We start from the raw sequence: 125,920 nt of genomic DNA on the forward strand, positions 1-125,920 counted from the left end.
GCTTCACTCCGCTACGGCAGCCGGAGCGGGACCCCCCCCGCCAGCCCTGCCCGGCAGCACTCTGGCTTTGCAGAGCTGCCCCACGTCTCCCCGCCGAACGACGGAGCTGGAAAAACGCAGAAAAATAGCTTCCCAGATTTCCCCCCCGTCCGCGGCTGGGAAGCAAGCGGCGGGCTGGATCGTGCTCCCCCAGGAAAGTTTTGCCGTGAGCTTCGACACGGGTTAGACTCAGCCCTCGGCCGTGATCGGGACAAAACTAAAGGAAAAACAAGAAAAAAACCCTGTGGACAGGAGGGTTCGGTTAAGCGGGTTTGTTAAAAAAACCAAAAAAAAACCAGTTTAACCCAACAACGTCAGAAAATCACGGAAGAAACTGCATGGGGAACGCGAGGCTCCCCAGCGCTGCAAACGAGCATTCCTACCGCGGAAAAAATTACCCTGGCAGTCTCGGTATCCCCATTTAACCTCCGCGCCGCCAAAAAAAAGTAAAAGAGGAGAAATCAGGCACTTCAGCCCTCACATGGTGATACTCAGCAGGGTCCCCACTGTCGCTAGCGATTTAAGGTGAAAAGTGCCAGAGGTGAGAGGGAAAAGGGGGGGGGGGGAAGGAACAAAACCTGAGATTTCTGCCGATGAAACAGAGCGGGGCAGAGGAGCGAGGCAAAGCGCTGACCACAAGATCTTTGCTCCTTCTTCCTTCACCCAAGAGTTTAAAAAAAAAAAACTTAAAGCGAACCCAGACAGAGGCAGGCGCGTCCCAGCTCGTCGCCACCCCGGGGGAAAACCGTCATCCCCATCCAGCCCAGCGGCACGCTTCCCAGCCGAGGAGAAGGGAAATTTGGGACCAGGCGAGCTTCCGCGGTCCGCGACGACTCGGCCGGCCGTGGCACGCGTGCTCTCGCCCCACATCCATGCGGATTTAGAGAGTCAGCTCCGGATGGAGACGTCCCCCCTGTAACACACGCGCAGGTTTTCCTTGAAGCCCCCCCCCCGCAAGCTGCCGGCTTGGGGAACGGAAAGCCGAACGTCCTGCAAAGGGAGCAGGAACGGAGCAGCGCCCGGTGCCTTCCACCTTCCCCGCTCGCTGCCGCGAGCGCTGCAAGAGCTGGCTGGAAAGCAGTATTTTTGGAAGTGGGGGTAATCACAGCTTTTCCCAAATTCTCTTTATCATTAAAAAATTGTGTGGTGGCGGCGGCGGCGGGGAGTAAATGTTATCCAGTTCCATCCACCTCCCTCTCTCCGTCCTGCCCGGTCTCCCTACAGTTTCTGGCCGGAGGCGGCACACCGCGAGGCGACCGGCTGAAGTCCCATCTCCTTTTCGTGGGGGCCGCTGCACTTGTAATCCATGGTGACGGGGGGCCGGCAGCGCTTCTTGGCCAGGTGGTACCCCAGGGCTAGCAGGGCCAGTGCCGCGGAGAGGACGCCCACGGCGATGCCCACCAGCACGCCGGGGTGGAGGTGCTCCGCCATCGGTGGGGTCCGGCTGGGGACGGGCGTCTGGGGCGCGGGCCCGAAATCCCCCGAGTATGCCCCCTCCCCGTCCTCCTCCTCCTCCGTGATTTTGACGCAGTGGTTCTGGTTGAGGAGCCGGTAGCCGGCGTGGCAGTGGCACTCGTAGCCGCCGGGGTGGTTGGTGCAGTTGTGCGGGCAGTAGTTCATGTCGCACTCGTCGATGTCCATGCAGACCTGCCCGCTGCCGGCGTCGCCGTCCAGCAAGAAGCCCTCGGGGCACTCGCAGACCAGGGTGTGCGGGTCGCACTCGGCCGGGCACTGGCTGAGGTTGCAGTGCAGCACGCAGCGGGTGGGCGCCTGCGGGTCGACAGCGTAGCCGGGGAAGCAGCCGCAGCGGTAGCCGCCGGGCACGTCCTCGCACCGCTGCTCGCAGGGCGCCTCGTAGCAGCGGGAAACGAGCCGGCAGCGCCCTTCCAGCATCTCGTAGCCGCTGTGGCAGTGGCACTCGAAGCCGCCCTCGGTGTTGACGCAGACTTGTTCGCACACCTTCGGCGACGCGGCGCAGTCGTCGTCGTCCTCGCAGCTGCTGCCGTCGGCGGCCAGCCGGTAGCCGGAGTCGCACATGCAGAGGAAGGAGGAGCCGGTGACGACGCAGTGGTGCTGGCAGGGCGCGCCGGCGCAGGGCGAGCTGCAGCTGCGGCCGTCGAGGGCCAGCGCCTTGCCGTCGGGGCAGGAGCAGCGCGGCCCGCCGGCCTCCTCGCCGCAAGCCCCCTCGCAGCCGCCGTTGGCCAGGCGGCAAGGCCAGGCCCCGGGGGCGTCTCGGCCCCAGCGCAGGCCCCTGTTTTCGCCGTCCTCGTCGCAGCGCAGCTCCAGCCCCATGGCGGGGACGCTGGCGATGCTGAGAGGGGGAAGCGCCGTGAAGTCCCCGCCGCGGGCACCGAAAGGGGTGGCGTAGGTGATGGCCAACCCTTCGGCGGGCTGCAGGCGCGGGCAGCTGCCCGGGTAGCCGTACTCGCAGAGGAAGCCATCGGCCGGCGCGTCGCACCGCCGCTCCTCCCAGCGCAGCTCCCGCGACACGGCCACGCACCGCTCGCCGCACCGCCACGCCGAAGGCGCCCAGTTGGCGTAGTCGGTGCTGCGGTCGCCCGTCACCCACTGGAAGCCGCGGAGGCGCTGGGCCGGCTGGCTGCAACCCTGCGGCCGGCTCAGCCCCAGCCACAGCCTCCCGCTGCGGTTCTGCAGCAGCAAGGCGATGGCATCCTCCGCCACCGTGGAGCGGACGGTCATCAGGTGCCCGCCGCCCGCCTTGCACGCCTCCTCGGCCTCGGCGAAGGGCAGGGCGGCCCAAAAAACGCCGAAGCAATCGTGCTCCAAGCACAGCGCGCCCGAAGGGGGCCCCGGCGCCGGCTCCCCCCGGAGCCCCAGCCCCAGCCCGGCCAGCAGCAGCGGCAGCAGGAGCCGCCGCATGGCGGGCGGCGGAGGGGCCGGCCGGCTCGGCAAATCTCTGGCATGCCCGCCCCTCCGCTCGCCCGCCCGATTTATAGCCCGCCGCAGGAAGGAAGCGCCTCCGGGGACGGGCCGCCGCCGCCGCTCCTCCGCGGAGAGATTGCGGCGGGGGCGGCCCCGGCGGGGCGGTAAATCCCGGCCTGCGGGGCGGGGGCGGCTCTCCCGGGGGCTGCCGAGCCCCCCCTCCCGCCCCCCGCCCGGCCGCCGCCCCCCGACTCCTTCTGCCGGCTCCTCCCCGCCGAGCTGGGCGGGAGCGCCCGGGGATGCTCCCCGCGTTGGGCGGAGCGGGGCTGGGAAGCAGCAGGCAAGGGGGGGGGGAGGGGGGGAGAGCTGCCCCCCCCACTCCCCGTACCCCGCGGGGTGCCCCCGGGACGGGTCGCCCGGTGCCGATGTGCTGGGGGCTGCGGCAGCCGCGGGACGCGGGCTTAGGGGTGGGCAGAGCCGGGGAAAATGGGTTTGCTCCTTGGGGAAAGCGGGAGCCGGCGCTGGAGGGACGGGGACACGGGAGGGGAAACACTGGAGGGACAGGGACTTGCTGGAGGGACGGGGACACGGGAGAGCCGGCGCTGGAGGGACGGGGACTTGGTGGAAGGACAGGGACACTGGAGAGCCGGCGCTGGAGGGACGGGGACACTGGAGACGAAACACTGGAGGGACAGGGACTTGCTGGAGAGCCAGCGCTGGAGGGACGGGGACTTGCTGGAGGGACGGGGACACTTGAGAGGAAACGCTGGAGGGACGGGGACTTGCTGGAGAGTGAGCACTGGAGGGACAGGGACACTGGAGAGCCAGCGCTGGAGGGACGGGGACTTGCTGGAGGGACGGGGACACTGGAGAGGAAACGCTGGAGGGACGGGGACACGGGAGAGCCAGCGCTGGAGGGACGGGGACTTGCTGGAGGGACGGGGACACTGGAGAGGAAACGCTGGAGGGACGGGGACACAGGAGAGCCAGCGCTGGAGGGACGGGGACTTGCTGGAGAGTGAGCACTGGAGGGACGGGGACATGGTGGAGGGACAAGGACACTGGAGAGGAAACGCTGGAGGGACGGGGACACTGGAGAGCCGGCGCTGGAGGGACGGGGACACTGGAGACGAAACACTGGATGGACAGGGACTTGCTGGAGAGCCAGCGCTGGAGGGACGGGGACACTGGAGAGGAAACGCTGGAGGGACGGGGACACGGGAGAGGAAACGCTGGAGGGACGGGGACACGGGAGAGGAAACACTGGAGGGACGGGGACTTGCTGGAGAGTGAGCACTGGAGGGACAGGGACACTGGAGAGCCAGCGCTGGAGGGACGGGGACACTGGAGAGGAAACGCTGGAGGGACGGGGACATGGTGGAGGGACGGGGACACGGGAGAGCCAGCACTGGAGGGACAGGGACACAGGAGGGGAAACACTGGAGGGACAGGGACTTGCTGGAGGGACAGGGACACGGGAGAGCCAGCGCTGGAGGGACAGGGACTTGGTGGAAGGACAGGGACACTGGAGAGCCGGCGCTGGAGGGACGGGGACACTGGAGACGAAACACTGGAGGGACAGGGACTTGCTGGAGAGCCAGCGCTGGAGGGACGGGGACTTGCTGGAGGGACGGGGACACTTGAGAGGAAACGCTGGAGGGACGGGGACTTGCTGGAGAGTGAGCACTGGAGGGACAGGGACACTGGAGAGCCAGCGCTGGAGGGACGGGGACTTGCTGGAGGGACGGGGACACTGGAGAGGAAACGCTGGAGGGACGGGGACACGGGAGAGCCAGCGCTGGAGGGACAGGGACTTGCTGGAGAGTGAGCACTGGAGGGACGGGGACATGGTGGAGGGACAGGAACACTGGAGAGGAAACGCTGGAGGGACGGGGACACTGGAGAGCCAGCGCTGGAGGGACGGGGACACGGGAGGGGAAACACTGGAGGGACAGGGACTTGCTGGAGGGACGGGGACACGGGAGAGCGAGCGCTGGAGGGACGGGGACACTGGAGACGAAACACTGGAGGGACAGGGACTTGCTGGAGGGACGGGGACACGGGAGAACCAGTGCTGGAGGGACGGGGACACGGGAGGGGAAACACTGGAGGGACAGGGACTTGCTGGAGGGACGGGGACACGGGAGAGCCAGCGCTGGAGGGACGGGGACACTGGAGACGAAACACTGGAGGGACAGGGACTTGCTGGAGAGCCAGCGCTGGAGGGACGGGGACACTGGAGAGGAAACGCTGGAGGGACGGGGACACGGGAGAGGAAACACTGGAGGGACGGGGACTTGCTGGAGAGTGAGCACTGGAGGGACAGGGACACTGGAGAGCCAGCGCTGGAGGGACGGGGACACTGGAGAGGAAACGCTGGAGGGACGGGGACATGGTGGAGGGACGGGGACACGGGAGAGCCAGCGCTGGAGGGACGGGGACTTGCTGGAGAGTGAGCACTGGAGGGACGGGGACATGGTGGAGGGACAAGGACACTGGAGAGGAAACGCTGGAGGGACGGGGACTTGGTGGAGGGACAGGGACACTGGAGAGGAAACACTGGAGGGACGGGGACACAGGAGAGCCAGTGCTGGAGGGACGGGGACTTGCTGGAGAGTGAGCACTGGAGGGACGGGGACATGGTGGAGGGACAAGGACACTGGAGAGGAAACGCTGGAGGGACGGGGACTTGGTGGAGGGACAGGGACACTGGAGAGGAAACACTGGAGGGACGGGGACACAGGAGAGCCAGTGCTGGAGGGACGGGGACTTGCTGGAGGGACAGGAACACTAGAGAGGAAATGCTGGAGGGACAGGGACACTGGAGAGCCAGCGCTGGAGGGACAGGGATCACGGGAGAGCCAGTGCTGGAGGGACGGGGACACTGGAGAGGAAACGCTGGAGGGACGGGGACACAGGAGAGCCAGCGCTGGAGGGACGGGGACTTGCTGGAGAGTGAGCACTGGAGGGACAGGGACATGGTGGAGGGACAAGGACACTGGAGAGGAAACGCTGGAGGGACGGGGACACTGGAGAGCCAGCGCTGGAGGGACGGGGACTTGGTGGAGGGAGAGGGACACTGGAGAGGAAACACTGGAGGGACGGGGACATGGTGGAGGGACGGGGACACGGGAGAGCAAGCACTGGAGGGACAGGGACTTGGTGGAGAGGAAACGCTGGAGGGACAGGGATCACGGGAGAGCAAGCGCTGGAGGGACGGGGACACTGGAGAGCAAGTGCTGGAGGGACGGGGACTTGCTGGAGGGACAGGGATCACGGGAGAGCAAGCGCTGGAGGGATGGGGACACTGGAGAGGAAACACTGGAGGGACAGGGACTTGCTGGAGGGACAGGGATCACGGGAGAGCCAGCACTGGAGGGACGGGGACTTGCTGGAGAGTGAGCACTGGAGGGACGGGGACATGGTGGAGGGACGGGGACACGGGAGAGCAAGCGCTGGAGGGACGGGGACACTGGAGAGGAAACGCTGGAGGGACAGGGATACTGGAGAGCCAGCGCTGGAGGGATGGGGACTTGCTGGAGGGATGGGGACACTGGAGAGGAAATGCTGGAGGGACAGGGACACGGGAAAGGAAACGCTGGAGGGACGGGGACACTGGAGAGGAAACACTGGAGGGACAGGGACTTGCTGGAGGGACGGGGACTTGCCGAAGGGGTGCCCCAGGAGGGCTGTCGGGCATCCGAACCCCGCCGGGTTCCGCACCCCGGTCGCAAGGCTGCCCATCGTGTTACAGCGTCGGCTCTGCTGCAGCCAGCGCCGTCCCAAAGCCTGCGGAGCCCCAGGAGCTGACGCGAGGCAGCGATGGCAGCGGCGCCGGCGGCAGCCCCGCGAGCTGTCCCCGCTCGGGATGCCCTGCCAGGGCCAGAGCGGTGGCCCGGTCGCCCCTTCCGAACGCCACGGCTCATCCGCTGCCACTCCTGGAGCTTCGGCGTCTGGATTTCACACCGGTCCTCGCCGAGCGAGGTGGCCACCCAGCTGCAGACCGCACAGGCCCGCCAGATACCTTCAAGGCAGCCAGGACCGGTGGCCACAGGGCCAGCGGCCGTGCCCGCCCGCCCCTTGCCCTCTTCCCATCGCTTGCTCTTCTCCGGAGGCGCGGCGCGGTCCCCGAGGGATGGTGGCACAGGGCAGGGTGACATCTGCCACCACAGTAGGTGGCATGGGGAGGCTGCGGCGGGCACCCACGCTGCCGGGAAGAGGTTGCCCAGGCACCTCTGCCACGCCGGCCCGCAGACCTGCGGCGACGGCAGCTCCCGCTGCTCCTCTGCGCGGTAAAGATGCGCCGGGGGGGAAGGCAGGGTCGGGCTGCCGGCTCTTCCAGGGCAAAGTCAGACTTTAAAGCAAAAAAGTGCGGGTTTTTCAGAGAGGAGAGGCATTCGGAGATGTCCGCGGGGATTTACTGATTTTTGCTGCAGCTTGGGAGAGCCCTTCCCCTCGCTTGAAGGATGCGGCGTTAACAGCGACGGGCGACCATCCCCGCGTGCCTTACAATTTGCAGCCCAGCAAAGCAGTTCCGGAGGATCTGAGCTAAGCTGGGACGCCAGGAAAAAAGCGGGATTTCCCGCAGGCTTTGCAAATCAGCCCCCAGTTACACCCAGGGCTGGCGCAGCCTTGCTCTTGGACTTGGGCGAGCATGGGCGTGGAGGGGCCGGCAGCGTGCGGTGCCGTGCTTTGGGACAGCATCCCGGCTCCCGCGCTGCCGGAGCGCGCTGGCAGAGCCGGGGCTGAGCACCGGGAGAGGGGTCCCGTCCCCGGTGCCCCTGCCCGGCCGGGGGGCCAGCTCACGGGCACCTCCGCTGCCGCTTTCTGCGCAGCCCTACCCTTTCCAGGGTTTTATCTTGGCGGGATCCGCCGCCGCCGTCGGAACGTAGCCAAGAGCAAAATAAAAACGAAAAGCAAACATCCAAAGCTTCGCCACACGAAGGAAAGGGTATTTGACCTTTTTTTTTTTTTTTTTTTTAAATAAATTTTGAGAGCGGTGTTTTTACCGGAAGACTCAGTCACTGCAATTAGGATCCCCTGCGGAGAAGCAAATCCGTATTTCCTCGCTTCGCTCATTGCAAGGAAGTTACTTTATTACACTTATTATTAAATATATTTATGTAATTATTATGTAAATTTATTTATTGCCGTTTGCCTTGTCCTCTTCCAGCCCTGTGTGGTTCGTTGCAGCTCACGTGAGGCTGCGGGCCACGGAGAAAAGGAAAGATGGGGAAAAGGGGAATAATAAACCTTAATAATAGTAGTTGTAATAGTTGGGGTGGTAGTAGTAGTAATAACAACAACAACAGTAATAATAATGATGGTAATAGCAATAATAATGATGATAATAGAAATAATAATAATAAAAAAAATTCAAAATTGCCAAACAAGCCGTGGTGGTCGGTAGCTGCAGAGCTCGGCTGGTGGAAAGGGGAGCAGAGGAGCTCGTGCTCTTTCTCAGCTGCCTTTCCCCCCGCCTGCCTTCGGCCTCCTTCACACCTTCATCGCCTCTCCGGGAAGGGGAATATCAAGGAAATGCCGTTTTCTGCTCGGGCTGCAGGAGGAGCGATGGGAAGCTCAGCTCTCGGGCTGCGGAGCGCTCAGATCCATCATTTCACCCCCTTGGAAATCTCAGCTCGGTGACCTGCAACGGGAAGCGAACGTCTGCGGGTTTGGGGTTCGTCGGGGGGCTGTACCCCAAGGAGAGAGGCCGGCGGGGTACGGTGCAGGGCGGGTTCGTTTTCCCCGCTAATGAAGCCCAGGGCCAGGGGAGCTTGCTTTTTTTTTTATTTTTTCCGTTTTCAGAAGCAAACCAGCAAAAGAAGCGGGGGAAAGGTCAGGGCAAACAAGGGCAAAAGAAAGAAGACAATGTCATCGGTGGAAAATAAAACAATACCAATAGATGCCTGCGCTCGCTCTCTTTTTTTTTTTTTTTAAGAAATTATAAAAACAGACAAAAATTTCCTTTTCAAGGCTGCACGATGAGCAATATTTTGAAAATTGCCAGGAAGAAATATAGTCCTCCCAAAACAATGATTTCTCAGATCGTCGCGCTGATGTCCTTGCCCCGCCAACAACGGCTTGCAGGGTTGATCTTGCCGGTAGAAGGGAGAGATAATGAGGGCAGGAGAGACGGGATTAATTATGTTTTAATAACTCTTTTTTTTTTTTTTTTTTTTTTTTTAATTCCGATGATCTTTCCCCTCTGCCGCCTCAAAGCACGACAGGCGCCGGCTGATGCGGCCCCGATGGGCTGACTCACAGGCACAGAAATGCCCTTCCTGCTGACATGCGGCTTTTCCTTTGTGAAAGTTGATTCATCATGCTCCTCCGCGATGCAAAGTTATTGCAAGATATTACCGGCTGTCCGCGGCGATAACAGGAGGGAGACCTTTCGCTTTACTCGGGTCTGACTCATCTGAAATGTCGGCGTCACCCTTCGGCCAGAAGAATGCTCAGAGCGGGTGTTTTGAATAGTTTTTTTTGACCTGTGGTTATTGGGGGGGGGCGGGTGTTATGTGTCATGGATTTTCTTTGCTTGTTTGTTGGATTTTGGAAATGAGGTTCCCGATGTCAGAATGCTGACAATTATACACCATTTAATACAATGCAATATAATAGAATTTATAGAATAGAATAGAATAGAAATATAATATAATTATATATTAGCATATAATTATATTTATTATTATAATTATATTTCTATTCTACTCCTATTCTACTCCTATTCTATTCTATCCTATCCTATCCTATCCTATCCTATCCTATCCTATCCTACTCCTATTCTATTCTATTCTATTCTATTCTACTCCTATTCTATTCTATTCTATTCTATTCTATTCTATTCTATTCTATTCTATTCTATTCTATTCTATTCTACTCCTATTCTATTCTACTCTATTCTACTCTATTCTATTCTACTCTACTCCTGTTCTGTTCTGTTCTGTTCTATTCTATTCTATTCTATTCTATTCTATTCTATTCTATTCTATCCTATCCTATCCTATCCTATTCTATTCTATTCTATTCTATTCTATTCTATTCTATTCTATTCTATTCTATTCTATTCTATTCTATTCTATTCTATTCTACTCTACTTCTATTCTATTCTATTCTATTCTATTCTATTCTATTCTATTCTATTCTATTCTACTCCTATTCTATTCTATTCTATTCTATTCTATTCTATTCTATTCTATTCTATTCTATTCTATTCTATTCTATTCTATTCTATTCTATTCTATTCTATTCTATTCTATTCTATTCTATTCTATTCTATTCTATCCTGTCCTGTCCTGTCCTGTCCTGTCCTGTCCTGTCCTGTCCTGTCCTGTTCTAACAATATAATAATCCAGCCACCAAGCCAGGACACATGAAATTAATTATTCCTCTCCCCTGAATTGGTTTAGTGGTGGACTTGGTAGTGTTGGGTTAATGGTTGGACTGGATGATCTTAAAGGTCTTTTCCAACCTGAACGATTCGATGGTTCTGTGAAATATATATAATATAATATTAAATTGTGATGTCAGGACTAAAACCAAATTAAAAGCGGACCGTTAAGTAGCATATACGTGCTTTCCCACCTAGGCATGGTCTGCATGCGACCCCGCTTGGGATCATTAAAACTGCGCAGGGCTCCCTCCTCCCCAATTCGGGCGATCTGCTTGGCGTTTCGTGGTGTCCGTCAGAGAAAAATATCTCCAGGCCAGGAAGTGCCGGACAAATAAATACATCCAAAAATAAGACTTCATGCCCGGCCCGGCACCCAGGCAAGGTAGGAACCCGCAAGCGGGTGTCACTGCACAGCCCCGCTGAGGATGCTTAATTGGCTGCGCATTAATTAAGAGCACTACTTAGGGCGGTTTTGCCTGAAGGGAGTTTTGCTTGCAGTGGCTTTGAAGAAGGCAGGGCTGGGGAGGTCACGCCAGGTGGGGAGCGAGTCTTCTTCCGCGTTAAAACTGGGAAAAGAAGTTTTCTCCACGCCCTCGCGTCTCCACGGTCTGTTTTAGCCACTATTTTCAGTCGGGGTGCGGAAAATACAATTCCAGAGTAGTGGTAGGGCTGAGCTAGGTCCTGCAAGCGTGCCTGCTACTTTTTTTTTCCCTCTGGCTCATAGTTTTATGTTCATTCTTGGACTACAACCAGGGAAAGCAGCCGGTGCGGTTTCCCACAGGGATTAAAGGCTCCCGAGGCTGGGTGTTTCGTGTTACCTGGCATGGGAAGTGTGTGACTTCTTCTCCTACCATCACCTTCACCCGGCAACCTGCCTTCACGCCGTCCCATCCCTGTGCCCCTGCCCCAAGCCGGCGTAGCTGAATTCATCGGTATTTGCTGCTGACGCGCAGCTCCGTTTCCCGGGGATGGAGAGGCTAGGCAAACCTTGTCAGGACCCCAGCAGGGAAAATACTGGAAGTTTTGCTTATTTTAGGGGCGCTAGACTCTTATCCCTCTCCATCAGCTTTCCGTCGAGCCTTGCAACGTCTCCAACGCGTGCGCTCGCCCAGCAGCTTAAGGCAGCCTGAGGCACGTGCTGGGTTTTCCTTTAGGAAAGCCGAAGGATCGAAGGATCTTCCCTCTGCAGCAGGCCGGCTCTTTCCCTCTGTCGCGTTGTCGCCGGCACTGCTCAAATCCGCTCGGCGAGATGTGAACTGCGCTTAGCAGCCTTGAAAGGGCTCGGGAGAGCCAAATGCCAAGGAATATTTAAGAGATAAAAATAATAAAAAGAGGAAATGAGCAGACATTTAAAGCATTTGTTTTTCCAGTGGCTGACTCTTTGTGGGATTGGAAGGAAGGAGCGTGGTATTTTGTAGATTAAATTTTAACATTAGTCAGTACCTTTTCTCTGAATTTTTCTGGTGGAGGCCATTTCCTGGCAGCACCTTTCTCAGAACTGGGGAAAAATTCTGTCCCAAGGCGTGGCTGAACGACTACGCTGCGCTCCTTCGCTTTGGTTTATCGGGTTAGCCCTGCGGCTCTTGCAGGGGGAACTCCATCCAACGTGCCCCAGCCTCAGCAGGGCAAAAAAAAAATTCGGATTAGAGGTAAGAGCAAGCTGGCAGTCTCTCGCCATGCTCCGGCTGGGAGCAACGCTCCTGCTAACATAGAACCATCGTCCCACCCGTGGCAGCTCCTTGCCCTCGGCAGGGACCCCCCGCCCTGCTCCCTGCACCGACTCTGCCGGCAAATTTTGGATGGCCGGTACCATATCCCCACGGGCGCTTCCCAAGGCAGGCAGGACAACTCTGGGAATGCTCTTTGGAGTTTGATGCGTGGAGGCACCCAACATCCATCATGAGACGTAGTGTCTTTTTTTTTTTTTTTTTTTAGGGTTTTCTTGTTTTTAAACGCTACTTAAGGCAAATGTCAATGACTGATAAAATACCACGTGAATGCCATTGCAGACATGGGCGATACGAGTGGGGTTTCTGTGTCATCGAGGTTTTTCCCCTTATGTGCACCAAATCAATAGGTTTTGGCATCGTATGTGTTTATTAAAAAACCACTAAAGACGTGTTCTGTTTAGATTTTATTGGTGTTTCATCTAGAAAAGCAACATACAGCGTTATTCAACGTGTGAGACAACCTTAGCCTTTTAGTCGAAGGCAACTGTGGTGCTGTGCCATTGCCGTGCGGGCGACGAAGCAAAATTCAGTCCCGACGCGCCGTTTCCGCAGAGGGTGAGGCGCGTCTTCATTCCGGACCATAAAAATACGACGCTTTTACTTCATTACAAACAGGTTGATACGTACAAAGCGATTTCAGACGTGTCGGCTAGCCCGTCCTGCCGTGGCGAGGGCAGGACGGTTCTAGGTCTTGCTTATCACGGCACCTGCTTGAAATGGAAGGAACGGGGAGCAGAAGTAGCTGCCCCAGGCACCACGGTGAAACCCCTTGGGCCGGGATGAACGCCCCGTCTCTTCTGACTGTATGGCGGGGTACCGAACTGGCTGGTCCCGTTCCTATTTGCTTTAGCCCGCGGGATTCGCTGGGCCCTGGCTAAGTCCCTAACGAGGACAGGGATCAAAGCGTTCCCGCGGGGTTCGTGGGAGGAAGAAAGGGAGGCATGAGATTATTCAGGTGTAATTGCAGCAGGGTGAAGGATGCTACATCAGGAAATATTCCACCGAGGAGAAGGCAGACTACACCTAGGCACAAATGAGTGTCTTCCCTAGGCTGGACCCGTTATCGTACTCCATTGGTAATACAGTACACATACCGGAATATACAAAAGTTGTAACCAAAATCAGGATGCTAGGTTTTACTGAGGAATTTGTGGAATAAATAACACCTCTCAGATTTGTACCAGCTCTGAGCCCACGCTTATGCTTCCTTTTCCCTTTTTCGTGGTGGAAGAAATGTTACCTACAACAATTAATTGATACCTTAACTGAAAAATAAGGCAGAAACGCTCCTGAGACTGTTAACGTCCGGAAAACGCTGCAGCTTTTGATAAAGCAAACCAAGTAGTCCTGCGACGCAAGGCACGTCGCTCTGACTGCCTTTTCCCCGCACAGACCCTGAGTCAGCATAGCCCGACAGCGCAGGCATAGCTGTATGTACGTAGGTTGTCCCACGGATTTCAGTAGGAGTATTCGTTCGCTTAATTTATTCCTGTATTCAAAATGCTCTGCTGGCTGTCGTACATACAGACAGGGCATGAATTTTCCGTGGGACTTCCAAGAATGCCGCTGCTGCGTTCACCGCTTCTCCCAGCCACTGTGCGGAGAAAAGGAAGCACAGACAGAACATCAAAAACATTTCCATCAGATACATTTTCCTGTGTTGGTGGGTTTGGGGTTTTTTCTTTTTTTTTAATTTTACAATGGAGAGACGAAGACCAAAAAAACAGCAGGAAAGGGTTTTCCTCCACACATGGAAGAACAGGATGCAGGTCGCTGCCTACAACAAACTCCTTTTGTGTTCAGTTCCCATTTCTGTGGCAATTAAGCCTCAAGGTTACAATGCAACCCGCAGAAACTTCAGGAAACTCATGTCCCCTTCAAATCACACGCCTGTTCTTTTCTACCCTTCCTTCTACCCTTGTGGAGCAGGGGTAAATAACGAAGGTAGCGCTGCTCGCGGGCAAGCAGGAATGGCCCCTGCGCCCCGCAGTTTTTTGGGGAGGATTTGTGCTGGAACAGCTCAAAGAGGCTTCGCTGTCAGGAGTGGCTGAGTTTAAACAGCTCTCGGAAGTTGGGTACCGGGGGAAGAGCGGGGAACAGCTTTGCCCTGAGAAAACATTTGCTCTGAAGCGGAGTTAAAAGTTTTATATCTAATAATTAGCAAATATACAACGTCCAGTGTATTCTTTACAGGGGGAGGGGTGGAAAACGCGCTCAGCCTGGACGCCAGGCAGTCGGGAAGGGGTCCTACCCAAAAAGTAAGGTCCAACAGGAAAAGTCTGGTCTCTCATCCGGCTGCATTTGAAGGAGAGCATTGTTTTCTGTATTTTGCAAGCGGTTTTAAACTGAATACACTGGAAGCAGGTAGGCGGCTCTTCTAAACGTAGTTTTTCATATATTCATATATTCATACCTTTTTACCATATATTCTCTGCCCTGGGCCCTTGTCTAGAGGGCCGAGCGGGAGAGCTTTCCCCGTGCCGTGCACCTCCCATGCTCCGGGGCTGGATGAAGGTCTCGCCCTTACGGGGCTCGATGCCTTGGGGGGAACGTCGCTGTCTCACTGCCCCGAACCCAGTGCAACTGGGACGACAGCTCCACTAAGCTTACCGCGTCTGCTCCCCTGGAGAAACTCGCTGCTGCTGTACTTTTAAAAAAGGTTTATTCAGTTACCTCTGATGCGACTGTTTTTTTTGTAAAAAAAAAAAAAACAACCACGCACTAAAAAAAACCGCCCTGCTTGCGGCTGCAGAGCCCAGTTCTTGCCCTGGTGAAACACGAAAGAATTTCAGAGCCATTTCAATGAGAACAAGGCAAAACGGGGGGTTGAGCGCGGGCTGCCTGCTGCCCGGCCGGCGAGGCGGGGGGCTAGCGTCGCTTTTGGGGTGGCAAAGGACTGGGGGGGGGCTGCGGGGACAGGGCAGGGAAGCTGCTGCTTTTGCGTGTCGGCATTTCACATACAGGTAGGGGAGACCAAACGACAAAAAGAAACTAATTGTTTTCCTTCAGGAAGACAAACCAATACCTCTAATTTGCTATTTTTAAGCACAGTGAGGTTCTGCAGAGTTGAGGAGCGGCCCTGGCAGGCAAATTGAAACCCGTTCCCTCTCCACCTCGCAGCACTGCCCTGTTAACCCTTCCCTGGGAGGAGCGGCGCCTGGTTTATAAACCGCAGGACTGATTTGGGCTGCCTTCCCCCCCCCCAGCGCAGGGACCCTTTTTGTGGTGGGGGGGTGCAGAGCAGCTCCCGCTTTGCAAGGAACCCCAGGACAGGCTGTCAGACATGCAAAAACCATGTTGAACAGATAGCATCACCCCCACACCCTTTTATTTTTAATTTTTAATTCGCAAAAAAACGCCGTCTGCCGCTCTGCATCCCCCCGCTGCCCCGGGCGCCGTTACCTGCGCTCGCCGCCCGCCCCGCGGCTCTCCGGCTGCTCGGGCACCCAGCAGTAGTTGTCCGCCGCGCTTTTGGCCGGCCGCTTCTCCCGCTTGGCCGCCCTCTTCCTGCAAGCCAGCAGGGCCAGGGCAAAGGCCAGCAGCAGCAGGATGGCTACCAGGCTACCCAGGATGTAGTAGAGGAGCAGCCTGGGGCCGTCGGCGCTGTGCTCGGGGCCGGGTGCCGAACCGACTGCTGTGGGGGCCGGCGGCGGCACCCCGAGAGGGATGCCCGGGGTTTGGGGGATGCCCGTGGTCCACGGAGCACCCGCGGTCCGGGGGATGCCCGTGGTCTGGGGGATGCCCGTGGTCCAGGGGATGCCCGTGGTCTGGGGGATGCCCGTGGTCCGCAGGGTGCTGTTGGGGGCCCCCGTGGGCTCCTCTCCAGCGGTGGGTGCAGCATGGCAGCCATGTCCATCCTCCTCCGGGAGGAAGCCGGGCAGGCAGAGGCACTTGAAGCCGCCGGGCAGGTTGCGGCAGGGCCCGGGGCAGGGGTCCCGCAGGCACTCGTCCACGTCCAGGCAGGCATCGCCGCCGCCGGGCTGGCGCTGGTAGCCGGGCCGGCAAGCGCAGTGGAAGGAGCCGGGGACGTTGAGGCAGAGCTGCGGGCAGACGCCGGGCTGGGCGCACTCGTCCTCGTCGCGGCAGTGGCGGCCACCGGGCCCCGCCGGCCGGTAGCCGGGCGGGCAGAGGCAGACGAAGCTGCCGGCCGTGTTGCGGCACTCGTGCTGGCAGGGCCCGGCCAGGCACTCGTCCACGTCCAGGCAGCGGTGGCCGTCGGGTGCCAGGGCGTAGCCGTCCTCGCAGCCGCACTCGAAGCCGCCGGGCCGCGTCCGGCAGGTCCCCTGGCATGGGTTGGGGTGGCAGGCGTCCTCGGGCAGGCAGGAGGCCATGTCGGGGGCCAGGACGTAGCCGGGGTGGCAGGCGCAGCGCGGGGGCTCGCCGGGCGCCTCCAAGCAGCGGTGCTGGCAGCCCCCGTTGCGATGGGCGCAGGCGGCGGGGCAGAGGGGTCCGGGGGGGTGCCAGGCGAAGCCGCCCCCCTCCAGCGGCCCCTTGCAGAGGGCGAAAGCCGGCGTCCCCCCGTCCTCGCCCCCCTCGCAGTCGGCCTCCGCCAGCGTGCCGAAAGGGGCGGCCGCCAGCTGGGGGCTGCGGACCCCAAAAGGGGTGGTGTAGAGGACCCGGCCGGGCCCGGCCAGCGGCAGGGGCCCGCACATCCCTCGGAAGCTGAACTTGCAGAGGAAGGCTGGCAGCAGGGCTCGGCAGGAGTGGTCGGCCCAGCCGACGGCGGTGGTCCCGGGGGGCCCGGCCGGCCGCAGGCTGACGCAGCGGGAGCTGAGGCAGGTGATGGCGGGCTCGGAAAGCCAGGCCGAGTAGTTCCCGGACTCCCTGCCGGCCACCCAGGCGAAACCCCGCAGCAGCTCCTGCGGCTGGACGCACCGGCCCCGCGACAGCCACAGCCCGATCCAAGCCGGGCCCGGCCAGCCGGCCGCCGCCAGCAGCCCCCGCAGCTGCTCGGCCTCCCCGGGGCTGCGTACCGGAGCCAGGTTTCCGCCGTCGTGCCGGCAGCGCTCCTGGGCCTTGTTCCAGCCCAGCTCGGCTCGGTGCAGGGTGTAGCAAGCGGTGCCGGCGCAGACCACCTCGGCGTCCTCCCCGCCAGACCCCCGCAGCAGCAGCAGCAGCAGCAGCGGCAGCAGCAGCAGCAGCTGCAGCAGCAGCGGCAGCCGGACGACAGCCATCCCGCCAGCCGGACGGACGGGTGGACGGCGGGACTCGTCAGCCGCCGGCTCGCATCCCCTCGTCCCGCCGAGCTCACCCTGCACGCATCCTGTGCTCCCCGGTCTCCTATTTATCACCGGAGGCTACGGCTTCCTGTAGCGTGGTCTGGCTCGCCGCTGGTTGTTGGCGGCCCAGGCCCTCGCCTCGCCGTCTCCCCCTTCCCCCCGGCGCGGCCGGCTCCTCGCTCCCATCCTAAAGCTTTCTCTCGCTGTCCTTCGGCCGGCACCGCTCTTTCTAACCCCTAATAGGGCCTGAGAGCCTTCAGGCGTGTATTGCTAAAAAGGGGAGGAAAAAAAAAACACCAACCCCAGAAAGCCGTGGGATCCCTCGCTATCGGCCTCTAAAAGCAACCGAATATTTGGCGTGGTGTCTCGTGCGCAGGCTGCATTTCCAGTGCATTTTTCCCCTTCTTCATGCGCTTTAAATAGACAAGCCCTGAAATAGGAGTTGGGTCGTGGGAAGGTCCAGGCTGCCAGGACGGAGCCAAGCTCGGCCGGTCCCCGACGCTGCCCGGAGCAAACGCTTCCATGCGAGGGAAGCGCTGGCCGGCGGCTGCCCCAGCGCCGCACGGGTGAGGGATGATGCCGTGATGCTCTGCGTTAATAACTCCTTAATCACTTGACCCCCGGCCGGTGTAGCGCAGGGAATCGGCCGGGCTTGGCTGAAGGCGGTGGCTCTGCAGAAGGCCATTAGAGAAAGGGCAGCGGCATTAGCGTAGCACGCTCCGATGTTTAAACAAACATTCACGTTGCGAAAGCCCCTACAAGAGCTTGAGGCAACTGCTCCGCAACAGCGGTTGAGGAGGCTTAAGCGTTTTAGCAGCGCGATTGCAATGTCAATATTTTGAAATATTTCAATTCGGCATTTCCCGGTGCAGAATTCGCTGCGCTTAACCTTTTTCAGACCAGGAGACGCCAAGCAACACGGTGACTTCTGCCCCAGCGTTGCAGCGGGCGTGCTCACCGTCGGGGTGCCGCAGCCACGCACGTAACCGGCCGCGCGCGTACGCGAGCCAGCGTTTTGCACATCGGAGCATCCCCGTGCGCGTCCCGGTTTGGACCCGTTTTTTATTCTTGGACCCGTTTTTTTATTTTACTGTAAAGCTGTCCTTCTCAAGCGGATTCCTGCCCGCAGAGCAGCGTTGGCAGGGAGGCCAGGACGGTGACAGCGTTACGGGACTGCCCTGAAGTTAATGGACTGCAGGAGAGACCCTCCAGATGCAGTGCTCCTTGCGCTTTCCGCTTGCTGGGATAGCAAACAAGCAAAAAGCTAATGAGTTTTAAAAAAAGCTGATCCCGGTTCCCTCGCTGACGGTCCGCCCGCCCTTCCGCATCCTGGGATCTTCTCCTGGAGCTTCCCTGTCGCAGCAGCTAACTCAGACTTGAACCCTGCGAGTCTGTCTCACCTTTTCGTGCTTAGCAAGCATCCGTCACAACCATGAATTCAATGTTCATCCCAGTAACCTTCCCATCTGTTGATTTATCTGGGTTTTGTGTGCTGAGTTAGCTCAGTAACGCGGTCGCGAGCGACAGCAATCCAACCGAGGAAGCCAAACAAGAAACCCCCATGTTCACTTCCCTCCTGTATACCCTAAATATCAAATTCTCCAAAAATCCCAATACTGAAGACTACAGATTTCTGTTGTTCTTCCCCGGAGCTTTTTATGCACAGCGCTCCTGGTCGCTGGGATGTCCTCTGGTCAGCAGCAGGGACTGGTGCTGGGTTTTGGGTCTTGGCACATCTGAAGGTTGCAAAGACCTTTGATGCAAAACCCCTTCGCCAGCTTCTCCTGCACTCGACAGCTTGGCAAGCTACTGCATGGCACTGGCTTCACTTAAAAAAAAAAAGAGAGAGAAGCATCATTTGGGTGACACGGAGGTGTCGCTCCTATCTGAGCTGAGAATAAGATGCAGGGATCGACAGCTCCAAAACCGTGGAGCCAAAAAACTGTGTTGGAAGGAAAAAAAATATTTTGATGCCATCTCAAAGTGGTTTTATGCAGAATTTCCTACTAGAAAAAATGGGGGGAACCTTCTTTCGACTTGTACAAAATCAGAGAGCTCAACAGAAAAGCATTTCCTTTCTGCTAAACCGGTACATGTCTTTGCTTTTGTAAAAACACTGCCCGTGTTTTCTCTTTCCAGCTGAGATGGCCAGACAAGCTGAGCGCTCAAATGACAATTTATTTCAGCAACCCAAGCAAGCATTTTTTGTCCAACCAAGTTCCCTGGACAAAAAAAAAAGGCCATTTCTAACTACAGCTCCTCCAGACATTTCCAAGCTGGGGTTATGGACAAACCCAAAAATACTTTAAAATAATTTCTCGGTGCATGTCTAAGAGGTCATTCCAGCAGAGTAATTAATGAATTGCTGGTGATGTTCTTCATTAGGACGTGTACGGGGTCTAAGCAGGTAGAAGTCAGGACTCCTGTCCCGGGGAAGAGAACGTCTTTTTCAAGACCGCGGTCTCAGATCCTTTCCTTTGATTTACAAGAATATAGCTAATAACTTTTTGCAGTGGCTTTATTTTTTTTTTTTTCCCTCAATGAATGTTTGAATGTTCCTGCTGGAGTTGTTTATGGGCTGGTTACAATTTCATGGACAGGAAACCTCCCCCCACGCACACTTTTTAGCGAGATCTTCATCTGCGAAGCTTATGCTAATATTTTTACCCACAGTTTTGGCAAGAGAGTAGTTTTTGGTAACTTAAACACATCATGCTTCTGTTGTTTTTTATTAAATATGCCATGCCTTTTAAATTTTCTTCTCAGTTGGGCCGATGTTCCCATTTGAGAATCAATCAGGGTCCTGGCTCCGAAGTTAAAAGGCGTTTTGTTTCTCAACCCCCACAGCTGAGCGCATCCATAAACCCCTGTTTCAGATAATAATCAAAACCAAATTATCTTCTGGAGACCAGCAGTCCTGCCGAACGCGCTTAAAAAAAAAAAAAAAAAAAAATTGAATTTAAAAAAATTTTAAAAATTAGCTCGCTTGAAGGAACTGCTTCAAAAATGTTTCTCCAAGGCCAAAGAAGGAAACATGTGCCGTCAGCTTGCCATCAGCAATGGCTGTTTGTGCAAACTCCCGAGGCTGGGACAAGGGACAATGGGGCCGAGGCGGGGGACACCTGCGCCAGCAGCAGCCGGAGAAGAATAGGAGGAACTGGGCTTCCTCTGGGGACGTCCTCAAGGACGTCGCCTCGGGTCGGTGGTGTGCAGCAAACCGCCCGCTCCCCCGGGCGAGGAGCGGGGGCCGGCAGCCCCAGCGCGGCGGGCAGGCTCTTGGGGTGGGGTAACATCTTTTGCACGTGCAGTTTTGGGGGATCTGGGCAACGTGGAACCGGGTTGACTCCTGCTAATGCCGAGCGCGGGCACTGGGGAGGCTGCCGCCTGTTTGCATGAGTGCACTTTAGTTTCAACGATTTACAGCAACACCTTGTTGGGTACTGCGTAAGATTTTTGTCGTCCGATTTTAAAGCAAGAAAATCTTAATGCCAGCAGAGCCGACTGGAACATTTTTCCAGCTAAATATCTTTGAGGGATGATGCTTGGGGGCCAGTGTTGTCGTCCCTTGCTAGGAAGCAGGAATTAGCAGGGCTGTGACAGAAACAAAATCCAAAGTACCAGGAACAGGACGTTGCTTTATTTAGTTTCTAGCTATCATCGTTATTACATTTATGGCAACGGTGGGTGCATTTGCCTGCATGCCTTGCAGGCAGGCAAAGAAGAATACTAATAATTTTGTGAAGGGTCTCATAATTACGAAGCCGTGGCACATGGTTAGCTTGCTCTTTCAGCAACTCAAAGCAACTATTTCTGACGTACTTTTCGGATGCAGCCGGGTGTGGGGAGGTGTTCCTCCTTCCCTGCTCCCGCTCCGCCGGGCTTGCCCTGCCGGCAGGCTCAGCAGAGCTGCGGGTGCTGAGAGGAGCACCAGGAGCCACAAAGCCAAGCTGCTGGAGACCCCGTGAGTGATTTAAAAATGCCTGGAAGGAAGTAGAAAAGCAAACAACATTGAATACGAGGAGGAGGGGGCCGGAGAAAAACCGCTTCCAGAACTCAGAGCGTAATGGGACGGATGGAGAATGTTTGGCTTTGCAAACAGCCGAAGCCGGCTGCTGGGACACATCTCTGCGACCCGGCGGGGAGCGAGCGGGGTCTCGCCCTCGGAGGGGATCCGTTTGCGGCAGGTTGTTGTCTCGTCCTCGTATTCTTCTGCTCAAACGGCAGACCAAGTCAGAAGCCTGGTTCGCCGCGTCACCCCGGAGGGGACTGAGCCTGCGTTTCGAGGGAACGCGGCGCCGTCGCAGTGGGACTCGGTGCCCCAGTTTATTCATTAATGCGGTGCTTGTCTTTGCAGGAACTATATACCCTCTTCCGTTATCACTTATTTTTATATATATAGCAATATTACACGTGCAAACATATACGCATACCTCATATACAGATTTATAAACCTTACTCGACGCATTTTTATCGACAGGTATATCAGAATTCCCGTCGGGCTACAGCAGGTTCTCCTAAGTCTGACTGAGGAATACCACGCTCCGCAAATCCTCCCAGGATTTTCGCAGGGGCCTTTACACAGAGAAAGAAAAATACTCCCTGTGAATAAATGCATCAAAGTCAACTTTATAAAAAAAGCAAATGAAAATATTTCGCATTCTTTAGCGGTAATGGCTCGGAATTATTTTTGCAAGACCTTCTTTTAGCGCTGTTAGTTTTTCTAAGTGGCTGTAACAAAGCGAGGGCCTCAGCGCGGAGGGGGAGGATGTGTTTCCACCTTGCTGTCAGTTGTTAAAACAGCTGGGAAGGCTCGCGAAGCACTAACGCAGCGTATGTTCCTCACCGGCATAGCAGAGGCACTGCAAAAAGCTGCTGCTGATGGCAGAATCATAGAATCGCAGAATCGTTTAGGTTGGAAAAGACCTTGAAGATCATCCAGTCCAACCATGAACCCAACACTACCAAGTCCACCACTAAACCAGTTCAGGGGAGAGTAGCAATTTCATGTTTCCTGGCTTGGTGGCTGGATTATTTTTAATGAAAGTAAAAACTAGGAATCACTAAGGTTGGAAAGGATCTCTAAGATCATCAGCCCAACCATCAACCCAACACCCCCATGCCCACTAAACCATGTCCCAAAGTGCCACCTCTGCCCGTTTTTTGAACTCATCCAGGGATGGGGACTCCCCCACCTCTCTGGGCAGCCTGTTCCAATGCTTGACTACCCTATCCATGAAGAAATTTTTCTTAATATCCAATCTAAATCTCCTCAGGAGGAGGCTGAGCAGCCAGCCAGGCCCAGGCAATGGATGGGACCGTAGCCAGTGTTATTCGGGTTTATTCTGGAGCCGACGGACCACCGAGCCCCAGAGGTGCGGTCACCCCCAATGCCGAAGAGCATCGGCTTCGGGCAGCGGGTCCGCAAAGCCATTTCTGCATCAGGCTACGTAAATCCACAGTCACCAGGGTCTGGATGACTTTTGAACAGCAAGGGGTTTTAAAAATAAGATGTTATCAGCGGCTCACATGAAAGGCAGCCCCATGAAGAGAGCACTTCCCTCTCCGGCGAGTCTCATCGGCTTCGCCCGCCCGCCCGGCGGAGAAGAACCAGCGCTTTTTATCCCCAAAGGCTGGGGCTGGGCACCGTGCTGCGCGCCTCTGTTTATTTTTCCTGCCTTTCCCTCTGCGCTGCGGATGATGCTGCCCCTTCGAGGTGCAACACTAGAATTGGGGAGGGGTCTGGATAAAAGCGGGGTGCTGGGGTGAGGATGCTCAAAAACCCAAGCAGGAGTTTCAGCAGGAAGGCGGCTTGGCAGGCTTTCAGCGGATGAGGACACGTGTCCTACAAAGCCGGTGATTTTTTTTTTTTTTTTTCTTTTTTTTTTACAGGCTCTGCTAGTTTTGGCGTGGAGCCCTTCATGAGCAAACGCAGGTGATAGCTGTGGCGTCGGGGAGGGTTCGTCGATGGTCATGGGCCAGTGGCTGTGGCCGGGGAAAATGCGGCTCGTTTGCCAGCCTCTGCCGCTCTTCTGGGAAAAAAATGCGTTTCCCTGGGATGTTTTTCCACCTGCAGAAAAAGCTTTTCCCCCTCCTCCTGAGGAAGGGATGACCGAGGGCCAGCAGCAGTCTGCTCTGGTTCCCATCCCCTTCTGCAAAGATCCCTGCGGGAAGTGGCCACCTTTTCCAGAGCAAATGAAAACCTGTTTAAAATGACATCTCCTTTGAAAAGTTACTGTTATTTGGCAAGCTGGCCCTATTTCATGATAACGAAGGTAGTAATTGTGCCTGAAGGCAGCACCGGGGAGCCTCTTTGACGGGTGAGCACTGCCGTGTGGACGCAAGAGAAGAAGGCATCCCCATCTGCACAGCACCCAGGTCTCCATCCTCACGTTACCGTGTGTCCTGCCTTCTGGAAAACTGCACAGAAACACCAATCCCGTGCCCAGAGAACGCTTGGACCACCTGAGGCTAATAAATAGTCTTATTTTATTGAGCTGTGGTCCTAGCAAACGAGTAAAAAAAAAGAAAAACAAACAAAACACCCAAGTATTATTGATTTATTAAGTGAAGAGGGTGTTTGGGTTGCAGCTAGGAGCGTGTTGGTGGGCTGGGTGGGAGGACACCGAGACCTCCCATCTCCCCTGCCATAACGCGATTGCCTGGGTGCTGCCGTGCATTTCTCGATGGTTTTATTTTCCCCAGCCTCCCCTGGTTTTTAGGAGCAATATAACGACGGATCGCTGAGGTGAGGCGTGCGTTGCGTGAGCTACAGCTAAAGCAACTAATTTTACTTTTTCCTTTCCAAAGCCATGGGTTTTGTGACCAGCTCTTAGCTTATTTCATACCTGCAAAGAGCGGCTGGGTCCTTCAGCCTGGTTAGCACGTCTGCCCAGGACGAGGACCGCGGCAGGGCACAGGGATCGCCCCGGGGACGGGACCAAAGCCAAAGCGGGGTTAAGTCGAATAGATTTGTCCTCCTCTCCTGCTGTTGGCAGTTCTAGTGAGGAGAGCGCTGTGTTTCGTCTCCCTGGGAAGAGGAGTACAATAAGGATGGGAGTGGGAGGAAAATGAAAACACATGTGGCAAGGACAAGACGGGAGGGAGAGGCAGCGTGCATCCAAACTCATCAACTGCCCCCTTTTCACTTGTTTTTATTGCCTTCATTTATCTCCCTGGCTGTGAGTTTCCAGTGTAAATTGTGTGTCTGTCTTTCTTGGCAGCTGGGGAACGGCTCCAAAATGTTATTTTTATGAAGTTTGTTCCCCAGTTAAAAGGGTGGTTTAAAGGGCAGGTTGTTACCAGGGCTGGCTTTCTCATCGCCCTGTCCTCTCCCCGGCGATCCCAATGGCCGTGGGAGATCTATACCTTTTTTCTGGGGAGCTGCTTATGCCATCTATCAGCTGCTAACTATCAAGCCTTGGGATCTGGGCTTGCTTCTCCATTTAGAAAAGGCTTTGCTGCTGTTCTTTGCGTGTAGGGCAGCTGAGCTGAGCGCTCCTGAGCTGGACTCGGGCTCTGCTGCGGCTGGTTTTGTACATCCCCAGAGCAATATAAAAATCCCTTGCTCGGAGCTATTTGTAATCTACACAAATTCTATCCGAGCAGAAGGGTTAAATCCAGCGGGAGTGCTTCCATTTGCAGTCGCGGGGGTGTGAAGCAACGTGAGGTGAACCCTCCTCTGCTCCTGTGCCCCCCTGCGCACGCAGGAGCTCTTCAGCATGGTCACGGAAAGCCCCTGCTCCATCTCTGTCACTATAAAGGTCTATCAGCTACGTATGTACATACGTGTCAGCCATCAAGATGCTGTTCTTCACCAGCACCTTCTCCATCGCCCTGTCCCCGCTGCAAGGCTGTGCTGTTGCTGCAGCAGGTTGGAAAGCCGGGCTCGGGGACAGCAGCCTGCGCCCGCCACCCAGGGCCACCGGCGTACACAGGTGCAAGGGGGGTCAGCGCGGCTGGTTTCGGAAAGCACGGGGTGCAAACCCAGCCTGCCTGAGCCGAATTGCACGCCTGCCTTTTCTGCAGCGGACCTGGCCCCGTGGTCCCCATCCTGCTCGCAACGGCACTCAGCACTTCCCCGGGTGAGTGATAAGCTGCTCCCTCTATCCCGGGTCATGACTTAAATCGCAGCAAGGGAGATTTAAGTTAACTATGTGGAGAATTTTTTAACTAAAAATTCCTGGCCGGGAGGCAGATGAGGTGTCTTGCTGGGGCCCTCCTCAGGCATCCTTTCCACGTGCGCTGCTGCCGACCTGCTGCCCTGGGACTTGCGCTGCGTGCAAAGTTAAACCACAGAATCATAGAATCGTAGAACGCTTTACGCATCTGAGCATCTGCAGGACCAGAGCCTGGATGCGTCCCCCCGAAAGGCTCAGCGCAGCCTGGTCCGAAGCCTCAGCTGCAGCTCAGCGCGCTCACGGCTGGCGGGCAGAGGGGAAGGGGTGTTCGCAGCCCCCCCAGCCCAAAGTCATGGCCACAAAGCCGTGCCTTTTAGAAGGAAGCAAAAAGGTGCTTTTGCATGTAAAATGTCTTCTGGGGGCCGTTCTGAAAGTCTTTTCAAAAATAACGTTTGCTGCATTCCAGCAGCTCTGCTGTAGCTCCCCCAGGAGCCTGGAAAACAAGATTAAAAATTTGATCGTTTTGATTGACAAATGCTGGATAAAACCCAACAGGGCCGGGTCCAAATGTGCTATTGATCTGACCTGACGCTGAACCGCGGCACCGAAATCGGAAGATCTGCGGCGTCGAGTTTTATTTCCCACGATTGAGGTCTCGCTCTACTCCGTTACCTGCCAGGATTTCTATACGTGCCCACGTGTTCCTACACCGTGCATACCGTAGGCAATAATTTACAATGAAGCTGTGCACTTTTCCGTTTTTTTATTGTAAAGGAGTTTCTACCTTGCCTCCACAGCCTCGCAGGCTTTCGTTCCTCTTCTGTGGAACTCCCTGAGCCTTAGCTGAGGGGCTTATTGCTCAATATTTAAGGACGGAACCGAGATGTCAGGGATGTGGTTACAGTCGTGGTTTCAGCCACCCGTGAAACCTGGGGGCTGTATCAGCCCCTGGAAGGAGCGGACATCATTAGGGCGGGTCGATGTAATCAATCTCTCTGGGCGGACATCCTCTGCTTCTGATTCTCCTTCTAAAGGCTCCTGCTTGTTTATTTTCCAATTAAACTTAGCAGGAAGGGGGCAATTAAAAGCAAGGCATGAAAGCCCAGTGGCTCGGTTGGTATCACACGCCGCAGCGCAACGGAGAGGCGTTATCTCCATCTCCCCAGGCTCTGCGCTCCACAGATAAAGATTTTCTTTTAATTCCCATTTAGCGAATGGAACTATCGCGGCCCACAATCTCTGTCTTCCCCTTGCCCCGACGTATCGCTGTTTGCTTTCTACAGCGCGACTCTCCCCGAGGACCGGGAACGATTGCTGTTATCGAGCGTCCTCCTCCTCTCACCTGCAGCACTTTTCCCTGCATCGTCAGCCCGTGGCCAAGCCTTTGGGGCAGCCCCTGCTTTAGCGAGCCAGGGGAAGCGGGGACGCGAAGCGCGCGGGACGGGGGCCAGCAAGCAGAGCGCAGCAGCAGCAGCGCAAACGCAGCGCTTCAATCCCCGTCCCGGCGCTGGACGGAGAGGTTTTGGGAGGCTGCTGCTTGCTTTTTGGCGCGTTACGACGGTTTAAGTAAGGCTTGCCGTGCTGCTCGCCTGTTGCACTCTGCCCCGTCGGATGAACTCCCCGTCTTCACGCCGAAGGAGCGTGCTTTCCACCCAGCGTGGCTGGGTGACACCTCGCTGCATCTGCTCGCGCAGATTAAATAATTCCATAACTTGGGAATAAACTCTGCAGGGCTTGATTTTGCAGGGTTCCACTGAGGAGCCACCCCAGCTGCTCCTTTTTGCTAATGGCTGCGATAAGTGCCTCCACCCCGACACCTGCAACAGGCTGGGTTTGTAGGGAGCCCTTTGCTGGTGGCATCTCCAAGGAGGGCACCCTCGGGGAAGTCTTTAAGCCGCTCCTTTTGACAAGAACTCATTGCAAACCCCGAGGAGGAGTCCCAGGGTGAAGCTGGGTATCTGTGCTGCCTAAACCCCCCGCCACGCTGCCACAACACAGGCTCAACAGGCAGCAGCTCCTTGGGTTTTCTTGGGTTGCTGCCCCTGGGTGGAGCCCCTTCCCCAGGTGATGGGGATCAGGCTGTGCTCCTCAGGGCTCCGCGGGCATCAGGCTCGCCCAGCTGCAGCTATTTTACTCGGCTGCTTCCCCCAGCACACTTCTTTTGAGAGCTTGGGCTGTGAGGACCTTCTCTGCACTGTGCATCAGATATTGCTCCATGTTCCACGTGCGTTGGTCCTGCAGACTCCAGGTGAGCATCTACAGACTTTGCTATGGCAGGTAGGGGATGAAACGGCTGTACTGCACGTTGTAAAATGGTCTGGTGAAGCTTCTTGGAGGTGTTTTTGTCTTGGCTCTGGTGGTGCTGTAGCTGCTGGTTGGTAATTCCTGAGAAGCTGTTTTGGTGGAGCTTGCTGCAGGACTGAGCTATGGTGCATCCTGGACCACTGTGCCTTTGGAGGTGTTGAGCTGTCAGGTCCATTATTTTTGTTACAAGACCGATTGCTCGGTGACCTACCTGCTGCAGTGGGTTTGTCTTTGGAGACCCCAAACCCATTGGGAGAAACCCTCCAGGAGAAGGGGGCTGAAGCAACCTGGCCCTCTCCCTGGTGGCTTTGCCTTTGGCAAAGGGGTATGGGTAGTGTTGGTTCTTTTTTGGGGGCTGCAGGAAAATGAGCTGCCTGTTGCTGGTTAAATGCTTGCTCTTGGTATTTTGGGTTGTTCTCTGGGAGAATGTGCTGTTTGGGCAAGCACAGGGGAAATGGGGCCCTGACCCTGTATTTTTATGGGCTCCCAGCTGTACAGCAAAAATCAATGTCGTTTGCGTCGTGCTTCAGCGTATTTGCACAACACGTTGGTGAAACGCGGGTCAAAGTGTTCATGCGATGTTTGCCTTTTACTTAACTGCAAAAAGATGGGATGACTCCCTCTTCCCAGAAATAGCATTAATGGTCTGTGGAAAGGACAGTGTGGTAAGTAGAAGCATGGAACACTGATGGTGGTTTGGATGGATTTCTGGGACTTGTATGGCTTTCTGCTGCAGAAAATAACAAAGATTGGCTTAGAGTAGACTTGGCAGTGTAGGTTAATGGTTGGACTGGATGATCTTAAAGGTCTTTTCCAACCTAAACGATTCTATGATTCTATGAAAGTCATCTTGCTGAAGGATAAATAATAATAATAAAACCAATAAGAATAATTAAAACCAAAAATCTTCAACAGAACTCATTAGCAGAAGTAAAATAAGCCAGGGCAAAACTGGAACAAACCGATGGGATTCATATGCAATACAAAGGCTTCTAGTATCTACATGGCAAGGTGGTGCTTAACTTATTGTGCAGGTTTTTTGCTCAATATGCTGCTTCTGTGTAATCATGGTGAAACAAGCACAGCTGCGAACTCCCCAGTCCCAGCACCCAAAGCTTGTCGTGCCCTTTAATGATCTGAAAGCCTTGTTAGTCATTAATTAAGTACAACTGGCCCAACAGATGCTGTGTGATTAATGAGTGGAAGGGTTGCTACTTGGTGGCTTGAAACATTGAGGAGGGGGGCTTGGGGGTGGAGGCGGGCTCGAAACCAGCTTGTACGGAGAGTGTTATCCTTTGGTCCTTTTACCCTGTGTTTGGAAAATTCTTCCTAAATCCCAGTGTAATTGTCCAGCAGTGGCAATGTTTTTGATGGAGTAAGTGCATGCCTGCCTGGATGGAAGGAAATGGCGAGTGAGGAAAGGAAGGAGCCATCCCCACCCAAATATCCCCTCGCTTCTGAGCATCAGCATAGAATTGTTTAGCATCTCTTTTCACGCCTTTTTTTTTTTTTTTTTTCCTTAAAGGAGGAGGGGAGTTTTGCTATTTGCATGGCAGTCCAGATTTATGGGCTCTTTTTTTTTTTAATCCTGGCAGTGTGCAGTTAAAGGACCCTCCCTACAGCTTTATCAGCTTCTGCAGTTTCTTGCTGTTGTCAGTGTTTCTCCAACATCGAAGCAACTTTCAGGCTAAAGCTGGGGGGAGGTTGGGTGGTGTGGTGTTGGGTTTTTTTTTAACTTTCCTGAGAGTAGATGCAATCGGGACATGGTGCTGCTGAGCTCGAGGCAGCACCCAGGCCAGCCCTGCCTGCTTTGTGCCCATGCAGCGGGTTACTCCCCGTGCCATGCTCCGCGTCCTGGCTGGCTGTGTGGTTTGCAGCTCTCCCGGGGTCAGCAGAGGCAATCGGCGTGGGCTCCCACCCTGGGTGGGCTTTGAATGCCTCCCGCTTTTCAGCATCAAGAGCCAAAAGCGGATTTTCCACCTATTTCTGAGCCGTTTCCAGCAGAGCTGCTTAGCTGCATAGACACCCAATGTTCAAAACAACCTTGTTAGCAAATCAAGCCATTTCGTACCTTTTGCAGATAACACCCAAGCTGCTCTTGCCCTTAGCTTGTGCGCAGACCTTTGCTCGCTTGGGCGGCGTGGGTGCTCCTCCCGGCTGTGCCCCGGTCCTGCTCCCCTGCACCCAAACTTCTCCACACCCAAAATCCTTTGAGCATCCTCCAGTGGGAGAGTGCCAGGGGCTGCCAGGTCTGGTCCGAGCCCCAGGTGCTGAGCTGGCAGCGTGCGAGGGGAAAGGACCAGGAGGTGGTGGCAGCTAAAAGGATCTGCAGGACATCTCTGGGCAAAAGAGCAGCAGCCATGGGTGCTGAGACAGCAGCTTCGTGCCGCGAGCTGCTGGTGGCACCGGCTGAGATTCCGTGTTATCCATGCGCGTCTCTGGTGGGATCGCTGTGCCTGTGCCGGCTGCCTTGCTTGAGGCATTTGCAGGTGCTGTGTGGGGTGTCTGCAGGGCGGGAGGGGGCAGATGCAGTGTGTTTATTAGCAGCTTTAACGATAATGGGTTACATATGCTGCTGGAGGTCAAATAAGGACATGCGTCACTGCCTTTGGGCTGAAATCCTCCCCGGGCAGGGTGCTCGGAGCCAGAATGCACCCAGGCAGAGGAAGGCTGAGCTATGGTACCGGGGCTGGGCTCCTTGAGGCGATTTTCGTACCGTAAGGAGTGACTGTCAAACCCCGCAGGCAGCGAGGTGCTGGGCAGCAGGACTAACCAAAAAGCATCTCTGCTTGCGGGCTGGTGCATGCTCGCCTCTGTTGCCCATCCTCTCCCGCGGGACAGCTCCATGTTGGTCTGGTTTTTGTCCCTTCTCTGCTTTTTCCCCAGTGGAGAAAGCTGCGGTGGTGAGACCTCAGGGGCACCAGCCCACCTCTCGCCCCTCGCGCTTGGACCCTGCGCGTTTAAACCCAGCTATTTCAAACGCTGGCTCTCGTTCCTCCTCTCCAAATTAATATGGGCACTGATAATCTCTGGCTGACTAATAAATCACGTTGTGCAGCAAGGATAACAATAGCTATTAAAAAAAAAAAAAAAAAGATGTTAACAGTTCCCGGTCTCCAAAAGCAACTTGTGCTGCAGACTCAGGAAGGAGCTGAGTAAACAGAGGGCTCTGGCTGCCGTCCCTGACGGGCTACCAGCCACCCTGCTGCGATAGCCGGGGCAGCCGGTGGCATCCCGCGGGGAGCAGGCTGAGCCCCAGGGATGCACGCAGGGCTGCTGGCCCTCAGGGTCCGAGCCCTGCTCTCTGCAGGCTTTGGTCGCGTCCGTCTGTCTGTCTGCTAGAGGGGTTCAAGGGCTGCTGGCTGTGCATCCAGGGAGGTGAAATCGTGCTGAATGCTAGGGGATTGACCTAAAAATGTTGAGCCTGGGGGGGAAAAAAAATAATTCTGAGTGTGCAGGCGTTTTTAATTGGTTTAGGTTCTATATGGGGCACTATTCCCAGGCTCTTTTTTTCCTGCAAATGGAAGGATTGGACCGTAGCTGGAATATTTGGCTCTCAAAGAAATGACCTGGTAGCAGCAGCGGGGGTGCTAAGAAAACTAGAAAGTTATTACTCTGAAAGCCATAATAAAGCTGTCCGAGCTGGCAGAGCTCCTTATCAGCACAGATTTGTTTACACGCGAGTCTGCGCAAAAGGAAAGGCTCCCGAGATGCTTATGGGAATAGGACATCAGCGGGCATTTGTCCCAGCTGTTTTCGGCTGCCTGGCCAGCCTCCCGGAAGCACCAGGCTCCTTGCAAGAAAATACCTTGTGGGATGAAGGGCAGAGTCCCAATTCACCAACACCAAGGGATGATTTTGCCTCTTAACTTGTTGTTACAGTCATTTTTTTTTTTTCTCGTGTCCGAAAGCTCGGTGCAGTCCCTTGCAAATGCTGAAACTGTTGATGAGTCTGTATTGGGTGGTCTGGGGCTGTGTATCAATGGGGTGTATAAAATGTGGTGTCGTAATAACCTCTAGCTGTGTCTTGCTCGCAGATGGAGCGCATTTAAGAAAACAAGAGAATTAAATTAGATGCTGTCACTTAGTGCTTGCATGCAGAGGGATCTTTCCTCCCACTCGTGCTGGTAGGGTGAGCGATATTATATGACAAATACTGCTGGGGAAGTTATGCTGTAGTAGGGGGGAAGGTGAAGAAGAGGACAGAGGTAACAAAAACCCCAACTCCTCCTTTTAATTTCAGAGAGAGATTTAGGGATATTACTGTTGGAATCCCACCAGGACACCTGGCTAATGCACACACCCTCTGGCTGCAAAAATAAGCTGTGGGATTTCTATGGCCGAATGATCCAACCCACCCTGTTAAGTTCAGTCTGGGATTTTGAGCTCGGAGAAGTCGGAGCGAGTGGTAATTTGCCTGCTGATGACCTGAAATCTGAAGCATTTTTTGCAGCAGAGGAAGAGCTTGCACCAGGGTGCCGCTGCTGCTGCTGCAAAAAAAAAAAGCTTCAGCTGTGCTGAAAGCCCTGTTATTCCTAAATCTCATCGTATATCCTGGTCATCTGCTTGGCCGGGCAAGCCGTTGGATAGTTTGGCAATGCAGGGAGGGTTGTGCTCCTCAGCCTCCTCGAGGATGTTCCTGAAGCGGTGGCTGGAGCAATGCAGCCAGGGGGAATTGCAATATGCCCTTCCCTGTCAGCGATTGCCTAAGAAAAGGAAAATTGGGTCATTTCATCTGCTCCTGAAATTACTGGCCTTGAAATACAAACTGGTGAAAGATAATTGCTAATTGCAAAAGCATGGGGAAGCTTTGCACATTTTTTTTTTTCCCCTCCCTAAAGTCGTGTGTCTGTTCTTTGTGGGGAGCTGCAAAGGCACAATATGGCGAGCAAACATTTTTAGCATACTCTGCTTTTTTTTTTTGCATAGCTTGGGATTCTCCCCTGTCAATAGTAAATGCTGGAAGAAAATTCCATTTTAGCTCATTCCATTTGGTAACTGCGTTTTTTTTTCCCCCCAGTGCAAATGAATAAAGGTTATTAAATACTCATAGCGAGGACTGTGAAGTAGTGATATGGATACTGGAATTTCGGACATGTGCCCACTCTTCAGAGCCTGCAGCAAGCCCTGTGCAACACTGGGCCTGATAGTTGAAAAAAAAATAAGTAAAAATTAAAAAAAAAACCCCACCCTAAACCCACAAAGCACCCTAAGCGGAAGCGAGATAAGCGTGCCTACGCTGAAGACGCTGGTTCCTGACTAACGCAGAGCCCAAGCGCGGGACCACAGGCTGAGCATCCCCGCTCCCTTTGCTAGCCCCAATTTTGGCTGATGCCTTCCCCTCTCTGTGGCTGCTGTACCCCATCCAGCTCCTCTTGCGAGGAGCAGAAGCGTGGTGCGAATGACTATAACCTCCCTGCTCCCGCTCCCCGCGGCACGAGGTCGGGGTATGCGATAGCAATGACGCTTCAACAGGGTTATGTTGCATTTCCAAAATAAGAGAAAATGTTGGGGGGTCCTGTGTTTGCTTTGGTCTCCAAGCGCCTCGGGGCCAGGTGTGGGGAGAACTGGGTTCACTAATGCTTTTTGCAGAAGCTTTTGCTCCTTTCCCCCCTTGAAATTGTAAAGCTTCAGCAAAACTGAAGACCACAGGCTCAAAGCTGAGGTTTTCCTTGGTAAGCAGATAACTACTTGGGACATGGTTTAGTCTGGTCTACCCTTAATTGGCTTAGTGTGGACTTGGTAATGTTAGGTGAATGGTTGGACTGGATGATCTTAAAGGTCTTTTCCAACCTACACAATTCCATGATTCTACTTTCAAAGCAGTTATTCTCTGGTATATTGAGGAAAATATTGCACAAGGGAAATATTGTGCGAGTATGGGAGGAGAAGAGCAAAGCAGGGGCATACCCAAGTTGCTAAGCGTACCGAGGTCTAATAAGGAGCTTACTGTGCACCCACAGCTTCTCTGCACCTCCTGTTCCTGCCTGCAAATGCAGCCACAGGTACTTTAATTCATTGCAGCCTCAGAAGTGCTATAAAGATGAATAACGCATTGACCGGGAGCTACAGCGGCCGATGCCAGCCGTGTTCCCGCGGAGCGTGCGGCGTACGGGACGTGGGGCAGCATCTTCTCTAACAACCCTGCCTAAAACCCCAGCGGGTCAAGCGCTATCCTAACCAGCTCTCGTTATTGCTAGGCTATATAATGACTTATTTCATCGCGGATGGCTTTTTTTCCAGTGCAAATTTGACACCTCTCCTGCGCCGGTGGATGTACTGCACCGATCAGCCCGAGCCGGGCTTGCTGGGTGGCCGACGGATGCAGCGAGCCCTCGGCAATCGTCCCGAGCGGGAGGGTGGGTGTGGGCAGGCGAGCGAGTTGCTGCCTGTCTAATTACTGATTTTAATGTGGAAAGAAAGTATTGCACCATTTCTCTCTCAGGTGATATGTGAGGACTTGTTTCCCCTTTATATTTATGACTCGCAAGGTTTCTTTCCCATGGAAAAAAGGTTGTCCTTATCACGTAGGAATGTCAAGCCATGGGAAACATCCTTCATCCCAGAGCTGAGCTTGGGTGGCAGGCAATGCCCAGCAGTCTTGAAGGTGCCATCAGCTTCAGCTTTTGGTTTTCCTCTTGCCAACAGGGGAAGGGAAAGAAATGGGTCTCCGTTAGCGCTGTAAACGAGACTTGAGATGAGCAAAGCGGAGCGTGTTGCTGTCCTCGCCATCCCTGGGGCGTGCAGAGCCACGGCTGAGCGAGGAGCGTTGCACGGTGCCGGCACAGTGCACAGTTTTCCACTTAAAATTGGGAGCGGGAAGGGCTGAGGTGGTCACCCATGCACTGTGTCCCCCCTCTTTGGTGCCAGAGGGGGAATCCCAAAGGAAGCACCATCTTCCCTCGCGCTTGCAGATCCAGCCTCCGCCGTATGCGATCCCAGCAGCGGGACTGTCGGGACCACGAAGGGCGGTGGGCTCTAGGGGGGGAGGTTTTGGGGGCTCTCGTTGACGTTTTGGACAGTCACAAGCACGCATAAATGAAGGTGTCTCCAAATGTCTGCGGCTTCCTTTCTGGAGCAGAGCCACGGGAGTGGTGGGCTTTTTTTATTAAATATTAATTTCCTCCCTTTAGAGCCTGTTTACTCATAACGCACAATTTCCTGCCTGCCTTCCCTCGCCCTCCTGTTAGACTTTGTGTGTTCGTGGCTTTTCCCCCCTACGTTTCCTGGCTGAGGTTTGCCACCTGGCAGCCCCAAGCATGAAACCTGTGGATGGGGAAGAATTTAGGTGGCGGAAAAGGGCTTAAACGGGGTATCGGCTTGCTCTGGCTTTGCAGCCGGAGCACCAACTTCTTGCTGCTGAGCTCAGCGTGATTTACTTGCTGTTCCCACATCCCGCGGGCCTGGGAGGGGCCAATGTGATTCAGCGGGGCGGGCGCCGGAGGCACCATCCCTCTGCCTCCATCTCCAACACACCCAGCTGGGTTGTGTCTTATTTTTCTATTTTTTTCTTTTTTGCTGTCCCAGCCCAGCTGCATTGAATTGCTTTTCCTCTCCCCTGTTACTTCCTGCTGATGCACTTGCTCATGTGAAGGAGATGGGTTTGGAGGCAGCTGAAACCTGCTTGAGGGAAATGTGAAGGAAAAGGCAGGGTTGTAAACAAGCTGGGGGCTTGGGGAAGGGATGGGTGTTGCCCTGCCTGGGCAGCAATAGCTGGAAGGAAAAGGAGGGTGGAAATCCTCCGAGGGGATGAGCAGATCTCCTGGACCCTCCCTGGCTTGCAGGAGCATCAGTTGGGGCTTGGTTGGGTGGTGTGGGATGTGTTTGCTTCTTCCTCCCTCCTCTACAGCCTGGAGAGCTGGCTAAAAAAATTAATATAGCCCAAATGACCAGGGATTGATCAAGGGATGTGGCGTGACAAGGTTGTGAAAATCAACCTGCAGTGGTAGCAGAAGGAGAATTAATTCTTTGCTTTCAAAAGTGGTGGTGTTGTGCTGCTAATAATATTTCTGCAAGCAAATCGGTCTTCTGTGCATCTTCTATCCCCAGAAAGTTAAGATTTGTTTGGCACAGAGTGGGTCTTGGGTCATTTGTGTGCACGGGGCTCTCTGGGGTTGCCCCACACGGGATTGGGTTTGAGCTAACTCTGGCCACTGCCATGGAAATGGAGGCACCGGGGGAGATGCCTCGCTGCGGCGATGGTTAACAAAACTGCAGCCATAGTGTGCGTGGTTTTTTTTTTTTTTGGAAGTCTGCTCCCAATTTCAAGGTCCACAGCAGCCAGGCAGCACTGCCTCCCTCGAGCACCTCCTCCGTGATGCTGTGGCTCTGCTCTGCCCTAGTCATGCGTGTTTGCCACCTGCTCCAGGGTCTCCCAGCATCTCCAAGAAGTATTCTTGCGTGTCTTTTGCTTTTGTTTGCTTTTTTTGGGCTGCAGAGCTGATGGGAGAGCCCTGAGAAGAGCAGCACAGATCCAGGCAGGCGTGAAGGGACAAAGGGTCAGAGCATCCCGATGTCCAACCACCTCCGTACCCTTACGTGATTGCTTTAGAGGAATTTCAAGGCGCGATGAGAATAGTCAAATTTGCGGTTGACTGAAGAGGCTGCAATGTGCCGCCAGCGCTGTTGGGGTGGGGGGAACAGCGATCCTATAGAAAAAGGGGGAAGCTACAAAATGGTGTCGTTAACTGGGGAGCACGGAGCTGCTGATCCGCTACCAGCAGTGCGAGGAGGCTGACAGCCCCCCGCTATGGGATGCGATCTCCCCGGCCCCTCTCCCCGTCTGCTGCCAAGGAGAGGTCCCATCAGGGGATGCATTAAGAAGGAAGATGAGCCTACAGCTTAAACGTGGTGTTTTGGGTTTGTTTTTTTTAGAAGCTTGGCAGAAAAGTATCTTGCAGCACATGAAAACATTGAGGTCATTGCCCCAGGGACCCCATGCAGAAGGAGCTGATCTGAGCAATGCCTGGACTGCTCTTGCCAAGAGCTTTGCAATTTGTGTTTTCCAGGCCCTTTTTGAGGCATTTCTCTAGTTATATCCAGCAAATGCTTGTCTTTGGGAGAGGAGGATGGGGATAGACTGCCTGGGAGGGGCAGGTGCCTCTGGTTTGCCCTGGGAGCGAGGGTGCAGCGAAAGCAGCACTTGCCCTTCCAGTGACATGAGAGCAACCCCAAGAAAAAAAATCTGTTTTCCTTTATGCTAATGAAGTTTGTCACTCAGAGGCGAAAGAAATTGGATATTTATAGCTGACGTGCAATGTGAGGAGCTGAAAGAAAGATTAGCCCAAATCACTTTCCGCTTCCCCGCTGTGAGTGTGGATGCTGGCTCTGGGCATCTCCTCCATGGTACCTCTAACTGGGAAAAAGCATGGACTTTTTATTCCTATTTTTTTCTTTTTTCCTTCTTTTCTTTTTTTTTTCCATTTTGCAAATCCAGAATTACATTCTGGGAGAGAGCATTGCTTTTGGGAGCCCCAGCATATGCTTTTCTGGGGCCACATGCTTTTGCAGAGCATGCCCCTGCGTTCCAGTCAAGGTTTGTTGTTTGGTTGGGTTTTTTTTTTTTTTACGTGCCCATCTCTTTGCAAGAAGCGGCTCTGGCTTTTTGCAGGGAGCTCAGCCGAAGTTACGGATGTGTCAGGAGCCAGCTGGTAAGCGTTGTTGGAGCTTTATTTCTAGTGTCATCAAAGCTGTCTGAATCCAGTATAAACAAGTGAGTTATCTTTAGCTAACATTATTCAATATAAGCCTCATAATATAACCATATATAAACAGAAAGTCAAGGGGAAGCCAAAGATAAGTCCCATCCATGTGAGCTGGCCCCCATTTTTTGGTGTTTTTGTTTTCTAAGGCACAGGGTTCAGCTGGAAGTCATGCCTAAGGTAGCAAGAAGTGGCTGGTGCTTCGTTCCCGAGAGCCTGGGTGCTGGGAGGGCTCTGGGTTTAAACTCCGAAGGTTTGGATCCCAAGTTCAGCAAATGCACTGGAATAACCATGCCCTTCGCTCCTCCTTCTGCGTCTAGCTCGCATCCCTTGGGATTCGGGCCTTGTGAAAGCTGCTGCTGGGTTTATTCTCTCATGTGGGATGTGCGATGCTGTAGCTCCTAGCGCGAGGAATTCCTGGTCGCTCCCTGCCCTGCGGTGTGCGGAGCCGGGCCCCGCTCTGACCCCTTCTCAAAGGCACAGAAATCCCTAAACTAGTCATTTACCTGCTGACTGCGTTCGCTCACGTGGGAAGCATTGCGCTTAACCGCGAGCACGCCGTGAACTGCAGAGAGTTTTTGAAGTGGGAAGTAAATGCCTGTTCCCACCCGGGGCCAAAATAAGTAAATACATGTGTAAGTATTTCCTTCATATCTCAGTCCTTGGAATTGCATGATGCTTCAGCTTTCATTTAAAAAAAAAAAACAAACCCGAAACCCAAGGTTTCTAGCCCCTTTGATTGTGGAGAAATGCTCAGCAACCTGCCCCATCCTTGCCCTTAAAACCCCAAAAGCAAATAAAAAGGAACTTAAAAAAAAAAAAAAAGCTAAAAAAAGATTACAAAATGCTATCAGCATGATCCTAAGTCATATTTTTAAGCAGAAGCTGGGCTGTGACTCATGGGGCTCCTGAACAAGTGGGCGATGCTGACCCAGCCTGCCCTGGGCAGGGGCTGACCCTTAACTTCCAGACCCGGGGGAGCATCTCCCCACACCGCTGCCTCTTTAGAAATAATAGCCGGGCTGGAAACTTTTCACTTTAATGGTTTTGACACAAACCCACGTGTGGCCAGACCCATTGGGAAGCGTTGCCGTAGATGCGGAGCCCGTTGGGATCTCCGTTTTGCAGCCAAGGCAGACGTGCCCTCTTCTGGCTGAGCTTCAGCGAGGCCACGGAGGCTCGTTGAGGCTGGGATCGCTAACGAAGAGAGGCACTGCGCGGGTTGCACGCGCCCTTCTGCAGGATCAGAGCGTGAAGCGTGCATCCTGCAGCGTTTTGAGAGCTGGTGTAATTGCAGATGTCCTGGAGAGTTTCCATTCTGGGGGAAACAAGATTTTGCCTTTCGCCCACTTGTGTGCGTTTGTGTTTTTTTTTTTAAAGCCAGTGCGATGACCATGTGCAGGTTCTCCTCGAGCTCCTGGGTGGTATATTTTGACAGCAGTTTTCATAGCTTGTGGTAGATCAGATGGGTTACAAATCCTCATGTAAACCAGGAGGGAAGCAAAGCCTGGAGCTGTTACAAGCTGTTTACCTTAGCGATGATGACATGGGGTTGCGGGGGACGACGACAACAAGAAAAAACCTTTTTGCATGGAAAATGAACGCTTTGAGTCATACTCCTGAGTACAGCTTGGGAGAGCTGCTGCAACCTTGTGGAATACATAGAGCAATTCCAATGTGGTTTTCATTTTCCATGTACTCAAGTTGGTCCAAGTTTTCTTTCCTTTTCGTTGTTTTTTTTTTGATTTAACTCTTTTACCACTTACATCTCTTATTTACCCATGGAAACGGGGCTGCTCGGCATTTCAATGGCAGGAAGGCAGGAGCTGCCGAGCCCCGCGTGGCATCGCTGTCTGCCAAAAGGTCAGACCTCCGCATCCGTCTTATTGCTGTGCCGCCTGCAATGCTGGTGGTGGGATCCTGAGGTGCTTCCTTACATTTAAATAGGACGGAGGAGTAATCGCTTCTGAGCTGGGCTGCCTCCCCGTCGTCACCACCCTCGGCTGCAAAAGTGATGTAGGGGCTCGGAAAAAGGGCATCATTCCTGCTGGAGCATCTCATGCCAAGCTTCTTCTCCAGGGCAAACCAACAGCTAGGAAATCAGCATGTTTTGGGGAGGAGGGGAAAAAAAAAACCTTCCAGAATCACTGGGAAAAGGTCAAGCAAGGCTTTATTTTCTTGCTTTGACTCTGGGCAGAAGCAAATCCCACCTCACTTGAAGGGCTGCTGGGATCTTGGGTCTTCCTGGGCAGACACTGGTACAAGATGTCCTTTGCTCAGCATCGGTGTTGATTTGTGCATGAATAAAACCCGGGTCCTGACCCCGGGGTGCTTTGAGTTGCCGAAACGGGCTGGGGCTCGTACTAAGTGGAGAGCTAGCAAGCGGGTGTGCTTAAACCTGCTCGCAAGCCGGGGGGATCGGGCTTGGAGGGACGGCATCACGGCTCTGGCAGGAGGAAGACCTCCAGATGCAGGAGGTGGCACAGAAAAATGTCAGTAAATCTTCCTGTAACCGTCGGCGAAGCAGAATGGATCCCATCCAGAGGTCGTCACCACTGGGGCAGAGACTTCTGCTCTCTTTGGATGGGCTCCATAATTAACTCGCCCTATGAGTGCATTTCCATATGAGATTAATAACCGGCGACCTGCGGCGTGGGGAGCCCTGTCCCTCTCCCCAGCTCCTTGCCCTGCAGGAGGCAAGCGGAGGCGGGATGTGCAGCTGGGATGGATCTGTGTGATGGTGGCTGTCTCCATCCAGGTGGGTAATGACCCCATCTGCAGTATTAATTAGTCTGGTGAAGCAATTATAATTAGCTGTGGTCCTCGCTGTCATAGCGCATAAGGTTTAAATGAGTAAAAGGGCACTGCTTGCAGCGAGACACGGGTAAATGAGGAAAAAGCCGGCGTGCCCCAAACTGAGACATGGGTTGACAGCATTTGGGGATCAGGTCCCCAACCTTTAAGCCTGACTTAATTTACCGGAGCTACCAAGCTCTGCTTTAAACCACCTCCAAGGGTTTCCTCGGCAGCGCTGCTTTGGAAAGCAAGGGTCACGCTGCCTTTTTTCCCCCCTCTGTGGACAAGGTGAAATCTCTTTTCTTTTTTTTTTAAATTTTTTCCCCCACTCCACGGTGCTGGTTGTGCAGTGTCAGTGGTGGAGGGCAGAGGGGAGGGCTGGCCCCCCGCCGGGATTTTGCAGGAAAGCGAGGCGCTCGGCAGTACAATGCATTATTTCCTGCAGGGAGGGACCCCGCAATACAGGAAAACATCAGCAGATTTCTGCAGCCATCGCTCGGGTGCTGCCTGGCCCCGAGCTGTCCTGCCTCCATGGACACTGTGTGCCCCCAACATGCGGCCGGGACTCCCGGTGCTGCACCCCATGGGCACTATTGGGGCGGGGAGGAAGGGCGTTACAAGTTTTTTTTGCTATTGCTGTAACAGTGCATATTGCAACTATTATGAGGAGTGGCTGGGGGTGTTCAGCCTGGAGAAGAGGAGGCTGAGGGGAGACCTGATTGCTCTCTACAACTACCTGACAGGAGGTTGCAGTGAGGGGGGTGTTGGTCTCTTCTCCCAAGTAACAAGTGATAGGATGAAATGGGCTCAAGCTGTGCCAGGGGAGGTTTAGATTGGATATTAGGAAAAATTTCTTCATGGAAAGGGTGGTCAAGCATTGGAACAGGCTGCCCAGAGAGGTGGTGGAGTCACCATCCCTGGAGGGGTTCAAAAAATGGGCAGATGTGGCACTTTGGGACATGGTTTAGTGGGCATGGTGGTGTTGGGTTGATGGTTGGGCTGATGATCTTGGAGATCCTTTCCAACCTTAATGATTCCTAGTTTTTACTTTCATTAAAAATAATCCAGCCACCAAGCCAGGAAACATGAAATTATTCCTCTCCCCTCAATTGGTTTAGTGTGGACTTGGTAGTGTAGGTTAATAGTTGGACTGGATGATCTTCAAGGTCTTTTCCAACCTAAATGATTTGATGATTCTATTTTTTTTTTTTAATTATTAAGCAAGACTAGATTTTTTTTTTACTTGAACTGAGCTGCTGTTCATCCTCATAGCGCAGCATCTCGCATCCCTGCCCAGCTTGGATGCGGCCGCAGCCTACGTGAGCGCGCAGGTATCTCGTGCATCTGAGGCTGGCCTCGTGCGTGGATGCCTGGAAGCCTTGTTTATAACTATTAACCTCCGGGATAAGAACTTCATAAATAAAAGATGGGGACATGGCAATTGTTCATAATGTAAGCTATAAAGATAAGAGCTGGAAAGGTCACACAAAGCCTGCCCAGACCGTTCTCCGGACGGAGGACGCGTACCCTTCATCCAGCACCTGCATTCCTCCCTCCTTATCGCTGCGCGGCAGGAGCTGGGCGCTCGTGCCAGGGGATGTGCTGGCTGCCTGGGTTTAGGTACCCGAGCTGAAACGTGACCGCTTTAGCACTAAAAAAAACCCCAAAAGTAAAGAAAAAGTGAATAGCCCATTGTCTAGTGCTGCTCTGCACCGGGGAGGGAGAAGCGCTGGGCTCGAGGGTGCGTCTCAGCCGGAGGAAAACCTCCCTTTGACTCCGGACCCGGCTCCAGTTATTTTTTTTTTCTTTTCACCCCCTGTACTGAACTGCCAAAAGCGGTGAAGAAAATGCTTACTCGGGGGTTTAAAACAAAGGCACTTTATCTCTCTTACAGCACTATTTATTTGCGTCCCCATAGGCAGGCTCCTCCCCTGCACTATGATAAACATGTGTCTTATAGGCATCCGCTGCTCGATTCGCTTACCGCGGGGACGGCAGATTAACGGAGCCAGGAGCTGAGGTCACTGGTATTTTGGGGCTTTGATGCAGCTATATCCTGAGACCGCTGGCACCGGGTGAAAAATGTAAACAGCGACAAGTAAGATGTATTGGGCTCCAGTCTCCATCCCCAGAGATGCCATGCTGCTGTTACCCTTCCCAAATCACTTGCTAAACTTCTCGGGAGGACTCGGAAGTTCACAGGACAGATGCCCCGTCTTGGATTTGGGAAGGGGGAACCCACCGGCCGCTGCTCGCGGAGCCCCAGGGATCGGGGCCGCATCCTGCTGGCAGCAGCACGTGGAGGCAGCTGGTCCCGTGGCGTGGAGGCGGGATGCTCCCCCTTTCCAAAGCCTGATGTGCTCCCATATTTTGGTGATTCAACAGGTTAATGCTCTGTGTATGCACCCTGCCACAGCTGCTCATATGGGATTTCATTGCCATCTGGTTAAATAATGGCCAACCTCACCTAAGTCTTGTGCTTATAATTTGGTTGAGATGAATAAGAAATCTGGTAGATGTCTCGGGCGTTCCCTCTCCTGCAGTATTTCCAAGGCTTTTTACCCTTCCCAGGAGCTAGGCTGTCGGTGGGTGCTCTGTGAGCATCCACACGGATTGCAATGAAGGACGGCGTGGCCCGAGGACAGGTGAGCATCCAGCTGGAAGTGCAGGGTGAGGGTGGGAAGAGCCCTGCAGATAAGCATCTGGATCCTGCAATTGTTATCCAAAAAGGAGCAGCGGGAGGAGAAAGGTGGGGAGGAACAAGGGATGGTCCCGGTCCGGGGGGGCAGAGAGGGGTCCGAGTGTGGGCTCGCAGAGGATGGGACTGTTGCGGGGGTGTTTGCAAACCGCTGCGAGCCCTCGGGGATGCGAAAGGAAAAATCCTGGCTGTGCCGTGGTGCCTCGTCCCTCCCGGACACCTGCATGCCCTGGCCTGATCTGAACCCAGCTGGAGGCAAGTGCAGCCTTTCCACTGACCTCACTGGGGAAATATTCCCTCTTCCCCCCGCATTTTTGTAGGAAGGAAAGGATTGGGGAATGAGAGACTGGACACACAGAAGGATTTAAGGAAAAATGCATGCCCTCAGCTGTGGCAAAACACAGTAAACCTGGGCCTAAAAGCTGTCCCCAAAGCCCTCTTGGGATTTCCCAATGAGCTGGCACCCTTTTTTAATTTTTTTTTTTCCACTACTGAGATCAGGGCTGTCTCCAAGCCGGACACCTCCAGACACAGGAGGTGTGGGGGTCAGCCCCCCCGCACACAGTAAAAGCTTCAAATTTTCTTTTCCCCCCTAAGGCTGCCCTTTGGGACCAAGCAAAAGCACTGTGCCAAGGCTGGGCTTCCCGTTAACCCCTCCCGAGAGCGCTGATTCATTTCTCTGTTGACACAGCTCATTCTGGGTGTTTTGGTGTGGTTTTTAGAAAATTATCGTGAAATGCTGGAAAAAGCATCGTCAGGCAGCTCTGCCTATCGATATTGCAACACGCCGGTAGCGCAGCCAGAGCCGGGGGGGTCCTTACAGCAGGCAGAAATAGCAACTTCTGGATTATTCTTATAATAACCAGTGGGGAAGCAGGTTGCACCGCAGGTGCACTGTAAATTAGGCAACTCGGAAAATGGAGAATGTGATTCCCATCTTGCAAAGAAACAAGGCAAAGTTAGTTTCCCGAATAGATGTGCTCAGAGTTGCATTACTACCGGGCATTACTGCAGCACCAAGGTTTGGGTGCCAGTCGGTGCTCCCCGACGTGGAGCTGGGGCAGCTCGCCCTCTCTGCCCCTCTGAACTGAGGTTACAGAGGGTGGGTGAGCCGCTACCTGCTACGCAAGGCTTACTTTAATTGCGTTTTTTGTATTGGCAGAATTTAAAACTGGCAACATCTGCTTGACTCGTTGAAGGGCAGGGGTGGAAACGCAGCATCCCGTGGTTCAGCTCGTGGTTGTAGGACTGGGCAGCGCTGGCACCGTCATCCTCCTCTTCCTTTGGAGCTCTTGCCTATTTCTCAAGCTTGTTTTCTTGACTTATTTTTTTTTTACTATTAATGGATGGCACCAAGAACGGCAAAGCTGGGGGGTGATGGTGTAACGCTGCTCCTGGTGACATCTCACTTTACCCAAGTAGCACAGTCAGTAACAGAGCCCCATCCAAACCACAAGTTCCCTTCTAGGCGATGATAAATTTTGCCTGCCGAAATTATAACCCCTTTATGATACGATCTGCACGTCTTCTGAGAAAGAGAGGTTTTTAGTGCGAGACAGTACTTCTTTATTTACCCTCGGCAAATTCCCATCTTGGCTCATCAGAGCGGATTCCTGCAGCCCCCCTGGTTTACATGCAAAAGCCACAAATCACTGGGTGCATCGTAAAGCTGCAGACTGGATCTCAGATAGAATCTTGCTTGTACGTGTGTCTCGAAGTTCGTAGCGTTCGGGACTGACCTCCTGTGTAACTCGGGCTATAAATTTCACCCAGCGGTTTTGGCGCGGAGCGAGAATAATGTGTGTTTGAACTCTCGCCTAGCTTTAAAAAGGCATTTGGTCTTGATTAAAATACTGTAAAGGTGGAGAATATCCGCCACGTCCCCGGCTGGTCTGTCGTGGTGTGAAACAGCCGCGGCTCTGGTAAGGAGAAGAGGAATAAGTGTTTTATTTATGCGATCAATCTGTGCACATCGGCCCCCAGCATCTGTCTCCAGGTGTTCCAGCTGCAGCCGCTTACCGAAAGCACCAGGATACGTATTTGGGGATAGCCAGTGCTACGCAATGGCCCTGAATCCTGCCAAAGCCTTTCGCGGCTGGCACGAAGCAAACTCCTATTTTGCTGATAGGGCATACAGCTTCTTTCTTTGTGTAAATCATCCCGTATGTATATTACAGCCACAGACTTGGAAGGAAGGAACGCTGAAGCTTTGCTGGTTCTGAATTTAAGCAGCGAGTTGTTCGCGGCAGTCTTGTGCACGCGGCGTGCGCGGCTTCGGTGGCGCGGCCAGCCTGCAAGCTCGGGGTTTTGGGGAGCAGAAAGGCTGTGTTGCTGCCGTGCCATCCCTACGCCATTGATTCTCCATCCTCCTAACCCCGCTGCTTCATTTAGGGCTCTGTGGGATCCTGACCCCAGGAGCATTTTCCATGGAAATGAGATGGAAAGCATCCCTGAAAGGTGCTTTTTTTTTTTTTTCCTCCCCACTCTGTTCATGCACTTGCACTGGGTTGAGCTATCCCTCCTTTCCTTGCAGGCTGGCTGGGATATTCTTTATTTATCTAGGACTCTTAGAGCCTGTGCAGCCCTCTTCATGCCCCACGGCCAAAGTGACTGCGCATGAAGCACGTGAGCAACCTCCGCAGCCCTCGGCGCCAAAGCGGGGAGAGAGCAAATCCCCGCAGCCCCGTGAGAACCGGTTCTCTGGTGTGAATCGGGAGCTGCCGAGATCGTGCCAGCAAAATACATGTTGTGGTCCTCGTTCTGTTGCCATGGCAATGAGCTCTTGGTTTACATCAGCAGAGCCGGATGGGGTCATCGGTGGTTTGCCTGCCTTCCCAAGGAGCTCCCATCTTCTCCAGCCATGCTGCCTTCAGCCCCAAACCCAACCAGGGCAGCTCTGGTTTGGTTAATGATGGCAAATAGAGCTGCACCGCCTTAGGTGTTTGTGTTAAAAGCTGCTCTGTGCAATGGAGCTCAGAGACAAAGGCAGGCGGGGGCCTGAATTCTGAGCTGGGAGGAAGGGACACCCTGTCCCGGACCCTCCCAGGGCTGTCCCAGGGGAGCCCTGCCATCCAGGTGGGAAACCCATTGGGATGAGTCAATGGGAGTGGCTCTGCGGGCACCTCTGGGACCAGGGGGTCACTGCTGTGGGGGTCTGGGGTGCCTTATGGCATGCAGGGGACGAGCATGTGGGGGACTTGTTATGTGTTTAAAGCCGAATGTGCGTTTACGTCGGGTGGAAAGCGTGCCTGGGGCATAAATCGGTAACAACCCGGACCCCAAGGGCTGGCAGCAAGGACGAGGGGTGCCTCTTCCCTTCTTGCTGCACCTCTTATAGGAAGACTCCTCTCCCGTGCCTTGGCACAGGCTGGGCCCCTCTGCACCTCCTCATCCTCCTTTCCCACACCTCTCTGCTGGTATCTGCTGCTTTTGGCTCGCTGGCTGAGGGCACCAGCACGGACCAGCGTGCAGGGTGTGCGTTGCACTGGGAATGTGCAGAGAAACCCCTGCAAGGGGCCAGAGGCAAATGCGCCCCTTCCTGGTGCACGCTCTTGCCTTCAGAGAGGTAAAAATATCCCCCCAGATTGTGCCTGGGATATTAATACCTTGGCAGGGAATTGAGAGCATCTTGATGTCTGAGTAAAGTATTTTTATTAAAAAGCCAACTGCATTCTTTTGCCTCAATCTACAGAAAAGATGGATTATGCTGCCTGCAGCAGCCCCCCAGAAACACAGGCAGCAAGCAACAGGAGGTACCTGCTCTGGTTTTGGCTGCTCTCACGGGCTCTTGCTATCCCTTTTGCCAACCCAAGATCACGCTAGAAAAAACGAGGTTATTTTTGGCTATCTGCGAAAACAGCTTTAAACTGGCAAAGGGGACGGAAAAAATCGCGAAATAAGGATGTGCTCCAGTATTCCAATCATCTCTGGGAGGAATGTCGGAGGAACTGCAGCAGTCTCTCATGCTGGATGCAGGGGTGGGATCTGTCGGTCCCCCCTTTCTGCGTGCTCCTGCCCAGGTGGGTTTGCAAAGGCACTGCGATGGCAGGGCAGGCTAGGAGCAGCCCGCGGTGCTTTTCAGGAAAAGCTTTTCCACCTTCAAGTAGCGTGGAAGGGATTAGAGGGAGCACAGCCTCTTTCCTTCGGGGGAAGTGGTGTGAACATAGAAACTCTAACTCTTGCAAACATTTCAAATTCGGGATAGCTCGAAAGGATTACAGAAAATTACCCCCCAAAACAGGTCCCCCCACGAGGGCCTTTGAGGCGGCATGACTGCCTTGCTCCGTCATAGCGTGCGTGCTGCCTTCGTCATCCCAGTCTGGCTGACTTTCGGCTTACTAAGGGATTAAACACTGCGTTTGTAGTGCATGAGTCCACGTGTGTCACGGGTGGGAACCCCCTGGGCGGCACCTCTTGCCTAGCAGAGCTGCTCTGCTGGGAAGGTGGGGGTGTCTTGGTACAGCCAAATGCATCGGCTATTTCCAAGCAGTGCCCACCAGCCTACAACCGCCCTGCTGAGATGATTTTTCTCTTTATTCTTACAAAACCTAGATAAGCAGAAACATTGCGCGTAGCTGACGGGCTCCGGGTGGGCAGCCTGTTTGGAAGGGGAGCAGATTTCGTGCCGATGTCACGTTAGTCCCCAGGCGCTTGTGTCTTTGCACCTCGGCTGCGTTTTTGGGGCAGGCAGCGTGGTTCCCCTAAAAACGCAGCCCCAGAAGGTGCTGGGGATGTGATGTGCCTGCAGTGTGCATGGGGTTGGCAGCGAGGACCCGACCGCTTTACCAGTGGCTCCGAGGTGGAAACTCCACCCCAGCTAGCGCAGCCATGCCAAAATAAACAGGTGGGCTGCATGCTGCTGCCCTGAGGAAAAGGGAATTCCCAGGCTCGTCCTTGGAACTGGCACATTTGTGCTGCTGCTCAAGGGAAGAAGGGCCCTCTGGGAGGGGGGTCCTGCTTGCACAACCCCCCAGTCTGCTGTGGCTGAAACGGCAGCCCCTGCTGAGCACGGTGCTCTGGGTGGGATGCATCAGCAGAGGAAAGCGAATCCCCCATGCACACCGGGAGCGTTTCAGGAGCAAGCAGTTGCTTGGCTCTCTCCAAGGCTGCCGCAGGTGTGAGGTGGTAGGGCAGGCTTGCAGAAAGGCGTGGAGATCTTCCAGCCTCTTAGTTTTATATTTCCAGTTTGCGTTTCCCAGCAAAATAACTAAAGTGACTTTTTCAGCCCTATTTAGAAAGCTCAGGTGATGGGGAGCGGAGTGTGCCAAGCCATCTTCCTCTGCTCTGTCTCTGAATTAGACACCCAGCTGCTCGACGCGGTGGTGCAGGTGCTGCACCCCATCCTTTCAATAAATGGGTGAGGTTACTGCTTTGTTCTGTGCAGAAGCAAAGATGGGATGTTCCTTCCCATGCACTAACATTTTCCAGAGGAACAAAATTCCCACCCTGACCCTCGCGACTCAACCCGCGGTGATGGGTATGGCGTGACTTTGCGCACCTCGTCCTGCTGCTGACGGGCTGGTTAGCACCAGAAAAAGGCAGGAAACATTTGCGCAGCCTGATGGTTGGCATTTACTGACGTGAGATTTCTGGGCTTATAAATGGCTATTTGCTCATATCTCAGTTCTAGGTGTGTGTCTTGAACTCCCAACCTCTCGCTCTGGAGAGGAAAGCGCTATTTGCAGAGCCACACTCACACGGATCCACTCAAACTTTTCCATAACCTCCGCTGGTGAGCATCTGGTTCCCTTGGGAAGTTTTAAATGTCACGTTGCATATCTGCCGCGTCTCCTGGCAGCACGGGGTGAGGAAAGGTCCGCTGTGTTTGGAGGCAGCCGGTCTGCTCCTTGGCCCCGGAGCCAAGGACTCCATCCGGGCGAGATGGACTTAAAAAATGAAAGGCTGATATTGAGAGAGCTTGAAGTGATTTGCCCGAGACTGTAAAGTTTGTAACAGAGTAGGAAAAGCATTTGGTGCGCTCCAAGCGCAGCACCTCTGCTCCCGGAGCACCTCTGCCCTGTGCGTGCCACCGCGGTGACAATTTCCAGCGAGAAACGAGGTGACACGGGGAGAATATTTTGGTCCGTAAGGAAGCTGATGTGTAATCGTTGCTGGCAGTAAATGGTTGAAGCCTGGAGACTGTCAGCCCTCCAGGGTTGTGAACAAATGCAGAAAGAATCTGGGGGGACAATAATTTCTGGTGGCTTTCAGTGGCCTCTGATTTTTTTATTTTTCTTTCCTCTGCTTCACTGTGCCGCTATAGCGTGTGCCGAGGAGGAACTCTGCTTCTCAGCCTTTCAACGTGCTGTGGCAAGCCGTGCCCTCAGAGGTCTCTGGCTGAGCTGCAATAACTCATGAGATTAGTTAAAAAGTAGTCTTGGATCTTTTTCACTTCCTTTTGGCTTCTGAACCTTGTGAAGGCATTTAGGTCTCTGCCAGATTTTTCTCTGACACTTTAAGGACACAGCCTGTTGTCTTTTTTTGTTTGCGGTGTGGTTTGTTTTGTTTTGTTTTTTAAAAAGGGTGGGTTTTTCATGTCCTCATGTGTCTGAGAGGTAGGGCTTAAAAATACATGCCCGTTGTATTTTGGGATGCTCTTCAGCCATGCAAAGCAAGCCTGGGCTTGGCTCAGGTGCACCCTGAGCAGTCCCACCTCCAGTCATAGAATTATAGAATCGTTTAGGCTGGAAAAGACCTTGAAGATCATCCAGTCCAACCATTAACCTACACTACCAAGTCCACCACTAAACCAATTCAGGGGAGAGGAATAATTCCATGTTTCCTGGCTTGGTGGCCACAGTCCTACAGCTCTGCAGCAGCCCCATGACTGCCACCATCCCTGTGCTCCCAAACACCTCCCGGGGACCACACAGAGCTGCAGCAGCAGAGATTTTGGCTAGTCGTACGTGCTGAGGAGACACGGTTATTCACCTGCCGATGTGATCGGGGAAAAGCAGGGAGTGGCGTTGCTGTGGGGTCAGGGCAGCAAGTTGTGGTCTAAGCCTGGGGTGGGGCGCAGGTTGGATATGTCTCTGAGGGGAGACAGAGAGAGGAAATGCGGGATGTTCAGGACAGCCTTTGATGAGGAAAGCATCCTGCGCCGGAGCGGGGATGCGGCCAGACCTGCCCGGGGTGGTGCAGGAAGGCTGGCACGCATGGCAAGCACGCCCTGCCCTTCCTCCCGCCCCGGCTGTCTTGCACAACGCCCTTGCCCTGCTGCCTCATCGTCAGGGTCCCCCAAAACTGGGGGCGGATGGCTGACCTCGGAGCCGAGCCCCCTGCTAAAACAGCGGTGGGCCTCGGAAAGGGAAAGCCTTTAGCAGAACTGCCAGCTCCTCTAAGGAAGCACGTTAATCATTTCCTCTGCGTTGCACCAGCAGCAGCCTCGAGAGATCTGCTGCAGAGTGGCCGGGAATGGTAAAATAGCAGAAAAGAGACTCTGCCCGCATAGAGCAGCAGGGCTGCGGCTTGCAGCGCTTCTCTGTGCCGTCAGGAGCGGCTGCGGTGGGGATTTCTCGCTCCCGTTGGGCTTCCGCCCATGGGAATCCACGTCTCCTCCTGGGAAACCCGCAGCAGCCTGATGGGACCACACAAGGGCTCGAGACGAGGCACTCCCCTTCGGCAGAGCTGGACGTTGCCCCATAGCAACAGCGGTAGCGAGTTTGGAAACCTTGCGTTCGCTGTTTTATCTTCAACAAGTGAAACATCTCCGGGGTTGCCAGCATTAGTCAGCTGCGGGGTGGGTGGAGATGAGACAGCCTAGCAACTGAGCAGCGTGCCAGCAGGACTCCTGTCATCCTCCCTTGTCTTTTGGTAGCGCGCAAGTCATCCGGAATCCATCTTTGAAACGATACGACTCCGTGTAACGCGTTATCCTGAGTGGTGACAGCCTGTAATCCCTTCAGAGCTGCGGAAAGCCCTCGCCATGCCGCAGCGCTCTCGCAGCTCAGCTTGCTGGTGGAGGAAGATGACTAAGTTTCCTCTCCTTCCTCGCCCGTCGTGGTTTTGTAAGGCTCGTCCCCCTCGGCTGTGCGGTGACGGTGCTCACCGTGGCTCGGATGGGATGCTCGCCACGGCTCGGGTGCTGTGCACGCCCAGGAGCATCTCTCCTTGCAAAACCTCTGCGGGCTGAAAGAGTGATTTTTTTTTTTTTTTGGGATGCTTTGCTGGCATAAAGGGTGCTCCGTAAATCTGTTGTCATGCCCTCCGTGTAAACGCAGTTGGGATGCTCTGGCACATCCATAACAAATATAATTACACTAGCGGTAGGCATCTGGCACTGATGAGCGCTTTGCAACCGCGACCTAATTAATCTTCATTATATTTCAGTGTGATAGGTGAGAATTTCCTTCCTCTACATAAAAGCATGCTGCTTAACGCAGTTGGAGAGCCTCCTGGAATAAGAGCAGCGCAGCTCCGGGAGAGGTTCATCGTTTGTGGAGGCCGTGGCAGCGTCTGGCACGTCCCCGTTTCCACCCTGACCTGCCGCTGAGATTGCAGGTACGCGGGGCTGGGTCTCCGGCTGCTGGAAATCCTCGGGACCCCCATGCCTTTCTCTGAAGCTGAGCGCTCTGACATCTTCTGAGCTGCGAAAATAGATGCGCAAAATGCCACCTGACTTTTTTGTCACCTTTCGGACACTGGTGGGGACCTGGTCTCTCTGCCAGTGTGATTCCTTTCCAAAAAAAAAAAAAAAACCAGTTTTGATGTAAATAGATGTCCTTTGTCAGGCCTGCACTGTTCTGCAAGCCACTATAAAACATCTTTTTTTCCCCTCCAGCAGTTTCATTATGTTGTCCAGCTTCTACAGGAACTGATAATTCAAGCTGATTTATACAGATTATTAATGCAATTTTTACAGCTTTCAAACCGTGAAATACTTGCACTCTCCAGGACCGTGCAGCAATTAAAAATACATTTTTATAAAGTGACATGACTGCTTACAGAGCATACCATGAACGTCAGAACGCTTTATCGCTGACGTGGCTCGAGCATGAAGATGGAGAGGAGCGTCAGAAAGACGACGCGCGCCTAGTTGTAGTTAACCAAAAGCCCCTGTATTTGCCCCATTTCTGGGGGCACCTGGAAATAGATCAAATCAAGCCGAGGTTTTTGCCTGCGTTTGGCAGGGCTGGTTTGGTGGCGTGGCACGGGGGGGGCTGCAGCTCATTACGGTTCCTGAGCGTGTTCGTTTTGCTGCACGAGTTTGTAAATGGTGAGTTGGCCGAGCGAGGCGGGGTGACTGAAGGAGGGAGACAGATCGGCCCGGCCCAGGATGATGAATGAGAGCGCTGGCCTTTGCTTTATTTCAGAGCTGCTGGCAGGGAGTTTTATTTTGATTATTTTGAGAGCAATAATAGAGAGATGAAGCAAACCGCAGCTCTGAGGTGCAATGCACTTTCTCAAAACCAGAACAGAAACCTCAGTCTGCTACAAACAAGTATTGCTCACTGCTGTGATTTATCTGTTTGGTGTTTTGTTTGGTTTTTTTTTTTTTAAACTAGTGAAAAGGCAGGAGTTTCCAAGCTGTGACTGCAGGAGCGCCGGGGTCTGTTTAAGCCAGCGTGGTGACTTGCGAGCGTTGCTGTTTTGCGTGGCCGTGTGTTTTCGGTGGATTCCCCTCCCTGCAGGTGGGAGGTGGAGGGGAGCAGCAATAACAGTACCCCAGGCCACTCCAGCCACGCGGGGTGTAATGGTTCATTTTCCAATTAAGCGGAGCAGGCTAATAAAGCAATGGGTGTTAGGTGCCAGATAGGAAGCTGCCTGGTCACGGCTGTGATTTCTGTAATTATAGAATAGAATCATAGAATCGTTTAGGTTGGAAAAGGCCTTTAAGATCATCCAGTCCAACCATTAACCTACACTACCAAGTCCACACTAAACCAATCAAGGGTAGACCAGACTAAACCATGTCCCAGAGTGCCACATCTGCCCATTTTTTGAACAATTCCAGGGATGGGGACTCCCCCACCTCTATGGGCAACCTGTTCCAACGCTTGACTACCCTTTCTGTGAAGAAATTTTTCATAATATCCAATCTAAATTGCTCAGCGGTCCTTCCTTCCCAGCCTGCCTGGCCTCAGCCCCTCTTCTCGCTGGGTTTCCCTTCCAAATTCCACCAGGAGTGTCGAGCTGACTGTACCTAAAGGTCCTTGTCGTGGAGGAATTCAAGTCAAGCTGTTTCTGTATGCGTTTCAAGCTTTTCCCCGCAGAACTCTGTGCCCGCAGTGCCGTCTCCCGTGCGTTGCAGCATCGCTCGCACCCTTGTCTGACATTGTCTCCCCTCTGTTTGCTTACAGTCTGCAGCCGGCGCAATCTAGGGACTGACTGAATTTGCATCTCTTTTGTATTGATATATGTGGGATTAAGAAAGCAAGCCACTCTGGCAGCGTCGTTGCCAGTTGCTCAGCGAGTCTACGCACGCAAGACAGGGTTGCTTGGCTCATATTCATGTTTGGAGAAATTGCTTTTTTCCCCTACGAGTGCATTTTATCTGGGGTGAGGGAGGTGGAAGGATGGCGCTCAGCCTAGGAGAGGTCAGATCCGTACCTTTAGGCACTAGAGCTCGTTTTGCCTGTGCTTATCGCAGTAAACTCAGCCTGGCTCGGAGCCTTCTCCGGCCCCGTGCCCAGCTGCCCGGGCTGGTCTGCATCCCTGCCGTTAGACTCTGCCCTTGCGAAGCTCAGCGTACGCAAGCTGCCTTCAGTTCTTGCTCAGCCTAAGGCTTTGCCAAAGCATCTGTGAATACTCAGGTGCTCGCCTTGTTTAGGCAGCCACTTCCATAAGGCACGTCTTCGGACAAATCCTGATCTCGGGGACGCAGGATCAGCCCGACTCGCAACCAGGGAAAGCTAAGCTGTGCCACGTACACACAGCGCAATTTCTCCTTTAGGTACGAAAGGTTTAGGCTTGCATTAAAGTTCCTGCCAGAGCACGTTTGCAGCAACGTTGTTTTCTTATTTCTCTGCAATACTGGTTTATAATCCTATCAAGAGTAATGAAACAAGAACGTAAAAGCCCACCAGCGCATCATTTCTGAGATTTTCATTAAGGTGAAGTAAAACTTTGTAAAAACTCAAACTCTGCCTGAAGGAGTTGTGTTTTTTGGTTTTAGTTGGTGTTTGAGGTTTTTTTTTTTTTTACTTTCTCCACTCTGGCATTTCTACAGCTCCTGAATTTGTGCATTTCTGGCGCTCTACAATCATTAAATATCCTGAAGTAAAAGCAGATGCTTTTAACAAAGAGCTCGTGGTCTGAACAAAAGTCACCGTTGCTATACCGAAGGGTGTATGGCCTCTTACTTAGCCCTATTGCTATTTAGGAATACTAATTTTTTTTTTAATGCTCATTGGGGAAACATTCTTTTTAAAAATATCAGTTATCTGTCTGGAAACACTTTTGTATGTTTATTTTGTATATTTGAAGAGCCAGGTGGCCATCATTCTGCAGTGGAGAGCAGCAGCTCTCAGCTGAGCTTATGCTTGGTCCTCCTTCCAGCAGTGAAAACCATCCCTGAGATTTAGTACTACGTAATTATTTAAAATAAGCACAAAGCTAGTAAATTATTGTGACCTTGGTGAAAAACTCACCCTTCTCCTCCTCCTTCAGCTGAAGTTAATAAAACTCCTTGCCTTAGACGCGGATTAATTTTTACTTTGGCGATTTACAAAGCAAGCCGTATCTTGACAGAAGCAGATGTAAAAACCGGTCTTCAGTTCAAGCTGTCGTTCTGCCCGTGCAGTCCATTAACTCCTGCGCGGGCTAAACTGTGTCTCGCTGACCCACTGTTAATCTTAGGCAGATCAATCCTCCTTTTTGTTAATTATTCATACGCTCAGGCAGTGCGACCCCGGGGATGGATGGCGAGCAGGGGTAGCGCAGAGCAAGCCCTTGGCGAGGCAAGTGCCGTTTAGCTGACCTGGAAGATAAGCAGCTTTATAGCCAAGGACACAAGCTGTAAAAACAATGGGGGAAAAAGAGGTAAAATGAAAGCAGAGCTCAGAGAGCCAGCCAGCCAGAGGTCCCCTCCGCAACCTGCCCTTTTAACCTGCAAATGGGTACACTGCCCGCAAGAGGCGGGTGGAAATGCCCGTTGCAGTCTTCTCGCTTGCGCCGTCGGAGCCCTGAGATTTGGGCTATGCCTGCAGTAAGCAATTTAAACACGCTCAAGACCCGTCCTGGGACCAAGGTGGGGAGCAGCCTGCATCCGTGGCGCTAAACTCTCCATCTCCCACACAGTGGGCCTTTTGGCATGCCCAAGCCTACTCCCCCAATTGCTTTTTTTTTTTTTTAAGCTGTTCTTGCAATTCGGGAAAGATGGTAATCTTTGTATTTGTCCTGGTTTTGGCTGGGGTAGAGTTAATTTTCCTCCTAGCAGCAGGCACAGTGCTGTGTTTTGGATTTAGGATGAGGATAACGCTGATAACACGCTGATGGTTTAGTTGTTGCTCAGCACTGCTCATGCCAGTCAAGGACTTTTCAGCTTCCCCTGCTCTGCCAGGGGCACAAGGAGCTGGGAGGGGGCACAGCCAGGAGAGTTGATCCCAACTGCCCCAAGGGCCATTCCATACCATACGGCGTCATGGGCAGTATAGAAACTGGGGGGGTTGGCCGGGGAGCAGCGATCGCTGCTGGGAGCTGGCTGGGCATCGGTCGGCGGGTGGGGAGCAATTGCATTGGGCATCGCTTGCTTTGGATATTATTATTGCTATTATTATTATATTGTTATTATTAATACTACTATTTTACTTTATTTCAATTATTAACCTGTTCCTTATCTCAGCCCAGGAGTGTTTCTCACTCTTACTCCTCCAATTCTCTTCCCCATCCCACCGGGGCAGGGGCAGTAAGCAAGCGGCTGCGTGGGGCTGAGTTGCTGGCTGGGGCTAAACCATGACAGCATTGCTCCAATTTTTATCATAATTAATATCTGCAAGAGCAAATGGTCTGTTCTACACCAAAAGCTCCTGCAGAAGTGAGATGTCCCTGCAGCAGCTCCACTACAGCTGGAGCAAAGGATGGAGTCTGCCTGTTCCTACCCTCCCTGCAGAGCTGGACCCACCTCCTCATCAAGCAGAACAATGTTCTCATTTATTTCCTTTACTCCCCTTTGCTGTTATTCTATGAGCAAAATAATTAATTATTTCCCATCCAAACATGGAGCCTTGGGGACTGGAGAGGGCAAGGAGGACTTAAGGGAAAAGCAAAAGGCTCTGGGAGGAGTCCAAAAATAACCAATTTGTTAGCTTCCAGCACAAAACTTCCCCCCTCCTTTTCTGTGTTTAATGACCATGCTGGGAACAAATATTGATGGTTAAAAGGGGATTAATTGTGTTTTTAATGAGCTTGAACATTCCACTCGCACCGAAACTGACTGAAGCTTGCCGCAGACCACGCGGAGATCACGATGTCCCGTCGGCATTTTCTCTTAGCGGTTACAAGGACAGATCTTGGCATGGCCCTTCTCCAGGCAGGACGGCTGAAAGGAGCATACACAGATGGAATAAAAGATGAAAGCAGATGAGAAAACTGCACTGGGCTGATTCTGTATCCAGGAAACCTGAGTCAGGTTTTCACGCTAGTGAAGTATTGCAGCTAGACTAAACGGATCATACGCTTCCATTTACATTAGCCTGTTATCTAATTACACCTACAGGAAACATAAAGCGAATATTATTCAAGTAGTCTAAAGAACTTTTCATGTCTCTTTTTCTGTTTGATATCTGGTAGATACTTATGCCCAGTGCTGTAGCGAGAGCTCTTTGTGCTATCGGAGGAGATGCTGCGAAGTACAAAACCTCCGGAGTTAAGACTTGACAGATAATTTGATAAATTGTTGAAAACAAAAACAGAGGCTGGAAAGGTATTGCTGTTCGGTATCTACGTGAATCACGTATTTAAAAGGTAGGCTTCATTCCCGATCCGGCGCTGGTAAACACGACGTGCTTCGTGAGCAGCCGCTGCATGAAACAGCAATTTGTTGCCAAGAGTTCCCATCGCCTTCTTTGCAGTGCCGCTGTAATTTGCCACAAAATTGTCTCTCTGAAGCGAGAAGCAATGTGAGAACACATTTATCTGCAGGTTTATGAGCGGGAAGAGCATTCTCTGATTCTGACAGCAAATTCTTCTGATCTCCAGTTGCAGCTGTGAGATGACAGATGTGATTCAAAGGTATCTCAACATCAATAAAAATCGGGGCTTTCTGGCCGCATCTTGCTGGTGCGTGGCTGGCCAAAGCCCACCAGCCCCAGCTGGTGTGGTTTTCCCGAGGCAGGGAATGCAGAGGTGATACTGGTATATAAATACTGAGTTCATTCCCTGAACCAACTCCAACCCCTGCTCAAGCAGGGTCACCCAGAGCTGGGTTCCAGGACAACGTCTGGATGGCTTTTGAGTATCTCCAAGGATGGAGACGGCACAGCCTCTCTGGGCAGCCTGCTCCGGCGTCTGACCGCCCTCACAGTAAAAATAAAAAAGGAGATTTTTCTCAGACCACCTCCAGGGCAAAGTGGCTGGAGCTCCATGGCCAGTAGCAGGGCTCCCAGAGCTGGGGAAGACGTGGATCACCGATGAAGGCTTTAACAGGGCAGATTTCCTCCCAGTGTACTGGCTGAAACAGCTTGCTTTATCTTCCAACCAAATCGATTCTACAATTCTCCCTCTTTCTCTGCTCTAGCATCTCCTTCTCCTGGCACACCTCTTCTGTGATGTCTCCTCTTTCCCCAGCTGCAGCATGCTTGCTTGCTTATTTGTATTTCAAAGTGTGTGTATCGGGTTTCTTGGATGAAATCCCAGAGCTCCGCATGTGGCTACTTGTGCTGACTTTAACCCAGATTTCTGGCCAAAGGAAGAATGTAGCGCTGCAGGACCTGGTAGTTATGACCAGGGATTGTCCATTCCCATGGTAATGACTGCTTCCTGCCCGGTATTTTGGACACCCACCACGCAAGGGTTGCCACCTGCTTCGGAGGGAGCCACTTAAAACCCAGAGCAACCCTCCGGTGACATTTCAGATGCATTTAGTAGTTAAAGTTCATACCTGCCGTGCCTCGGCAAGTCCTCAAGCCTATGCTTTGTCTGCAGCCTGCAAGAGGCCCTGCAGATGTACTTGCGTATTTTTGGGTAGCTGTACCTTCGAGTCCATCCTTACCTTCTCATGGGGATTCAACAGCTGGGCAATTTGCATGTAAATTAACGCAAATGGAGTCAGCCCATCAGCTCTAACCAAGGTGTTTCATGTGATGGCTTGTTCTCCAAAGGTGCTACCAGCTGAGGTAGGAAAAGAATGTCTTTAGACCAGCATCCATTCTGGAAAACCAAGGGCACGCTAATGTATAAAACCTGTTGACTACAGCTGCAGCCTCCAGGAATGCTCCCCATGACCCAAGCTGTGCAGCTTGGGGTCCAACCTTCACAAACACACAGACAATGACTAATGGTGAAATTTCCAAAAATGTTTTGCCAGGTGTGTATTTCTCCTGGCAGCTGCCTCTTGCATGTTTACTCAACGCAGGCGATGACTCCATGCCCAATCTGGTGATAAAAAGGGCGTTTTCTCATCATGGGCAGGGAACAAGCAATAGCGGTTGGAGGTACACGTATGCCCATGGCAAAAAGTTCAGAGCCAGATCATAGCTCCCTGAAGAAACTCAGGTCCTGGACATCGGTTCCACCCCTCCAGAGAAAGTGACCAGATGCAAACCTAAATTCTCATCTTTTTCCAAAGAATTTGGATTCTTGGAACGTGATGAGGGCCCATCAGTAAGGAAAATAATTACTGTGAGGGGGGAAAAATATATTATTGCTGTGAAGACAGGAGATGTGTACATATTAAAAAAAAATGTATAGGCTAATTCAGGTGCCTAAAAGTCAAGGGGCTTCTCTAAGATGATATGGAGGGGACAGGCGCTTCCCAGCGGTGAGTCTGTTTTTCTGGATGTGTTCCCATCTGCCCTATGCGAAGCACCGCAGGCTGGCTCACATCAGGGCTGAGATGGATATGGGAACACGAATCGAGTCCTTGGCTAAATTCATGGCTGCGTTATCATTACAATCCTGGATTACGGTCAGAGGCAAGGACAGAGGTACAATTGTGGGTTGTGTGGTGGTGGTTTTTTTCTTATAGTAGGAAAATCTTGGTTGAGGAAGAGCTGCAGGCAGCTACCTATAGCACTTGGTTTGCCTGCAATTGCCTGGCCCCAGGCAGTAACCAAGCTTTTAGGGATCTATGTTGGTGCACAACAGAGATTTTGATGCCAGATGTAGTCTGCAGGCATCAGGGATGCTTTGGTGCTTGACTGGGCTTCACAGGAGGGTTTCTGCACCCGTTTCAGCGAGTTTGGGGTCTTGCACGGCAAGGCTGCTTTCTGGGGATCAAGGGAAGATACAGCTAATGATTGCAGAAAAGCCCTAGTCTAATGTATTTGGACTGACTTCTTTTCTTTAAAAATTTTATCGGTCAGCAGCTGGGATCAGATGGAATTTGTCTGGCATCGCCCTCATCAAATCGGCAGCTATTTTAATAGAAGTCATGGTGAAAATAAAGGACGATAACATTAGCAGTGCAAGGCTGGGACTGTAAATCTGGCAAGAAATTGCTATTTTCTTGCCGTTAAGAATAACTTGGTTTTTTTGCTTTATTTCTTTTGGCTGGGAGCAAGGTGCTAATATTAATTTATTCTCTGTAATCTATTTGGCCTTATGTAGGAGAGGAAAAAAAAAAAATGTGCTTTTTCCCCTCTGTTCATTGCATATCTTTTTTTTTTTTTAAATATTTAAGTGCCTGTAACTAAACAGGAGGCAGTTTGTTTCCAAGAGGAGAAAGCACTAGCATTCTGCAGATATCAGCAGTGCATGTTAGCCAGAGACTAAACATCATCCACCTGCTTTCTAGATTCTTGACAGAGAAACAAGATCTTTATAATCTTTCAGAAACCCTCAGACTTAGCAAACTATTTGAATATGGGCTTGACTGGAAATGTGAAGAGTTATGGAGTTAAAAAAAGGGTTTGCATACAGAGGGAAAACTTGTCTGAGCGCTCCAGAGCTGCATCAGACCTTCAATATTTCCTGGACTGTGATAGAAAATCATACGCTTCCAAAGGCAGTTGCTGGATTTGATGCTTTACAGTTTAGCACGGGTTAAAATATCTTGCTTCTCTGGATGGAACAGGGAGAAACAGAAGTTTACAATGTGCCAACAGCTTAAATATGTGTAACAAACAAGGGCACGTAACAAACGAGCTGTGCGGGGGATTTATTTGGTAACAAAGGGAAACCATCCGCTGATGCACATCTTACATTTGGTTTTCCATCGACCTAACAGGCCACTTGTCAAGAGCATGGTGTCAGGATTGTAGTGAATTAACTCAAAAGCACTCCCCCCCGCAGCTCTGGGAATATATCCTATCGCAAATGCCTAAACGCAGGAATGAGCTACGAAGAAAAATGAGATGGGAAAAGCACTGCTCCGCATCAGTAATTCGCAGGCGAGAGCCAAAATCGCAGGCACCCTAATGCCAATCAGGTGATGCCGACCTGGCTCCAAGCTCATTTCTGACAGACCTTCTCAAATGAGGGTCTTGCCCTCGGTGGGAGCCCTTCCAGTGACTTTCATAGGCTTTGGATGTGTCCCCACATCAGTAACATGAAGCCAATATCAAAACTGTTGGCTCAATAGCACGAGGGAACAAGAAGCGTTGAAAAGAGCTTTTCCCACCACTCCAGCACGCCAGACCTCTCTTCACAAGCCCTGCACAAAACCAGGGATCGCTCGGCAGGCTTTTTTTCCCACCTGAAATTGCTTACCACGTCGGTTAAAGCAAGCCCCGTGGCAGGAACATGCACTAAACTACCGGATAGTCCAATATCAGAAAAGTGACGAATGCTCTTAAGTTTTCCAAGTGACAACTTAGCAAATAATTATTCATCGTCTTGGTACCAGACGAAGGCGGACATTAAGGTCATCGGCTTTGTAAAGCCCCAAGTTCTCACAGTGGAGCCAAGCCTCCCGTAGGAAGGGATCATGATTTGAACCAGCCAGTTGAACCAACTCATCTAGCACAGCCTTGGAGAACATCATAGCTCTTGCACAATCTACATAACTTATACATTCATAGATTTTTAAAGCCAGGAGGGGCTGTTAGGCCATCTAGTCTGATCTCATTTACCACCAACCATACAACATTATCCGGTTACTGAGTGCAGTTGTGGCTATCTAAAGCTTTCCCTCCGGAAGGGCACTCGAAATCATCTGGAGATGAAGCAGCCACTATTTACTTTTGGTTTGCTCCAGTGAAAGAAAGTGCACCTTGCTAAGAATTAAATTTTGCTTCACTTTAGTACTGTAATATCTCCTTTTTAAGGAAAAAAAAAAAATGCGTAAGACCTTTTATCAATTCATGTGTTTTTCAAGTGACACCAAGATCTTGGAACTTTTTTCCAGAATATATGTAACTCCTGCTTCTTGAGACTTAACATATAAGCAGCATAAAGGGGAGTATATATGGTATGTTTGATTTATTTTTTTTTTTTTTAGCAAAATCATATGCCACAATGTATTATGCAGAATAGCATTAGAGGCTAACCAGCACGCACCACTGACATATAGACCAAGAGCCTGCTGTTTGTTTTTCGTGAGAATTTTGTCTGGAATTTGCATTTTTAGACTATGCTGAAAGCTCTGTCTCCATTTTGGGGACAACACCAAGGTTTGCTGAGTGGTGGCTTGGCTCCCATTCAGGAGAGCTTCAGTTTCATCAGCTCCAAACTTGGGAAAAATGCATTTTTGAAGCCCTCTCCTCCTCAAAGGCTCTGCAGACCACATGGGCAGATTCTTCGCGATGTGACAGTCAGTTGGACAGCACAGGGGATGAATTTGTTCACCAGGGAAACTAATCAAATTTTTCTATCCTTCCCAGAATACTTTCATTCCAGGCTCCTTCACTGTTTAATCATGCTCCTGCTGTGAGGCTGTCGTGTAAGGATACCCTTCCCAGACCTGCTCCTACCCTGCACAGGTCTGGCAGGCACTCCATCTCTGTCTGCTGGAAATCTGGCAATGCTTCCAGCACACTGGAGCGCTGCTGTGTCACCAGCGGGACCGAGCCCACCAGCCAGTGGGGAAAGGCCAGCAGGAGCTGGCGGCGATCCGGAGCGAAGCTGTTTGGGTTAGCTTCTCTGCAAGCGCGTTAAAAGTCATTTCATCTTGTATGTGAGGAGGCCGAAGTTACGTGGGTGAGCAACTGGACGCAGATCTCCAGACCCTGGAAAGGATGAGCTGGGCTGAAGTCCGGGATGCTCTTTCCAAAGTCTGCAGCATCCTCTGGCGGAGCTGCAAGGAAAGGATGGCTGTCCAGGTGGAGAGGCACGATGAGGTTTTGTCTTGCATTGCCAGGAAAGGGTTTCGGGCCTCTAAAAATGTACCCCAGCTTCGCTCATCTGCAACACGACCGGAAAGAGCCAAAATCCCAAACGTCCTAATGCCGAGCAGGTGACGCTGTGTATGGGGAGCTACCCCCTGTGCTCTGGAGAAGAAGAGGCAGCCCAGCAATCATCTTGGGATTTGGGGACTACATTTCCATTCCTTGCTTTGCTGCAGATGTCCTGGCTGACGTTGGGCAAGTGTCAGCAAATTTCTGATGGTTTGCTGCTGCAGGAGCAAAACTTGTATTGGCAGCAGAGTGACCCAGCTGGCAGAAATGCTCCCAAACTTCTCCCATTTTCCTGGTCTTAGTCACCATGACCAAAGCCCAAAGCTTCCACTCCCGGGAGAAGGAAGTACTCTGATAAAATCTGGGTTCCCAGGCTGCAGTTCTTTCCTAGACTTTGCTGTGTTTTGGCTTAAAGGGCAAAACGGGTTGTTGCGTCCTGTTTTATTACAACAGCCCTGCGTCTGGAGGGCTTGTCTCATGCGTGGGGCACCCGGGGTTCAGCGTCTTCCTCAGCCCGAGAGGATTCAGACACCTCTGGGCCACCTCCCAAGCGTTTCATCCCTCCTGTTGAAACTGTGCAGAAAAAAATTGATTCACAGAGCGCAAATGAGACACCCTTCCCTCCCTTTCCCCACACCCCCAGCAATCAGGACGCTCATCAGGGATGAGGGGGATGAGGTTCAATCTTCTGCTCTAGGAAGTCACACGGTAATGTCTTAGCCCCCTGAAATGCAACTGAGCACCCAGGACATTTGGAGAATCAAATTCATCTCCTCCGGCCTGAGAAATAAGACTGGTGGTAGCGGGTAAGAGTGAAAATCCAGCCTGGAGTCACGCAGCTGCCGGCGTGCCGAAGCAGCGTTGGGAGAATCCCTCCCGGGCAGCTCGGCAAAGATTGACACGCCAATACAACCCAGCGCAACAGCCCTGCCAACTTCTGCAGCAATTCACTCAATCCTTATGAAAGCAAGACTAAATTGGACAGGAGCCCGCACTTCATCTTCTCTCCCAACTCCTCTGGGTGAGAACTGTTGAGCAGACCAGGTTTCCGATAAAGTAAAAGCAAACACTATTCCCTTGTGCTAAGATACAGGAATATTATGCTGACATTTTAGCATGGATCACTCATATTGCTGCTCGTTCTCTCCACCCCTAGAGCTGTGTCTTGACAATAGAAACATTCCCCGAATACAAACAAAATAATCAGGGTTGAAAACCAAATTCATGGCGGAAGCATGCACTCCTCGGTGGGAGCGATCTGTCAGGCTAGATTTGCCCCTCGGCTTGTATGAGTCTAAGTGAGTTGAGTGTGCGCTAGTTATTTTTATTCTAAGTATTTTTATTCTGTCTTTCCTGCGGTAGTCTTGTTTTCACATAAACGTGTGAACGTTTTCCAATATCTGACCAGCAGCCTGATAATTGTAGGATCTAGGTTCAAATTTGTGTGATAGAATTATAGGAAAGAAAGGTAAATAGCGTAATAACTTGTAGAGATGTCTACCTCTTCCTGATTTTTTTTTTTAATGGAGGAATTTATTTTACATTACCTTGGGGAATTACAATCGTCATCCAACATTTTTACAAGCCGTTAAAATTTGAAGATTAAAGCCTGCACTTAAGCAAAAAATGCTTCCAAGGAGGAATTTATCCGCGATTTGTCTTGGAAACAAGACTTGTGTGTTTAAGTACTTGGCAGCCCTGAGTGGCTTGCCCCATCCGCCGGCTGTTTAAAGTCATTTCACCTGATAAATGACAGCAATAACGGGGTCACCGGTGAGAAACGGCGGCTTGTCCTGCAGGAACAGCAGTTCTGGGAGATGCAAGACCCCATTTGTGCTTCTCCTTTAGGAGATTTACCCCGCCAAAGTTCAGACCCTGAAGTTATTTCCTATAACCTTTCTCTTAACACTGGAAATAATCTGCCAGTATCCATACTGGAGGAGCTGGATCTAGCTGTCGGAGCAAACTGGGCTGCAAGATGAGTGAAGATATTTATTGTGCCTGGGGAGCAAACCTGCCGTAGACAGCCATTGGCAACAGGAGCAATTTAACCTGATTAAACGCTGAAAACGCTGCGCTTTGCAAACGTGAAAACAAATTGTTTTGACCTGATTGGAATTTTTTTTCAGTTTTGTGGAAACAGCTAAGTAGAAGCTAAGAAAACTCATCTTTTTTTCTTTTTTTTTTTTTTTTTCTAATCAACTCTTCTTCCTGAAGATGTGGATGGATCATTGGAAAAACAAAGTCCCCCACAGAAGTTGTTAATTTTACTGCCGTCTGGCCTGGAGGTGTAGAGAGATGGTACTGTGCCACACCGGAGCGAACTGAGCCCTGGTAACCAGCTTGAATTGTTTTTTGGGTCTGGGGCCCTGAAACCTCATCTGCTGCCAGACTGGAGCAAAGCCGGCTCGCCTTGTCACGCAACTTGCCCAGAGAGCCGAGATTTTCTTCTGCCTGAGGTGGGTACCCTCCACAAAATACATCTAAGTGCTGGCCTATGCGACGAGGCACAAGCCAGGCCTGCCACCCTGTGGTATTCCTGACAGTGGGCCTCTGCTTGTGGGGGGAAAGATGCTGCGGTTTCTTGAGAGAAAATAATTAACAGCGTAGCGGGGATACACTCCAAGTAACGGGGTAAAACTGGCCCCTGCCTGGAATTGAGGAATTTTGAGGGCTTTGTCAGGAGCCCGTGGCAAGCAGCCCCTCTCCTCAAGGAGCCCTCTGCCCGCGCCCAAGATGGCTGCCTGCCCCTGGCCCGCACTCAAGATGGCGGCAGAAGACAGGCGGCTGATGTGACGAAGCCGGGGCGGCCATGTTGCTTTCGGGCAGCCGGGCCCTACCAGGCGGGCCTTCCCTGCGCTGTACCATTCCGACGGGGGACGGGGGGGAGAGGGGGGAGCGGTGGTTGCGCCCGGGCGGGAGGAGCGCGGCTGAGGCGGGAGCGGGCCGCCCCGCCTGGCAGGGTAAGGCCGGGCAGCGGGGGCCGTGAGGGGCCGGGGCCGGATCCGTGAGGGGCCGGATCCGTGAGGGGCCGGGAAGCGGGGAAATCCCCACCTGAGAACCGGTGGGAGCGGGCCCGGTGGCTGCTTCCGCCGCCCCGCCCGGCGGGAGGGTGCCCGTCGCCCCCGGGGCGCAGGCCGCGCCTCGACGCCTCGCAAGCAGGCATGGCGGCGGCGAGGCCTCGCCCGGTGGCGAGGCGTGGGGCGGCCTTGCGGGGTCCCCGGGGGTGGCCGGTCCCCTCAGCGCCGGTGGGGTGACAGCCGGCCGGCTCCGCGGTGGCGTTGCTTGGGGGCTCGGGCCGTGGCGGGGTTTGTTTTGTGCACTTTGCTTTCCAGTCAGGTCTCGCCAACCACCGATGCTCGTGAGGTGATGTGAGGAGACTCATACTTTTGCAAAGTGCAGGGAAAAAAGATTTGATTTCTCATTTCCTCGCAGGGGCTCAGAGGGGACCTCTGTGCGCTGCAGGCCATTACACACGCAGAGGCCTGTTGGCTGCGCAAAGCCAACGGTAAAAACCAGAAAACTATCGCAACCCTGTGTTGTCAGCGGCGTAAGGAGTAACGCAGCGCGGTATCTTTCAGATACAATCATAAGTGTGAGTGCTGTTCCACCTGGAAAGCGCGGTCAGCCTTGATTTTCTCAAGCGAAGAGTATTTCTAGTTGTGTCTCTCAAGTAGCATGCTTGGTTTTTAGCAAGGCAGACTTCAAGGTTCTGTACCTTTTAAAAAAAAAAATAAATTTAAATGACTCTTGGAGGAAGTTGTCCCTCGGTCTGCTGTAGCTTAAATTGGGATGCTCTGGATGGCAATTCCTCAACTTACCCAGCAGTGCACAAAGAGCCAGCACCTGTGGCAGGAGAGGTGCGGTGGTTGTTGCTATTCGCTTGGTGTCCTAACGTACCTAACTTTATGTGTCGGCGTCATGTGGGAATTTATGCAAATAAGCTTAATTTTATAGATGATTAGTATAGTTGAGTAACTCTAGCTGTTATTTGTGTTCTCGTAACGTTCTTTTGAACCTATGTTGGCTTATTATCTTACTGCTATTAATGTGTTTTTATCATCGCAATCCATCTTTAAGACAGGCAAACGTTACCTGATTTTACAGGAAAAAAAACAAAGCAAAAACCGGAAAAAATACCACAGGTATGGCTCGTTTGAGGACTGAAGCTAGGTCTTAACACGTCTGCGTCAACGAGTCTTACCGCCCTTTACTTAGGGCGGTTTGCACGCTCTTAAACATTCTGCCTGTTGTACTGCAGTTCTGGTTGTTCAGTCTGATCTCTCGAGCGGTTCATTTTATCAGTCAAGATCTGGGGTGTTGCGCTGCTGTTATGACCTACCCACGCTGGGCTTTGCCAAGTGGTAGCCCAAGCATCAAGAGGAGCAATTACATGCTCTTATGCCATCCCAGCACTTCAAAGAGAGATTTGGGCAGTTTCTGCAGAGGTTAAAGATGATCAAGTAAGAGCATACCAGGATACTTTCTTTAAAAATTTTTGGATACATGGAAATATCATTGATATTTCAAGGGTTCTCATTTTGATCGCTCTCGGGGCACTTTGTTGCACATGTATGTGCAGCTATTGAGAGTTTAAAGGAACCCTTCCTGGGAAAATAAATTAAGGAAGAATTTCCTTCTCGCTTCTCTGAAGAGAAACTTAAGATCTAATTGAAAAAGCTTGGGGAAAAATATCAAGCAACCAAAGATTAGATATACTTTGTAAAAAGCAGGGTATATTTATGTGAAATAACAGAATTTTTGATAAGTATGCGATTCAATTTCTTTGACCTATTGGGTTTTTCTCCCCTTGATACTTGGACATATAAGCCAGTGTATCTTCACTTCGAACGGGCTATACGGTGTCATGCCAGTTAAGACTCTGGCCCGTAGAAATTCCAAAGTAGATGTGAACAGTGAAAGTCCAAGAAACAATGACATTTTAGAAATATTTACTGTCCTTCCTACAAACATCTGCATTTACTGTGTTAGTTGTCCTGAATTAGAGAGCTGCCATTGACCATGTCATTGCATCATTAAAAAAAAAGCGCTATAGCACAGAGCAAATATAAATCTCCCCTTGGAGATTGGAAGCCACTGGTAGGCTTTATTTTTTAAAACAGTTGTGCTTATTCTAGTGGCCTTATCGGGAACTGTAATTGAATTGAAATATGTTTTGGCTTTTGCAGTGGTTCTGTTAGATTAATTATGTTTTCTGTAAATCTTGCATACATGCAAATTCTTTAAAATATTTATTCCCATATTACTGGGCAGAAAGCTAAAAGAAATTACAAACGAACCCATAAAGTGCAATATGTGGAAAAAAAATGTTGTTTTCATTTAAGTCTTCCCGTTGAAGTCAGCATCTCGGAGACTAGCAACTTGCTGCTTTCAGAAGTAGCTTCAGGGTGCAGCAGAAAGATGTTTATTAGGGCTGTTAACCTCTAACCAGCTGCCTTCTGCTTCCTGGTTTGGTAAGTGGGAACGTTCACGATGACCCGCAGCAATCGGTGGCATCTTTCTCCCAGCAGGCTGCGAACCCAGCTGCCTCCCAGGTGCAGCTCCGGGAGGGTTTCTGAGGGGGTGAGAAAACCGCAGAGGGTTTGCGGAGCAGCAGAGCGTGCTCCTCTTGCTGCCTTGCGTTTTTTCCGCCTTCGTGGCCATCCTGCGTGGCCGCTCAGGAGCTTGTTCTGCCATGTTAGGGCGGCGTGTTTGCAGTAGAGCAGGAGAGAGAAGTGCCGATCCTTTTGAGATTTGGGCAGGTTGGAGCGCTGGAAAGCAAGAGATGGGGTGCAGCTCTGGGAATGCTTGGTTTACGGGCGCAGTTGGGAGCAAAAGTTAGGATTATGAAGACCAGGGTGCCTCATGTTCATACACGGAGGGGTAGAATTAAACCAGTGAATGATATTACTGTTACTTTTCCTATTAGATTACCGGTGGTTATTTCAAGCCAACGTTAACTGGCAGTTAGAACAGAATATGTCCTTCTCTTTGATTCAGTAACTGGGTGATTAAACCATTGGTCGCCATCCCTGGAAGCGTTCAAAAAATGGGCAGACGTGGCACTTTGGGGCATGGTTTAGTCTGGTCTACCCTTAATTGGTTTAGTGTGGACTTGGTAGTGTTAGGTTAATGGTTGGACTGGATGATCTTAAAGGTCTTTTGCAACCTAAACGATTCTATGATTCTATTTACTGCAACATTTGTCGTCGTCATTCCCGTTGCTGTGGATGGGAATTCCTCCAGAATCTTCTCTTGTCGTTACGTGTTAATGAAGTGTAAAAAGTAAGGAGAAAATAGGTTTCCTAATCCTTTGGGGATAAGAAGCTTCTTCCTTACCTCCAAAATGAATGCAAAATACTTGGAAATCTTCAATTACCTAACTTTTTTTGGGGGGGGAATCTTACATACTGTTTTATACCCCTAAAACATTGTGTTCTACTCCCAATCTCATGAAACTGTAAAAAATGAAAACAAACTATATTCAACACCACTTCAGAAAACTGAAGGTCGATTTCCTCTCCAAAGGGTAACAAAAAGTACAGTCTCATGTTTTCTGAAGAAAAAAAAAATTGCGTGACTTGGATTTATTTGTGGCATTTTTCATCAGAAAGACGTTTCAGTAAACAACTTCTGGGCTGATGTAATCTAGAACCAGCTGAACTAAAGACATGATGTTGGAACGTACCTCTCCATTTGGCTTAGTGTCAGGTGTTAGTGTTAGAGCTCACATGGGAGCGCGTATCAAGAATTTATCGCAGATGGGGATCTTAAAAAGGAGGAGGAGGAAATTAGCACGCGCTCTGCTCATTGATTTCTTTAAGCGCTACTGATCGGTGAGCTTTGCAAGGCTGGGGTCAGTTCTGCACAGAAACACAGAATGATATCCTGCTGGAAAACATTAAGAAGGGCAAGGGGACAGATTAAGTGGAAGCTTTTCTGAATTTGCAGGCTGAAGATAGGTATTAAACTCCGGCTCTGCGCTTCTTCCTGCAGCCTGCAAGTGTGCCGTAGGAGCTTCTAGGATTTTGTCTCCACATAGCTGGTGGTCGCTGGTAGGGAATGGTTGGCAGACTTTGAGTTGGGGCATTTTAAAGATTTAAAGAATTCTGCTGGCCAGAATTCATAAGGCAGAGACTGTGATAATTATTGTACGTTTGTAGGAGTCTGGACATGAGCAGTCCTTTTCTGACAGAATTTAGACAATGCTATTTTGCACATCCTTCCCCCTTAATTTCTAGCTTCTGTGGGATGTTTTAACACGTGCTTTGTCTTTTTCTTCTAGTTACTTTTCCCAAGTATTTTTCCTGTAGTAATATTTTTGTTTTCTTTTCTCTGAGTAAACATCTTTGAACTTGCTAGCAGTGAGGAGGTTCTGCACCAGCTAGGGGAGAAGGCTGAGATTCCAAGCAGTCCCGTTGACTGGGGTGGGACTTCTCACAGGAGCTCATCGAGTACTCAGGGTCAAACCCACAATTAAGTACAAGTATTTGCGGTTCTGCATCACTCGTTTACAGATGTTTTATATCTAGCAGAAATCTTATCCTTTTCCTGCGAATGTAGCTGTACGCATTCCGGTGGCACTTAACGGCGTCATTAGAAAATCGGTTTAAACCTTTAAATGCAGTTTTCAAAACATGATTTGGGGTGTCGCAAGCACTGAATTACTTACGCCTTGCAGGTTAGAAGATGATTACCCTTGGCGGTGCTTGCTGCAGAAGCTTGTAAATAGGAAGAGTATTCTCAGAGCTATCTTTTAATTTTGCTATTCAAACCTATTCACTCTAGACTATGTATTGTATTTGACTTCCTGAGACTTTATGTTGAAGACGCATTTGTCTTCTTAATCAGATGGTTTATATCTGCCAGGAATGTATTTAATATAATGTCAAACATAATTTAGATGAGAAGCAAAAGTACTGTTTGGTGTCATTTTCTGCCAAGCATTATTACTGAGAGGGAAGCACGGCAAGCCAAGCTTAAACAGAGCCTTTAAGCAATAACAAGCCGATTCGTCTGTTTATTTTGGCTTGATGTTCTTCCCTTGGTTACAAAGCTGTTGTAAGCATGTGCTGAATAATAGCTATTTAAAAACTATGCTAGATGGGGACTATCAGGTTAGAGGATCAGATCAGAGCATCTAAAGGCCTCAGTAAGGTTGACAGCATCATTGTTGTGCTTTATGGGCAGGGGTAAAGGAGACTTCTTGTTCCAGCCATATAGGTGGCATATGCAGGTTGAGACAGGAAAGCCACAGAGCTCTCAGGCGTCAGATTTTCTGTGATAATAGCTGGTATCTGTCTCTAGAGCTGGCAGGGAAATGCAAATTGTTCTTTCTGAAAATGTCAAAAAACTTCTGACCCCTCTGTCTGGTGATTGAGAAGGAGCAGTTTTGCAACTTTTATTTTTATGTAAAATGTTTTAGTTTTATTTTTCAAAAAAACCCCACCACTACCTTCTCAAAAAAATTGCTGCTATTTCTAAATGCATAGTTTGTCCCTGTATATTATTTAAGTGGCCAAGTACAATAGAACTTACTATCATTATTAACCCCTAGGTTTGATTGTTTACGGGCGGGGGGGCAGGGGCGGAACAGAAACAAAACTGAACTGGATGCAAAGATTTATCCCTCTGCTTTGGCACAAGGGGCTGCCTGCCGCAGTGCGTGGAGCCTGGCGTGACTGTGAAAACACAGGCGCTGTTCCAACACCAGCCGGGAAACAATCGGAAGTGCAGTGTGCTTCAGTTGCCCCTCAGTACAAGGCGGGTGGGGAAAGATGCTTGTTTCCACGGTAAATTGTTGTGACCTCGACCGTGGAAAAGCGCTTGTATGAAGAGCGTTTTATTATTAAGCTGGGCCAATCACGTTACTTGTATTTTGTTCCTGTTAACCACCTGTGCTACAGAATATTCGCTCTGAAGGGTGAATCTAATAGATTTAGAGTGCAAATCTAAGTGTGTGACTGTAATAAACCCAGTGTGTTTGCTGATGACGGTTGCACTGATAGAAGTAACCTTGAGGTCTTTACCATGTCCTGTAAATTAGGAATTAGGACATGGATCTCCACTGAGCTTTTTTTTAAGTGATTGATGTACATGAATGGAAAGGTAGCTTATGGAAGAGGGAGAGCAAGCATTCAAACATTTGTCTCTTTTTCTGGCAGGATGGAGAAAAAGAAAATTCTAATGAAATCCAAGGTTGCCGCTCCTAACCTCCTGAGGGCACTGCATTCTCTGTACCAGTTCGGTCACCTCTGTGATGTGACAGTTCACACACAGCATCTTGGAATTCAGGAGGAGTTTCTGGTTCACAAAGCTGTCTTGGCAGCTTCCAGCAACTATTTCAAGGGGCTGTTCCTGCATGATGAGATGCTGGACACCAAGAATTGCACGGTGACTCTGCAAGACATTTACACGGAAGAGTTCACCTCCTTCCTGGAGTTTGTTTACACTGCGGAAGTGGAGATTGAAGCGGAAAAACTGCAGCGGATGAAAGAAATAGCCGAAAGACTTGAATGCAAGGATTTGCTGGACATTTGTGAAGAAGTGAAAGCAGAGGGCAGGAAGGGTTTAGATTTGAGCCTCCATCTGAAAGGTGAGCTGTGTGAAAATGGTGGGCCACAGTGGACTCGCATCCAGCAAGAGGAGGACCACAAACTGAGTAACTCTTCCCAAGTTGTGGCAATACCCATGCAGAGGAAACTTTGGGATAGGCAAAAACATAAAAAGTTGCTGGCTGGCTACGAACTCATTGAAGGCCAACCGGCAAGCCTGGAGCAAGAGGACACTGCTTTTCCAGAACCAAAATCCAGGACAGCAAAGCTACCGAAATGTAACAAGGCGGATACCAGAAACAGACTCAGTATGGATATCATTAGTCTGGAAAACGAGAACAGTCGTTCTCTCCTAAGTCAGACTGAGTCAAAGGAAGCCCGTGCAGTAATTGGGAACGCGCTGCCTGAGCAGTGGGAAGACGAAAACAGTTTCATTTCCAAATTTGCCAGTAAAACCGAACGTCGGAAATCACCACGGCACGTGGCGAAAGTCTTGCCGCAGATCGCGTGCGAGAAGTGCAACGAATCGTTCCCCGTTTTCAAGCAGTACCAGTCGCACATGGAGCTCAAGCGTGACGCTAATCTGGCTGTCAAGTACAGCTGCAACGCATGTGAGCAGCTCTTCTCCACTCACCGGCACCTCCGGCAGCACCGCCTCGCCGTTCATAGCGACGAGCGGGGCTTCTCCTGCGTGTTTTGCGACAAGAGGTTTAAGCGCCAGAAGGACATAAATGACCATATCCGCAGGGTGCATGAGAAGAAGCGGGATCCCCAGGCCTGCCCGTACTGCGACAAGGTCATCAGTTCCAAGTGCGGCCTGACAGTCCACATACGAACGCACACCGGGGAGAAACCTTATAAATGCGAGCGCTGCCCCGCCAGCTTTGCTCAGAGGTCTGCTTACAATACTCACGTAAGGTACCGCATTCTCTGTGTGTCCGTGTGCGTGCAGGAAAATGTGTTTTCTCTCTGGGCGCTAGGATAAAAGCGTTCCTCAAGTCCTCGCTGCTTTAGTTCCAGAATTCCTTGGATCTGATTGGAAGTGTGTTGAAATCAGCGCAGATTTTTTCCATTGACCTCATCAAGCTCTCAGTCTGGATTACTGGATTGAGGTCTCCCAGACTGGGAATTTAGGCAAACGTTTCCCATTGAATCAAAGAGGACTTGTGCAACCAGATCTGTTAGGTGATTTTGGAAGCCTCAGATTTGAGTTTTTAAATAGAAGCCTGAAAATAACCGGCATCTGTTTAAAATGCACGAGAAAATGCCTATTTCACAAATATCAGGGCAGAACGGTGCTTTTTAGTATGGTTTTCTTGGGTCAGATATCCTGCGTGCTGTTTTGCAGGGTAGCCTGAGCTTCCAGATAAACTGAAAACAAGATGTTGAAATTACACAGCGGTTTCCAGAACCGCAAAAGCCACTGTACTTGTCAGACGTCTCCGTACTCTGCCTGCGTGGTACAGGAGATAGGTGATTTTCTACTGCATCTCAGCTTCCCTTTATAAAAAATGTCAAAATTTGTTTGTAGTTCAGTCCAGTAGCGGAAAAAACATTCCAGATGTGTCGTGAGTGCAATGGCATAGCTTGTTTCGCACGCTGAGTAGCAATAAGTAGAGTTAACCACTGCAATTGATGGCTTACAAGGGGGTCTGTTCAGTTTTCCCTATAGGCATTTAATCTATATTTCCCTTGGTTTGAGTCCATAATTTCTTATCCTGTCCACTATGGCCTTGGAGGAAAATTTACAGTCCATCCTATGTTACTGGTCAGCTGACGAGTATGTATACTTGAGAGGCTCCATCCTTGATGAACTGAGACATTTTAATTTTCTTTAATTATCTGGTCCAACTCTACACAAAATTTCCCTGTTGCTCAGCTCTCCAAACATGCTGTTAATTTCTTAAATGGTGTGAAAGACAATTAAAAGGAAACGACTCTTCCTCCAAGGCAAGACGTTGTCTGAATTGAAACAATTGAACTTACTGAAGTTGCGCTCTGTTGTTTGTTTATTTTAACAGAAAAATCCACGAGTCTGGGCAAGAGAGGAAACTCATGCCTGTCTACTGGATGGTAGTTCCGCCTGCGCACAGACCGAATGCAGCAAGCTGTGGCAAAGATCCCGACAGAGGGACGTGGGGTGCGATGTCGGAGGCTGAACGACACAAGTGTGCGGGGCGCGAAGAGGCCACAAATCGTGAGGAAGAACCCAGGGGCTCATCTGTTACCAAAGCAGACTGTAGCAACGAGCAAGAGCAACGGAAGCGGAAATATAAGGAAGCTGAAGCAAGAAGAGAAAAAATGAGCGAAGAGAGGAATGAAGATGAAATGAGCGTGAAGGGAGAGGAGGAGGTAGATGACGAAGCGGGGTATTCGGAAGTTGAAGACAGCAGAGGTAACGAGGAGGTCTGTTCTGAGGAGGATGATGAGGATGATGAATACGCTAATGAGAAGGATGGTGAAGAATGTGAATCAGATGAAGAGTTTAAAATAAAGAAGGTAAATAAGAGCGGGGTGAATAACAAATCTGCCTACGTAATAACGTGCGATAAGTGTAACGAGCAGTTTGTTTCCCGGAAAAAGTACGTGGATCACTGCAGAGACGTCCATCAGTGCTTGCCTGGTAAAGTCTATCAGTGTGACATCTGCAGCAAGTCGTTTGCTAGTTACAACAGCTGGAAGGAGCACCGAGCCTGTGTCCACACTGAAGAAAGGCAGTTTGCCTGCACCCTTTGCAACGCTACTTTTAAAAGAAAGAGAGACGTGAGGACACATTATATGCGGAAGCACGAAGGCAGGGTCAAACGCCCTCTCTGCTCTGTCTGCGGGAAGATCCTCAGCTCCCGAACAGCCCTAGTGTTCCATATGCGGACGCATACGGGAGAAAAACCTTACGAATGTGGCATTTGTCATTCAAAATTTGCTCAGCCATCGCAACTTAAGATCCATACCAGGTCAGCCTGCAGTACTGCTTCTCCCGTTACCACTCCCTGCATGCCCAGCGTACTTCAGCACTTCTTTTTCCTCTTCTGACTTCCCAGTTCTGACTCATTCTCCTTGCGTGTCCTTATAACAGGAACACCGGGATATGATTTGTTCTGTAGTATCTGTGATTAATTCTTTTACGTAAAGGCTTTGTCTGCAGCTGGCCGTTGCATCAGTTTTACTAAGGGTTTTGAAACAGATGCTCTGTGTGAACTTGTAAGCAAAAGCCAGTCATTTGAGAGAGTCTTCAAAATAAGATGATGGCCTTCACTGATGAAGAGTAGCATAGGCTGAAAAATTAGTCGAGGACCTCAGAGACCCAGACACCGAGCCCTGCTCGCTCTTTATCACTCCGAGCAAGTCATTTAGTGTGGGATTTCATTTCTTGTATGCAATAGAAAAGCTGGACATCTCATCTGGGCTCCCTCTGTAGTCATTGGAGCTAGACTGGATGAATTGCTCTCTGGTGGTGTCTTATGTTAAATGTGTCCTCTCCCAGGAGAGGGTGAATCATCCCATGGAATTTCCCATCTTTCTCCAAACCGGGAGCATAGCAGATAGTTCATAAGAGGATGTTAACTGTTGGAGGGCTGAAGTAGGTGAGAGAAATCCTGTTACTAGAGACTGTGGACCCATACAACGGGGTCAGTAGCTTCCTTCTGTTCCCTAAGCATTCTTACAGTGATCTAAAAAGTTGTGAGGCATACAGATTCAGGATCAGCAAAACATCTGAAATGTCAAGATTATCTCTGTCAGCTGAAACGCAGCAGAGCCGCGCTGCATGTAAGATGCGGTATGACTGCAACAGCACAGTGACTCACGGGGTTTGTGTTGGGTAACTGGCTGTCTCATATTTGCAGCATTTTGCCTGACAGCTCTAAATTCTCCATGTTTTTGCACATCATACTATTTGGGTTGGAATAAGGGAAGTCAGCACAGTGTTAAGACCAAATACTGGGCTCCGACTTTCTCTGATTTGAGCTGGTTTAAAATCAGGTGTCCAGCATGCGTTCAGAAACGCTGCTTGCCTGACTTTCCTTAGTGCCTTTTGTCTTAAAAATGGGAATGTCCTGCCAGTTAAGTTTGCAGGCCAGAGGATGCGAGATGGAGGGACTGTGGAAGCCAAGAACATGGCCCACAATGTCCCAAGAGATCTGCTGCTGACCTCATGCTGGGGACAATCGGGATGCGCTTTCAGTCTCACAGCAGCAGCTTGTCATCTTCCCTGCTTTCTCCATTCCGATGCTGATACTGTGAGCTGTAACTTGTGAAAGAAAGGTGGATTTTGTAGGGCCTGTGAATGAGAAAAAGGTAAACCATAAATGGGAATTCTAGCACTTCAGCGTAGCACCTGTGCTCATAAACACTCTTACTTCCTCAGCAAGCAGAATGTACTTTTTTCCACTTCATTTAACAAACAAAGTGTGCTGCCTGTAGTGTGTAGAACGCAATTTCAAATACATCGTTTTAAGAATGTGCTATGAGCGCTAATTTATTAATAACCATTTGTGTTTCCCTTCATTCAGGTCCCATACAGGGGAAAAGCCATATATTTGTGAGGACTGTGGGGCCTGCTTTGCCGATAAAGGCAAACTCACTGGCCACAAAAGGACCCACACAGGTAGGCATTAAATACTGCTGTTCCTTCTGCCTGGTTTCTCCCGTCGCCTCCCTTTATACTGCTCGAAATTGCTAGGTGGGATTTGAAGAAGGTGCATGCTTTTTTGTTGTTTTTGTAACTCATGGAAGAGACTTCAAGTACCAGGAAGGAACTGCTGGGGGTAGAGAGACATTTGAAAACCAACTTTGAAGTACAAAATCCTGCTGAAAGAATTCACAATGTCTTTTTTTCCCTTTACACAGGAGAACGCCTTTTTAAATGTGATGTGTGTGGAAAACATTTTGCCACCAACGAATACTTAAAATGCCATAAACGATGCCACATGGGTGCTAAGCCCTACAAGTGCGAGGTTTGTGGGAAGATGTTTGGACTGAGGGCCTCGCTAGCCCAGCACAGTAACGTCCATGCAGGTAATGAAACAAACTAATTGGGGCTGGGAAAATAAAATAAACGGTACTGGGAGCTTGGATCTGAAGTACTTCCCAGTTTGGACGGTGACATTTTATTCCAGAACCACTGTATAAGCTCCTTGAATTAGGTGCTGAGGAGAAGCAGGGCTCATATCGATCCTGACTTGTTAAACAGGGCACGAAATCGTCTTGTATCGTGGCAGATGACGCTTGCCCAGAGGACTGAGCCCTGTTCTGTGCTGTTGAAGGACGTCGGAGCAGAGAGCGGCTGCAGTTGCTGCTGTTCCCCTCGCAAGATCAGGGAGCTGCTCTCAGGCTTTCCTTTGCAGCCAAGAAACATTTATCACATAACCTTAAAAACAGGGCATCAAGCGCCTATCTCCTACAAACCCCGCTTTATCAATATTGATCTTTTAAAAATTCGTTACGCTTTTTGTCTGCTGGAGTCAAGGCCAAAAGAACCTGCCTTGTAACTCCGTGCTTCCTGGGTTTTCTTGTTTTTAGAGACCCGTCCGTATTTCTGCGAACAGTGCGGGAAAACATTCACCCAACAGGGCGCTCTCCGCCGCCACCAGCGCATTCACACCGGGGAAAAGCCGTACAAGTGCAGAGCTTGCGAGAGAACCTTCACGGACATGTCCACCTTGCGCAGACACGTGTCGGTACGCTGCCCCTCGGGTGTCTTTCTGGCAGGCAAAGTGCGGTGATGACATTTACCGCTGAGAGAAATTCCTTGGCTTAATCAGGGTTCATGCTGGTGCTTAAGTTCAGGTCTTTATCAAAAAAGAAATTGCAGAAGAATGAATGTTAGGCTTGGGAGATTTCTCTACCATCTACAGACAGCTTTTAAAAATATATTTCGGAAGGGTGCGGAATTTTCCTCCAGCAGTGCAGCAGCTCCCACTGCTGGCTGTCAAACCAGTCATCTCCCAACTGGTTCTGTTGGCTTCAAAAGGAAAATCTGATCTTAGGCAGCAGTGATTTAAAATGCTTATTACTGATTGAATCCTTTTCTTAAAAAAGGAACAGTACCACCTTTTGTGTTACTACAGTCTCTGCAGTCTTTTAAGCCTCTTGCACAGAGGCCGTAGCATGATGGTTTATAACGTCTTTGTGTTGCAGATGAATAGGATTTTACAAGTTTCCAGCGTTGTGATGTGCTGAGAATTGGATTGCTGAGCTTAGCTGTTTTCAGAGACCTTTGGGTCCTTGAAGTCACTGCTAAGAGACAACATAAGGGGTTTTTTTCCAATTACAGGTTTTTAAGTTAATGTTGGCCTGTATGCTAAAATTCTAGCTTCTTTTGGAAGCCTTCCATGACAGCGGAGCCAGAAAATTGGTGCGGAGTTGGCAAAACAGACTTGTTCTTGCGTTTAGGAATTCGGCTTTTGCATTTGAGCACAGTATCACAGAGTTAACCCTGATACTGTTTGATTTTGCAAATGCAGTTACTGAAGTTATTGTTAGGAAAAACTCAGATGTAATTTTTTTTCCCCGTTTTTCTTTTTTTCCCCCTAGATTCATGACCGCAATGCTCACTGGAGAAGTTTCTTAATAGATCTTACAACCAAAAAAGACCATAATTGGTCCAAAATAGAAACGTTTTCAGAAGCCTGTACGGGTGAAGACTCTGCGCCGGAAATTTGGTCAGTTGACCAAGGTAAACTTTATAAACCAGAAAGCGTTGTTCGTAAAAAAGTAGAACATGTGCCATCTAGTGTTGGTAATGCGGGAGGCACCGATCACTCCCTTTTATACTCATAACGTCAGTTATTGGCAGAAAAGCGCCGTCTCTTTGGGTCATAACAGGCTGGATCGCCCGAAACTTGCGTTGCGGCCGCCCCGTGGAGCTCTGCAGCACAGTGTCGTCTTTAGGTAGGTGAGCTGGAGTCACGGGCGTGCGGAATTCCTGTTAAAAAAGTGGTTTATGCCGGTTAGATTTTTAGATCCCTACAGAGTTTTTATTTTTTACAAAGCCTTGGAGACATCGTAGAGGGTCTCTGCTTGGGAAAGCGGCGTGTACGGGGTTGTGTGCGGGTGTGGTGCTGTGGATGTAAGTTATTCCTTTTTTTTTTGTTTGTTTGGTTTGGTTTTAATAAAGATGCGCTCGCAATATAAGCGGCCACCCATCCCGTAGCTGATTAATTTGCCTAGATTTGACTGCAGAAAACTTTGTTCATTTGGGTAGCGTAAAAGCGGGGAGGCCGCGCCGGTTGGGCCGCGCTGCCTAGCAACGCCTGTCGCGCCGCCTGGCGTCACTTCCTGCGCGTCGCGGCCGCGCCTGCGCCGTTGTCCGCCCGCGGCCGTTGTCAGGGCGAGGGGCGGGGCTTCTGCCGGTAGCGCTTCCGGCCGCCGCCCGCAGGCTCTGGGGCGAGGAGCGGCCCGGCTCGGCTGCGGGGCTGCCCGGTGAGTGCGGGGGCGGGAGGGGCCGTTCCCCCTCGCGGGGCAGCCGGCCCTAAGCGGGGAGGCGGTGGTGGGTCTGGCCCCGGCCCCGCCGCGGCCTTGCTGCGTCCCTCAGCCGCTGGCCCTTGCCCTCACAGCCGGCTGGCCGCTGTGGCCCTCAGCCCGTTGCTGCTCTCCGCCCGGCCCTCGCCGCGGGGAGGTGGCGGGACGTGCTCCCGTGTGATCCGCGGCCCTTTCTGAAGGGGAGAGGAAGCGGGGGGGGCTCCCCTCAGCAGGGAGGTCACGGCCTGGCCTGGGTGCGGGCAGCCAGCTGGGCACCCTCCCCCTGTCACCCTTCGGGGGCTGCCGCCCTCTCTTGCGGCCGGGTCGAGGTGTGCGTGTGGGCTGCGGCCGGTCCCCAGGCCCACCTTCGGGTCGCTGTGGCGAGGAGGGGAGGCCGAGGGTGAAGCCTGCTGAGGAGGAGGGCGACCGGCTGCGTCACGCGAGCTGTGGGGAAGCGCGTGGCGATGTGCCATCCTCCTTCCGTGCAGGAGCCTCCTGGCCTGGGCTGGGGTCAGCGCACGTCTCTGAGTGCCCCTGCGCTCTCACAGGGGCTGCAGGGTCTTCGTGGGGTGCTCTCACCGGTCACAAAAGGTGGGGCTGGGTGTTTGCCGCAGCCTGTTAACTTCTGCTGCAGCCCTGTGGAGCGTGCCTGTTGTTGTGGTGCTGGTATTGCAGCTTCCATAGTTGGAGCAAGCCTAAATGAGGCAGGTCGGTGCGTAGCAGTAATGTCTCTTACTAGACTCTGTGGAGTTGGTGCAGAAAAACAGACAAGCTCGTGGGTTCACAGTCTGTTAAATCTACCTGGCTCTTTTCCCTCTTTTCAGCTAGTTTTGCCTCTGGATGGGGACACATTCATGGCGTATGATGGCTGACTGCATGCAAGTGTTGCTTTTATTTGAATCTCGGTCCTACAGGCTAGACCTAGTGAGCAGGCTCAGTCTGCAGGTTTTCAGGTCTTGTTCTTGGTTTAGTGGGCATGGTGGTGTTGGGTTGATGGTTGGACTGATGATCTTAGAGATCCTTTCCAACCTTAATGATTCCTAGTTTTTACTTTCATTAAAAAATAATCCAGCCACCAAGCCAAGAAACATGAAATTATTACTCTCCCCTGAACTGGTTTAGTGTGGACTTGGCCGTGTTAGGTTAATGGTTGGACTGGATGATCTTCAAGGTCTTTTCCAACCTAAATGATTCTATGAATATATCATACTTCTGTTGAAGATGTCGTGCCAGCCCAGTGCTCGGCAGCTCCGTGCACTTGCCGCAGGAGCGGCAGTGAAAACCCTTCATAGCACAATGCGTCTTACTGTACGTGTTGGAATAACACTCCTCCTCTGAACAAATTCCAAACCAGTGGAAGGCTGGCGATGAGAGCGAGCGATGTGTTTTCACAGTGGCTTTTGATTCTGCAAATACTATGGTGGGAAGAACAGGAGGTTTCTGCTTTGCAGCCTTAAGAAAAGAGGAATTGGCGCAACATGTCTGTTAACACACGCATCTGTGGTCAGCTTCTGAAACGAGCAGCTCGCCGAGTACAGTTAGGAGCTCGTTCACCCCAGCAGAAGAAGTTTGTGGTTTGGGTTCTTGTTTCCTGCTGGGGATCGCCGTTGTCTACATGCGACCACAGCTTTTGCTGTGTGCTCAGATGGGAAATAGATGGACAGGTGTGAAATAACACGATAAGTAGTTTGAAAATAATTGCACTGGGAGCGGGGAAAGTTACATTTTTATATCATCGATTATTTCAGATAAAGCATTCAGTGAGTTTTTGTTTAATTCATTCTCAAATACTTGGAGTGCCAGTCTGTCATATAACTGGGAGGAAAAAAAATTGCAGAGTATGGAGAAAGGGAAGCACAGTTTAAACATCGTCTTTTATGCTTATTTATAAGAGTCAGCCTTTCAGTCAGGAGTCAAATCACGTCATTCACATTGATGTAAAATTTCTATCAAAACTAAAGTGTAGCATTGGGGTTTGCTTGTAAAAGTGGACGATGTTTTGAGATGCTTGTTCAGCTCTGAGCTGGCACAGGCGATTCTTTATCCCCTTCCTGGGTCTTTTGTTTTAGGCCTGGTAAGTGTAACTCAGTAACAGTGGGTTTTAGGTATTTGTTAGAATAAAGTCAATGGAACTATTGAAATCTTAATGGTAAGCCTACTGAGCTCACAGTTCAAAGCCTAGGAAATAGGAAAGGTTTGGTTCTGAGGACAGTCTTTTTCTGTGGAATCTAAGGTAGGGGTTTGGGTACCTGTGGTGGATTGTTTTTCCCTGTTCTCCCGCTTATAGAATCATAGAATCGTTTAGGTTGGAAAAGCCCTTTAAGATCATCCAGACCAACCATTAACCTACACTACCAAGTCCACACTAAGCCAATCAAGGGTAGACCAGACTGAACCATGTCCCAAAGTGCCACCTCTGCCCGTTTTTTGAACACTTTCCAGGGATGGGGACTCCACCACCTCTCTGGGCAGCCTGTTCCAATTCTTGACTACCCTTTCCGTGAAGAAATTTCTCTTAATTTCCAACCTAAACCTCCCCTGGCGCAGCTTAAGCCCATTTCCTCTCGTCCTATCCGCTTGCTTGTTGCCTGAGGTTGGGGAAATGATTCCGCTTCCCCTGGGTCTTGTCTGCCTTATCTGTAAACTCCTTAGGGCAGGGGCTCCCTGTGGCTTTTTACCTTGTGCAGTATCGAGTCCACAAAGCATTCATTTTACATGGCTGCTAATAATCTCCGTGAATCTGTGTATTTTGTGGCTCTCCATTTTACAGTTTCTTGAAAATATTTTATCCAAACTGATTTAACAGAAAATTGTATTGGGATACGAGTCTAACTTTTGGTTTGTTGAAATGGGTATGGACTAAAATTTGAGTTTATAGCTCTATGGGAAGAGAAGGAGTATCTCTTTCTGATGCTATGAATATTATTCTTGTGTCTCTCATGCTCAATATGGCTTCCTTGCTGTTATATTAATATGAATTTTGTTCCATTTGTACACTTTTTTTTTTTAATTTATCTTTCTGAGCAAGATTTTTAGCATCTCGTGTATAAAAGGCTGCAAGTCTACTGTACCCGAGCATGTACAGAGAAAAGAAACCTTAGTTAACTTTTAGGAAGTGGAAAGAAATTCTTCAGATTCAAAATGCGTGCGTGCATAGTCGTTAGGAACACAGTGAAACTCAGTTGCAGGGGGGTTGTTGCTCAGAGCGTCTTCAAAGTTCACAGAAATGTTGGTTGTTCTGGGATTAAACATTTTTTGAACAAAAAATCAGGTTTTTTGAGAACTTTGGAGCAGCTTAAAACATCATTTGGAAATGCGACATAAACGGTAGCGGAGATGGTGAAGCCCTTGTAAGGCTACAAATGGGCATGCAAAGTTTAGAGGCTGTAAGTCCATTTTGAGTGATGAATTTTTTTGAAAAAGAAAACACTTTGAGGAAGTTTTATGATGTCTTAGGTTTACATGGTTCTGCAGTCTCCGATGCTTTGGCCAGTGTAAAGCATTTGGAATTTTATCTGAGTCTCGTTTAAAAGCCTTATCTCAAACGCCTGTTTAAGGAAGTGTTTGTTTAGGATTGCAGTTAACTTTTACTTAATCTTACCTTTCTCTTATTGCCCGATTAGGAGGGAGAATAATTTCTTAATTCCACACGCCTTCAAGAGAACATTTCTTTTGATCTCCCTCTGTTTGCTTTGTCCCTATTACAGGTTCTAATAGTCTCTGGTATTTCAGGTAAAATGACACTTGAGATTTAAACTTAAATTAACTTCAGAGAAATCTCTGTGTATGACTGGCAGCATGGTTTTAGATATGACTGCTTAGGATGACACTTTTGGATATCTGCGCTCCTAGCCAGACTTTTCACAGTGCTCCTTGGAAAGTCTGGTCTCTTCAGATTTAAGCACTTAGGGTGCTTGAGCTTAAGCGAAGCACTCTCAAAAGTCAGGACGTGACTTTTGGCCGCTGAAATCTTCTGAGTTTTGTTAGCTTCCGTGCAAATAGCTAACGCGCAATGTTGTTAACAGCTTTTTGCAGAGAGAAGAAAGATGGAAAGTAATGCAGTTTTACTGGAATCCAAGTCCTCTCCTATCAACCTTCTGAATGAAATGCATCAGCTGCGTCTCCTGGGCCACCTCTGCGACGTGACTGTCAGCGTGGAGTACCAAGGTGTCAGGGCAGAGTTTGTTGCTCACAAGGCTGTATTGGCAGCAACAAGCAAATTTTTCAAGGAGGTGTTCCTTAACGAGAAGGGCATGGACGGCCCACGGACCAACGTGCTCCTGAATGAGGTCCAGGTTGCTGATTTTGCGTCATTTCTTGAGTTTGTCTATACTGCTAAGGTAGAAGTGGAAGAAGACAGAGTGCAGCGTATGCTAGAAATAGCTGAAAAGCTGAAGTGCTTGGATCTCTCAGAAACCTGCTTTCAATTAAAGAAGCAGATGCTTGAATCGGTGCTGTTGGAGTTGCAAAACTTCTCAGAATCGCCAAACTCTGAGGAAGAGAGCGCTACCCAGCCAAGCATTTTGCTTGAGTCCAAAGCAGCTGCTGTGGCAGAAGCTGACCAGGCAGACTGTCCTCTGGATCCTCCAGATTCCCCCGTAGACAGGCCCAGCAACGGAATGTCTCCTGAGATGCCGGCTACCAAACCAAAAGAGAAAATGGACAAAAAGAAGGAAATGATGAAGCCTCCTTATGCCAAAATCAGAAGGGCAAGCGGGAGACTGGCTGGGAGGAAAGTATTTGTGGAAATCCCGAAGAAGAAATACACGAGGCGGCTGAGAGAGCAGCAGAAGAATGCGGAGGTTGCTGTTGAAGAAAACAAATATCCTCAAGACCAGGATACCTGTGATGTGGAGAGAGAGGAGGAAGAAGTGGAGAACAACATCAAGCCTGAAAGCGAAGAATGTGACGGCAACTTTGAATCAGAAGAAAACGTGAAAAAATCTGAAGAGGATAAAAAGAAGCGAGGCAGTAACTTCAAGTGCAGCACATGCGAGAAGGAATTCCTGTATGAGAAAAGTTTTCTCAAGCACATAAAGCACAGCCACGGCATTGCAGCCGAAATCATTTATCGGTGTGAAACCTGCAGTCAGACCTTTGCCAACCGGTGCAACCTAAAAAGCCATCAGCGCCATGTCCACAGCAGCGAGCGCCACTTCCCTTGTGAGCTCTGCGGTAAGAAGTTCAAGAGGAAGAAGGACGTCAAGAGGCACATTCTCCAGGTTCATGAGGGTGGTGGGGAGCGTCATCAGTGCCAACAGTGTGGAAAGGGGTTGAGCTCCAAAACTGCCTTGAGGCTCCATGAAAGGACGCATACAGGCGACAAGCCTTATGGGTGCACAGAGTGTGAGGCTAAATTTTCTCAGCCTTCTGCACTTAAAACACACATGAGGTATGAACAGACTTAACTGGCCTTGTTAGATTCTGGGGGGAGAAGCAGAATCCCCTGGAACACACCTTGAGCCTTCAAGTGAAGTGGGGATGTAAAACGTGACTGACTGGAAAGTTTCCCTGTTTCCTTTTTTTTTTTTTTTTTTTTTTTCCCCACTTTTCAGGTTAAGGCAGTTGCTGTCATTTTCTTTAAGCCAAAGTAGAGGTGCGTGGGCCGAGGCCTGCTGCCGCGCACAGTTAACTTTTCTCATGGGAGTAGACCTATTAAGAGTCAACGGGATGTTTCACATGAGAAAAGCAACCCCCATGCCAAATTATTTTTAGGATTAGGGCTAGAATTATTTCAGCTAATTTGATGCCTCTTTATATTCAATAGAAAAATGTTATGCGATAAGGATGAAAATGTTCTAAAAATATTTGGCCCTGTGTTAAAATCAGGAGCACCAGGTTTGGGTGCTAAGCATGGAAAACAGCTGATGTGTGACAGAAACAGGCTGACATGTCAGCATCTGGAGGTGAGCGAAGCACCGAAGGCACCCACACGGAGCCCGTGAAAGCTGTTGTAGCGCTTATATTGCAGCGAGCCTCAAAGGCGGAGGTGCGAGCGCATGGTCTTGAAAGTTCTTGGGAAGAGACGTTCTTATCAAGGCAAAAATTCTAGCTGTTAAGGGCTTTAGCCGGCTTTTATCAGTCTACCAAAGCAGTCATCTGCAGCCGAAGCTCAGGTGATAGCCAGGGAGTAAGCGTGGAGAAGGAGGGATAGAAGAAATACCCCAAAGTACCACTGCTCAGACCCAAAAAAGAGAATGCGGTAGTGTCAGCGAATTCCTAGGTGGCATTTCCTGCAAGGTAGAAGGGTTTGCTAACCACTGCTTTGGTTCGCTGCCCCTTTTGAAGCCGGTGGCTTTGCTCCCAGGGGTAGGCAGCACATCCAGCAGCATAACTTTTGCTGGAGTGCTCCTACGGTGTTATTTATGATGCAGCTGTATGGCATCTCTCTTTCATCACGGTGTCCTTTCCTAGCCACAAGTAACTGCTTTGCGCTGCTTAGAAAAACTGAGGTTTTGGCATCAGTGGAGTTTCTCCTCCATTGTGTACCACTACGGCTGTTCAGTGAGCTTGTGGAACGCTGGAAACTCAGTGCTGTCCTAACTTGTGTATTGCGAACAGTCTGTGGTGAGAATTTCTCATCTTTTTGTATATTTTTTCTTTTACATCTGTGTTCTTCCTGTTGATGCGTAGCACCAGGAAAACTGGCCTCTGTTGGCTGTGTTCCTGCGGCGCTATTCAAGAGTCCTGAAGCGTGCATGGGCGCAAAAATTTAAGCTAGAATAAACTGGCCCAGGCAGCAATTCTGTAATCTGCCCTTCCCGTGCACGCAGCCTCCCCCGGGAGATCACACTGCAGGCTTGAGGTGACAGCCAGAAAAATGACCGTATGAAAGTGGCATCTTTTTATTCCGCTCCTTGGGTGCCTCTTGTTCCAGAGTAGCCAGCGACTTGACTCGATGGCCCTGCGAGAGCAGCATGCCAGGGAACACATCACTCGCGTTCTGTTGTGGAATATTTTATTAATAGTGTCAGCAATATAAAGATACCCGCTTTATTTCAGGTCCCAAAAGATGGTTACATTTTTCTTTCAGCCTGTCTTATCTGGGTACAAGTTTTCTAAACTTAATTTTTACCTTGAAAAATTTGGTTTTCCCCTAAAGAAATTTCTGGATCTGGGCCTTGATCACACAGCGCGTGCGTGATCGAGCAATAAAAGCAGCACCGCAGAAACCACCATGCAGAGTTTGGCCCAGCTGAAGGTGTTTCTAAAAGACGCTAAAACCTTGCGTGGGCGTTAACAGTCGCTCCAGCCGCAAAGTAAAGACAGCTTGCGTTGTGCTGCACAGGAAAGAGCTCTACCGCGGTGCTTTAACGTTGCTTTCTCATTTCAGAATCCATACTGGTGAAAAACCTTTTGTCTGTGATGAATGTGGTGCCAGGTTCACTCAGAATCACATGCTTATATATCACAAACGATGTCACACAGGTAAGGCTTGCTTTTGCAAGGTACTACGTGTAGGAGGAGGCCTGCTGTGAAACCAGGAGATCTTATTTTTGTTTAGAAAATGCGCTTTTTTTTTTGTTGGGGTTTTTTTCAATATAAAATCAGATATTCTCATCCCTAGACACAATTTTACTGAGAAAGGTTCCTTAGGCGGATAGGGGGACAGTGGAGAGAGTAAAAGGAGGTGATTAAAGAGAAAAGGAGTTCCCATCTGTCTGGGAGCCAGCGTCTGAAGCGCGCTGAAATCTTCAATATCCAAAGAGCTGTCATCAGTAAAAGATCCAGTTGAATTCTTAAGAGATAAATGGTTTCTCTCTAAGTCTGGAACAGTTAGCCCAAGGAATATAAAACAGTTGTCTTGGCTTATTCTGATCTTTTTAAAAGCCCTTGTCCTTCTCCCGGCTATCCTTCGTGGTGGAAATTGGTGTTCTGAGTTGACCCTTCGTTCCACCCGCTAGTTGCGTGTGGTACTTTTGCATCTCTTAATTGACCGCCTTAAAACGGCCTGCCTTCTGCTGGTAACTTGTAACTAACCGTGAATAGCGGAAAACATTAAATTACAGTGAAATCTAATACGCTTCCAAGGCGGCTTTTCGAGACGCGTATAACTAAAATCGGCTGCTTGCAGGTGGAGGCCTTTCACCAGAGGCACGCGGCGTTGTGTTCATGATGAGAGTAAGCCAGAATACTCCCGAGCTGCTGAGAAGACTGCCAGCTGCAGATCTCCCCGGGCTTTTCATACACCGTGTAGAGCTATCGGTGTCTGGTTGGATCGGCGTGGTTGCCCTGGCGCTCGCAGGGTTTTGTGCGGATTTCCCGCAGGAAAGCTCCGTGCCTTACGCAGAGATCGCTGCTGGCACCGTGGCCTGCTCAGATCCTTTTGTGAGGCTGGCGTTTGTGTCGAGCAGCGTTCTGTTTTTGCGTGCGATGTTTAATAGCGGTCTCAAACGCTCCGTCGGTTTAATTCTCCTTTTCCACCCTTGCTGTAGGGGAAAGGCCTTTCATGTGTGAAACGTGCGGGAAGAGCTTTGCCTCGAAGGAGTACTTGAAACACCATAACAGAATCCATACTGGATCCAAACCGTTCAAATGTGAAGTTTGCTTCAGAACGTTTGCACAGAGGAACTCGCTTTACCAGCATATCAAAGTTCACACAGGTAGGAGGTGCTCTTTTTGTTTGAAACAAACCACCACAATTTAAAGACGTAGACCTCACAGTTGCATAATTCAGAGAAGGAATTTCTCAACCAGGATTTCCCAGTACTTTAATTCCTGCCCCGCGTGCACGTTTTGATTCTCGATGCAGCGTGTTCTTTCATCCACTTGCCTTCTGTTGCTCCCTGTGTAACGCCCTGAGTTACAGCAATTCTCTGAAATACTTCCAAGAGCTATGCAGGTGTTGTTAACAACGCTGCCAGGATTATTAGTGTTGTTAGTGACCGTGGAACTATGTCTATTTTAGCTCTGAGCGAAGCACTCTGGAGTGCTGATCTCGTTTTCGTCTGCTTGCCCGCCTTCCGTGTTTGCATTCTCTCCTGCTTGGAGTTGCTCTTCCGTGTCTGTTTTATTCCCATCTGCGCCTCTGGTTTTTTTTGAGTAGAAATCAGTGGCCACAGGCGCAGTAACTGACTGTCAGATGGTGCTGTCGGTGTCACCTAGGCTTTGTGTCAGCGTGGAAGGACAGAACAGTCACTTTCCCTCTTAGCAACCTTAGCATTTCTTTCCATTTTAAATCTCTTACTCTGCCTCTCCAGAGGGACAGCGCTCTGGTTTCTTCCCAGCGCTAGCTCTAAATTCCATCCTTCCCGTGGAACCTTAGACATGCTTTCTCTCTTAAGTTTTCTTATCCGCTCTCTCAAAGTCTGCGTTATTCAGCAGTACAGCAGGTTGCAAATACTCATGTGTAATAAATACCGCGCTTTCTTATCCAGCGCCACCCCGTAGGAAGTGTCCTTGCCACTATTCTCTGTTAACAACATTCTTGTTTGGCTGCCGTGCCTTGCTCGCTCTTCACTTCCCGCATCTGTGGGTCTAGCGTGGCGTTACTGCAGGGGGAGCAGGGGACATCGGCACGGCAGCGCTGATGCTAAGGGGTTTTTTTCCTGTTCTGGAATGTCATCTCTTTTCCTGTGACACCACTTGCATCTGTCAGAAAGTTTTTTGGTATCCCTTTTCCTATCTTAGCCAAGGAAGGAGTAAATGTGCTTTTTTCAAAAAGTGCTTCGTACAGTGACTGCAGGAAGACAGTTTATGACGTATTTGGAGAGAACCTAGTGGTCATGAGCAGCTCTGGTTATTGATGCTCGCAGGGTGTACCTTGTAAATAGGAAAACTTGTATTCTGGGACAGGACTTTAGTTGCTGATGGAAAATATGCGTTAAAAAAAAAAAAAACGTGGAGGCTTCAGTGGTTGTGCATTTATGCGGGCTGTGGGTCTAGCCCTTACTCTGTAAGCATCTGCTTCCTTCAGATGTGTCAAAACGTACCCAGCTGTAAGAACTCTGAAAACATCTTGGGTTTTTGCTGAAGACGCTTGTGCGTGCCTTAGCATTCCGCGGAGCGCAGGGGTCGCTGGGGTTCCCCAGTGAGCGGCACTCGTAATGCCCCGACGTCCCCGCTTTAACGCCGCGCTCTGCTTTCAGGCGAACGACCCTACTGCTGCGACCAGTGCGGCAAGCAGTTCACGCAGCTGAACGCGCTGCAGCGTCACCATCGGATACACACCGGCGAGAAGCCCTTCATGTGCAACGCCTGCGGCCGGACTTTCACGGACAAGTCCACCCTCCGACGGCACACTTCGGTAAGAATCCGTCACTCCGCTGCCTCGTAGCCCAACAGCCTTCTCCATGGCCACGTACGGAGCAGTCCAGGCCTGGAGGGGACTCCCTGTCCGGTTTTTGTTCAGGTTTAGCGCATCGTCCTCTCTCTGACATGGCGTTGCAATACTCCAACGCTTTGTGTTCAGGCCCGAGTCTGTGCGGCCGTTCTTAATCCCGTGTGGATTATGGAGCCCATGTAGGTCACGCCTGAGGACTGTCAGCCGCAGATTTATTTTGTGACCTCTGAGTATCTTCCCGTGCAAGTGGCAGGAGAATTGTCTGGGCCAGGCTCGCTGCTGGAGCCGTTAGATGCTTTGTGGAAACGGGAAGCTCACCAGGGACAGAGATTAGTGCATGCACGTATACTGACCTAGTTTGGGGATAGTTACGTGGGATGGGAAGAGAGCGCTTTGCTACCAGAGTCGGGTGTGTGCTGGGTCCAAGCTTTTGCCTCCCGGACAGTCATCACATGTTCAACCTTCTGGTTTTTGGGCTTTTTTTTTTTTTTTTTTTTTTTTTTTTTTCCCCAGATACACGATAAAAACACGCCCTGGAAGTCCTTCCTTGTCATTGTTGAAGGAGCATCTAAGAACGACGAAGGTCACAAAACGGAGCTTCCCGACGAAGAATACGACGTGTCACCTAAAATACCAGAGAAGCTGCTGTCTTTCTCTGAAAACGGCCACTATCAAAACTTGACTGCCGTCCCGGGGAGCGTGACTGCGCTGCACAACAGCGGTTCTGCCGCGGGAACAGACTGTAAGTCGGACGGGACTCCGGGACCCCAGGAAGCCCTTATAGCGACCACTTTAAGCGAGCTGACGGTGCTGCATACACAGACGGACTCTATTCAGCCGCAGCTTCATGCTCTGGTGAATATGGAATGATTCAGTATTTACAAATCCAGCTGAAGCTGCGCCCGTTGTGTAGTCCTTTGACTTTGCCAATAACCCGCTGAGGGAACTGGGGGAAGCTATTACAAAGAAGCAGGGCTAGCGGTGAAAGACATGCACTGGATTTCCAGAATTTCCTCAGAAAAAAAAAATGCATTATCCGCCTACAGCGTGTACAGCTCCATCTCCTGAGGGTAGGGCAGAGTAACGCCACAACGGCGTGGGGGAAAGGAGGCAGAAATCCCAGGAAGTTTTATTCCCTACAAATAAAGAGGCTGTAGTTCAGCTTGTTGGCTCTAGCAGGCCTGCAGCGCGCGTCGGTACCTATATTCAGATAGGTTATAAAGACGGTGCGGGTTTGATTTCCAGTCGATCTGATGACATGCGTACAATCAAGAGAAATGACGTCGTGTTTCTCAGCCTAGTAGCTTAGTGAAACGAATTGCGTTTTCCCTAGTGGAAATTCGTACATAAAATGAAGTTTTACTAAATTGCTTTTCAGGAAATGTTGGTTTCTCTCTGCTTTTGCCAAAGATCCAGCCAGTGAGCCAGCTCGCTCCTTGGGAAGAGGAGTGGGAGCAAGCTTCAGGAAGACGTAGAGTTTTCATTCCAGGAGTTTCAATTCTCTAGTTGCAAAATGGGCAAGCGGGAGCCGAGTGCTGTGGCCGTACAGGTGGCGGTGGTGGTATTTTTACATTTTGGCGAGACCCAGTGCTGTTTGACACTTGCATTCGGTCAGTATTCACCTTCCAGCTGCTCCAGCTTGCATGTAACTTGGCAGTTAAGAGACGAAAACATCTCTTGTAAAAATGTCTCTGAAAAGTCATATTTCAGCTGTGCTGGGGAAGTGAGGGTAGAGCCACAGCTTATTGCAATTTGCCCGTGAACTTCTAAACCGTTTTCTGCTGCTCCAGATAGGGCAGCAGTGCTCTTCTCTCCACCACCACTGAAATGTCACCGTTGCTCTGAACTGCAGCCCTACTTTTAAATTAAGTAATACTCCGGTGGGAAAAGTTACTGTTTTGCTGGCGAGCTGCTAGAGCTGATTCCACCAGTGCAAGAGCCTGCAGAGGTAAATTCAGTCACAAACGGGAGGCAGGCGGGGTTCGTGCGACTAAAGGGATAAAAAGATGCAAATAAGTGAAAAACAGGCTGGGCCCTTCAAGGGATTTAGGCCTTTATTTCACGCACTGTGAATACTTTGTCTGTGAGACTGCGTTGGAGCCTGGCCGGCAGTTCTAGGCTAGTGTCTAACTTCCCCCAGCGTGGCGTTAAGAGGCAGGCCTTAAGAATGTAAGCGATGAATAAACTTAAAGAGTTCAGAGGCTTTTCCCAATTCGCATCTGCTGCTAAATTTTAGTAGAACAGCCCTGGCACCGCGCCTTTTTTTTTTTTTTTTTTGTTAGTTTTAACTAAGGCAAGGTGACAAAGTCAGCAGAGGGCCCAAGGGTCCCAAGCGTGACTTCCCTTCAGCCCAAAGCGCAGCCTCACGCAGCCGCCCCTAGCACCGCTTCTAGCAGGGCAGTTTCCTTCAGGTCTCCTCCCCTTCCCCAGGGAATACGGCCCCTGTTCTCCCCGCTCACGGCCAGCAGCTGGGAAAGCTGTTGCACAGGCAAACCCGAGCTTCTGTCCAGGGTTAAGCGTTTTCGGAAGCTCAGGCGCCTTTGCTGACACCCGAAGCTGAACTGGAAGGAGAAAGTTCCTTCCGCTGACCTCGCGTCAGCCTCACAGGAGTACCTGGGAGGGTTTTCCCTGGGCAGGGAAGGAACCTTTGGAATAGTTGGCGCTGACAAAGAAACATCTGACCGGGATGGCTCTGGGTTTTGGGAGCGGCCGTAAATCAACAGCAGCTCGGTGGTGCGGTTAACACTGCCAATGCGGGACCAGATTCCCAGTGCCACCATGTACAAATCTGGAGCTTTTTCTCATTCCTTTTCCCGTTTTGCATTTCTGTTGTGTGGTGGGTTTGGTTTTTTTTTTTTTTAATATATTTCCACAGAAACTTTTCTCAGCTGAAGCTGTGAGAACAAACTTTCTGAAAGATTGCGGTAGCGTCAAGGTAAGCACAATCACGCCTGGTCAGGGCCCGTTCTAAGGCTTAGGGGTTGGCAAAGCAATAACGATACCCAAACCGCGGCACAGAGCTATTTTTGAACCTTAAAGGGACATCCGACGCGTTACCACGGAATCATAACTTAAATCTATAGAATTTTTTTTTAAAAGAGAACGTTTCCGAGAGGTTATATTTGAAATATTTATTCAAGCACGATGTTCCTGTTGAAGCTTAGGATTCCCAATGACCGATGTAAAGCGTTTGTAGATATAATATTTAAAGACTGAGCGTTAGGACCTGTAGCCAGGGAAACTTTTGTACTCCAGGAATGTACGGGAGTGAGTTAACTCATATGAACTGTTCTTATTAAAATATTAAAATCCTAAGACCGACCCCTCCAGTGACTCGCTGACCCTATCGAACATGCTGGGAATGCGCCAAGCGCGGGGTACGCCCTCCCGCCGCTCCGCTGCAGGGCTGAAGCTGGGGGGTGCCGCTCCTCTTCCTCAGGCCCTGCCAGAGCACGGTGACAGCCCGCGCTACGCCTTGCCTTTCCGCGCATCGGGATGGGTTTCTCGGAGCTTACCTCGCACTTCAGAAACACGCCTGAAAAAAACAGGAAGCGCGACACTTCGGGACATTCCCGTTTCCTACAGGTAACACGTGGTACCCCAGGCAATTAAGCGGTGTGACGGTCACTCTAAAACCTTTAGCCTGTGCTTTCCTGTACGAGCGTTCACCCTTAACAGGTCGCCGACCTCACAAGGGCGGCGCCGCGCACGCTGGCTTTTATCGCCACACCCCGCGGCTTTACCGCAGGCTCCAGCATTTTCCAGGAAAAGAACATTTTACCGCTACTTAACATTCATGATTTTCACTTTATTAATGTACAGATTCACACAGAACATTATATTCTTGCTAAGGCCGTTTCACTCAGAATTTTTTAGAGTACAGAGTTGTGTACTGGGGCGGGGGGAATACAGCAGTGGCAGATTGTCATTTTAGAACTGTCACAATTTACCACGGATACACCGGAGGACATGCTGCAGCCTACGTACACAGAACTAATGTTTGTATTTTAATGATATTACTCCAGAGCGCAGCAACAGACCACGCAACCCCACAGGTACGGTCTTCTGCTCCACCAGCTCCCTGCGCGTTTTATCACAACTGCGTATAATACTGACAACTGGGAAAGCGAGCAAACGAAAAAAGAAAGGTGGAAAACGCTCGCCTCGGTTCTGCGTGACGCCAGGAAAAGTAAAACTCGCAGCCTGTGCCTCGGCACCCCTCACCAAGGCTCCAAAGGTGCTGGACAGCAGTCAAGACAAACCCGTCAATACGATGGGTCTAAGGAAACAGGTAAATTAACCAAAAATGGTTCCAACCCCATCCTCCTAACGTGGGTAAGCTCACAGCACTTACATCTTTGGGCCCTCTTGTCCAAAACGAGAGCGAATCTGCAGCTAAGCCAGCTTCAGCGAGGAGATCATCCACCTACCACATTAACCGCGTCCTAAGCCCAGTATTTTCTCTGCCCAGTGGAGGTGACGCAAGCACGCGAAGGACTCCGGTGCCGGAATGCGAAGCCTGGGAAAACGTCCGTCAGTCCTCGTTTCTGGTGAGCTGAGGCGTGCAGCCGTCTCTCGGAGCGTCTCGGGACCGCACGCTAAACGGAATGGGAAGTATTTCTCTGCCAAGTTTGCGGAAAAACACACACGACATGTGGCGGCCTAGGTTTAAGTGAGGGGTTTGATGCGGACAGAGGTTGATGGTGAGCGGTAGCCTTAAAAACCTGTCTGGGGAGTGAAGAAACTGAAGCTGCTTGGAAGAAAGAGCATCAGCCAGCCAGGCTTTTTTAACACACTCACCTTGCCGGTTCTGCACAGCTCATGGGTCTTTTCTATCAAGTTAGACCTTTCTGTGCGTCCTACAGAAATTACGTGACCAGTGAGATCAGCCAGGAAAACAGCAACGAAAAAAAATGTGGCATGTACCAGGAGCCTTTTTTGGTTTTCTTTTTCCTAAGTCAGTGGTAGAGATGAAAGTACCGCTCTAACAGAAGTAAACCCCTTAGACCAATAAGCCAAAATGTCTTCGACTCAAATACCTGTATTAAAACCGAAGCGTGAAAGCCAGCGTTTTGGCTGCCAGAATACGAGCAGAGACGACCGCTTCATCAAGAGAAACAACAGGCAGAGACCACGCTGCGCCCGCCGAAGCCGCCATGATATTCCTGCTCTAGCTGTGGATGAGGGCCCTGCTTCAACAGCAGCTGTGCCAAAGCAATTAATTATTTTGTCATTCTTGACAAGTGGGTAGTGCAGCTGAAAATCCCTTCACTGCAGAGAAATACTTGCATGTCAAATTGCATAGGGCTCCCAAGTCCTTCTTAATAAATACACGTAAAATAATAGGTACCTTAATAATCTGTAGTCAAACGAAGCATCGCACAAAGAGCCTGGGTCACAGCCATTTTAAAACATGCTTCTAAAACCACCGCAGGCATTTTCAAACGCGTCTACCCCTTTCCCAAAGCAAGCTCCGTTCAGCCGTCACCCGGACAACTAAAACAAGGTTTCTGCCTAACGTCAATGTCTCGGCCAACACCTCTGCACGTCACAACAGCAAAGAGGTCAGAAACGAACGGGCGCTGCCCGGCACACACAAGCAGTGGAGACAGCAGCGGGAGTTCGTGGAAACGAAAAGTTAGAAAAATAGATTATTACTCGGGTCAGGTCATCTTGGGGTAGGAGGGATGGGGTGCATCACGAAATAAAAGTGGAAAAATAGATCCAAGAAAATATAGAAGACCCTTACCTATTTTATATTTAGCTCTGAAATACAAAATACACCGTGAACTAGGTCTACTTGCGCCGCCTGGCCGGAGGGCTGCCACCAACCTAAGCACTCCTGTCCCCTCGCACGACGAGGTCAGGGTGGGTTCTGTGTTTAGACGTGCACACATGTATCTGTATAGGATGTATACACACACGTGCATACTGTGCCTACGAGTCACAAAGCCTTTCACTAGCACCGTTAAAAAACAGCTCAATCATTTAAAAAAAAACAAAACAAACCCAAACACAAGGTCCAAGTGTTATCTGACAGAGGTCCATTTAGAAACAGAAAACGGCAACAACACAGCAACAGATCAGAAGCAATTATTTGCACTGTACTGGCACGGACAAAGTATTTACATGCTGGAATCGATGGTACAGAGCCTTAAGACAGAACAGCACGGGGGGAAAAAGAAAAAAAAAAAAGTAGTAGTTTTGCAAGTGCAGCCTTTGGGTTCACGGCTAACAAAACCAAGGCAGGGTTTCTGCCAGAAGCGCTTCATTCGCCTCAAAGCTCTGCCAGCGCTACCCGGAGCATCGCTTCTCATCTACCCCTGTTGTCACGACAAAGAGCAGGACACTAAAGAAACACACAAGTCATCGGATTCGTAAGCAACAAAATGAAGCCGGGCGTCGTATCCCGTGGTGGTCCTTGGCTGGAACGCAAGAACAGGTTACGTGGGCTGCGTGCCACAGGTACCACGAGCGAGTCACTTCAGGTCCCCGTCCCCTTCGCCTTGGATGGACTTCTTGATGCGGAGCAGCATGGTTGTCAGCCACTGATCCAGCCGCGATATCGAATCAAATTCTTTAACCTGTTGGGGGAGAAAAAAAAAAAAAACCAGTTTAAACCAAGATATTAGGGAGCAAATGAGACTGCTGCAGAAGCAGCACTCTGGAGCTCTCCAAGTGTGGTCTTTTAAAATGTCTAGTCTTCCTGGGGGAAAGGAGGGGGGAAAGGGGAAAGGAGAGTAAAGGGGAAAAGAAAAAGGAGAGAGGAGAGGAGGAGAAAGGGGAGAAGGGAGAATGGGGGAAAGGGGGAACAGGGAAGGTGGAAGAGGGGAAGGGGCTAAGGGGGGAAGAGGGGAAGGTGGAAGGGGAAAGGGGAGAAAGGAAAACAAAAGAAAAAGGGGAAGAAAGGGGAAAAGAAAGGGAGAAGAAAAGAAAAGGAGAAGAAAAGAAAAGGGGAAGAAAGGGGAAAAGGAAGGGAGAAGAAAAGGGGAAGAAAGGAAGGGGAAAAGAAAAGGGGAAAAGAAAAGGGGAAAAGAAAAGGGGAAAAGAAAAGGGGGAAAAGAAAAGGGGAAAAGAAAAGGGGGAAAAGAAAAGGGGAAAAGAAAAGGGGAAAAGAAAAGGGGAAAAGGAAAGGGGAAAAGGAAAGGGGAAAAGGAAAGGGGAAAAGGAAAGGGGAAAAGGAAAGGGGAAAAGGAAAGGGGAAAAGGAAAGGGGAAAAGGAAAGGGGAAAAGGAAAAATCTCTCCCAAACCCCACAGCAGACTTCAAACCCCGAAAGGGGCTGGAGGAGAAGCAGGCAGGCTCTTTGCTGCCCTCCCATGATAACCGCGTCCTTCCGAAGCGTTCCGTCTGGGACCCGCCGGAGCCCAGGCTAGAAGCAGCGCTGCCAACGCCCGGCCTCCCTGCGCGCGGTTCGTGGCGGGATAGTTGAGCAGCCACGTGCCCGGTGTTTTGCCCAGTTACCCAATGCTTAACAGCGCACACACCCCAAAAAAAGATTGGGGGGAAAAAAAAAAAAAAAGGAACAACCCGCCACCTGCGAGCGCACTGCCGCAAATTCGTGACTACTTACAGCCTCGGTGTATGCCTCGCAGTTTTGCTCCTCGTGGGCTTCCAGCAGTTTCTAGAACACCATTTAAAAAAAAAGAAAAAGAGAAAATATTCTGTCACTGCGTGTCCCTGGGAGAGAGGGGACCTCTGCACGGGCACCCACGTGTCCAGCAGCGGCACCTTCGCACCCTACTCAAACCACCCGCCACAAACACAAAAATAGTTTGGGGTTTTTTTGTTTTAAGTTAGAATAATCATCTTTCTGCTGCAGCTGCGTCCACAAGCCTGGTGTAAACCCAATGCAAAGCGAGTCTGATCTCCTCTAAAACGTTCGAATAAATGAACAAAACTACAGCGAGGTGAAAAAGCACAGAGTAAAGGGCTGTACGCATTTTCCAGCGTGACTAAATACTGCCTTTGCTCACTTCCCAGTTTTCAAGCACGACTATGCTTTTAATACTGGCTGTACTCACTTTCAATAGCTTGCACTCCCGTGAATCTGTGAACGCTGGGAACATTTCTTCGTATTTCTCAAGTGCAAGCTGAAAGAGAGAAGACGACCCTTACACTCGTTTCACACAAAACTACCTGCTTTGTATTTCGGGGCTTTTTTGCCTTCCAGCCCTAAAAACACACAGAGCGCTTGGGAAAGTGTTCACAGTAAATCCAAGAGCAAGCATTCGCAGTAAACCCAGTTAGACACAACGGCACTTCAAGCTTCAGTCTGCACAATGGCCACGCGAATCCCTGGGGACACAGGAAGGCGTCCCAGCCGGCAAAGGTTGATTAAGAGGGAGGCGGAAAGTTTGGGATAATGGCTCCGAGCCCACTGACCTTCGCGTTCAGCTCGTCCACGATGAAGTGGCACAGAGCAGCTTTGAAGAAATACTCTTTCGCGCTGTACTTGAGCAAAGGATTATCCATCGTGTTAGTCCCGACCTAGGCACAAGAAGATATTATTAGAGTTGGGAAAGAAAACTGCATCACTAAGAACGCAATTAAAAACAGGACGGCTGGTTAAAATTACACACAGCACCACCACGCGAATAAAGACCGCGGAAAAAATGCCAGCGTCTGCACAAAAAGCTACCGGGAAGGCAGACAGATTTTAATGACTCCCAAGTGAGGCCAGGAACCCGCAGGCAGCTGCGAGAGCGCAGCCTGTCCTCCCAGGGAGCCACCGTGCCAGTTCGGGGGTGCCACGCTGGCACCTCGGTACCTCCTGCCCGACGCAGAAAGCGAGTCGGCTGGGTGGAAACCTGCTCCGCTATTCACCCTCCAGAAGCACGAAAGCAGCGCGGCAAGTATGCCCAGCTAAATACCCGGTACAAAGGCAGAGCAATCAAGTTTACAAATTTGGGGGGGGGGGGAATTTTCTGCCAAACACGTTTGTAAATACGACCACAAGTGTAATTACAGATTTCCTTCCCCCAGCCTTTCTCTACAAACAACAGAATGCAGGGAAAAAAAATACCTTTGGTAAGTTAAAGCAGCCCTTAAAAGCAAAGGAGCAAACCGTGTCTTGTAAAGGCATAATCAGCCCTGAAATAAGTAAGATTGGGAGCTTCTAGGCCACGGCAATTTTGTGAGCTGACACACTGACCTGCTTTTCATTTTCAAGACATTTTCGGCTCAGGATTTTCTCTAATTCGCACCTCCCAGCCAATCTGCAGCACCATTTAAACAAGAAAACCTTTCACCACCCCCAACCAGACCTGAAACACCCAATGTGTAGGGAAGCCTTTAAAGATTTTAGCGGTGGCTAACTCAGTCCTACAGCAGAAAACTCATCACGTCCCCACCGCCGAGACTGCTGTAACCGCACTGATGCCGGCGCGAGGGACACGACGGACAAGCACGCATCCTCACCTGCTCGTAGATCTCTATCGCCTTCTGGTACTGCTCCAGCTGCGCGGCGTAGGCAGCCACCTTCAGCAGACACTTGTTGGCTGAGCTACAATCAATTATAGCGTTAAAGTAAGGAATTGTGTCCTGGGGCAGGGGGGGAAAAAACTCACCACCAAAACTATCCATACCCTGGTACCTCCCAGCACTACCTGTGCTACTTAGCGTATATAAAAGTGGGCCTCAAAAGCGGCGAATCAGGGGAATTTTCTTTTTAACAGCCAAAATTAAAACATACGGAGAGGCACAAGGACCTTCAGCTCAGCACAGAAGGGTCTGGAGCACAGGGCTGGTGGGGAGCGGCTGAGGGAGCTGGGGGTGTTCAGCCTGGGGAAGAGGAGACTGAGGGGAGACCTGATCGCTCTCTACAACTGCCTGAAAGGAGGGGACAGGGAGGGGGGGTGTTGGGCTCTTCTCCCAAGGAACAAGCGATAGGACGAGAGGAAATGGCCTCAAGTTGCATCAGGGGAGGTTTAGATTGGATACTAGGAGAAATTTCTTCATGGAAAGAGTGGCCAAGCATTGGAACAGGCTGCCCAGAGAGGTGGGGGAGTCCCCATCCCTGGGGGGGTTCAAAAAACGGGCAGACGTGGCACTTGGGGCCATGGTTTAGTGGGCATGGGGGTGTTGGGTTGATGGTTGGGCTGATGATCTTGGAGATCCTTTCCAACCTTAGTGATTCCTAGTTTTTACTTTCATTAAAAAACAATCCAGCCACCAAGCCAGGAAACATGAAATTCTTACTCTCCCCTGAATTGGTTTAGTGGTGGGCTTGGCAGTGTTAGGTGAATGGTTGGACTGGATGAGCTTAAAGGTCTTTTCCAACCTCAATGATTCTACAGTTCTGTGGTGTCAAGACACCATTCAACCCCTCTGTGCTTCCTCTGCGCCCAAAACGGGCACCCCACACCAGACAAGCCTGCGTGCAGGGTAAGAACCTTGAACAGAAATCCAAGCAGGACTTGGGCATCCCCCAAGGGACATTTTAGCAGAGGCCGGCAGGCGAGGTGGGCCATCTAGGACAAATCCCCCGTCTCCAGCCCTTCCCTGTTGCGACTCTTTTACAAAGACCACTTGCCTGTTAGACTCCTCTCCTTTGTAATAGTCTGCAGCCTGCTCGTAGTGCGCGATCGCCTGGGGACAGAAACACCACACATGAATGCCGCTTCTGAAGTACGAGTTTTGGCCAGGGCAGCATACAGCGACCGCGTTCGCAAAAGCTTTTCCATTCCGTGCGCAAAGGGCACGGCGCACCGCGGGGTTTCTGGTGGAGCGAGGCGTGGCCGCGCATCCCCCGCGCACTCGAAACGCGAGGCTGCCCTTGGAAATTTGACCCTGAACTTGTGAAAGAGTCCTGAACGCCAGTGCAGGTTTAATGCAGGTGACACGACTCTCAAGGTAACGACCACAAACACACACCATCACAGTGCGACAAGGCTCCTGCCAGCTTTACCGCTATATAATAAATCGCTTAACAGAACAGCCCTGACATGGCAGGGCTTGATTTAAGCGGGGCGGCACGTGGAGGGGCAACACTGAAGTCATTCGTAGAGATAGATAGGATCCAATGAAGTGGAGCTGAGGAAACAAATGACCGTCTAGAAAATGGTACCTAGAAACCACGAATTTTTGTTCTGCAAACTTCAAGCGGAAGATTTGCAGCCAGTTGAGGTGCAGCAGGATTCCTGCTCAGGGACCTTGGTTACAGGAATGAGAGAGGGTCGGTGCTGAACTATAAGTAACAGCAGCTTCCTTTGGGGAAAAAATAGCTATAAAACCATGCCTGCAACTTTTCCAAAGCGCTTTTCGGATGTGAAACACCGCTTCACTGGAGATTTCTCACCTAGGCGTTTCTGCCAGCCCCGTCGCACCGCAGCTCAGCAGAGGGGCACACACAAAGAGTCAGGATTGCCCCGCCACAGGCCCGCACTGGGAGAAATCATCGCTCACCCTCTTAATGCTTAACTTCACGTTACGGGTGGCTTGCACCTACATAAAGAAGCCCGGCATGGGATGAGAGACAGGCTTTATCGGCCATGCCGAGCTCAGCGCTGCTCTGGCCGGGGAAGCAAATGCAGCCGCCACCACCGCAGTGCCTGCGGAGCGGTACCAGCAGCGCCCAGCACCCTTACCTTTTCAATATCTACCAGCTCGGCCTCGTAGATCTCCGCAATGGTGATGTGGTGCTTGGCAGCGATAGTGAATCGCCCCTAGAGAAGGCAGAGGTCGCAGGTGAGACGGGGGCTGCTCCCCCTCCGCCCGGTGCGCACAGCGTTTCCCCGAGCTGCAGCTCTTATGAGCGCGTGGCTGCACGCGCTGCCAGCGCAGCTTCTTACCATGTCGGTGTAGATATCGATAGCTGCATTTAAGCAGTTGATGGCCTCTGCAGCATGAGTGTTCAGGAAAAACAACAAAGTCAGCCAGCACACATCAGACTTCCCAGCCCAAGACCTCCCCCCCCAGCCTCCAAAAACCAGATCTCGGCAACGTTTCTCTTCGTCAGACCACAAACCAGCTTCTTCAATATCTACCCACGCACGTACGTATGTACGTCTGGAACAACAGACGTACCTTTTTCAACCCCTGAGACCCACAAGATGGAGCTTAATGGGCTCAAGCTGCACCAGGGGAGGTTTAGATTGGATATTAGGAAAAATTTTTTCACGGGAAGAGTGGTCAAGCATTGGAACAGGCTGCCCAGAGAGGTGGGGGAGTCCCCATCCCTGGAGGGGTTCAACAAACGGGCAGAGGTGGCACTTTGGGACATGGTTTAGTGGGCATGGGGGTGTTGCATTGACAGTTGGACTGATGATCTTAGAGGTCCTTTCCAATCTTAATGATTCCTAGTTTTTACTTTCATTAAGAAATAATCCAGCCACCAAGCCAGGAAACATGAAATTATTCCTCTCCCCTGAATTGGTTTAGTGGTGGACTTGGCAGTGTTAGGTTAATGGTTGGACTGGATGAGCTTAAAGGTCTTCTCCAACCTAAACAATTCTATGGTTCTATGAAGATATAACATCTCTCTGCATGTTTGCACCTGCAGATCTAATCCCGATTCACCCGGCCCCAACACCCCCGATCCCACCGACAGCCTGCCGGTTCGCCCGGGCAAAAATTCCGACGCTGAAAGGCAACAGTCAAAAAAATTAGGATGGGCAAAATACAAACGACTTGTACCCCGGGTTTGTCAGGCTGCGTCCTCAAACGGAGCAAAATTCAAAATGCCGATCTCATAACCGTGCAGAGGCTGCCATTTTCTAGGCAATTTGGGCGTTTTACGATTACAAAACAGCAGCATCAGCCCCGAGTTAGTTTCTTCAGCCCCGCGGGCACTGGAAGGCATGGGTAACACCGGTGGGTTGGTTGCTTTGTTTCCAAACACGCAGCTGGGGTAAGGGGAATGAGAGGTCTTGCAGAAAACCACAACCCTGCTTTTTACGACCAGATTTAAAGAATCCAGATCCTTTATTCCTCATCCCATGGAAGGTCGGTCCGTTTTCCTCCCACCTCTCCTCTGCCCCAGAGAAACCCCTGGACAGGGCTGCGGCTAAGGGCAGGGATCCCATCGCGATCCAGACCCGAGACCTGCCTTAAATATTCCCTAAGAAGTGAGGATTTCCGCAAAGTCAGGCTAAACCAGGAAGGAAGCTACCGAGCGCTCCACAACCAACGCGCTGCAGCGTACCAAAGCTCGGCAAAGGCTTCGGCAGAGCCAAAGTGCCGGAGCTCACCTAGAGATGACACCCCTACGCGCGCCGGTCTGCGCGGCAGACCGAGAGGATGCCAACTAGCTCGCACCATCCGAAGGACATGGTTTAGTGGGCATGGGGGTGTTGGGTTGATGGTTGGACTGATGATCTTAGAGGTCCTGTCCAACCTTAATGATTCTTGGTTTTTACTTTCATTAAAAATATCCCAGCCACCAAGCCAGGAAACATGAAGTTGCTACTCTCCCCTTAACTGGTTTAGTGGTGGACTTAGTAGTGTTAGGTTAATGGTTGGACTGGATGATCTTCAAGGTCTTTTCCAACCTAAACGATTCGATTATTCTAGGAGGTATTACGGCTTTAGATAGTCCGCAGCAAGGATTCCTGCAGCCCCCGTGACTACCGAAAGCCTCGGCGCGCCACCTCCCCTGCCGCTAAGCAACTTTGCGAGAAACAATCCTGGATTTCACTCCCCTTACCTTGCGGGTCTGCTTTTTTGTAGGCGTTCCCAGCGTCCACGAAGCTGGTGGCCGAGTCGTGTTTGCTCTGCAGCTGCATGTGCAGCTTGGCCGCCTGACAAAACGCGTTTCCTGCAGCTGGGAGAGAAAAACGCACACCGACCCCATGTACCCCTCCGGCCCGGCAAGGAGCGGCGTCGCCGCAAAATGGCAAAGCGCACGTCGCTTCCCAGGAGCCAGAGAGGTTGAGAACCCCAAAATTGTTTGTGGCCAGGCACTGCTGCTCTGCCGGGGGCTGAGCCCGGCGCAGCGGGAGCATCCTACCTGCACGCTCATCCTCGGCAGCGCGCGCTCGCGACCAGCCGCGCCCTGCATCTACGGGATCAGCAAGGGGGATCCCTGGGATCTCACAATCTGTTGGATTTGACGTCCCACCCCAAGGTATTTCCTTGCTGAAGGGCAAAGCCAGGGCAGCGCCCCTTTAGCAGGCTTGCTTGCAGAATTACGAGCTTTCATTTTAGAACGGTAAAGTGCACCCTGCCTAATTTAACAGGAGGAACATTCAGGTCAGCCCCGCTCTGACCACCCTCCCGGTATTTAAATCATCGCAGGGCCGGGCAGAGCAGAGGAACTGCATCGCCATAGGGACCATCCCCATGGAAACAGCCTGGGATGTAAAACTCGGCTGCGATAATTCGCAGGAAGCTGCTGGGGCACTCGCAGGTCACCCCGGCGTCAGCCACCCCCTCCGCAGCCCCCCCAACGGCGGGGGCTGTACTCACCGCTCCAGTTTTTGGCGATCTTGAACATGTTGGCAGCCCTGGTGTACATTTCGCAGGCTTCCTCCACCCTGGTGTTGCCCCTGAAACACAGCGAGAAAGCCCCTGATGCCGTGCCGGAACAAAACGCTGACCCCGAAACAGGATTGGGGCGTTGCAGCCCCGCGCGCTCGGGCGATGTGGCCCCGCCGGGCTTGGCGAGGCTGACTGCCCCCATTTTAAAGCGCGGGGCGAGCATCACGCCGCTCAGAGAGGGGAAAGCTGGATTTGGGGGACCGGCAGCCCCTCGCCCTCGCGGACCCTCTCCCAGCTCATTACCAACACACGGCGGAGGCGGGGAGAAATTTGGTTAGCACCCAACAGGAGCCCCGCCGCCAAGGGGGAGCAGGCGGAGCTGGCAGGCACCAAATACCCAAGCGCCTGCTAGACAGGGGAGGCAGAGTTTTTCATTGCATAAAGCAGGGACAGAAAAGCAGAGGGAAAGCCACTCCTGAAATGGCAGCTCAGGATTTTGGCACGTTCCTGAAGAGTTTGGAGCCTGGAGCAAGCCCCCATCTGCTCTTTGACCTGGGTGCCTCCTTTTTGGGCAGGAGCAGCTGGTTTCTAAGAGTCTCACGAGACGCTCGGCAAAAACACCTTGCAAACTCCAGCACACGACAAACCCCTGCGTCGCATAGGGAACACAAAGCAAATCAAAAATTAAGGAGACACCAGACAACTCGCTGCCTGCCTAACGCACAGAGGTGCGTGCGCTCTGCGGCTCCCAACAAATAAATAAATCTCATCGGACCAAGCCCCGACACGCCAGCGGGTTTGCACCTCTGCATCTCCTGGTACCAAGAGAACAACGCGACGCGAGCCTGACTGCTTGGGTTTCGCATGTAACTCGGCTCCCCGAACCGCGTGATTCATTTACCTGTTAATTATTATTATTATCTGTTGTTAATTAAACATAGATTCCTTCACGCAGCTCGTTACTGCCCTCTGTAGCGCACAGTCCTGCTGACCCCAGAAAGGGCCGGAGTGCAAGAGGTGACAACATTTCTTATTGCCCTTGTTTGCTCCCTTCCTCCTCCTGGCAGCTGACCACGTCTCATTTCTAAGCACAGGCAGTGGGGTTTTTTTGGGTTTTTTTTTGTTTTGGACCGCTCGCTCTCACTCTTGAAAGCCGCCTTTTGCGTGAGCTAACGCCAAAGGAGGCGGCGCAAGGGAACGCTACACCCTACCAGGCGTCCAAAACAGTTTTCAGCTTTTTAGTCTCATTAAAAAAAAAACCCCAAAAACCACAAAGCAAAGCACTTGTGCAAGCTAATGGAGGTCTTCAGGAAGAAGCCCAGCTGGCAATAACGCTTTTGGCCAGGCACACAGCGGCCTGGGCACCCCCTTTCACCAGGAGGATGCCAAGAGCAAAGTCACCCATCACCTCTTCTTCCATTTTAAAAGCCGTTTTTTCTTGCATCTATTTTTAGCCCAAGAAAATGAGAAATTCGCCTCTCGAAATCTCTGTGCCGGTTCACGCCAAGGATTTTCAGCAATTTGCTGCCCAGATTACGCCCCTGGAACGCGCCCTGCCCGATTAATCTGCCGGAGGCTGGGGAGGAATTTATTTTTAAAACTTCTGCTTTTAAGGCTGCGGGCATTAGATTTTTCTAGGCTGTTATTTAGAAACATCAAGGCCTCCACGGCAGCATCACTCTGTAAATGCTCTTTTCTTAAAAATTTTTTTAAAATAATAAATACATTTTAAAAGCCAAGGCTGAGGTGGCCAAAAGCGCGAGTTTTTCAAATCCCTTCCAGGCACAGCTCTCACACCCCCAGGAATACCTGCTTTTAAACAAAAAGAGCTGGTAAAAAGGAAGCTGGTATGTTTTCGGGGGTGTCGCTCCCCCCCGGCAACCCCATCCCTCCGGAGGGTCTCCGTGCCGCGAGGCGAGGGCTCGGTGCCGCTGGGCAGAAAAAAAAAATCCTCTGTAAAACCCTGAGCGTGGTGCGAACTGCAAAAGCTCCAGAGCTGCAAAAGACCCCAGGGAGGATGGGGGGGCTTCCAGCCTCGCCCTTGGGTGCTGCTGCCGTCGCCAGGGGGGACGCTAGCCCTCAGCAGGGCGAACCCTGGCGACGCCGCGGCCGTGAGAGGATTACCCGCGGGTCTCCAGCGGGATAAAGCTGGGATGAGCCGAGCGCAGCCGCCGTGGAGGCGGAATTGGGGGGGTGGGGGGGCACAGGCAGGCGCCCCGAGCTGCAGAGGCTGAGCGGGCTCGTCACACCGCTGTGCCCACGGAGCGCCCGGGGGGCACGGCGTGGGGAAGGGGGGCACGGCGTGGGGAAGGGGGGGCTGTGTGTGTCCCCCCCATGCCCTCACACAGCCCCCCCGCTGCCGAGGGACCCCCTTGCCCACGCCGGGGGGGCAGGAGCTGGGGCTGCCCCCCTGCAGGCACCCACGCACAGGGCCCAGCTCCCTTGCCAGTCCCCCGTTTTGCACACCTGCACCCCTCCTTTTGCACCCCCTCCCTTCGCACACCTGCATCCCCCTTTTTGCAACCCCTCCCTCCGCACACCTGCACCCCTTTTGCACCCCTTCCCTTCATGTACCTTGCACACCCCCCTTTTTGCACCCCCTCCCTTTACACACCTTGCCAGTCCCCCGTTTTGCACACCTGCACCCCTCCTTCTGCACCCCCTCCCTTCGCACATCTGCACCCCTCCATTTGCACCCCCCTTCATGCACCTTGCAAGTCCCCCATTTTGCACCCCCTCCCTTCACACACCTTCCAAGTCCCCCTTTTTGCACCCTCTCCCTTTACACACTTTGCCAGTCCCCCGTTTTGCACACCTGCACCCCTCCTTTTGCACCCCCTCCCTTCGCACACCTGCATCCCCATTTTGCACCCCCTCCCTCCGCACACCTGCACCCCTTTTGCAACCCCACCCTTCAGGCACCTGACAAGTCCCCCATTTTGCAACCCCCTCCTTTGCACACCTTGCAAGTCCCCCATTTTGCAAGCCCCTCCCTTTGCACACCTGCACCTTTTTACAACCTGCCCCTTCGCACAGCTGCACCCCTCCTTTTGCAACCTCACCCTTCAGGTACCTTGCAAGTTCCCCGTTTTGCACACCCGCACCCCCCTTTCTGCAACCCCTCTTTGCACACCTTTCCAGTCCCCCTTTCTGCACCCCCTTTCACACAACTGCACCCCTTTTTACAACCCCTGCCTTGCACACTTGCACCCCTCTTTCTGCACCCCCTCCCTTCATGCACCTTGCAAGTCCCCCATTTCGCACAGCTGCACCACTCCTATCACATCCACACTCCCTTTTTGCACCCCCTCTTTGCACACCAGCACCCCTTCATGTACCTTGCACACCCCCCTTTTTGCACCCCCTCCCTTTACACACTTTGCAAGTCCCCCATTTTGCACATCTGCACCCTCTTTTACACCCCCTCCCTTCACACATCTGCACCCCTCCATTTGCACCCCCCCCTTCATGCATCTTGCAAGTAAGTCCCCCATTTTGCACCCCCTCCCTTCACACACCTTCCAAGTCCCCCTTTTCGCACCCCCTCCCTCCGCACACCTTGCCAGTCCCCCGTTTTGCACACCTGCACCCCTCCTTCTGCACCCCCTCCCTTCATGCATCTGCACCCCCTTTTACACCCCCCTCTTCGTACACCTGCACCCCTCCATTTCCACCCCCCCATGCACCTTGCAAGCCCCCCATTTTGCACCCCCTCCCTTCACACACTTTGCCAGTCCGTTTTGCACATCTGCACCCCCCCTTTGCACACCTGCACCTATCTGCACCCCGTTTTTGCACCCCCTCCCTTCGCACACCTTGCCAGCCCCCCGTTTTGCAGACCTGCACCCCCCACCTGCACCCCCTTTTCCACCCCCCTTCACACACCTTGCCAGCCCCCGTTTTGCAGACCTGCACCCCCCCATCTGCACCCCCTCCCTTCGCACACCTGCACCCCCCCACCTGCACCCCCTTTTCCAGCCCCCCTCGCACACCTTGCCAGTCCCCCATTTTGCAGACCTGCACCCCCCTTCACACACCTGCACCCCCTTTTCCACCCCCCTTCGCACACCTTGCCAGCCTCCCGTTTTGCAGACCTGCACCCCTCCTTCTGCACCCCCCCACACACCTGCACCCCATCTGCACCCCCTTTTTGCACCCCCTCCCTTCGCACACCTTGCCAGCCCCCCGTTTTGCAGACCTGCACCCCTCCTTCTGCACCCCCCACACACCTGCACCCCCTTTTCCACCCCCCCTTCGCACACCTTGCCAGCCCCCCGTTTTGCAGACCTGCACCCCTCCTTCTGCACCCCCCACACACCTGCACCCCATCTGCACCCCCTTTTTGCACCCCCTCCCTTCGCACACCTTGCCAGCCCATTTTGCACACCTGCACGCCTCCTTCTGCACCCCCCTTCACAGAGCTGCACCCCCTTTTCCACCCCCCTTCGCACACCTTGCCAGCCCCCCGTTTTGCAGACCTGCACCCCTCCTTCTGCACCCACACACACACCTGCACCCCCTTTTCCACCCCCCTTCGCACACCTTGCCAGCCCCCCATTTTGCAGACCTGCACCCCCCCATCTGCACCCCCTCCCTTCGCACACCTGCACCCCCCCACCTGCACCCCCTTTTCCAGCCCCCCTCACACACCTTGCCAGTCCCCCATTTTGCAGACCTGCACCCCCCTTCACACACCTGCACCCCCTTTTCCACCCCCCTTCGCACACCTTGCCAGCCCCCCGTTTTGCAGACCTGCACCCCTCCTTCTGCACCCCCCCACACACCTGCACCCCCTTTTCCACCCCCCTTCGCACACCTTGCCAGCCTCCCGTTTTGCAGACCTGCACCCCTCCTTCTGCACCCCCCCACACACCTGCACCCCATCTGCACCCCCTTTTTGCACCCCCTCCCTTCGCACACCTTGCCAGCCCCCCGTTTTGCAGACCTGCACCCCTCCTTCTGCACCCCCCCACACACCTGCACCCCCTTTCCCACCCCCCCTTCGCACACCTTGCCAGCCCCCCGTTTTGCAGACCTGCACCCCTCCTTCTGCACCCCCCCACACACCTGCACCCCCTTTTCCACCCCCCCTTCGCACACCTTGCCAGCCCCCCGTTTTGCAGACCTGCACCCCTCCTTCTGCACCCCCCACACACCTGCACCCCATCTGCACCCCCTTTTTGCACCCCCTCCCTTCGCACACCTTGCCAGCCCATTTTGCACACCTGCACGCCTCCTTCTGCACCCCCCTTCACAGAGCTGCACCCCCTTTTCCACCCCCCTTCGCACACCTGCACCCCTCCCCCTGCACCCCCTCCCTTCACACGCCTGCACCCCCTTTTCCACCCCCCGTTTTGCACACCTGCACCCCCCGCTCACCCGAAGAGCCCCCGCAGGAAGGAGTGGGAGCCCTTCACCCGCTTCTCGGCCTCCGCCATCAGCTGCACGGCCTCCCGCTCCTTCCCCGAGCTGTCCATGGCCGCCGGCCTCCTTCCTCCTCCTCCTCCTCCTCTGGCGCGGCAGCGGCCGCGCGCACGGGGGCGGGGCGGGACGCGCCTTGCACGGGGCACGCGGCACGGTTCACGCTGCAAGATGTTGCACGATGGGGGCTGCAAGCCCCCGCCGCTGCCCAATTCACCTTGCACGCTGCGCAACTCGTCTTGCAAGACGATTCGCGTTGCACCGTCGTGCACGTTGCACCGTCGTGCACAATTCGTGTTGCACATTGCACGATTCGTGTTGCACGGTGCACAATTCTTGTTGCACGGTGCACAATTCACGTTGCAAGATGCTGCACATTGCACGATTGGTGCTGCAAGACCCACCATGGCCCAATTCATGTTGCACGCTGCACAATTCACATTGCACGATGCACCGTGCACAATTCATGTTGCACGTTGCATGATTGGTGCTGCAAGACCCACCTTGCCCAATTCATGCTGCACGATGCACAATTCACAGTGCACGATGCACTGTGCACCATTCATGTTGCACAATTCACGTTGCAAGATGCTGCACGTTGCACGATTGGTGCTGCAAGACCCACCGTTGCCCAATTCACCTTGCACGCTGCACAACTCAGCTTGCAAGATGCACGGTGCACGATTCGTGTTGTACCGTCGTGCACGTTGCACGATTCACGTTGCACGGTGCACGATTCACGTTGCAAGATGCTGCACGTTGCACAATTGGTGTTGCAACACCCACGTTGCCCAATTCATGTCGCACATTGCACAATTTGTGTTGCACAGTGCACAATTCATGTTGCACAATTCCTGTTGCACAATGCAGAGTGCACAATTCACACTGCAAGATGTTGCACGTTGCACAATTGGTGTTGCAACACCCACCTTGCCCAATTCATGTTGCACACTGCACAACTCATCTTGCAAGATGCATGGTGCACATTGCATGATTCGTGTTGCACGATTCGTGTTGCACGGTGCACAATGCATGTTGCATGTTGCACAATTCACATTGCAAAATGCTGCACATTGCACGATTGGTGCTGCAAGACCCACATTGCCCAATTCATGTTGCACAGTGCACAATTCGTGTTGCAAGATGTTGCACAGTGCACAATTCGTGTTGCAACAACCACGTTGCCCAATTCACATTGCACATTGCCCAATTCATGTTGCAAGATGCACGTTGCATGATTTGTGTTGCACGCTGCACCGTGCACAATTCATGTTGCACGCTGCACAATTCACACTGCGAGTTGTTGCATGTTTGGTGTGGCAAGACCCATGTTACCCAATTCATGTTGCACACTGCACAATTCGTGTTGCAAGATGCACGGTGCACGATTTGTGTTGCACGTTACACAATTCACACTGCAAGTTGTTGCACGATTGGTGTTGCAAGACCCACATTGCCCAATTCATGTTGCACGATGCACGTTGCACACTGCACAATTCACATTGCACGGTGCGTGATTCCTGGTGCAAGATGCATGCTGCACGACGCACGGTGCACAATGCCCAATGCATGCTGCATGATGCACATAGCACGACGCACGTTGCACAATTCATGATGCACGACGCACAGTGCACCATTCACATTGCACGATTTGTGTTGCACAATGCATGATTCATGTTTCCAACCTTAATGATTCCTAGTTTTTACTTTCATTAAAAAATAATCCAGCCACCAAGCCAGGAAACATGAAATTCTTACTCTCCCCTTAACTGGTTTAGTGGCGGACTTGGCAGTGTTAGGTTAATGGTTGGACTGGATGAGCTTAAAGGGCTTTTCCAACCTCAACGATTCAATGGTTCTGTGATTCGATGATTCTATGTGTTGCAAAATGCCCAATTCATGCTGCACGATGCGCGTGCAGCTGGAGCCCACCGGCTTTTGCGACTTCACAAGAAGGGGGGAACTGCGCAAGGGGGTGAAACTCGTGCACCTGCGTGGCCCCAGGGGCGCCTGTAACCCTCAGAATTACAAAAGTCATTTCTAAAGGTAGATTCGCTCATGACCTTCCTGAAAACGTACATCCCCATTCGGAAATGAGCTGTCACCAGGATGGGAGTGCTTAAAGCACGGACAAACGTTAAAGCACGGACAAACGTTAAAGCACGGACAAACGTTAAAGCACGGACAAACGTTAAAGCACGGACAAACGTTAAAGCACGGACAAACGTTAAAGCACGGACAAACGTTAAAGCACGGACAAACGTTAAAGCACGGACAAACGTTAAAGCACGGACAAACGTTAAAGCACGGACAAACGTTAAAGCACGGACAAACGTTAAAGCACGGACAAACGTTAAAGCACGGACAAACGTTAAAGCACGGACAAACGTTAAAGCACGGACAAACGTTAAAGCACGGACAAACGTTAAAGCACGGACAAACGTTAAAGCACGGACAAACGTTAAAGCACGGACAAACGGGAGCAGGATCCCTCTCCAGCGCTTCCCGACAGACATCCACGCATTGCTAACAGTCGGATGTTAGCCAGGATCAACCCTTACCGCCTCACAGCTGACACACTTACCCGCTCCTGCGCTAAGCTGCATGTATGGAGTATGCCAGAAAGAAGAAAAAGTGAGTTTATCCCAACCTGAAGGGGTTTTTTTGTTGTTTTTTTGTTTTTGTTTTTTTTGTTTTTGCAGCTTTGATTTTCCTTTTACTTACATTACTCTCCGAGTTTCCATGGAATTACTTCAACTTTTAACGCAGGAGGATAGAGCTGAAGCTTAGGCTCCCAGGAGAAGGGTTGTCATTTAGGGTGGATATTCTGCATTAAGCAAAAGGATACAGAACAGGTTAGGAGAATAGGCAAAAGAATTGCCTGTTTTCTCTCTCGCATCCATTTGTTTCCTCCACCCACCCCCCCAATTATCTGAGCACATAAATGAGTCCCTCCCTCAGGCAGTTCGGCACAGGGCTTACAAACTTCGCACAGACCGAACGCGCAGCAGAAAGGCAGAAATCACTCTGGTTTTTTACCCTGTAAAGCTGCAGCAGCCCCGCTTCTGAACTGAAGGCCGAAGGGCCCCGTGAGGTGTTACCTGGACATAAAGCTCCCGAATAAAGCTCCCAAAACCAAAACTGGTTTTGAAAGGAGATAGTGCTTTATTCTGCGCTGGGTGCAAGGTGGAAGAATTCCACAAATCAAGCACACCAAGTTGGGATCCTGTTCCCTTATTTATACATTAAATATACAATTTCCACACCTTTCTAATACTTAATCATTAACCTGCCTTCGTGCACTCATCTTCATTGGTTTAGTTGCCCAGTCTTTAAAAGACGTTGTGTCTTTTTGCGCAGGAGGAGTGGGGGGTACTTGCTTCAGTCCTTAATCAGGTCAGCAGTCGCCATCTCCCCCTGCCCAAATTACATTTTACCCGGTTTCTCCTATTTTGTGCATGCCCGTTTGTTTTACTTGCCCCTTGTCTTTGAAGGTCAGCGACCAGCCGCTTAGCCATCCTCCATTTTTCCTCACATTTTATCAGTATAGCAGAATGCGCGTTGCTTCGCTACCACTCAAGGACTGTATTTCAGCGGTATAACAAGATCTACTACTCAAGGGCAACAGAGGGATGCTCGTTCGCAGAGGCCGACGCGGGAGCCCGGGTGTCAGGCAGGCCTGGCGTGAGGAGGGACCCCTCTGGGTGCCTTTGCTCCTCACGCAGCCACTTATTTCCTCAAGGTTTGAGGCCGTAGCGGCGTGCGGCCCCACACGCAGCCCTGACAAAGCGAGGCAGGATGGCGGCGGAAGGCAAAGCGCGCATCCGCTCGCACAGCGTGAGGCCTAAGGGGCTGCAAGGGCCGGGATGAAGCAGTGCGGGCAGCCGGCCCCCAGACTGGGCAGACGGGGGGGCCGGGGCGCTGGGGGCCGAGGGCAGCGGCCTGGGCCTCCCGCCATAACGCCGGACTACAGCTCCCGGCGTGCCCCGCGGCCCGGCGCCCCGCGATGGCGTCACTTCGCCGCGCCCCCGGCGTCTCCATGGAGACGGTGGCGCGTCCCCGAGGCCGGGCCCAGCGGCCTCCCACACGGGCACCCCCCGGCTCGGCCCTCAAGCGCCCTGCGGGCCTCCGACACCCCCCGAAATCCTCCCTGGCCTCGAAAGAGCAGCGGGGAGGAGGAGAGAGGCCCGCGGGGAGGAGGAGAGAGGCCCCCCACGACACCCCTCCACCCCACACACCGCAGCAGCAAGCGCTTGCCTTCCACCTCTGCCTCTCCACGACAGGGAATGGTAATCAAGGGGTAATTAATCCCATCCTTCCCCGCCGTGGGGTCGTATCACTGCCCAGGAGCCATTTGCGCACCCACAGGCCCGCGGTGGCGTGGGCACCCCCGTGTCCCCCCTCGCCAGCCGGTTGCTATAAGGTAACGTCACCATCACGGGGTCTCGCTGCTGGACACGGCACTCATCCGCAGGAGCGTCCGTGCCCGGGTAAGGAAACACCCAGGCTCACGTAAGGACTGGAGCAGCGTGGATGTAAACTCGGGACATCCCTGCGACGCGGCCGTGCCCTGGCGCTGAGCGAAGCCAGACTGCGGAGCCAGGAAAGCTGGGGGAAGAGCCCACCGCTGCGGGAAATGTGGGTTGCTGATCCCGTTTCAGAGCTGGGAGGAATGAAACCCAGTAGCGTTTCCAAAGGCAGAAGCTGCCATCCAAATCCAAGGTCGCTAATGAAACCAATAACACTTACAGATTGCAAAGGATCCCAAGTAATCCCTGGTCTTGTTTCCCTTTTCCCGGCAGGACGCAATGGAGCCTTTTTCTCTCTGTGATCTCAGGCTCCTGGCAGAAAACAAAGCTATTCAGAGGATCCTCTGCCCCATGGCCGCACAGCTCTGCCACCTAATCCTCGCCCTGGAATGGGAAGATGGGATTTGTCAGGCCTTTCCCCATTTAGGGGAGAACGCAGAAAAATTAGCCAAAGCCACAGAAGAACTCGCTTCTGTTGCAAGAAGGTAAGTTTTCCGGCTGTCTCCTGGGCAGATTTGGGGGCTGGGAAGGAGGAGGAAGGGATGGCAAAGAACCTGGCAGGGAGCCTGCCTCCCCTGCTTGGTGCTCCCTGCCTGCACGCCGCCAGAGAGGTGGGAACGTGAGGAGGAAAGGATGGGGAACGTGAGGTGGGTAATAGGATTAAAGGAAAGGGAGAGATGGGACAAAGCAGGGATATATGCTTGGAAGGGATGTGACGAAACAAGCAAAACCTCAACGAGCAATGTTTAAGCTACTTTGATTAAAAAATAATCCAGCCACCAAGCCAGGAAACATGAAATTAATTATTCCTCTCCCCTTAACTGGTTTAGTGATGGACTTGGTAGTGTTAGGTTAATGGTTGGACTGGATGAGCTTAAAGGTCTTTTCCAACCTAAATGATTCTATGATAAACACGGTTTAAAACAATAGTCAGACAAGTGACTGAATGCTTCAGTGAATTTACTGAATGCTTCAGTAAACAGGAGCCCAAAAGCAGAGATTAGGCACTGGCCACTGAGTTACTCTGCTGTTACAGCTAGGGCCTGGTAGATAGCAGACACCCATCTTAATCACAGCCACTGCAAAAGGTTCCGAAACAGTTTGCAAATACAGCTAAAATCCAGTTCAAGCCCAGTTAAGGTTTGGCACAGCTAATTGTTGCAATAAAGCCCGAGGCCAGCGCGCCATCCTTGCTGGTACTCACAGGACGGCGAAGAGCTGAGCCCGGCGGCTTCTGTTCCAGGCTGGCTGAAGAGTCCGGCGATGAGGTGTTCGAGGAGGAGATGCGTCCTGCAGCCGAGTCTCTCGTCCTGGCAGGGAGGTGCACACTGCTGGCAGCCCACAAGCTCCAGGTCCAGCCGGAGAGCCCCAGCCACAGGCAGGAGCTGGCTGTGTCGGCGAAGAGGGTCTTAACAGAGACGGTGAAGGTAACAGCGGAGGGGGGCAGTGCCCCTGTCAGGGTTTAGCCCCAGCCAGCAGCTCAGCACCACGCAGCCGCTCGCTCACTGCCCCTGCCCTGGTGGGACAGGGGAGAGAATCGGAGGAGTGAGAGTGAGAAACACTCCTGGGGTGAGATAAGAACAGGTTAATAATTGAAATAAAGTAAAATGGTAATGATAATAGTAACAATATAACAATAATAATATCCAAAGCAAGTGATGCACAGTGCAATTGCTCACCACCTGCCGACCGATGCCCAGCCAGCTCCCAGCAGCGATCGCTGCTCCCCGGCCAACCCCCCCCCCCCAGTTTCTATACTGCCCATGACGCCCTATGGTATGGAACAGCCCTTGGGGCAGTTGGGGTCAGCTCTCCTGGCTGTGTCCCCCTCCCTTCTTGTGCCCCTGGCAGAGCATGGGAAGCTGAAAAGTCCTTGACTGGCATAAGCAGTACTGAGCAACAACTAAACCATCAGCGTGTTATCAGCATTCTTCTCCTACTAAATCCAAAACACAGCACTATGCCAGCTGCTAGGAAGAAAATTAACTCTATTCCAGCCGAAACCAGGACAGCCCCCCACCAGGACAGGGGCTGGGGGGAAACTCTAGCTGGAGCAATGGTTATTTCTTCACCACATGCTCGCTAGGGCAGGTCTGCTGAGCAAAACGCACCTCTTCTCTTCCCTCCAAGGGCTGGGGCGTCATCTTGGCTGCACAAGGGATGAAATAGTCAACAGGGATTCTTGAGCCTTAGCCACTCTGACCAGTTTTTCTCATGTTTTTTTCTTTTTCTGGTTAGATCCTTCAGATCGAAGATGCTGCTGGGGCAAGGAGGATAATTCAGGCTGCCAGCTGGCTTTTGGAGCACCTGAGCATGCTGCAGGATGCAGGGGACATGCCAGGACTGCTGGCTGCTTTCCGGGCCTTCTCTGAGGCCTTGCTTCTGCTGAGCAATCTGACAGCAAAGCGCCTCGAGGAACTCCAAGACTGTCCTCGACAGAAGAGCTTGGCCCAAACTTTGCAGCTCCTTCAGAAGTGCATTCCTTTGCTCCATGCAGCCAAGCATGGCGATCTTAAACGCTCCTGGGATCAGCAAGTCAACCTCTCCACAGACTACACTTTCCAGCTGACAGAGAGGACCATCAAGAAGCTCGCTTCCCTGCTCGTTGACAACACGGGCAGCGAGGAGCCACGGGACAGAAGCGGGACCTTCTCCCAGCACACGAGCAGGCTGCTGGCTCTCCTCTCTCGCCCAGACCCAGCACACCTCTCCGACAGCGAGCTCAGTGCTCACGTGGAAGCGGTCATTTTCTACTGCATGCTTCTAGCAGATTCCTCCAGGCCAGATCTGAAGCTGGACCTGGTAAAACGTTGCTGGGTTCTGCTACGGCTGAGGAAGAGCATCTGCAGCCACGTAAGCCAGCAGGAGGAATGGCCAGGGCAAAGCTGGGGAGAAAGCAGCCTGGAGAAGGAATGCCACACCATGAGAGAGGAGGTGGAGACTCTTGATCAGGCAGCGCTCACAGCTACTCTGTGCCAAATCCTCGACACCTTCTTTGTGGGTAAGGAGCCCCTGAGGCAGTTAGTTGACAATGCCCTTGCCGGTACAGGGTGTTTTCCGGCAGGACAAGGAGACTTTTTAAAGAAGCTTCAGCCCTTCACTGCCACCTTCTTCAACCACGCCCAGCAGATGCTCAGAGTGGCAGACTTTGTTCTGGCCAGGTGCACCAAAACCCAAACCGCAAGAGAAATCGGAGAGCAGGTAGAGTATCTGAAAAGACTCCTCGCCAGTCTCCCTCCACTGCTCACAGAAATTAGCAGAAATACAGCCCAGATGAGCGCTGCTGAGCAGCTGCAGTCCTTGTACCGCACGTGGGCTGGAACAACAGAAAGCCTCTTGCAGTGTTTTGAGGAGACGGTCAGCATGCGTGAATTCCTCAAGCTGTCCGTCCAGGAAATGGCCAAGCACAGGGAATGGTGTGAAAAGGCCCTGGAAAGTCAGGAGCCTGAGAAGCTCTCTTGGCATGCGACTCGCCTCACCAGCTGGGCTCGGTGGGTGGTTGAAGCTACCACCAGGTACGTGGACAGAGCCACAGACCCCATTTTCAGGAATGGCTTGCTGGTTTGGGTTGAGCAACTGGCGAACTCCATCCTTGAGCTGAAAGCAATCGCAACCCTTTGTCTGGAGAGACTCTCCTGCCTCCAAACTAGGGATGTCTTTTCAAAGGCAGCAAGCTGCCTGATGGATGCTGCTCACCGTGTCCAGGATGGGCTGGATGGGTCCAACCACCCAGATATCCTCAGCCCTCTGCGGGCACAAGTGCGTAGCACCGATGTTGCAAAGACGCATGAACTCAGCCCGTCGCACACTGGGCTAAAAACCGTTACCGATGAGGCCACGTTGCAAGAAGACATCTTCAGTCGTCCGTCCCCACGAGCAGGTAACTTACACCTGGATGTTGTTCCGAGAAAAGGAGATACGCACCCCGTCATTACGGCTCTCTTAGCGGCAACAAGAGCCCGTGATACGGCAGCCGTCAACGCCGCTTGCTCCGCCTTGCTCGAGCTCTCCAACCGCTGTATCAATGCGGCAAAGGAAGCGCTGCCTGTTGCTGAGCCTGCCCAGATGGAGACGCTGGGGCAGCACCAGAAGATCGTATTACTGACACCACGCGTTATTAGCCTGGCCAGGGAAACAGCCCCGAGGCAGCTTCAGCGTCCAAGCAGATTTCTCCAAATGGCGCTCATGCTCTCAGAAAGGATCTGTGAGACCAAAGAGTGCCTGGCAGCCGTGGCAGGCTCTTGGTATAGTCTGTCTCAGCAAGTATTTGGCTTTATCTTGTCTGCTGACTTTCTGAGAGGCAAACAGGCTTTGGACGAGACCGTGATGGGTTTAGCAGGAGCAGTTCAGTTAGCAGGAGACATTGCAAGCGTAGCCTGTACTAAGGGAAATCCCATTTCCCCCGATATCTGGGAGAGCTTTCTACATGTCCAAGCCAAGTTTTCACGTGCTCAGATGAGCACCAAAGCGTTACTTGAGAAAGCAGCATCCTTCAAGGGCTCCTGCAGGGTGGGAAAGGCCAGCCTGGAGCTGCACTGCATCCAGTGGGCCGTCAGCATGCGCGTCCTGCTGGGTGCCGTGGATCGGTTCATAGGCAAGGACGTCCTGTTCCTGAGGGAGCTGAGGAACGCCGTGAAGAACAAGCTTTGCTCGCAGAGCCTCTTGGCTGCCGTGTCCGAGAACTCCCTGAGGCTGCAGGAGGCTGCCCGGCTCTCTTACTTATCCTGCACCGAAGACTGTGGTCGCAGTGAAATCCTAGCACTCAGGGAGGAGATAAAGGTGCTAATGGAAGCACTGCTGGATGCCTCCAATACCCTCTCGGTCTCCTCACTGTCTACTCCCAGCTTGTACATTCGCTTCGAGCTCCTGCAGAGAGACCTGGCCCTCAGGGCCAAGGCACTATTGCTCCACCTGGAGAAGGTCAATTCCGAGCACCTGCAGGTCATCCAAGATGTCATTGGACCAGCCCTGTCCCCCCTCTCTCAAGAGGAGAGGGAGAGGAGCAAACAGGCCTTTGAAGAGAAGGCAGGTCGGCTACTGGCTAACGTTCAGTGGGTCAAAACCACCCTCCAAGAGGTTTTGGAGGCCAGCACTCAACTGCTGTCGCAGGCAAACTTGCTCTCCGTCGCAGACCACCTCCTGCTCCTCACGTCTGAGGCGGTGGGCAGCGCCAAGCGGCTCTTCCAGAGCCACCAGGACAAGGGGCATCTCCACCTAGACAGCACCGTCTGGTACTGGTCAGCAAACGCGCACTACCTCGTCACGCAGCTTCGGGCTGTCCGGGGCATCAGTGGAGACGTCGTGCGGCTCATCAGACAACGCTTGCAGAACGCAGGGGATCAGCGCTCTCCAAAACAACCCAACAGCACGACCGAGCTCTTCCCAGCCCGAGAGCTTGACGCTGTGAGCCACGGCAAGTCAGCAGAAACGTGCCCAAGCAGGAGCAGACGGGCAAGCGGAGCTACCAGGGAGGCACGTGAAATGGTACAGTAGCTTCTTCCCCCATCAATGCTTACTGCAGGGTGATGGTCAGGGCTGTCAGTCAGTCCTGCTACCCACAGCACAGAGCATTAAGTGATGCTGGCAGGGATCTCTGGAGGTCAATAGTCCAACCCTCTGGCCACCTTCAAAGTTAGATCAGGTTGCTGGCTGCCCTATTCAGCTGAGTTCTGGATATCTGATCTGACGGACACACTCACGTAAACAAACCCATCTCCACAATGCTGTTTCTGAGGCGCAGAGGGCTGTACTGCTCTCCCTCCCCTGAAACACTCCCTGCCTCTGCTCAGCTCCCCACAACCACCCTTTGGGTGTACCAGCGACTCCGCTCCCGCAACAACCGCTGTCGGTTGTCAGGAGCTGGCAAAGGCTTCAGCAACGCTATCCAGATCGGTCAAAGCTGTTTACAGCACTTAATCGTACTTCTCAACTGCGGGTGCTGTCAGCTCACTTGACAGCTACCACCCATTTGGAGATAGCTCCAGGAGGCAATGGCACGGGGTGTTTTGGATTTGACAGTCGCGCTGTGGGTGGAGGCAGGGGAGAGAAGGGCTGGTTGGGAAGGCAGTGCAGACCCACCGAGGTGGCGGGCAGCTCTCCCCGTCTCCTTTACTCACCAGAAAGCCACTTCAGAAAGACACAGGCGGAGTCTTCTCAGCGTCGGTGCGTCTGCACGCTCCAGACTTCAAGTCTGTTCAGTTACTGTCTCGACAGCACCAGAACGGTCCTCCCAGCGTCTCCCTTGCCAGCAGCCCTGTGAAGCATGAGAGAGAAGACAGTGACACGTGGGAGGGTGGCCCCAGCAAGATGTCCCAGGTCACCAAGGACATGGCAACAAGGATGCTTCACATGACTCAGTTCCTGAGGAAGAAGGGCCCCATCACGGTATGGAGCATTTCACCCCCTCCACCCCAGCACTTTAATAGGCATAAAGAAAATATTTTTTTTTCCTTGAGAGCACAAAGCCAGTGACGGGGCTGCCCAGTGCCTGCTGAAACCCCTGCATTACCTGGCTCTTATAAGAGTGGCACCGACTGCATTTGTCCAAAGCACTAGAAATTACTTCCTCCTGACTAGATGTGAACCTGGCATCCAGTCCTTTCCTTGTTTCAGAATACATACAGGCTTCCTGGACGCTCCCCTGTCTTGCAGAAAAAGTGGTCTTTTTTTCCTCCTTCTCTCCCCAAACACATATATTTCTATTTCGTTTCAGAGCAAGGACCAGCTTGTTGCCTGCGCGAGGCAAATTGCTTCCGACGGGCAGCTGTTTGTGAAATTTGGCCGGATCATTGCAAAGCACTGCCTGGACGCGAGATGCTCCGCAGAGCTGCTGTGTGCCGCAGAGCAGACCCACACCATCAGCAGCCAGCTCGGCATCGTGGCCAGGTGAGTTGCCAGGGTCAAGGACAATCTCTCCAAAGGTTGGCGGCCCCCTTCTCAGAGAGATAGAATCATCAAATCATTTAGGTTGGAAAAGACCTTTAACATCATCCAGTCCAACCATTAACCCAACACTGCCAAGTCCACCACTAAACCAGTTAAGGGGAGAGGAATAATTTCGTGTTTCCTGGCTTGGTGGCTGGATTATTTTTTGATGAAAGTAAAAACTAGGAATCACTAAGGTTGGAAAGGATCTCCAAGATCATCAGTCCAACCATCAACCCAGCACCCCCATGCCCACTAAACCATGTCCCCAAGTGCCACGTCTGCCCATTTTTTGAACACTTCCAGGCATGGTGACTCTACCACCTCTCTGGGCAGCCTGTTCCAATGCCTGACTACCTTTTCCATGAAGAAATTTTTCCTGATATCCAATCTAAACCTCCCCTGATGCAACTTGAGCCCGTTTCCTCTTGTCCTATCGCTAGCTACTTGGGAGATGTGCATGGTGGTCTCCAGAGGTCCTTGCTGGATCTGGGTGTAGCCCTTAGAGTTCAGTTACAATTCAGCGGGCTCCCGCTCCTTTTCCTCTTGCTTTAAACAGCCCTTTCCTCCCCTGGTTTGCCTGCCTCTACGGAAACCTGCTCTGACAGCACAGGGGACAATCTTCTTGTTTTGGAGTAACTGACAGTTCTGGCCACGCAGGGGAGGCACGATGTCTGACGCTCTTCCAGTAAAATCCTTTAAAATGTCTTTTAAGGGTAAAAGCAGTCACTGCAGAGAGCAAGTCATCTTGTGAGCTGCTCGTGAGCAACGCGCAGAACCTAATTCAAGCGGTTTTGCATGTTCTGAAGGCAGCCGAGGCAGCATGTATCAAAGTAAGTTAACGCTGATGGCATCAAATGTTTTGCAAGGTGGAGCCCACGCTGCGGGCAGCTCCTACAGCGAAGTCTGGTTACGGGGGTGGGAGCCGGCTGCCGTGGGACCTCTGTCAACTCCAGCTGGGGGTAAACATTCTTGCTGTGATGTTTTTCTTTTATGCCTTTCTGCCTTGTTTCCAAAGCCCACTACGCATCCTTTCCAGGCATTGAATCTGCTCTGTCACTGCTACCAACTCTGAAGTCATCTTCAGCTGGTCCATATCCCATTTCATTTTTGGATAGGGGAGCAGCAGCATCTCGTTGGAGGCCTTTATTTGGAAATAGTCCATGTCAGTCTCAGCCTTTATGTTGTCTCAAAATGAGCTTTGATCGAAACTCCCAAGAGCTTCCCTTGCAGCTGCCAAGATGGCTGACTGATCCAACTGCAAATAGTTGGTGAGAACAGACTTTATCTGAAAGCACTCAGAAAACAAGTGCAAATACAGCCCAGAAAACAAGTGCAAACACAGCCAGACTCTCCACTGCTGCAGTTGTTCAGCGTGTTGCCTTCGCCTCCTGCGTAATCCTACAAATTTTGCTGAGCACGTCTTTTTGAAAGAGACAGTTTTGATTAGAATCCCATTTGATGGAGAATCAGCCACAAGCATGGAAAAGCTCATCCCGTGGTTAGTTGCCCAGACTGTGAAAAACACACTACACTACATCTATTTTTTACTTTGCTGATGTCAGCCTGAAGTAACTAGCCATTCTTTCATCTTGATTGTCTAGACTACAAGTCCTTTATGACCTGGCTTTTTCTCTTTGGAAATTTCCCTATTATCAATAAACTAACTATACTGTATTCCTTTCGTCTCTCCGTAAGCAGGTTTTTAAGCACTTTTAAGCATTTTAAGCATTTTTGTAAGCATGAACAGGTAGAAGTGCCACACTGGTCTCACGCATACATTGATATATTCAGGCTTTTATATTGTTTAAGGTATTTTAAACTAGTTCGTGTACAACAATATATTAAAGCATGCAAATATTTTGTCATCTCCTAACAGGGTTTGCAACAGCCCCCGCCTGACTCTGAAGAAGAAGAAGTAGCTGCTTTTTGCATGCAGTGGAGAAAAAAACTGTTGTGGCACAGAGCCAAGGAGTCTTTAAACTCAGACAGGGATGAATTAGGGCTCCGCAAGACTCGGGCAAGGGCTGAACCCACCCTGACGGCTATGGTGCAAGAATGATCACCTCAGACCAAGAATACCCCCAAGCATCCAAACCCTATTAAAGGGCATACAATTACGGACAGCCAGCTGGAAGACGAGGACAGGATTTTTGCTGGAGGGGAACTGCATCGCTAACTGGCCTCAGCAGAAAGAACGCAACCCTTGCTGCGCTCCTCCCGGCTCACAGCTCTTCTGCTGGAGCTGCTCTTGCGAGGCGGACTGAGAGTGCAAGGCCCAAAAAGGCTTTTGTGTGCTGGCCGCTCCTCCTGTGGCAAATTCCACCCTGCAGAGACACTGCTTCCTTTTGGTGACTGAACAAAGAGAAGAATAAAACGATGCCACACGCTAGCGTGTTTCCTAAGAGGCCTCTCATCCAGATGGCGTTTGAAGTTGAGTAATAAGATGTGATACTGAGCCACAGAGGACACAGGAGTTGGGGAAGAGCTTTAAGACCCAAAGGGAAAACAGAGTATTTCCTGTTCAATAAAATATCATTCACTGATCTTCGTTATTGGGCATGGGAGTCACTCTGAAACCATCACTCTTGAATCAATGGCCACCAAGCAGGGCCACATGGGAATGAAATTCTTTAAATTCATGTACCGCATAGCCCCATCCAGCTGTGAGCCAGCTCTGGCTCTTTAATATAGTCAGTCAGGCTTTTTTTTTTTTTTTTAATTCTTTGGCAAACATTGCTATAGGGAAGACAGCATTCAATGAGGTACCTTCATTATATTACTTTCAATAACTGCCAGTTCTTCTGTGCTCTCCAGCACCCGAGATGTGAACAGAAAGATGTAGGAAACGCACTTGTAGCAGCACCAGCAAATCTGGCTGGTGGGAAGGATCAGGGGGTTCCGTAAATGATCGAATTGCTCATCTCCTGCGCAAAAAAGCCTCGGAGCTGGGAGGTCTTTCTCAGGCCCTGATCTTTAGCATGCTATCAAGCTTTTTTGCAACCATCACCTTTTTAGCAACCATCACCTTTTCTTCTAGGGGTAGCAATCCTAAACACTGCACAGGAAGGGCAGCCAGAAATATATAATCCTGCAGAGCCAGTGGGCTGGGTGGAGCTCATACACAAAACACAAATTCAGACGGTAGCATGCACTACAAAAGCTGGAGGAAATAAGAACTGAACAAGAGGGAAGACTAAGGCACAGGATCACTAACTTTCGACATGCAAAACAGGAGTGTAATTAAGCATTCTCTACTTTGCAAGAATAAACTGATTTACTTTGCAATATGAAGGATTCACGTTAGAGTTTCTTCATCATAGTAGAAAAATATTAAAACAAGTGTCGTGGTTTAGTCCCAGCCAGCAACTCAGTACCACGCAGCCGCTCGCTCACTCCCCCTACCCCGATGGGATGGGGGAGAGAATCGGAGGAGTAAGAGTGAGAAACACTCCTGGGTTGAGATAAGAATAGTTTAATAATTAAAATAAAATAAAGTAAAATAATAATAACAACAATATAATAATAATAACAGTAATAATAATATACAAAGCAAGTGATGCACAATGCAATTGCTCACCACCCGACAACCGATACCCAGACAGTTCCCGAGCAGCGGTCGCTGCTCCCCGACTAACCCCCCCCAGTTTATATACTGAGCATGACGTCATATGGTATGGAATAGCCCTTTGGTCAGTTTGGATCAACTATTCTGGCTGTGCCCCCTCCCAGTTTCTTGTGCGCCTGGCAGAGCATGGGAAGCTGAAAAAGTCCTTGACTAGCATAAGCAGTACTCAGCAACAACTAAAAACATCAGCATGTTATCAACATTCTTCTCCTACTAAATCCAAAACACAGCACTATGCCTGCTGCTAGGAAGAAAATTAACTCTATCCCAGCCGAAACCAGGACAACAAGCTACCTAGGGAGACTGGAAATCTCCCTACGAGGATTTTTATTGTGGGGAAGCAAACACCAGGTGGTGATCTAGCAATGCTCAGTCTTTCTGAAGAGAGCAGACAAGATCAGAGACAAACATTTTACTGTCTCACATCTCCAGGGCTAGCAGAAGTGGCAAGCATTTCCTCTCACCTGCTGCCCCGACTCAGCAGACCCTGCAGCCTGCAGAGAAATGCGACTTTTGCTCCCCAAATCCCTCTCAGCCCCAGGATTCTCTTTCACCCAGAGTAAAACATTCAATGCTGATGATTACCCACCTCACAGCTACAGGCTTCCAGAGCATCCAGGACCAACGACACCGGCTGCTCCTGTTATCGCTCTCCACACCCGTAACTCACAGCCTCAGGGGCACGCGTTGCAAGCGTCCGAGGAAAACACTGCTCCATGCCAGCGTACTGCACGCGTGGAAGAGACGGAAACGAGCCTCCCCTGCGAAAAGACACGATCAGCCCGCGCAGCAGATCAGACTTGGCTTGCTTGGTGGCTGCAGCCCATTCCCGCCCACCTCAGTGTGGCAGGACTGTCCCCACCTGCCCTCCCTGACACCCCAGCACCTTCACCGCATCAGACGGTTTAGTACTTGCGCCGGAGCAATGAATCTCCTCCACGCTTCGGGAGCAGCGGGCACGCCAGAGCAAGCGTAGACTCGGGGAAGAAACCTGCAGCGAATAAACCAGCAAGCGCAGGCGGACGGAGGAGCCGAGCAGCAGCCCGCAGAGCTTCACGCTGTAGCTGGGAAGAAGGAAGGAGACAGTTACACATGGAGACAACAGGCTGCATGGACTAGCTGGCCCCTTTCAAATTACATTTCCTCCTTACTTTGTACCCCTCTTCCAAGGTTAGAAGCCAGCGCTCTGGGTCCCCCTCCCTGAACACACCTCATTTTGATCTGCAACTCCAAAATGGGTCCATAACCGGACCGATGGCAATCCACCACGATCCTCCATTGTAAAGCATCTCATTTTGCTCTGGGTATGAAAGTTTCTCCTTTGACTCTTTTTTTCCCCCCCCAGTACTTTGAAAAAAAACCACAGAGAATCCAGTGATGACACCAGTGCC

General features: G+C 51.6%; 5 protein-coding genes across 15 annotated transcripts; 2 read left to right on the forward strand and 3 right to left on the reverse strand.

The window, feature by feature from the left end:
• Positions 1-1,257: 1,257 nt before the first annotated feature.
• THBD (thrombomodulin) lies at positions 1,258-2,919 on the reverse strand. The gene has a single exon (XM_075708424.1). It carries the CDS (start codon positions 2,917-2,919, stop codon positions 1,258-1,260), a length of 1,662 nt encoding a protein of 553 aa, XP_075564539.1.
• Positions 2,920-12,262: 9,343 nt separating this feature from the next.
• CD93 (CD93 molecule) lies at positions 12,263-17,222 on the reverse strand. The gene is made up of 2 exons (XM_075706743.1): positions 15,451-17,222; positions 12,263-13,642 (listed from the first exon to the last, which is right to left on the reverse strand). The coding sequence occupies exons 1-2, from the start codon at positions 17,220-17,222 to the stop codon at positions 13,624-13,626; spliced, it is 1,791 nt and encodes a 596-aa protein (XP_075562858.1). The 3' UTR covers positions 12,263-13,623.
• A 47,375-nt stretch (positions 17,223-64,597) lies between these two features.
• LOC104036774 (uncharacterized) lies at positions 64,598-78,690 on the forward strand. The gene is made up of 7 exons (XM_075706746.1): positions 64,598-64,772; positions 71,478-72,785; positions 73,889-74,821; positions 76,379-76,473; positions 76,716-76,883; positions 77,388-77,545; positions 78,402-78,690. The coding sequence occupies exons 2-7, from the start codon at positions 71,479-71,481 to the stop codon at positions 78,645-78,647; spliced, it is 2,907 nt and encodes a 968-aa protein (XP_075562861.1). The 5' UTR covers positions 64,598-64,772; position 71,478; the 3' UTR covers positions 78,648-78,690.
• Positions 78,497-94,118, forward strand: GZF1 (GDNF inducible zinc finger protein 1). 9 transcript variants are annotated; one of them, XR_012830902.1, is made up of 10 exons: positions 82,692-82,714; positions 83,354-84,720; positions 86,662-86,756; positions 87,764-87,931; positions 89,417-89,574; positions 90,124-90,352; positions 92,486-92,545; positions 93,050-93,195; positions 93,636-93,901; positions 94,082-94,118. XR_012830902.1 is itself a non-coding variant. In XM_075706750.1 (7 exons), the coding sequence occupies exons 2-7, from the start codon at positions 83,375-83,377 to the stop codon at positions 91,031-91,033; spliced, it is 2,154 nt and encodes a 717-aa protein (XP_075562865.1). In that variant the 5' UTR covers positions 78,497-78,529; positions 83,354-83,374; the 3' UTR covers positions 91,034-92,458. The 9 variants fall into 9 exon arrangements, 8 of the variants coding, with proteins under 8 accessions (XP_075562865.1, XP_075562866.1, XP_075562864.1 ...); XM_075706750.1 differs by lacking the exons at positions 82,692-82,714; positions 92,486-92,545; positions 93,050-93,195; positions 93,636-93,901; positions 94,082-94,118 and adding exons at positions 78,497-78,529; positions 90,989-92,458 and having other exon boundaries at positions 90,124-90,465; XM_075706751.1 differs by lacking the exons at positions 82,692-82,714; positions 92,486-92,545; positions 93,050-93,195; positions 93,636-93,901; positions 94,082-94,118 and adding exons at positions 79,268-79,289; positions 90,989-92,458 and having other exon boundaries at positions 90,124-90,465.
• Positions 94,119-96,075: 1,957 nt separating this feature from the next.
• NAPB (NSF attachment protein beta) lies at positions 96,076-109,504 on the reverse strand. Of its 3 annotated transcripts, none has more exons than XM_075706757.1 (11): positions 109,407-109,504; positions 104,016-104,095; positions 103,255-103,371; positions 101,402-101,448; positions 101,198-101,275; positions 100,144-100,199; positions 99,030-99,114; positions 97,995-98,099; positions 97,634-97,702; positions 97,183-97,233; positions 96,076-96,194 (listed from the first exon to the last, which is right to left on the reverse strand). In XM_075706757.1, exons 1-11 carry the CDS (start codon positions 109,502-109,504, stop codon positions 96,090-96,092), a joined length of 891 nt encoding a protein of 296 aa, XP_075562872.1. In that variant the 3' UTR covers positions 96,076-96,089. The 3 variants fall into 3 exon arrangements, with proteins under 3 accessions (XP_075562872.1, XP_075562873.1, XP_075562874.1); XM_075706758.1 differs by having other exon boundaries at positions 103,255-103,383; XM_075706759.1 differs by lacking the exon at positions 103,255-103,371.
• Positions 109,505-125,920: the final 16,416 nt, after the last annotated feature.

This window comes from Pelecanus crispus, chromosome 3 (assembly GCF_030463565.1).
Source record: "Pelecanus crispus isolate bPelCri1 chromosome 3, bPelCri1.pri, whole genome shotgun sequence".
Taxonomy (NCBI): Eukaryota; Metazoa; Chordata; class Aves; order Pelecaniformes; family Pelecanidae; genus Pelecanus; species Pelecanus crispus.

What these genes read in the sequence shown, in the direction of transcription:
- THBD (XM_075708424.1), bottom strand. Translation starts at nt 2,919, where the DNA reads ATGCGGCGGCTCCTGCTGCCGCTGCTGCTGGCCGGGCTGGGGCTGGGG.
- CD93 (XM_075706743.1), bottom strand. Translation starts at nt 17,222, where the DNA reads ATGGCTGTCGTCCGGCTGCCGCTGCTGCTGCAGCTGCTGCTGCTGCTG.
- LOC104036774 (XM_075706746.1), top strand. Translation starts at nt 71,479, where the DNA reads ATGGAGAAAAAGAAAATTCTAATGAAATCCAAGGTTGCCGCTCCTAAC. An exon ending in CCACAAAAGGACCCACACAG is followed by an intron (nt 76,474 to 76,715) that starts GTAGGCATTAAA and finishes CCCTTTACACAG; the next exon opens with GAGAACGCCTTTTTAAATGT. An exon ending in GCACAGTAACGTCCATGCAG is followed by an intron (nt 76,884 to 77,387) that starts GTAATGAAACAA and finishes TCTTGTTTTTAG; the next exon opens with AGACCCGTCCGTATTTCTGC.
- GZF1 (XM_075706748.1), top strand. An exon ending in GCATATCAAAGTTCACACAG is followed by an intron (nt 87,932 to 89,416) that starts GTAGGAGGTGCT and finishes CTCTGCTTTCAG; the next exon opens with GCGAACGACCCTACTGCTGC. An exon ending in CCCTCCGACGGCACACTTCG is followed by an intron (nt 89,575 to 90,123) that starts GTAAGAATCCGT and finishes TTTTTTCCCCAG; the next exon opens with ATACACGATAAAAACACGCC.
- NAPB (XM_075706758.1), bottom strand. Translation starts at nt 109,504, where the DNA reads ATGGACAGCTCGGGGAAGGAGCGGGAGGCCGTGCAGCTGATGGCGGAG. An exon ending in TGGACGAGCTGAACGCGAAG is followed by an intron (nt 97,703 to 97,994) that starts GTCAGTGGGCTC and finishes TCTCTCTTTCAG; the next exon opens with CTTGCACTTGAGAAATACGA. An exon ending in GGGAGTGCAAGCTATTGAAA is followed by an intron (nt 97,234 to 97,633) that starts GTGAGTACAGCC and finishes ATGGTGTTCTAG; the next exon opens with AAACTGCTGGAAGCCCACGA.